Source organism: Rana temporaria, chromosome 1, assembly GCF_905171775.1.
Source record: "Rana temporaria chromosome 1, aRanTem1.1, whole genome shotgun sequence".
In the NCBI taxonomy this organism is placed as follows: domain Eukaryota; kingdom Metazoa; phylum Chordata; class Amphibia; order Anura; family Ranidae; genus Rana; species Rana temporaria.
The window spans coordinates 254,303,353-254,429,864 of NC_053489.1; the positions used below are offsets into that span (position 1 = coordinate 254,303,353).

Here is a 126,512-nt window from a genome sequence, read left to right on the forward strand (position 1 = left end):
CAGCTGACCCATGTGCCCTGTTTGGCTCACGTTCTTAGCTTGGTGGTGCAGCTGTTCTTGGGCAGGTACCCGGGCTTACAGGATCTCCTGAGGCAGGCCAGGAAAGTCTGTGTGCATTTCAGCTGGCCATACAATGCCAGTGCTCAGCTGGCTGACCTCCAAAAGGAATTTAAAAAAATATTAAACGCCAGCAGCTACAAATACTGTAGCTGCTGACTTTTAATATTAGGACACTTACCTGTCCTGGAGTCCAACGACGTCCCCATTAGAGAATGAGTGATCGCTCGTCACTCTGCTGCTCCCCCCGCCATCCTCGGTGAGGGAACCAGGAAGTGAAGCGCTCCGGCTTCACTGCCCGGTTCCCTACGGTGTATGCGCGAGTTGCGCTGCACCTGCCGATTGGCTCCCGCTGTGTACTGGGAGCCGAGTGTTCCCAGCACACAACAGGGGGGGGGGAGTTGACGTAATGCCCGCAGTCTGCCTGAGACTGTGTGGCCGGAAGTGGGTGCAAATACCTGTCTTTAGACAGGTATCTGCACCCCCTCCCCCCTAAAAGGTGTCAAATGTGACACCGGAGGGGGGGAGGGTTCCGATCAGCGGGAGTTCCACTTTAGAGCTCTGCTTTAACCTGCCCAAGAACCGCCTAATCTGTGACATGCTCACCAGATGGAACTCAATGTTGGCCATGCTGCAGCGGCTGCCCACGCAGCAGAGGGCCATCAATGAGTACCTGTGCGACTATGGCACCAGGACAGGGTCAGGGGAGCTTGTTTTTTTTTTCCACGCCAGTGGGTCATGCACTGTCCTGTCACCATTTGAGGAGGCCACGAGGATGGTGAGCAGTGACAGTGCATGTATCAGTGATACTGTCCTTCTTGTCCACCTGTTGGAGCACACGCTGTATGGAATAATGGACAGGGCACTTCAGGTAGAACAGAGGGAGGAAGAGGAGGACTTCCTTACCTCTCAAGGCCCCCTTTATCCAGACAGTGTTCCTGCGGGACCACCAATCACACAGGAAGAGGAGGATTTTGTCAGCATGGAGGTGGAGCCTAGCACTCAGCATCAGTCTTCAAGGGATCATCTACAATCCCCAGAAACCCATGGACTTGTACGTGGCTGGGAGGAGGTGGCTGCAGATCATGTCGTCATTAGTGACCCAGAGGACTACGGACCGAATGCCTCAGCAAACCTACGCTGCATTGCCTCCCTGATCCTGAAAAGCCTGCAAAAGGACCCTCGGATTCGTGGTATCAAGGAAAGAGATCATTACTGGCTGGCAACCCTTCTTGATCCATGTTAAAAGGCTAAGGTTGCGGAACTTATCCAGCCATCGCAGAGGATGAAACATATTCAGGAGGCCTTGCAGAAAGGTTTGTGCAATGCGTTTCCAGAGCCTGGGAGGTTACAATTTCCTGGTCCTCCTGGACAACGTGTTGCTGAGGTTTCAGTCAGTCACAGAAGGAGCGGTGGAGAAAGGGGGCAGTCTGACTGATGCGTTTAGACAATTTTTAGTCCGCAGCCCCAAGGTCTGATCGGTTCCAGCAACCATTGCCAGCGTCTGATTTACATGGTGCAGGAATACCTAGGGGCAAGATCAGACTTGGAGACCTTTCCAATCGAAAATCCACTGGATTACTGGGTCTTGAGGATGGAACACTGGCCAGAGCTTAACAGTATGCAATTGAGCTACTGGCCTGTCCTGCATCCAGCGTTCTTTCGGAACGCACTTTCAGTGCTGCTGGAGGCTTTGTAACCGATCACAGAGTGCGCCTGTCCACAGACTCAGGTGATAGGCTCACCTTCATAAAAATTAATCAGTCTTGGATCACCAGCTACCAAGCACCTGATGCTGATGTAACCGATGATTTTTTTTATGAACGTGAGATCCCTTGAAGACTGCCTATGCTGATGCTGGGTGACTATCCTGTTATGCTGAGTGACTATCCTATTCCTCCTCAATGTTCATGTTCATGATAGCTTCTAAGAATATTTGTGGTTATGGGCACCACCACCAGTGGCTAAGGCCCAATTTTTCTGCCTCTGTTTACCAGGGGCGTGTAATTACAATTTTTTCTGTAATATTTCACAACAGGGCTCGTTCCTGCGCTCAACTAGAGTATCTGTGAGGGGTCGCAATGTTGTGGCACCACCACCACTGCCTAAAGCCCATTTTTTTTGTTGCCCCTTTTTAACAGGGGCGTGTAATTACAATTTTTGCTGTAATATTTTGCAGCAAGGCTCGTTCCTGCGCTCAACTATAGTATCTGTGAGGGGTTGCAGTGTTGTGGCACCACCACCACTGCCAAAGACCCAATTTATCTGCCCCTGTTTAACAGGGGCGTGTAATTACAATTTTTTATCTAATATTTCACAGCAGGGCCCGTTTCTGCGCCCACCAAGAGTAACTGTGAGGGCTTACAGTGTTGTGGCACCACCTCCAAAGGCCCAATTTTTCTACCCCTGTTCAACAGGGGCATGTAATTACAATTCTTAAATATAATTTTTCACAGCAGGGACCGGTCCAGCACCCACCAAGAGTAACAGTGAGGGCTTACAGAGTATATAGGGCAGGCTGTGAGGTTAGGCACTTATGTTGGACGAGAAGGCCTGGCTTGCAGTCTCTGCTGCAATTCATCCCAAAGGTGTTCTATCTGATTGTGGTCAGGACTCTGACCACAATCAGTTCCTCCACTCCAAACTCGCTCATCCTGCTCTTTACGGACCTTGCTTTGTTCACTAATCCAAATTATTTGGTGAATGGGGGGATTGTGTGTGGGGGTGTTTTTCAGGGGTTGGCCCCTTTACTGGAAAAACAACCCCACACCATAATCCCCGACCTTGATAGTGTAAGCGCGGGGCGGAAACGATTGATCGGGGGGGTGTTGGCAGACGGATTGCCACCCTCCCCCCAAAAAATATACCACCAGCTGCCACTGGATTTAGACGTGCGTCTAAAGCCTCATACACGCGACTTACATCTGACTTTTCTGTGGATTTTAGTCTGAAGGGGCATTGGCCGTGAACTTGGTATGCATACACACGGCAGAAGTTTTTCAGCCAACATTCGCCAAACCACGTGTTTTTTCAGCTCTTTACCGCCACCCTTTTATGCAACTTCTGCTATTGTTGTCTGATGTTTAGCATTGGTTCTGAGCATGCTCGTTTTAACTTTGGATTTTAGTCCGATGAACTTGTGTACACACGATCGGATGATCCTCCATCGGATATTTGTTGTTGGAAAGTTTGAGAGCATTCACAGCGAACATTTGCCTGTTGAAAAACCGAAAACAATTGTCTGATGGAGCATACAGACGGTCGGATTGTCCGAGAAAACACATCCGTCGGACCGTTGTTGTCAAAGATTCCGATCGTGTGTATGGGCCTTAAGTCTCCCTATTCTCTGTAGCTCGATCTGTGTTCTGATTACGCTTTAGGGGCTACTGACAGGTGGTGAAGAAGCAATGCGATGCCTCCTCATCTCCTGTTTTAACCCTAATTTTGCTGACAAACGCGCATTGCACACAGTTGTGGGACGTTTGCACTGCCTTCCCATTTGCTTGAGTGTGTAGTGTTCGGCAGGCAGAAATTGTTACATATTAGGTAAACTTTACTGTGGACATCACCGCAGCATGTAAACACCACTATCTCCTGCCTATTGTAGCTTGGGGGGGGGGGGGGGGGCGGTTGCCGGGTGGCAAAAACGCAGCTGAACTGTGCATTTTTGCCGTCCCCACAACCGTATGTTTATAAAAATAAAAAAAAACTTCATGAGGTTTTTATGTACATGTATCTACCACATGTTTACACTTGCCTAAAAATAAGTAAAAATGTGTGTAAGTAAGCAGTGTTTTGTGTATGTCCCCTGAAGGGCCCCCCTGTACACAGTGCAGTGTGCCCCTACCTCCTCCCTCACTCCTCAGCCAGAAGAGGCGTGTACAAACTGTGCACTCGTCTGTGCACACTCAGCTCCAAGAATACAAAGGGGACACGCTGACCTTCATGTATCCTTTCATAGAAGCCAGCTGATTGGGGATTTCTTCTAGGTTCACCTCTCCCCGTGTGTTCTGAGGTATTTTCCAGTTTCTTGTGTGCTATATTCCTGTACCCTGCTGGTAGTGTGTGCTGTATGTGTGTGTTTGTGTGGAGATGGGAGTGGGCCGGCCCAGGTGTTGCTGCTGCTTCACGCTCGCAGGGCTCATAGAGGGAAGCTCTGAATGGCACGGTATACAGGTGCCACCGTCTATCTTTATATAGACTGTGAGGAGAGCGGGTTTAATACGGCGGTTATACGAGCGGTGCTCTCCTCCTCCAGCTGCAGTCCCCTCACAATGACTACGCCGTAGGCTGGCCGAGGTGCTTAACGCGACTGTTCATCTCCCTGTGCTTAGCTGCTGCTTGTCCCATGAGTTCAGACGCCTAGCCAGTTTCTGCAGGTTTTCCAGCATTACTGGCAACCGAGGGGTTAACACGTAGCTGGGACCAGAAGTAGCATCGCGTTCGACGTAACTACGACGGGAGAGTGTGATTGGACGTAGCTGTTATTGACGACAGGATTTAGCTAATCACATAGCGTTTACGTGTGGCCAATCGGAAGCTCTGTGTGAGCGCGATGTACACGGCTCTCAGTAAGTTGCGTACACCCTGAAGGTCACGTGATGTGGTGGTTAGCGTGTACTGACCACGCCTCCAGCTGTGAAGTTTGGATGCGCGGGAGAATTAGATAGCGAAGCTTGTCTATAGGGTGGGAGGGCTGCCTTGTAGGAGGGAAGTATTGTACTGCGCAACACGCTTATGAATAAGATAGCAAAGTGATATTTGTGTCCTAGACAAGCCAATTTATACCGAAGGGCCCAATATTTTATTAACCCGCACCTGTGCCATTCATTGTTAATCACTTGAAGACCAGGCCTTTTCTGGAACTGTGTTTTACAGTTTAACTACTTCAGTTCTGCGCTATAGCCGAAAGACAGCTACAGCGCGGACCTACTGGCCCAGATTCAAGAAGCACTTGCGATGGTTGCGCGGCGCAAGTGCTTACTTGCTCCGGTGTAACGAGTGCTCCTGATTCAGGAACCTCGTTACACCGACTGCAGCCTAGGATCTGACAGACATAAGCCTCCTTATGCCTTCACATCCCAGGCTGCATTCTTGCGTTGGCCGCTAGGGGGCGCGGCCATTGTGATCGGCGTATAGTATGCAAATTGCATACTACCACCGATTCACAAAAGTTGCGCGGGCCCTGCGCACGCAAGGTACGGAGTTTCCGTACGGCGACTTTAGCATAAGGTTGCTCCTGCTATAGCAGGGGCAACCAATGCTAAAGTATAGCTGCGCCTCCCGCCCGTGAAATTTGAATTTCACGTTGTTTACGTAAGTGATTCGTGAATGGCGCTGGACGCCATTCACGTTCACTTAGAAGCAAATGACGTCCTTGCGACGTCATTTGCCGCAATGCACGTCGGGAAAGTTTCCCGACGGAGCATGCGCTGTTCGCTCGGCGCGGGAGCGCGCCTAATTTAAATGATTCCCGCCCCCGGCGGGATCATTTACATTAGGCAGCCTTACGCCCGGCTGTTTAGCATATCGCCTGCGCAATTTACGGAGCTACTGCTCCGTGAATCGCTGGGCAAATGGAAATATTTGCGTGGGCGCAGAGAAAAATCTTTGCTCTTTGCCCACACAAATATTGCTCCATTCTACCTGAATCTGGGCCACTGTGTATGGATGCTCTCTCGTCTTGCCTGTGAACAGCGAGTCAATGAGACTCGGCAGGGGTCGATCCGACCCCTTACCACGTGATCAGCTGCCAGCCAATGACAGCTGATCATGTGATGTAAACAGAGTCGGTAATCAGCCATTTTTTCTGCTCACACTGATAGCGTGAGCAGAAAAAAAAGCCGATCACTGGCAGCTGTCAGGGACATCAGTCCCGATCAAGGAGAGCAGCCGTCTGCTCATCTTTGCCACCTACCAGTGCACAACAGTGCTGCCTACCAGTGCCAACCATCAGTGTCACCTACCAGTGCCCATCAGTGTTACCTATCAGTAACACTTATCTGTGCCCATCAGTACCGCTTTATCCGTACCTATCAGTGTCCACCAGTGCCACCTCATCAGTGCATATCAATGAAGTAGAAAAAATGACCTGTTTGCAAAATTCTATAACAAACTATGAAACATGATTTTTAAAAATGTTCCTTGTTTTTTTGTTTAGCAAAAAATAAAAACCCCAGCGGTGATTAAATACCACTAAAAGGAGGCTCTATTTGTGTTAAAATATGATAAAAAATGTAATTTGGGTACAGTGTTGTATGACTGCACAATTGTCATTCAAAGTGCATCAGCGCTGAAAGCTGAAAATTGGTCTGGGCAGGAGGGGGTTTACGTGCCCCGTAAGGAAGTGGTTAAGGTTCCAAGTTCACATTAGTGCGAGACATCGCATGTGATTCGCACTGCATTGCTGTTCAGAAAACATGCAATGTCTGCAATGCAATTTCAGCTATACAAACTGTATGGCTGAAATTGCATCGCATTCGCACCAAAATGGTGCATGACCTTTTTTGTAGTCCTCACTAGAATCGGATCGCATGGATGTTCACACCTCGGTGTTCACACCTACGCGATCCGACTCCTGCACCATTTCACAGTTCGCACTGCACACCGATCTGGGGTGTTGTTAACTTTACATTGACGCCTGCAGCGGTTTGCAGATCTCAGTACAAACCACGGTGCGATGCGGGAACCCACACTGGATTTGCAGGGTTCTTGAATCGCACTAGTGTGAATCAGGCCTAAGGGCCCTTTCACACGGGGCGGATCAGTAATGATCCGCCTCCGTGTGTCCGTCAGCTCAGTGGGGATCCTCCGTAAATCTCCACTGAGCCGGCGGCTGACAGGGTGGTCCCTGCACACTGTGCAGGGACCGCCCTGTCTTTTCTCCGCTCTCCCCAATGGGGGATCGGATAAACACGGACCGTATGTCCGTGTTCATCCGATCCGATGAGCAGACGGAAGAAAAAATATGGTTTTCTTCCATCCACAAAATCGGATCTTTGCAGAGGCGGGTGATTACGGGTGTCAGCGGATGCTTATCCGCTGACACCCGCAATCACATAGGGACCAATGTATGTCCCTTTTTCATCCACAAACGGGCCTAAATCAGTATTTTTTGGTAGAAAATTACATAGAACCCCCCAAACATTATATATTTTTGTTTAGCAGAGACCCTAGATCAGGAGTCTTCAAGATATGGCCCTCCGTTTGTTCAGGAACTACAATTCCCATCATGCCTAGTCATGCCTGTGAATGTCAGAGTTTTGCAATGCCTCATGGGATGCGTAGTTCCACAACAGCTGGAGGGCCGTAGTTTGAAGATCCCTGATCTAGAGAATAAAATGGCGATGGTTGCAATATTTTATGTCACACAGTATTTGGGCAACAGTCTTTTAAGCCTCGTACACACGATCGGATTTTCCAACGGGAATTGTGCGATGACGGACTGTTGGTGGAAAATCCGACCGTTTGTACGCTTCATCGGACAATTGTCGGATTTTCCGCGGACAAATGTTGGATGGCAGGCTTACTTTTCCGCAGACAATTGTCTGTTGTCAGATTTTCCGATTGTGTGTACACAAGTCCATCAGACAAAAGTCCAAAGTAAAAAAAATGCATGCTCGGAATCAATGCTCACCAAACACGACATTAACAGAAGGGGTCCAAAGGGTGGCGCTTATGTGCTGAAATTTCACGTAGTACGTCACTACTACGTTCGTGTTTGTTGGCTGACAATTGGGTGCTATTTGTATGCAAGACAAGTTTCTGGCCAACGCCCTTCAGACAAAAGTCAGACGCTTTGTCTGCGGAAAATCCGATGGTGTGTACGAGGCTTAAGGCTGGGTTCACACCTCCAAAGGAAGCGGCTCGGAGCAGGGGTCCGGTGTGTCCCTGTTCCCCATTTCAGGGATGAATCAGGGCTACATTTTTGCCTGAATTCAGCCCTGAAATGGAGCCAAAGATGTACAGCGTTCCTGTGCAAGCTGCTCTGCAGCCACAACGGAGATATGTGAACCGCCAGTCACAATCTCCTGTCATGGGAATTGGCTGTGGTGAAAACCTGCATCCAATTCGCATAGGTGTGAACCCAGCCTAAAACACAATTTTTTTGGAAACAAATAAATAAAATTTAGGGTCCGTTCACATGTTGTGGCGGGGCTCACAGCATGGGGTCTGATGAGTCCCTGTTCACTGATTCAGGTCCAAAATTTTGCCTATATTTGCACTTGAATCGCACAGGACGCATCTTCAATGCGAACTGCAGCCGCCCCTAAGCTGTGTGTACTGGCCCCGGTCACAGTCTCCTGTTACCCAATTTGGATGCGGAGGAAACCCACATCCAATTCACATATATGTGGACTTGGCCTTAAAGAGGAAGTAAACCAAGACAGGTTTTACTTCCTCTTTGGCTTTGTGCAAACCCTGCAAATGAAAAGCACACTTACCTGCAAACGAAGCCCACACCGTCCCCTGTGAACGTCGCGTCCATTTTCATCCCTCTTCCTTCTAGGGGCCGTGGACTCCGGCTCTGTGAATGGCCGAAGTTGCATGACATCACTCTCGGGCATTTGCTCGGGAGCCGTCAGTGAAGACATGCGCTAGGGAAGAAACGTCACAGAGGTCTGTTTCTTCCCAGTAAATGCGCCGATTACATTATCAGCGCACTACAAGTGAAATATCTCCTAAATGGTGCATGTTTAGAAGATATTTCCACTGCCTATAGGTAGGCCTCATTGTAGGCTTACCTATAGGTAAAAGTCAGCAGGGAGGGTGTACAACCACTGTCCCTTTAAACGGAGTTCCGGCCACAATTTCACTTTTTAAATATAAATTTCCCTGTAATCAGGGCTCGAGTCCTGCGGGAACGCGTGGGAACGACGTCCCTGCACTTATTTTACAGCAGGAACGTTGTTCCCTTTGCAGGACTCGAGCAGCATCTGCAGCGGCGTACTAACTAGGGGGCGGTTGCGAGGCGGGAGCGGGAGCGATTCACCTCGGATGTCACACGCTGGGGGGGGTGTTGGGCGGCCGCGGCACCCCCCTCCTCCCCTGTATGCAGCAGTGAGAGCGTGGCGTGTCTGTCAGGCGGCCGCGGCGTGTAAACAACTGGCAGTGAAGGGAGAGAGCTGTGACAGGTAGCGGGGGTGCCCGAGTCGGGTGCGGACTTTACCGCTACCTGGGTGACATACGGACCAGCGCCGCGAGCAGTAGTAAAAAAACACTGTCTCCCGCTCTCTTGTATAGTAGGGAGAGCGAGAGATGGTAAGGCAGCGTAAACGGAGGACAGGAAATGCCGGAGATGTAGCAGGTGATTGGTTGCTAGGTGGTCCTAGCAACCAATCAAATCTTGTGGTTCAGAATAGGAAAGTGAAAAGGACGGTAGGAACTAACACAGAGCACATGGGGGATACAGAGATGGACATGGGGGGGTACAGAGTTGGACATGGGGGGGTACAGAGTTGGACATGGGGGTACAGAGTTGACATGGGGGGTACAAAGATGGACATGGGGGGTACAGAGATGGACATGGGGGGTACAGAGATGGACATGGGGGATACAGAGATGGACATGGGGGTACAGAGTTGGACATGGGGGTACAGAGATGGACATGGGGGATACAGAGGTGGACATGGGGGGGTACAAAGGTGGACGGGGAACAGAGGTGGACATGGGAGGGAGGGGGTACAGAGGTGGACGGGGGTAGAGGTGGACATGAGGGGGTACAGAGGTGGATATGGGGGGGGGTACAGAGGTGAACACAGAGGTGGACGGGGGTAGAGGTGGACATGGGGGGGTACAGAGGTGAACACAAGTGGACGGGGGGAACAGAGGTGGAGGAGGTGGACATGAGGGGGTACAGAGGTGGACATGGGAGGGGGGGTACAGAGGTGGACATGATGGGGTACAGAGGTGGACATGAGTGGGTACAGAGGTGGACATGGGGGGGTACAGAGGTGAACACAGAGGTGGATGGGGGGAACAGAGGTGGACATGGGAGGGGGTACAGAGGTGAACACAGAGGTGGAGGGGGTACAGAGGTGAACACAGAGGTGGACATGGGGATGTACAGAGGTGGACATGGGGGGTACAGCACCCTGAGACCAGCCAGGCCAGTACCGAGTACCCCGAGGTATGTGTGATTATTCTGTTAGTTTAACAAGTTAACTTATTTTGTTTTTGTAAACTGGCACTTTAAATACATTTTGCACTGTATTTTCTGTGAAATATATATGCATATGAGCGTATACTTTTTTTTTGGTGGGGGAGTGGATCTTGGGTGGGAGTTCCCACACTTTTTTCCCCAGGACTTGACCCCTGCCTGTAATACACAAGCTTAATGTATTCTAGTACAGTTAGTCTGTAAACTAAGGTCCGTTTTGTTAGGTTGTTACAGCATTTAGACACTTTATAAAATAGAAATTGACTGGGGCCATCTTAAGTGTGGGCATCATGAAGCCAGACTGTATGACTTCCTGGATTTCAGCCTTGCAGACCTCGCACATGCTCAGTGCTGCACAAGCAGTGTAATAAGTTTCAGATCAGGTTTCAGCACCTGTACTGTCCAAGTCACATGATTCTTCGAGACTGGGGAGTGCACAGACTCCTGGAAAGTTACACCCACTACATTCCCAGGAGTCTGTGCGGTGTAGGTTAGGAAGCTTAAGCACCTAGGTGCAGGAAGTGGGAAGATTAACTATTCTGCCTAGCAACAACACTTTGAAGGCATCTAAAAAAAATCACTGCATCACTGGATGTGAATGGGGCCTTATACTTTAAATATGCAAGACTGAAAGCCTTGTGTTTATAGGACCACTAAACCCTTGTGAAATCCAAATGTTCTTATCATTTATAGCAGGAGTTGCATATATGAATGTAGATTATCAAACCTGTTGCCTGCAATTTTCTCTTGACAAAAGCAACATCTGAGTTATTGTTTTGGGAATGATATGCTGGCCTGCACTGAGTTGCTTTTATGGATTATGCTATTCAAATAATATTCAAAGAGGGAAAAACAACTTAATTTTGTGTGCCTAAACTGTTGTTCTCCTAAGTTGATTTACCGATGTTTTCTTAACCTGCCATCACAGATTTCTCTCAGAAACTTCAGCCATTTGAACATTTCAATAATTCATCATGCCACCAATTCTTCCACAAGAAGGCAACAAGTGTAAATGAAAGCAGCAGCATAATTCCTTCAAGACTTCCAATACTTCTAAATAAAGGAGCTGGGATTTAGAAAAGAAATTCTGTTTGGGGAAAACATAAATCTTGTGGGATGTTTTTCTAGCTTGAGAGTACGAGAAGCAAATATTCCCTGAAGAAACTGTGACAATCATAAAAAACATATTAAGAACATATTAAATAATACATCACAGAGACAGATGATAAACCGTAGTAGCGCCTTACTTGGACTTGAATTATTTAGTTGTAATATTCCATTTCATATGCAGTCACAGAAAACCTAATAATGGAGGGTTTCTAGATTGTGTGTTTCTCAAATATTTGTTTTGCTCCAGACTCTCATGCTATAGCCAAAGTAACCAATACTAACTTTGGTTAGTTTGGGTTATAAGCAGTGCAGTTTTACAGAGAAGCAAACATTTTCGCTGTTTGAGAATATGTCCTTCAGTGCCACCATCCTCTTCACTCCTCCGGCAGGGCAAAACGATGCCAAATGTGGATGCAAAACTGAAAGCACTCAAGGCGGCTCAGTGATTGTTGATGGACCAACTCCAGTTACGGTTACTGGACAAGGAGTTTCGGTACAAGGATGTGATCAGCTTCTGCATCTTATCTATCAGCGTGTGGAGAAAGCAGTTGGACTTGCCGAAGCTGCTCTTAATGTGGCCAAAGCAAACAGTAGTCTACTGAGCCAACTACAGGATGAAGTGAGCAGTTTAAGGAATATGCATGAAAAGCCGGAGAGGCCAAAGTCACCTGATAACACTCCAAGATGTAAGTTATCAGAAGATGAAGAAGAAGAAGAAGTTGAAGAGATCAGAGGAGTGCAGGTTGTCATAGAGGAGCTCAGACAGCTGGGTGCAGCATCTGCATCATTAGTTCCTGGACTTCATTTACCAACCCTGGAAAGGACAAAGGAAAGCTGCTTGCCTACGTGCCCTCCAAATGAGACACAATCACTTCTAAGTCCCATTCATATGCCGGTAAGTGAAGACATTCATCCATTTACAGATACATTACAATACATATGTTTAGGTCCACTTGATTTGGGTTCTGTGCCATTAGTCTTCAAACCAGTCCACAGAAAATTTACTGACTGGATTTGAATAAAGCAGTTTGAATACAGTTAATCTCAACTCTTTGCCAGGGGAAGAGTAGATCTACCAAATTGGTAAGAGAACGGGTTTGAGGGACATGCATAGGTTGTAGATTTTTTTTTTTTTTTCATTTGAAATAGTTTTGATTTTTTTTTTAACTATGGTATCAAATGAAATACAAGGAACCAAAATCCAGTGTTCATAGATGCCTAAAACATTTTATTATATAATAATATAATTGCTTGCCTACGTGCCCTCCAAATGAGACGCAATCACTTCTAAGTCCCATTCATATGCCGGTAAGTGAAGACATTCATCCATTTACATATACATTACAATACATATGTTTAGGTCCACTTGATTTGGGTGTTGTGCCATTAGTCTTCAAACCAGTCCACAGAAAATTTACTGACTGGATTTGAATAAAGCAGTTTGAATACAGTTAAGCTCAACTCTTTGCCAGGGGAAGAGTAGATCTACCAAATTGGTAAGAGAACGGGTTTGAGGGACATGCATAGGTTGTAGATTATTATTATTTTTTCATTTGAAATAGTTTTGATTTTTTTTTTAACTATGGTATCAAATGAAATACAAGGAACCAAAATCCAGTGTTCATAGATGCCTAAAACATTTTATTATATAATCCTGAATCCCTCATTCCGGCAGCATGAGTTTTTCACACAGTACAGTATACCGTGCAGTGATATGGTACGATCTGAACATTGACATTGGGCCTATATAATTGTTCATTAACTTGGAGTGTCCTGTAGGAGTTCAGATAAAGTGGATTGGGGGTTTATAGCATTGGTAAATGTTTGGTTGATACTCAGGACCAAAGGTTTAAGTAGGTGGGAGATGTGTGATTTACAGAAGGTCTAAAATGTCAGGGAAAGGGCCAGTTGTAAGAAACAGGGGCTTAGGGCAGAGTACATCCCCAATTTCCCCAAATCTCAAACTGTAAAAGGTCCATCATAAGTAACAGGGCCCTGCCTATGCCCTGTAACTGGTGTAAGGGGACAGGGGCACCACCTACACAATGCTTAATTGGTCTTTAGATACACTTTAAAACAAGGAAAATGTCCAGCTAGTAAGGGATTGTGAGCAATCATAGCAGCACACAAACAGGTGCAGTAAGTATATTTCACGCCCTCATAGCTATTGGTCAAAGATGGGCGATTATACATAGAAATTGTTCTGGCAAGAGAATTTCCTGTAGCACACTGCAACCAATCAGAATCCTCCTTTTTTTTTTTAACTCTACGTGGAAGAAGTAACAGTTGGAAGGTAATTGGTTGCTATGGACATTAAAAACACTTTTCATACATAAGTCTTGCAGTGTTTTGCTTGATTAAAACATCCCTTGACCACATCCACCACTAGTACTCCCATTTAAAGGTAAAATATCTACAGTGGTTATCATAAATTTGGCACATGTATGCTGTATTGTCAGAACCACGAGAAGTTGTAACACATCTCTTAAGATGCCTCTTTCATTTGCTCTTTAAAATCTGCCTAAATTCCATTGTGTTTGGGTATTTGTGAGTTAGTCTGGAATGTGTTTCTTTAAGTCAGCATGTACAACAGTGGAATTAAAGCAAAACTACTGCTCATCCACTCCGTCTCCCAGCCTGTAACTGAGGTGCAGTTTTTGTTGGTACCGGATCCGACTTCCTCAGTCCTTGCCAAGGTGAGGATAACTTTGCCTTGTCCTGCCCGTCCCCACATCCTGCCTGCAGCCTCCTGGGACACATCATAGATCCCAGGAGGCTGCAGGACCAGTCTACCTTTGCCACACGATCTTATGCATGTGGTGTAGGAAGACGGCTGTGATTCACCAGGGAGTTACAAGTTACAGTGCAGCCTCATCAGCGCACATCATTGAAGAAAAAAACGTAAATATTTACAAATTTTATAACAGAAACTCCAAAAAAAAAATTCTTCAAAATGATTGTTTAGCAAAAAAAACCAGTAGTGATTAAATACAGTACCATCAAATGCTCTATCTGTCTCAAAAAACGCCCCCAAAAAATATTTGGCTACAGTGTTGCATGGCCACGCAGTTGTCATTCAAAGTGCAACAGCGCTGAAAATTGGCCTGGCCAGGAAGGGGGTAAAAGTTCCTGGTATTCAAGGAGTTAAAGTCTACAGTATTTGTAGCTGCTGGCTTTTGATTTTTAAAATACTGGGTGACGTTCATGGTGCCAGTGAAGTCCAAGCATTCAAAACATTTGATTTACTAAGGGCAAATAGTCTGTTTGCTTGCATTTAAATTTTCCCTTACTTAATGAGGTGAAGGTCTGCTGATTTCCATCATGGTTATGCAAGCAAAAATTCTGTTTTTATTTACTTTGCACCTAATTTTCCTTTTCTTTGTGAAAATTCATTTTCAAAGTAAGCAGACCCCAAATTATGAAAGCAGTAGAAACTTCTTTATTAATGGACAGTTATTAAGACATTGCAGTGTGTGTGCATTGTAAAGCTAAGCTTCACTCGGATTGCTTTGGGGAAAAGTGTAGTGATTTCATCATGAACAGTAGTTACCTTATTAGATCATTTGCCTTATTGATTCTTTAATGCTGCCTTTACCTAGCACATTTAGTTCCTTATAGGTTATAGACATTGTGCCAACATACTTGATTACACAAGTAGCTTCTAGTCCTATGACCTAAACTAGGAATGGCTGGAAGCAAATGTCTGAAATCCTTGTATGCTTCAAGTGAACTGACATCAAGATTTGAAATCAGGATTTTTTTATTTAAACGTGTCAAGGGCATTAACAGAATGACAACTCTTCATATGACAGGAGAAATAATGTGCATTTTAAGGGGGATGCATGAACATTGTTTTTTTTTTTTTTACCAAATACTGACTTATTTTTATTGGCGTGATGACTATAATTAATAGGTGAACCATAAGTAGTCAACTGCATATCTGTCATTTGTTGGGAAATAATTAGTCCACTGATGTATATTGATTTCAAGATATACATTGATAAGGATGAGATCCCTGACACAATTCTCAGGGCGAACCCCATTCTACCATTGACCCAAATTATAATAGTGAAACATGCAGACCAGAGAGGAGAGAGAAACAGTCTACATCTTCACCTTCCAACATTCAGCTGAGAGAGGAAGGGGTGGAGCTTTATTGGTCTTTTTATCAACAAAATGACATCACAAACATAAGCATACTCATAGGTTAGTCCATATAGTTCAGTCCCTTATTACACGCCCCTGTGACGTCTGTTCTTGGCATACTGCACACGTTGCAAAACTCTTTAATTAGCACAAATGTCCTCGTGTCATACAGGGATCCATTCTCAATCTTCCAGGGTTTTCTTTTCAGAGTCATATATGGACATACTGGAGAACAAGGAAGAAGGGGGGCTTTGGAGTAAAGAGCGAGCAGTAAAAGGGAGGGGTTGGAGACATCTGTTTGCTATTATTCAGTCTTTTGCCTTCCATTTCAAGTTGTAACTTTAAAACATTATATCTGTCGTTTAATTTAAGGAATATAACACTATTGTAGTATATACCCATACATACATATGCATATATATCTTATATAGAAAGGAAATAAAACAAATAAACGATATAATGAAAGAAAGGCAACACTTCAGTGGTTCTAATCATAACACAAAAATATTCGTTTTAGTACTTCCATCACAACATATACACATGACCTTTTACATCTTACAAGGTTGGAAGCGCTGATGTGTGACTGGCACCTTCATTTGAATGACACCTCAAATCGTGACACAGGTCTTCCGTGATTGTCGCACAATAAATCTCTCTGCAGTCGCGGCAACACGCATCGCCCAAAAAAAGTTCATGGCTGGATAATGAGCTGAGATCTAACGATGAGTCTGCGTAAGGCAGCAGTGTGATGCAGAATACAGGGGGGCAGAGAGCTGGAGCAGTATGTGTACAAGGCAGCGGTGTGATCCAGGGGGAGGGGGCAGAGAGCCAGAGCATTGTGTGTATAAGGCAGGAGTGTGATCCAGGGGGAGGTGGGCAGAGAACAAAAAAGCATTGTGTGTGTGTGTGTGTATAAGGCAGCAGTGTGATCTAGGTGGAGGGGGGCAGAGAGGTGGAGCATTGTGTGTGTGTGTGTGTGTGTGTGTGTGTATAAGGGGGAGGGGGCAGAGAGCCAGAGTATTGTGTGTGTGTATAAGGCAACAGTGTGATCCATGGGGAGTGGGGTAAAGAGTCGGAACACTTTGTGTATAAAAAAGCAGTGTGATCCAGGGGGAGGAGGGCAGAGAGCTGGAACATTGTGTGTATAAGGCAGCAGTCTGAGCCAGAGCATTGTGTGTGTGTGTGTGTGTATAAGGCAGCAGTGTGATCCAGGGGGGGGGGGCAGAGAGCCGGAGCATAGTAAGGCATGTAAAATTCATGTTGGTGGCCTGCAGGATTCAACATTGTGAGTTAAGGGTCCCTGAGGTACGAAAGGTTGGTGACCACTGGTCCATAGTGATAGCAGATAGCAATGCTAACTGATAACTTCCTGTACTCTCTGCCTCTGGACTTTTATTAGCTCACAAGATCTCTGATTTTTTTTTTTTTTTTTTGTAAAATCTTTATTTGTGGACGGCATGATATTACATCACAACATGTGTTGTCATAAGCATCTCACAGCAGACAATAGGCCATCCATTTTTCATATTTACCAACACAACAGAAATGCAGAAAGAAACAAGAAACAATAAAAAAGAAAAAGAAAAACAGGGGGGGCACATAGTCTCCCCAGGACTTGGTGGCTTTACATTTATCACCAACTAACTGGGGAACCAGGTAGCGGTCCCAAGATGAGGGCCACCTTCCCCATACAGTACCCATAAGTTTGTGGCTTAGAATATAGAGGTGGCACGCAATCATCTAACCATATAATACAAGAGGGGGGGTTCCCCGGCAGCCCAGGGAGGGGCCAGGGACCGGAGGCCGACCCGACCGATCCGACGGACAACAATTAAACCACTTACACTGTGCAAGTTATGGGGGAGAGCCGGCCGGGCGCGCACGAAAGAAGGGGGGCCTCCAACTTACCTTCCTCCCCGCAGCAACCCACACCGACCCCCACCGCAATCGACAGGCCAGCCCCGGGGCGGCAAAACAAGTGCCCAACCTCAGGGGAGGTCAGGCTGCCCCCCGGGGGCCGGTCGCCGAGTCCGTCCGACCAGCCAGGGCCCCCAGCACCCGCCCCCCCCCAGCCCACCAGCCACCAGGGCCCCCAGTGTCAACACAACGTCCCTAGGACCCAAGGGGGGGACCAGAGGGGAAAAAGGGGAGATAAGGGGAAAAACAGGGAGCCAAGGCAGGGAAAGGAAAAGAGAAAAGGAAAAGAAGTAGAATTAGAAGGAACGTACCTGAGACCAGACGTCCAGCTCCTCCCCCGCGCCACTAGCCACCTCCTCTACGTACTGATGACAACTAAAAAATAAACGACACTCAAGAAGTGCAAAGCAGCTCAGCCAAAGACAGGGCTGCAGGTTATGGGGCCCGAGGTCTTTGCTTAAGGGAGGGGTCTGCTAACTCCAACAATGCCACGTCCAAGCTGGAGGAGACAAGTCTCGAGTCCAAGAAATACGTCGTCCAGGCTGACCAAGTGCTCGAGTAGCGCTCCCGGGTTTTCCTACATGTGGCAATCCAGTCCTCCGCCTCCCTTATCTCATCAACCTTGCGAACCCATTCCTCCCTGCTGGGAACCTGTGGGCGCTTCCAATAAATTGGAAGTAGCCGTTTTGCTGCGTTCAAAAGATGGGGCAGCAAACTGCGTTTATACTGGCTCGCCGGCATGGGAGGAATGTGCAACAGAAAGTGAGTCGGGGAGAAGGGGACGTCCAGATCCAGTATGTCCTTGATCTGGGACTGTACATCCAACCAGAAAGGCCTTATCACTGGACAGTCCCACCAGATGTGTAAGAGCGTACCCCTATGGCCGCAGCCCCTCCAGCACCTGTCAGACACTGAAGGGTAAATCCTAGCCAAGTCCGCAGGCACCCGGTACCAACGCGACAGCAGTTTATAGTTTGTTTCTTGGGTCTTGGAGTCAATGGAGCTCGATCGGGTGAATTGGTATAATTGCGTCAGCTGGCCGGGGGTAAAAGTCGTGTCCAAGTCTCGTTCCCAGATCCGGACAAAAGTGGGCTTCCGCGCGGGGGTCGCAAAGCTAAGCAGGCGGTAGAGTTCAGAGATCATGTGGGGAATCGGCTCCTCTTCAATAAAGAGGCGTTCAAAAGCTGTGAGTGTAGAGGTGTCCCTGATCAGGTCCCCGTGGGTCTCAAAAAAGTGGTGAAGCTGTCTGTAGCGCCAGAAGTCCATGGGAAAGGACCCATGCCTCCCCCTAAGCGTCTCTAGGGGCAGAAGCTTACCGTCTCGTAACAATTTACCACAGCTAGCATTACTGTCGTCCACCCATGACCCGAAGAAACCCGCCTGCTCCCCCGGTGGGAACCACAGGAAACCGCCCAATGGGGCCAGAGAGGACACGGGAGGGGCCAACGCCAACCTAGCATTGAGCCGGTCCCAGATCCTCAAAGTCTGGGCCGTCAGTGGGGAGACCGCGTCCGACAATCCCCTATCCCCCCGGGACAGCCAAGGGGCGTAAGAGAGGTTCCTACCCGCCATGCACTTTTCCATGGGAACCCAAACCTTGGTGGCAGCGTGAAAACGCCAATTGAGTATTCGCTGTAGAATAATCGCCCTGTGGTATCTCTGAATATCAGGGAGTCCTAGGCCCCCTACCTCCCTCGGGCGTGTAAGCAACCGAAGCGCAATTCTCGGCTTCCGGTCATTCCAAATAAATTTAGAAATCAGGCTGGACACCTGAGTGAAAAAAACCTTAGGAAGGGACATGGGCAGCATCTGCATAAAAAACAGGATACGCGGTAGGACATTCATCTTCACTACAGCCAACCTCCCCAGCCAGGTAAAGGCCGTCTTAGTCCAAGTGGCCAGGTCATTTTTCACTGTGGCTAACAAGGGGGGGAAGTTGGCTGCGTAAAGGGTATCCCACCTATCCGTCAATTGGACACCTAAATATTTCAGGGAGGACTTTGCCCAAGAGAACGGGAAAGCAGTCCGTAGCCGGTCAGCTAGTGAGGACGAGATCTGGATAGGGAGTATTTCAGACTTTGAATAATTGACCTTAAAATTTGAAAGGGATCCAAAATGGTTGATTTCACGTAGCAGATTTGGCAACGAGATCAGGGGCTCCGTCAAGTGAAACAGTACATCGTCAGCATACGCCGATAGCTTATGCTCAGTGTGGCCCACCGTCAGTCCTTTGATGTCGACATTTGCCCGAACGGTGCGCAAGAAAGGCTCAAGCACCAGGGCAAACAAGATAGGTGACAGCGGACACCCCTGCCTCGTGCCATTTCTGATCGGGAATCTTTGGGAAAGGAATCCATTAACCTTCACCTGGGCACTTGGGTCCGAGTACAGCGCCATAATCCAAGTCAGCATATGTGTACGGAGACCCATAGTCTCCAGCACAGCCTGAAGATAGCTCCAATCCACCCGATCGAAAGCCTTCTCCGCATCTGTGGAGAGGATAAGATACGGGGGAGAATCGGCGGTGACACGTGCCCAGTGGATGAGCTGAATTGCTCTGACAGAGTTGTCCCGGGCCTCCCGGCCCGCGACAAACCCCGTCTGGTCAGGGTGAACAATTAACGGGATCAGGTGTTTCAGTCTGGTGGCGAGAATCTTTGCTAGGATTTTAACATCCACATTCAGGAGGGATATGGGTCTGTAACTTTGGGGCTGAGTCGGGTCCTTCCCCTCCTTAGGGATGACTGAAATATGGGCTAACAACGCTTCACTGGGGATGGCACTGCCTTCTGCTATGGAGTTGAAATAAACACACATCGACCCAGACAGCAGTGGCAGGAATCTTTTATAGTAGGCTTTGGAGAATCCGTCGGGGCCGGGGCTCTTGCCATTGGGCAGAGACTTCATCGTAGCCTCTATCTCCGCTGGGGTGATAGGGGATTCTAACTGGGTGGCCTGTTCGTCCGTCAGCGAGGGGAGGCCAGACGCCGTCAGGTAGTCACGTACGTCAGCGAGTCTCGAGTCATCTGTCCCGGGGGGGCGCGTCGAACCCAAGTCATACAGGGAGGCATAATATTCACGGAACCCAGAGGCTATTTGGGAGGACCTGACCACCAGCTGCCCAGAGGGTAGGCATAGCTTATGTATCAACATTTGTGCACGCTTCTTCCTGAGCGCCCTGGCGAGCATACGGCCACATTTATTACCGTGCTCGTAATATTTATGCGACATATAACGCATTTGTTTACGTGCCTGTCGGTCTAACAGGCGCAAAAACAATTCCCTCAGGTCAGTCAGCTCCCGCAGAGCCCCTGGGTCGCCGGTATGCTTATGCCTAAGTTCAGCCGTTTGGAGGGCCTGTAGCACCCTGTTAAAGTCCGCCTGCTGGGCCTTTTTTAGTCTAGATCCCTGGGAGATCAATTCACCCCTCACTACCGCCTTATGGCCCTCCCATATAATGCCCTTACTCATTCCTTCCGTGGCGTTTTCACGAAAGTAGTTAGTCAAAACATCCTTCACCCCCGCGACAGCCACCTCATCGTCCAATAAGGATTCGTTTAATCGCCACGACCAAGCCCGACGGGCGTCCGGTTGGAAGGCCAATGTGGCCGACACAGGGGCATGGTCTGATATAGTAAGGTTCCCAATAGAAGCAGCCTGCAAAACCTCTAGAGCCAGGTGGTCTACACAAATGAGGTCTATACGGGTGTAAACGTCGTGAACCTTTGAATAGTAACTGTAATCTTTGTCAGCTGGGTGTAATACACGCCAGCTATCATACAGTCGGTGGGACTGAAGGGACCGGCGAAAGTGTCTAAGGAAAGCATGCGAGTGGGAGGGTCGGTTGCGGGAAGTGTCAAGCTGTGGGTCAGGACTGACATTAAAATCACCGCCCAGTACTAAGGCACCCTCTCTAAAGTCAGCCAGGGCATCCAGCGTGCTGTCAAGAAATGAGAGTTGACCCGAATTAGGGGCATATATCGTGGCGACGGTGAGCTTCTGGCCTAAAACCGAGCCTTTTAAAAAAACATAGCGTCCCAGGGTATCTAATTCACTGTCAGTGACCTGGAAGGGGCAAGATTTATGTATGGCAATGGCCGTACCCTTTGATTTGGCGTCCGGGGAGTTACTCAGGAACCATTGGTTGTATAAATGGGTCGGGAGCTTGGGCAGGGACCGGGGAGTAAAATGTGTTTCCTGCAGTAAAACCACCTGTGCCCCAGACCTCTTCAATTCCCACCACAATTTGCTACGCTTACACGGGGAGTAAAGACCTCGGGCATTGTACGAAATTACCTTAAGTGACGCCATCAGACGATCCGGACGCGGGGAGGCATTCTATCCCTGGGGTGGGTGTAGCGCGGAGGGCGGAGCCGGAGGCCGTTCCTGTGGGAAATAAGTAAGCAAGGAAAAGAAAAGAGAAAGAGGAAAAAGAGAGAGAGAGACAGTGATTAGCAAGAGGACAAATACACATAACATACAGTTGCGTGGGGGTATAGACCCCCCGCAATAACAACAAGGGGATGAACCCCGGGTTCAACCCTCCAAGGGAGAGGTCCCCGAAGCCCATTCCCATTTCCTAAAAGGAAAAAATACCTAATAAGGTACGGCCTACGGGGGGAACGTGGACCCACAAGAAAGGGCAGGGTGCGAGGATCAGTCCCCGCACACCACCGCCTGGCTAGCATGAAGCATTCTATTAGGAGAGGCAATCAACTCAGCAAAATTCGCTATAAAATTAAAAAAAATGAAAAATAATTATACAATAAGGGATCAAACAGAACCGGGACCCCAATGAGTCAGGGATAAACTATCAGAGGGAGGTCACTCAAACTCGGGTGTCAAGGGGGTCAGTTCACGGGGCATAGTCTGGTTGGGGCCAGACCGCAGCTAAAGTTCAGCAATACGGTCGGGGGTAGGAAGTCCAGGTCCGACCCCCGGCATCAACAGAGGCCCTGGACCCTGCAGCAGACCCTTTAAAGGCGTTTCACGCCACTATACCTGAGCCCTCCCACACGGAACTAAACATCCCCACTGAGTCCAGGCATAGAAGGGGGTTACACAGGTAGCAAATGGTGAGGACAGGGGGGGAGTGCAAACAGCCACTAGGGTGCGGCCAGAAGGGGCAAATGGCAGTAGACCCATCAGTGCCCCGGGGAGTCCGGACCCCGAGGTGAGGTGGCAGAAGGGCGTCTGCGGTCGCGTCTGCGGCTCCTGCGATTCACCGACATCCACGGCTGAGGAGGCTGCAAATGGGGGTGGTCAGACAGTCCCCTCCAGTCAGGAAAGTCCACCGGATCCAATCCCAGGGTGTCCAGAAAATGCGGGAGGTCGTCTTTATTGCGTAGTGTCGCCTGCCGGCCGTCTCTGGATGCCTGGAGGTAAAAAGGGAACCCCCAGCGATATGTCAGCCCCGCCTTTTGCATAGCTTCAAGCAACGGTCGCAGGGCTCTGCGCTGCATAAGTGTGCGCCGCGAAATATCCTGGTAAAAGGAAAGTTTAGCCCCATCAAAATCAAAGTATTGTTTCCCTCTCATCTTCTGCATAATTCTGTCCTTCAAGGTATACTTGTGGAGTTTGCATATTATGTCTCTGGGATTATCCACATCCTGAGAGGGAGGTCTAAGGGCCCTGTGTGCACGGTCGATCTCAATGGTTGCTGTGGCAGGCAGGCCCAGTATCTCCCTAAATACATCCTCCAGTGTAGGGACAATGTCTTTGGGAGCAGTCGCCTCCGGCAGGCCGCGTATGCGGATATTAGCCCTCCTGCTGCGATTTTCAAAATCGTCAAGTTGGCAAAGTAATGCTTCAATTTTCTGGTCCTGGGCTATGCATCTGTCCTGTAACATGGAGATGGCCGGCAAGGCCTCATCCAGCCTCTGTTCCACTGATTCCATTCTGGCCCCCAGATGATTAGTGTCTGCCTTTAGCTGAGCTATATCCGCGGTGAAGGCCTTCTCTACCCTGGCAGTGAAGCGTTCTAGGTCAGCACGTGTGGGGAGAGACCAAATATGGTGCTTCAGATCCCCATCACTCAGAACGTCTGCCATGTCAGGGCCTTGTCCATGGGAGGTGTAGGATCCCGGGGAGGGAGGGGGAGCAGTATCACTCACCAACTCCGGAGAGGGGATCTGGGTGTCAGCCACCTCCTGTTGTTGCTGCAGCTGCTGGAACGCTGCTTTCTGCGCCGCCTTGGACGCTTTAGTTGTTTTAGGCGTCGGCGCCATCTTGGAGGTTTCTGGGCCCGTTCCCCGGGCTCCGCCAAAGAAAGCCTCCAGCTGTTCCTGTCGGGTCCCCTCTGTTCTCGCCTGCTGGGAGAGCGCCCGCCGTCCCTGGGACATCGTGCAGGTCGATTGGGCAGCAAGTCTCCCCTCCGTGCTGATGTTAATGCCGCGGTGTGCGAGGAGCTGAGGCAACGCACGTCCTCACTCCTCCATAGCCAAGCCACGCCCCCCTGATTTTTTTTTTAAATGGATATATATATATTTAACCACTTCAGCCCCGGAAGATTTGGCTGCTAAATGACCAGGCCATTTTTTTGCGATTTGGCACTGTGTCACTTTAACTAACAATTGCACGGACCTATAACCCAGTCCTGAGCTACTAGCCAGGCCTCAAGAGTTACTCGCCACCAGTTGCCCCACCTAATTCATACACTGCCCTGCGCCTAATTGCACCCGTAAACACGCCCTCGTAGATTATCTCATGGAATGACAATGTTTATGCAGAATCAAGTTACAAAATTAAATATTACCAACAATAACTTTAACAAAATGGGACAGGGCACTGGGGGCAGACCAGAGGGACAGGGCACTGGGGGCAGACCAGAGAGACAGGGCACTAGAACTGGGTCTGTTCCCCACTCTCTTGCTGTCTCCTCTGCAACTCCCATCCATCCTCTCTCTCTCTCATTCATCTCATCATCAGGAGCCTGTTTGTGCGTCTCCACGCTTGCATGTTCCCACTTCCCCCTTTTATTCAGGCTGGCAGAGAGGAGAGGAGCTGCAGCACAGCGGGAGGGAGTACAATCCAGCGCTGAGATCCACACAACTGCACAGCCATTGACACCATAGCACAGCGCACAGCACACATTGAGACCAGTCTGTTCAGGCTAAACTGTTGGACACTTACATAGAGCACAAGGAGAAGAAAACTGCACAAACTAAAAGGCTGCCGCTCTCATGTCAGGGCAACTTTCAGTGAGCGCTGCACCGGAGTGGTAATTTTGGCAATCCTCCACCTCACTCATTACTTTCTGCTCTCCAGCTACAATGGTCGGGGCCCGGGGGAGGGGGGCAGGCTCAGAGAGGTCATACTGTTGGGTCCCATGGCTTAATGAGAATTGTAAGGAGAGCACCTGTGTACTGCTCTGCCTGTGTGCGGCTCACCAGACTACTTTTCCCGAGCATGCACCTTTCCTCTTCGGCCGCCAATCTCATCGGGACTCTAGGTGTAGGCACAGATTGGAGGGAGATTGGTCATGCAGCCCTGTCATCACTCGCCCCCAGCTTAAATCCACTCGCCAAATGCTAGTAGGCGAGTGGAAATTTTGAGGGCTGCTATAACCTATATAACTATTGCATATATGTATTCATTTGTATATCCCTATAATTAGCTAGTCTATCGAGAGTATGTTAGGCCTAATGATATAAGGTTAGCCATGAAGACAGACACATCTGCTTAGTAAAGCAATTTTATTTATTTCCCAAGAAAGTATAAATATTCACACACTACACAGCATATTTCTACAGAGCATATAACAACAAAACATCACAGTTACTTAACACATCTTCTAGATAGATTCCTCGTTGGCTGGTCTCAGATGTTAAAAAAAGCTTTGGGCTGCATGGCTTAGGCCGAGCCAGCATTCAGAGCAAGGCCTCAAGATGGCAGAGAGAGAGAACCTCATGGCAAAGGCCTGCAGCGAAAGAGAGAGCTCTCTGTCTGCACCAGCCCTTTTTACAAAACCTCAGTCACACCTCATACAAACCCCCCCCCATTGCCAGCCCCACTCGGTTTTGGACGAATCAGAGTGTTCACAGGGCAGTCTTCCTCAACTGACCGTCCTGCCGTAATTGGCCTCTGGGTGGCAGTATTGTCCATATCATCTCCAGGAGCCCTGGGCCGTCTTACTTTAAAACCATGGAACTGCATCAGCCAGCTGATCTTGGGAATAGGAAATATGTAGAAACTCCAGAAATATTATATTAACTCATGTTACCTTCCAACAACTATGGTCAGGGCTCAGCAGCCCTGATTATTGTGGTCAGAACAGAGAGGGGGATTTCAGGGAGTGGCAGGATCAGCCAGGTTTTTTACAGTTTAGAGAGGGGAAGATTACATAGCACTGTTCTGTTTAATTCGCTTTAAGGGACCAGGATCTCCTTTTCTTTTTCTTCTTTTTTTTTGGGGGGGGGGGGGGGTTTAACGAACACTTTAACAGACCATGATGGAGCAGATAGGAGAAAATTGTTAGAGTATACATACAATTTTACCAAGGTAACAAAATTGTGGACAAATATGTTATAGAAGAAAGTATGATCAAATGTATTTTCCGAAATGTGTGCTTACTTACCAGAGTGATATGTTACTCAAATATTTTCCTGACACCATTGATGGCTTGGCATGACAGTTTTTATGGGAGTGTAAACAGGGCTGGATGTGATCCTTTTACACTTGCAGCAGTTAACCAAAACCCAATATAATGAAGCATAGGTTATAGCGCTTTGCTCAGTGGCCTCGTATTCCTTTGGCTTAATGCCCCCTCTGCAGCCTGCCATGTGTATGTGTACATAATATATCAACTCACAGCCTGTGTATGCTTAGTCTCCATTCAACTTCATTCCAGTGGGAGACGCAGTCTGTCACTTTTAATAGGGACAGCTTCTGTTTGCAGTAATTCTGGCAGGTGTATTATCTTCATACCATCTGTTGTGTGCATGCTCAGTGCCTATGTTTCCTCACAACCCGTCATCTATCTGTATATTAACACAGTAGCTGCCATTAAAATGTTTATTTTTATTATTTTTTTTTATTATTCCTTATAGAGATAGTTTTAACTGGATATTGTGTATATCTGCATTACAACAATGATTTTATTCTTTCAGGCTATTGATGATTTTTTAACTCCAGAATCAACAGCTCAAAGGATTTTGCCACCCAACTTTGTGAAGCCAGTGACTGATTCACATCCTCATAGGGACACAGTGGAAGTTCTAAATGAAGCAATACCTCCAATTCTGAAGTCAGCACATTCCCATCTTCTAATACAGAAGGATGGCTCCCTTAGTCCTGGTGGCTTGATTATGGCAGACACTTCGCCAGATGAGATGAGGCCTCCCATGTCACCACCATTTGTGGCGTATTATACTGGAACAAGCTCGCACCAACGAAGCCATGGCCAGAAATGTTCTAGAAGAAAACGAGACCTAGTTTTGTCTGTAAGTATGTATAGTGTATGTCTGGGAAATCATCACATTTTGTCTTATTGAGTAAAAAAAAAATACATTAAAGTGTTTTGTTACCCTAAAAAAAAATCCTGTTCCCTTAACCGCTTCCGGATCGCCCACCGCATATATACTGTGGCAGGGCGGCCTGGCTGCGCGAAATCACGCACCTGTACGTGGTTTTGTACACACGGTGTAGGGGCACGCTCACGAAGCGCTGCTCCCGCTGTGATTGGACACAACGGAAACCACGATGGCCGATGTGACCCACCGATCGTTCAGTGGAGAGACGGAGAAGTAAACAAGGCAAACCACTGATCTGTCAGGGAGCGAAAAAGAGAGAGCTAAGCTGAAACACGGATCTCTCTTTTTCTACTGTGTATCCATCCCCCACACAGTAAGTAAGCACCTCCCAGGCACACACTTGATCCACTCAACCCCTTTTCTGCCAGTGTCTATTATACTGCGACAGTGCATTTTTTTTAAGCACTAATCACAGTATTGGTGTCATTGGTCCCCAAAAATTGTCACTTGGTGTCCAATCTGTCCGCCGCAATAGCGCAGTCCTGCTAAAATTCGCTGATCGCTGCCATTACTAGTAAAAAATAAATAAAAAGGCCCTAAATCTATCCAATAGTTGGAGATACTATAACGTTTGTTTAAACCAATTAATATACCCTTATTGGAATTTTTTTTACCAAAACATGTAGCAGAATACATATTGGCCTAAACTGATGAAGAAATTAGATTTCCTACATTTTCTTTATATGAATGTTTTATAGCAGAAAGTAAAAAATATTGTTTCCTGACTGACTCCATGGCAGCCTACGTGTGGGTTAATCCCGCCTCCTCTCCATTGATAGGACCCCATACCCATAAAGGTTTACTCACCGCCCAGTACTGGTGTTCCTTTTTTGTCCTCCTCCATGGACCAACTTTAGGAAATTCTGATTTGTGCAAGACAAGGACTTACTTGAAATAGGATGGCACACTTTAAGCGGTGCAGCTCGGATCCCAGCCATGGGCGGGTGGAGAGCTTTGCAGCAACTTCCCCTCCGCTGTGCGGTAGTAGCTGCGTGTGCTGAAGATCCGGACTTCCTGGCTGGCAAGGTCTTATATCTATTTCCATGGCAGTCACCTATATGTTGTATGTCCCCATGTGTGTTTTTTCTGCCTGTATGGCGGCTGGAGCGCTTCTGCGTTCCAGCGCCGTTTGCTCTCTTCCTGGTGTAAGCACCAGAGCCCTTCGCGCATGCGCAGTACCCAATCCCAGAGCGAGGCTTGGTTCGCGCATGCGCAGTCGGACGGGACTCGCGGCGGCCGCGCAGGCGCCGTTGAGCCATCCACCACTGCGCAGGCGCGTACGTGGGCAGCGTCTGACGTCATCGGCGGGGGATTCAAAAATCAGCTGCTCGCCGATGTACACTGGGGTTCTTCCTGTCAGGCGAGCAGCTGATCCTGTGACATTCTACCAGGTCAGTGAGGGATCTGCCTATGCTATAGGCATAGATCCCCCCTGTTATTCCACTTGCTTACATGCTTACTGTCTTTGCTGGTATCTTAATGCTGCATAGATTAATTTTTTTAATCGATTTTAAAATGTATTTATTTTCTTGCATAACATTTTTGAATTCTTTTCTATATGGTTTTAAAAATGTTTTTTCTTCTTAAAGGGGCAGTACTCTTATATTGTTGTTTTTTTTATCTGGCATCTTAGGATCTCTTCAGTTGTTTGGATATATATATCACATTACTATGCAGGTCCAAGAAACCACGGACCAGTCACCGTCTACAGGTGGCCAGCCCTCACGCACAAGGTATGTGCGGGTGAGAGGGGCATAGGGGTGGAATTCATACTTTGTATATTTTTTATATCTGACTTATTCCCCCTATACATATGTCTCACCTTTTCCTTAGCCCTTCCGGTCCTGATCCTTATGCCGCTATCCAGTCCGCAGACCTTGCCAGGCCACATCATCGTTCTTCTTCTAAATCTAAATCAAAGAGTAAACGAAGATCTCCGTCTACATCTTCCCATCAGAGGAGAAGTTCCCATTCCTCCTCCAGACACCGCTCCCACCGCCATGAAAGCCGCTCTGATCGCAGAGCTTGCTGGGGATGTGATACTTATGTCCCGGAGGGCAAATCATTATGTGACCAATGCTATGCCCTGGCGGTTGGGGAAAAGGAGACTGAAGATCGTCGTATCGAGTCTCTTGTGGAACGTGTGGTACAAAAATCTTTGAGAGAGAATATCTCCCACACGCAAAATCAAGCCAGTACCGTCAGGTCTGGTTCTCAGGCCATTGAGGTCCTTGAGGATCCCGGTCCTTCCCAGCCTCGCGCTGCTTCTCCAGATTCCCAGGAGGGTGAACCGGAAAACGATGAGGAGAGTCTAGAGTTCGACTTCTCCCAAGTGACACCACTTATCAAAGCAATCAAAGAGGCTCTCTTGTGGGAAGAGCAATCTACTTCTCCAGCTAAGCAAAAGAAGTATTTCAAACGTCTGGGGAAGGAACGCCCGAGTTTTCCGTTGTTAACCGAATTGAAGGGCATCTTTGAGGAAGAATGGAGTAAAGTGGACAAGAGGTCCTCTATGGCCAATAAGGCCTCCAGACTGTATCCCTTCAAAGCAGATGACGTTAAACACCTGGAGAATATTCCTGTGGTAGACGCAGCAGTGACACGACTGGCCAAACATGTTACACTTCCATTGGCTGATTCAGTGTCCTTCAAGGACGGTCTTGATAGAAGGATGGATCAAGACCTCAAAAGAATCTACGGTCTGGCTGGTACAGCCTGCAAACCTGCTTTGGCCTTGGCAGCTTTATCCAAAGCAATGGAGGCCTGGACGGAAAATGTGGACTCCTTCCTTAAGGGTGTCTCTGAAGAGCTGGCCAGTAGTTCTGCTACTTCAGAACTTAAACTAGCAGTTGCCTTTCTGGGGGAGGCATCCGTTGATTTAATTCGCCTATTGGCAAGAATTATGCTGTCCTCTGTTACAGCCAAAAGGGCCTTGTGGTTGCGCCCCTGGGTCGCTGACCCATCATCCAAACAAAATTGGTGTAAGATTCCCTTTGAGGGATCATCCTTGTTTGGCAACAAGTTGGATGACGCCATTTCTAAGGCTACAGGTGGTAAATCGGGTTTTCTCCCCCAGGACAGGCGTCAGTCCGGTAAGAAGAAACCGCAATTCAGAAGGTATAGTCCGGACCGCACTAGAGAGGCTCGCGCCTACAGACCTGGCGGGAACTTCAGAAGAAACTGGGGTAGAGGCCGTGCATCCTTTCGCAAACCAGCGTTTTCTAACCAAGCGTCGAGTGGGCGCGATCAGCCTAAGTCCTTTTGAAACAACGCCCGCCCAGGCGGATCGGGTGGGAGCTCGACTGCTCCTCTTTCGGCACGTTTGGGCGGCCTCGATCACAGACTTTTGGGTCATCAAAACAATAACATCAGGCCACGCATGGTCATTCTCCAACATTCCTCTTCCAAGGTTCATTTCCACCCTTCTCCCAAAGTCAGCGGATCAGAGACAGGTTCTTCTAACATATGTGGATCTACTCAAATCCCAAGGAGCAGTAGTATGCGTCCCAAAGGACGAACAGTTTCATGGAATATACTCCCCCCTCTTCTTGGTGCAGAAGAAAAGCGGTGCTTGGCGTCCAGTCATAGATTTGACCTATCTAAACAAATTTATAAAACACAGAAGGTTCAAGATGGAAACTCTGTCGACAATCCAGCAAGCCATACAGCCAGGCGATTGGATGATCTCGATAGATCTGAAGGACGCTTATTTCCACGTCCCGGTGGCAATCGAGCTACAGAAATATCTCAGGTTCCACGTTGGGCAAGAACACCTTCAATTCGTGTGCCTACCCTTTGGGCTGACAACCTCACCGCGAGTCTTCACCAAAACCCTATTAGCAGTGGTGGCCTTCATCAGACTGAAAAAGATAAGACTTTATCATTATCTAGACGACCTCCTTGTCCTAGCCCAGGACAAGACACAGCTCTTAGCGCAAAGAGATCAGGTAATCTCGATCCTGTCCGAATTCGGTTGGCTCCTGAATCTATCGAAAAGCCATTTAGAACCAACTCAATACCTAGTGTATCTGGGAGCCCAGTTCGACACAGTGAAGAAAACCATCTCTCTTCCGGTGGAAAAGATCCCTGTGATTCAAGAGAGGATTTTTCGAGCGTTAGACACCCACCACCTGAAGGCATTCCAGTGTCTAAAAATCATCGGAACAATGGTTTCCACAACCCCCATGGTGAAATGGGCATTATGGAGACTACGTCCCTTCCAGTCCGGCTTCCTCAAACAGTGGAAGTCAGGCAACAAGAATCAGCAGATTCGCATCTCAACTTCCATGAGGAACAGCCTCTTTTGGTGGCTCCAGCCAAAAAATCTACGGAATTGTCATTCCATCGCCCCGGTCTCCTGGGTCACAGTGACGACCGATGCCAGTGGCTACGGCTGGGGGGCCCTGTGTGGTACAAACATGGCACAGGGCAGATGGGATGCTCGCCTCCGCAATCCGGGCTCGAACATACTAGAGCTTCGAGCAGCCTGGTGTGCCCTCCAGTCCTTCTCCCAACTCCTGAAGGGAGAGTCGGTACTGTTAAGGATGGACAATACCACAGCAGTGTCCTATGTCAAGAGGCAAGGAGGGACACGGAGTTCGTCTCTTCTACGGGAAGTCGAACCCATCATGAGGTGGGCACAGGAAAACCTGGTCAACCTGACAGCAGTCTTTATTCCCGGAATACAGAACTCCCAGGCAGACTATCTTTCTCGCACTCAGCTGGACATCAACGAGTGGTCTCTCCACATCCAAACATTCCAATGGATCCTGTCTCTGGGAGTCAGTCCCCAAGTAGATCTTTTCGCTTCACAGCACAATACCAAGATGGAGAAGTTCTACTCGAGAGGTCATTGCAGTCAGGCGATCGGGACGGATGCCTTGACGGATCGGTGGAGTTTTCAGAGAGCATATGCTTTTCCCCCGATCCCAGTAATTCTGAGATTCCTACAGAGACTTCAAGCAGAAGATGTCGAGGTGACACTAGTGGCCCCCTACTGGCCGAACAGACCATGGTTCCCTCTCCTGGTCCAACTGAGCTACCGGGACCCAGTACCTCTACCAGTCAGACCGGACCTTCTCTCTCAGGGTTCACTCCTACACCCTTGTCCGGCTCTGATGAAACTGACGGTCTGGTTCTTGAGAGGGAGAGGCTGGAATCCCTTGGTTGCGCCTCTAGAGTGATCTCCACGCTGATGAGCTCGAGAAGGGCAAGCACGAATAAAGTCTACGGAAGAATTTGGGCTAAATTTGTGGAATTCTCTACGGTCTCAGGCAGGTCCTTTAGGAATCCAGAAATCCAAGATGTATTGAGTTTTCTCCAAACGGGGTTAGATCTTCCCTTATCCGTAAGTTCACTGAGAGTTCAAATCTCGGCTCTGTCGGCCTTCTCTGGAATTTCGTGGGCAGTACACCCACTAGTTAAACAATTCTTTCGAGGGGCATCAAGGTTGAAACCTCAAAGGAAGCCAAGATTTCCCAAGTGGGATCTCCCACTAGTCCTGGATTTTCTGAGTGGACTCAGTACGACGGGGCCTTCCCCGTCCTCTATAAAGGACTTTTCAGCTAAAGTGGCATTCTTGGTCGCTATCACCTCGGCCAAAAGAGTGTCGGAGATTGGGTCTCTTGGTCACAAAGAGCCATTCCTGACCTTCTTCCCGGATCGGGTGGTTTTGATACCCATGCTGGGTTCAAATCCGAAAGTTTCTTCTGTCTTTCATGAGAATCAAGAAGTTGTCCTTCCTACCTTCAGGTCTTCGGATTCCAATGAGACTCACCCTCTAGACATGGGCAAGATCCTTTTTGAATACATCCAGATGACGTCCCCCTTTAGACGTTCGGATCATCTGTTTATCCTGCACTCAGGCAGTAACAAGGGGAAAAAGGCTTCTGCCAGAACAATCGCGGCCTGGATCGTTCAGACAATTCAGCAGGCTTACAGGGCGAAGGGCTTGGCTCCTCCGCAAGCGGTGACAGCTCACTCTACCAGAGGGATGGCAGCTTCCTGGGCGGCAGCTCGTCACGTGGCTCCAGATGTCATCTGCAGAGCGGCCTCTTGGTCTTCTATACATACTTTTATGTCTCATTACTGTGTTGAGCCTGCATCTCTTTCCTCTGTGAATTTTGGTTTATCAGTTTTGTCAGTTGACGGGACAAATTAAAATTTATTTTTTGTTCAGCATACCCACCCGTGTGGTCTGGCTAGTTATTTCCCACACGTAGGCTGCCATGGAGTCAGTCAGGAAAAAGGAAAATTTATTATCATACTTACCGTAATTTTCCTTTCCTGATGGACTCCATGGCAGACGGAGTTCCCACCCTGAAATTATGGAGTCGGGATAGTTACGGAACACCAGTACTGGGCGGTGAGTAAACCTTTATGGGTATGGGGTCCTATCAATGGAGAGGAGGCGGGATTAACCCACACGTAGGCTGCCATGGAGTCCATCAGGAAAGGAAAATTACGGTAAGTATGATAATAAATTTTCCTTTTTTTATTCAAAATTCTCATTCTTTTTTTGTTTATAACGCAAAAAAAAAAAAACTGCAGAGGTGAACAAATACCACCAAAAGAAAGCTCTATTTGTGGGAAAAAAACAAACATTAATTTTATTAAAGCATCGCAAAAAATGGCCTGGTGAAGAAGTGGGTAAAACCTTCCGGAGCTGAAGTGTTTAAAGCATGTTACACAGCACAGTGCTTGTGCTGTGTCATTTGGCCCCCTGTATAATATAAAAAAAAACCTGGCTGATCCTGCCTGGTTCAGCCCTCCCCCCTGTAAACTGAGGGAAGACCACCATTTGGGAATGTTTTGGATCCAGAACATTCCCAAATGGTGGTCATCCAGAAAACTAGACGGTACAGGAGATTGGTAAAACTAAAGTGAACTCTATGACCGTAGTTCTTAACAATCAAAGCACTTCTTCATTAGGAGCTGCATTTGTCCCATTGTTTAAGCAACATTTTGAGAAATCATTTTCCAAAGAGAGTTGTGCGTCCTTTATTATCTGAGTTGATTTTCCTGACTATCGAGGATCTTCCTAAACAAGGCTTGAATAGACCCTGGTGGGTCTTTCTTTGAGGTGAGCAGCCAATTCACTCAAAGGTGGATGGAGGTGGTGATTGCACATTTATGTTAAAGCACGAATTGCAGTTTTACCTTACCTTACCTATATCTTTACAAACGCTTTAAGGTAAAAAAAAATTGAAAGTCGGTTCACACACAGGCGGCATGACTTTGGGGACAACTCGGCCAGACGACTTAAGAGGCAACTTGCAAAATGACTTCTGTATTTAAGTCAATGGAAGTTGGCCCCAAAGTCGTACAGGAACCTTTTTCGAAGTCGGAGCGACTTGCGTCGCTCCTATTAGAACGGTTCCATTGAATAGAGCAGACTGCGACTTGTCACCTGACAGGTCGCCCCAGTGTGAACCGCCTCTTGGGCTTTAGAACCTCTTTAAGCCAGCATCTCAGTGCAAGAATGAAATACTCTTCATAATACCTAAACAAATAAGCTCCGTCCTTGTGGAGAGAAAAGAAGATGAAGGTGTTGTTAGGGGAAAAATGCCATGAAAAAATATATCTGATGCTAGGTATACTGAAATAAATTCAGTCAGATTTCAGGGCAAATATATAAATAAACATGATCTGTCAATGTATTCCCTCTAAATTAATTTAACCTTTTTAATTCTGCGGCTGTATTTATTCAAAATCTCATACTGCTATTCCACATAATAGCTCAATCAGGCGTACTGTGGGAGTGAATTATATTTCATTAATCCGTGCAAGGATCCCTATAAACAAATAACGTGTAAAATCTGTATGTATAAAAATGTGGGTACCTGCTGCTGTATTTGGTCTGCAATATTACACACCATGCACAAGTTACATAAATGGCACGCTGTGCTTAACCTATGTCTTCAAATCTGAAGCTATAAGCTCATAAATACATAGGGCCAGATTCAGATAGAGATACGACGGTGTATCTCCTGATACGCCGTCGTATCTCTGAGTTCCGTCGGTCGGATCTATGCACCTGATTCATAGAATCAGGTTCCGCATAGATCTCCCTAAGATCCGACAGGTGTAAGTGACTTACACCGTCGGATCTTAGGCTGCAATCTCACGTTGGCCGCTAGGTGGCGCTTCCGTTTGTATACGCAACGAATATGCAAATGAGGAGTTACGCCGATTCCGAAACGAACGACCGCTTTTTTTTTACGTCGTTTGCGTTCGGCTTTTTCTGGCGTATAGTTACCCCTGGGTCTATGAGGCGCAGCCAATGTTAAGTATGGCCGTCGTTCCCGCGTTGAGTTTTGAAATGTTTACGTCGTTTGCGTAAGTCGTTTGCGAATACGGATGGACGTAAGTTACGTTCACGACGAAAGCAATGACGTCCTTGCGACGTCATTTAGAGCAATGCACACTGGGAGATTTTATGGACGGCGCATGCGCCGTTCAAGTAAAATGTAAAAAACGCGGGGTCAAGGGAAATTTAAATGAAACACGCCCCCTACATCCCCATTTGAATTACGCGGCCTTACGCCGCAACACATACGCTACGCCGCTCTAACTAAGGGCGCAAGTTCTTTGTGAATAAAGAACTTGCGCCCAAAGTTAGAGCGGCGTAACGTATCGGAGATACGTTACGTGGGCCGGACAGATACGCCAATGTATCTGAATCCGGCCCATATATCCCATACTTATACACTGTGAAAAAGAAATCTGTGCAGCACAGTCCATATATTCCACACAATCTGGGACATATACAGTATGTGTATAGAAAAGTCTGTGCTACAAAGTGCATTCAAATTACATATGTGCTTTCGGATGATGCCCTGGATGTGACAAAACGCGCAGGGGCAGGAAAATCCAGTATTGTGTCAGTATCTGCTCTTTGGAACACACACTGGCTCCAGTGAGGATCAGAGCAGCGGCGTTCCTAAACACAGTATTTACACAATATTTTATAATAAACAGTGTTACGCTATGAAGGTTTTTGGATTCCTTTTTCATGTATGCTGTTGATATAGAAACATCTGCCACTGGATGGTGGTATGATTTTACAGCTGATCAGAGGCATTAAACACATATTGACCTTCTTTAGTATACTCAGTTAACTGCTATCAGTGAGTTTTGTCCCAGGTGGGGACACGGTTGGTGGCAGGAGCTGGAGGAATCTTTTGGAGTTTCAGGCACAAAGCCCAAGTCATCTTATTGTGAGGTTTTGTGGCACCTTTCTTGCACAACTACACTTTGGAACCAATGGAATTTGCTTTTCATTAACTTTTGTCATTGTAATTTGATACAGTATGTCCCATATATATGGGCTTTGGTGCACGTATTTCTTTTGCACAGTGTCTATCAGATATATGAATTTTTATTTATGAGTTTATAGCTTTTGATTTGAACACATACTGTAGGGTAAGCGCAGATTTGCATTTATGTTACTGTTGTTTGCAACCAAAGCTTATTGAATTGGAGGGAAGGAGCGGGGCTAACTGATGTGTGCCTTGTTTTCCTACATGTGCTGTGTGTTTGAAGAACACATTAAATGCTAGTCGGCAGATTCTAAATTAAATTACTTCAGTGGTGTAAGGTATATGACTGTCCTGAAGATGTATTATTGTTATTATTATTATTTGTATTTAATTTTTATTGAGTATTCTTTTTTCTTTTTTTTTTACACAAAAAAAATAAAAGGTCATCTTAAAGTGTTACTAAACCCACAACAGTAAAATCAGCCTTTATATGCAGTAAAGCATGCTTGTTATACTCACTGTGATCCTGTCTTTCTGATCCTCCTCTTCTTCCACTGACTCCAGTCCATTTCCTAATAGAACAGAGCATTAGCTGCACATGCTCAGTTTGGTGTGTATTGCTATATAGTTTTCTTTTGTTTGTTTTTTCATGGGAGAGTGCATATGATCAGCACAGGGCCAATCAGCACTGTCCAGACAGAGAGTCAGGGGAAAAATTAAAACTCCTCCTACAAGCTTTAAGCAAAAAGTGATAAAAGTCACAAGGCTGCTCTAACTGCTGATGAGAACGGGTATTTAGAAGTTTATATTTACTACAACTATTGCATTTCTATGTTCTGTGTACTGTGGGAGACCAGATATAGTGAATGCAGGGTCCTGGGTTTAGTAACACCTTAAAAGTGGTTGTTAAGCCACTATCTTATCTTTATCGCATCCCCTCTGTCAGATAAAAAATTGCATCCTAGTGCCTGTGCTTTATAAAAAAAAATTCTTCCTGTTTTAAAAGGGTTGTAAAGGTCAGTTTTTTTTTTCTAAATAGGTTCCTTTAAGCTAGTGCATTGTTGGTTCACTTACATTTTCCTTCGATTTGCCTTCTAAATGTTTTTCTTCTTTGTCCAAATTTCTCACTTCCTGTTCCTCCTCAGTAAGCTTGCCAACATCATCCGAGCCTTTCTGGCTGGGGGTTAGTCAGCATGCTCGCCCCCTCCCTTGGGACTACATCCCTGCGGGGAGACTCCGCTAAAGTACAGGCACTAGGACACAACTTTTTATCTGACAGAGGGGATGATATACAGATCAGTTAGTTTTGAAGCAGTAGGCAGAGGTGCAGATCAGTGATAATGAGAGATGACAGGCGGGGAGGAGGAGGACAGAGGAGACACAAGAGAGCTGCAGATAGCAGCGTATGATGGAGGCACATACACCAACAATGGTGTCAGGGCTCAGCAGCCCTGATGTATCGGAGTCAAAATACAGGTGGAAGGTAGAAAATGGCAAGATCAGCCAGGTATTTCAGGTGATAGAGGGGGCCAAATGACCCCGCTCAAGAACTGTGCTGTATAACATGCTTTAAAGAAACAGGATCTATATTATTTTTTTTGGGTTAACAAACACTTTTGGGCCACACAGGGCATTACAACAAAACAACAAGTGGTAAATGTTCTAGAAAACAGAGACCTACTACCTACAAAACAGTCCATCCTAACAAACAAGTGTAAGTAAAAGGTTCATTGATTACTGGTCTGGCTATGTTTCCATTCAAAAAATAGCTCCGTAATAGCATGTGATGTTATATTGTGGACTGATTCGTAAAGGAATCAAGGTAGGATATGGAGGAACATTGTGATTTCACAACAGCAGGATAGCCACAGCTTGTCTTCCTCTGCTCTAATAAAGATACCACAGGTTATCCAGGAAAAAGAAAAAATATCTTTTTTTTTTTTTTTTCTGTCAGTGTCTATATTCTCCGTGTGGTAACTACATAGAGCTTGCTGTTGTATTTAATAAAAGTGCCAAAAAATGATTTAGTCAAGTACACAGCTAAACAAATGCCACTATCAATAGTGTGGAGGAGCCAGACCGGTTTAGGACAATTTGTAATTTATTGTTGTACAGTACTGTGGGAGTCTGTAGTTTGCACTCTGTTCTTTGCTTTAGTAACACAAAGATACCAGTTAAATTTATCTGAAGCAACATGACCCAATAAACCAAAGTCTTACTCACAGCAGTATGTTTTATATACTAAGCCAATGCTTTCCGCCTGCACAATAAATTCATCTAAGATAAGAAAAAATGTAATACAATAATAAATTTATATTACAAACATAAATATTATAAACATTTACTTACATAGTTGGTAAGGTTGAATAAAGCCACCAGCCCATCCAGTTCAACCTGTGTGGGTGTGTGACTATTGTTGTCTATATCCCTGTACATTGTGTTTGCTAAGAAATACATCTATGTGTTTTTTTTAACTTATCCACACTTTCTGCCAGCACCACCAACTGTGGAAGGGAGTTCCACATCCGTGCCTTCCTAACAGTAAAAAGACCTTGCACAGTTTAAGATTGAACTGCTTCTCATCCAGCTTCATTGTGTGGCCATGTACTTAAACCAGTGCCAGTGTCCAGAAACCGATCTGACAACTAATATTATTATTATTATTATTACAGGTACTTATACAGCGATGTCAATTTACGGTGTGCTTTACATACCGTATGCATTGTACATTCGCATCACTCCCTGCCCTCATGGAGCTTACAATCTAAGGTCCCTAACTCACATTCATACATACACATACTGGGGCCAGTTTAGACAGGAGTCAATTAACCTACCAGCATGTCTTTGGAGTGTGGGAGGAAACAGGAGTACCCGGAGAACATGCAAACTCCAGGCAGGTAGTGCCATGGTTGGGATTCAAACTGATGACCCTAGTGCTGCTAGGCAGACATGCTAACCACTTGGCCACTACTGTGAATCAGCTTTAAAGCAGAACTCCAGGCACAAAAAATATATATATATATAAATCCACTTTGTGTGCAACAAATGCCGTTGTAAAACTAGCAGTGACATCATTACTGTGCTGTACATAGCTTGTATAGAGAGCAGAGCTGTGGGAGGGGCCCAGTAGGCAGGTACCCCAAAAATCGAAGCATGCAGATAGCATAAGCTGAAATAGAAAATGATGGTGTTTTTATATAGCATGATGAGTCTGGATCACAAGACTGGCTTTGAAAAGTTCTGAATGCTTTGGCAGAAAAAGCAGTTTACATGTTGTGGCAGGTAGGGCCCGTACCACTGCCTAAAATGGCGGTCTAGGCCAGATTTTCTAGGAACAAGCACATTAATGGTGCAGCTGTGTGATTAATTTATGTAGGAGCCAGAAGTAGAGGTCAGTGGCCTTGCCCTCCTGACAGGGTCAGTGTATGAAGGTGGCTGTGAGGGGCACATTGCCCCATACTGTCCAGGTCAGGACAGACAAAGGCCCGAGCCTGTGAGGATGTAGCGGCTGGGAGCTGCAGGAGAAACCGAGCTGACAAAGGTGCAGCGGTTTGTGCATAAGCACTGGGACGGTATGTTTGACGGTCTGGAGGACCAAGGCAGGAGGCCTGAGCAGTGTAGCTGCAAAAAAATGTTTATCGCATTGATGGTGAGAAGATATCCATGTGAACTTTTGTTTTTGCTTTATTTTAACTAAAAGTGGGAAGAAAAAGCCCTGAAACATACTTCTGCCGTGGAGTAAACTCATTATTTGGTGCGACCATGAGCTACAAATTTCCCAACTTGTTATGCCACGATCATTTTTCGGCATGAAAAAAAAACGACGTTTTTAAAAACATCATTTAAAATGATCGTGTGTGGGCTTAACATAATTTTTTAACGTCGTTTTTCGGGTTGTAAAAAAAGATCGTGTGTGGGCTAAAACGACGTTTTAAACCCGCACATGCTCAGAAGCAAGTTATGAGACAGAGCGCTCGTTCAGGTAAAACTACCGTTCATAATGGAGTAAGCACATTCATCACGCTGTAACAGACAGAAAAGCGCGAATCGTCTTACTAACACGGAATCAGCTAAAGCAGCCCAAAGGCGAATAGAACTTTAGAGTGCCGTCGTGTTGTACGTCACCGCGCTTTTTTCATCATTTTTTAAAAACGATGGTGTGTGGGCAACGTCGTTTTTAATGAAGAAGTTGGAAAAACTTTGTTTTTTGGACATGCTGAAAAACGACGTTTTTTTCATGCCGAAAAATGTTCGTGTGTACGCGGCATAACAATGTGTATATTACATCAGTGTGTTTGGCTGTTTTCCTTAAAGCGGGGGTTCACCCTATAAAAAAAAAAAAAAAAATTTCTTCTACCATAAAATTCGGCATAGTAGCACGAGCTACGGTATGCCTGTCTTAATTTTTTTATCCCCGTACTCACTGTTATATCGTACATAGAAGATTCCGACTGCCCACGGGGAATGGGCGTTCCAATCCAGACGGAAGGTGATTGACGGCCGGCTCTGGCGCGTCACGCTTCTCCGGAAATAGCCGAAATAGACTTGGCTCTTCACGGCGCCTGCGCATAGTCTGTGCGCAGGCGCCGTGAAGAGCCGAGACCTACTCCGGGGAGCGTGACGTGCCAGAGCCGGCCGTCAATCACCCTCCCTCTTGAAAGGAACGTCCATTCCCCGCGGGCAGTCGGAATCTTCTATGTGCGATTACACAGTGAGTACGGGGATAAAAAAATTAAGACTGGCATACTGTAGCTCGCGCTACTATGCCGAATTTTATGCTAAAAAGTTGTTCTGCAGGGTGAAACACCGCTTTAAAGCGGGGGTTCACCTGCAAATTTTTTTTTTAAAAGCCAGCAACTACAAATACAGCAGCTGCTGACTTTTAAAAAATTAACACTTACCTGTCCAGCGCGTCCGCCAAAGCCGAGCGGTAGCTCGGCTCTCGGCTTCCCCCGCCGCCATCCTCTGTAAGGGAATCGGGAAGTGAAGCGCTGCGGCTTCACTGCCCGGTTCCCTACTGCGCATGCGCGAGTCGCGCTGTGCAGTTCCACTGGTTCCCGTTGTGTTCTGGGAGCTGAATGTTTCCCAGAACACAACGGGAGGGTGACGCGGAGGGGCCGGAATCCCGCGGGAGTCAATACCCGGAAGTGGTGCAAATACCTGTTTTTTTACAGGTATATGCACCCCCTCCCCCCTGAAAGGTGTCAAATGTGACACCGGAGGGGGGGAGGGTTTCCGAAAAGCGGAGGATCACTTTTGGGTGAACCTCCGCTTTAAAGTCTTACTAAGGCCCCTTTCACACTTGTGCGACTTTTCCTGTGACTTTGGACATCAGAGTCGCATGACAAGTCATACCCCATAATTTCCAATGATATCCATTCATATCTGTGCGACTTCAAGTTGCCCCTTTACTATTTTCGTCCGACTTTGATGGTAGTTGAGTTCCATAGACCTCAAGTTTACACAGGCATTCCCTAAAATCACGGTCGCAAAATTGACTTTCAAGTCGCGGCAGTGTGAAAGGGGCCTAAACCCACAACAGTAAAATCAGTCTGTTTATGTTATACTCCCTGTGGAACCTGAAGCCGCGTACACACGATCGGAATCTCCGATGGAAAAAGTCAGATGGGAGCTTTTCATTGGATATTCTGACCGTGTGTATGCCCCATCAGACTTTTTTCGTCTGAATTTCCGATGGGCTTAGATATTGATCAGGTTCTCTAAATTCCGACAGAGTTTTGCCCGGCATAAAGGGGTTGTAAAGGCTCGTTTTTTATTTTCTAAATGGGTTCCTTTAAGCTAGTGCATTGTTGGTTCACTTACCTTTTCCTTCAATTTCCTTTCTAAATGTTTTTTTTCTTTTGTTTCTTTGTCTGACTTTCTCACTTCCTGTTCCTCCTCAGTAAGGTGTTCAGTAAGCTGTTCTAAATGACTTTCCACTGCTCGGATGATGGTGGAAAGCTTACTGAGGAGAAACAGGAAGTGAGAAATTCAAACAAAGAAAAAAACATTTAGAAGGGAAATCAAAGGAAAAGGTAAGTGAACCAAAAATGCACTAGCTTAAAGGAACCTATTTAGAAAATAAAAGACAAACCTTTACAACCCCTTTAAGGCTGTTTGATCCTGTCTTTTCTGATCCTTCCGTTCTTCCACAGTCCCCAAACTATCTCCTGATAGAACAGAAGCAAGCTGCACATGCTCAGTTTGTTGTGTATTGCTAAAGAGTTTTTGTTTTTTTTCTTGGGAGAGTGCATGTGATCGGCACAGGACCAATAAGCACTGTCCAGACAGAGGATCAGAGGTCCTGTATTCTCATAGAACAGTTAGAGGAGAATAAAAACTCACAACCAGACACTGATAGAAGTCACAAGACTGTTATACACTGCTAATGAGAAACGTTATTTAGCAGTCTATATTTACTAAAGCTATTGCATTTCTATGTTCTGTGTACTGTGGGAGACCACATATAGTGAATGTAGGGTCCTGGGTTTTGTAACACTTTAAGCTCCGGTATAGGAGAATTACTGATTGTCGTTAAACTTCATATTAACTGTACTTATTTATTTTTCAGAAACTGGTGCATAACATTCACAATCACATTTCTAATAACAGGCGCTTCAATGGCTCAGAAAGGTGAGGATAACTTTGTGTGTTCGATGTCTAATATCATTTGCAATAGATTTAGTAGTAAGCATGCATGACTGTGCTGAGTACCAACATTTAGAAGTTTTTCACTGTGTCTCTGGGGAAGTATGTGTCCGCAGGCCACATGTATGTAAATCTAAAACTGATCAATTGATAGTTTGGCTTGTACATGTTTTGACCACTGGGTGTTATATTCCATGTACATGTTTTGACCACTGGGTGTTATATTCCATGTACATGTTTTGACCACTGGGTGTTATATTCCATGTACATGTTTTGACCACTGGGTGTTATATTCCATGTACATGTTTTGACCACTGGTGTTATATTCCATGTACATGTTTTGATCACTGGGTGTTATATTCCATTGCAGCATCAAGTCATCATGGAATATTTCGGTTTTAAAATTCTTGGTGGAAAAACTGAAACAAGAGCTGGTGTCCAGTGTCAATCATTACACCGACAAAGAACTAAAAGGTAATGCAGCTACCACTCAGCGTATGTATACACTGCTTTGTAAGATGCACAGCCCAAACATTTGAATGTCACAAAAAGGCTTTTTAATTACAATAAACTGTCCAAATGCTCTTTATGTCCTCGTTTGATTAAAAAAAAAAATTATTTTCACTAAATTTTCATAGAAAGATAGTTGACCCACCTGCGATTTAAAGGGGAAGTCCAGCTTGAGCTCATTCAGCTGGGTTTCTCCTATGGATCACAGAAGTGCTATTCGTTTTGCATTCCTGTGACCCATTTTCAGCAGAGAGTGGTCTGAAGTCCGCTCTCTGCTGACGTCACAGGAATCGGTCCAGGCACAGTGTCATTGCAACAGTGGAAGTCGGGATCCGCCAGGAATGACACCCATCTCAGCCTCTCAGAACCGCTGAGAGCCTGAGACAGCCGCTTCCCGCCACCCCACAGAACAGTGCTCCAGTGAGCGTGGAGGTGCAGAGAGGAAAGCTGCTGATTGACAGCAACGGGGAGCTGTGAGAACCGAGCTATCGACGATGTTCTCTGTGAGTCGCAGAGGGATCGATGCTGCATCCTCCTAGGTAAGTACGATCCTGGGAAAAACTGGATTCCCATACCTCTCTCTCTTAAATGTGCCTTTCAAGGTCTGTGATGTGAATGTATAATAAATATATAAAGCTCTGCGTAAATTGAAAGCGCTATGCAAGTAATGTTTTTTTTTAAATTACACTTTCTAGGCAGACATCAATTACCCTAAAAATAAAAATTCACGTATATAATGATTAACATTGGTTGTAGATATAGATACATAATACTAGCATTCTTAAAAACAAAGTTTTTAGTCATTAGCCCAGTCTATTGGTCACTAGGACATTGTAGATGCATGAAATAAGGTACCGTAGTTCTTCACATGTAGGAGACTCCCTCTAGTGTTGAAAAAATTGTAAAATACACAAGCCTAGTCTGCATTGTTGCGTGGTTGCATAATCTCAGCTTTTAACGTGCATGTAAAGGAAAAAAAATGTTTTACGTTTTGTAGGGGAGGATTAGGCCCTTTGTCAAGTTTTTATTGTTGTCTGTGTCCTCCAAGGGAGATTCACTCCTTTACGTGCCCTGATGACCTTTGTCACCGAGACATTATCACTTGAGCTCCAGGAAATTTTACCCCCTTCATGACCAGGACATTTTTTGCTATTAAGCACTTAAGGCCAGATTCACAGAAGAGATACGACGGCGTATCTCCTGATACGCCGTCGTATCTCTGTGTTCCGGCCGTTCTAACTATGCGGCTGATTCATAGAATCAGTTACACATAGCTAGCCCTAAGATCCGACAGATGTAATTGCGGTCGGCGTAGAATATGCAAATGACTAGTTACGGCGATTCCCGAATGTCCGCGCTGCCCGTCGATCTAACTTTACGTCGTTTCCGTCGAGTTACGCCGCGTAAAATTAGGGCTGAGCCCTAGTTGTTCTAAGCCATGTTAAGTATGGCCGTCGTTCCCGCGTCGAAATTTAAAAAACAACGTCGTTTGCGTAAGTCGTCCGTGAATGGCGCTGGACGCCATTTACATTAACGTCTAAACAAATGACGTCCGTGCGACGTCATTTAGCGCAATTCACGTTGGGTAATTTACCAGACGTAGCATGCACAGTACGTTCGGCACGGGAACGCGCCTAATTTAAATGGTGCCCGCCCCATTTGAATTGGGCGGGCTTGTGCCGAGCGCATTTACGTTACACCGCCGCAAGTTTACAGGTAAGCGTTTTGAGAATCAGGCACTTACGCTGTAAACCTGCGGCGGTGTAACGTAAATCAGATACGTTACGCTGCCGTGGAGCAACGTAATTGTATCTGAATCTGGCCCTATGCTACTTTAATTGGTAACTGCCCATTCATGCAACGCAGTTACAAAATTTTAATATATATATTTTTTTTTTTACACAAATAGAGCTTTTTTTTTTGGTTTAATCACCACTGTTTTTATATATATATATATATATATATATATATATATATATATATATATATATATATTATAATATATTATATATATTTTATATATATAAAAAGACTGAAAATGTCTTCATAAACTTGAGCCCAAATGTATTCTGGTACATGTTTTTGATAAACAAAATCACAGTAAGTGTATATTTATTGGTTTGCGTGAAAGTTATAGCGCCTACAAACTATACACAATAAACAAAAGATAAACAACAACAAAAAAATGTCATAAGAGAATTTTCGGACAAATTTTTGTTCATCGGTTCTGATTTGCTGTGAAACAACGAGGTAAATCGGACGATTGTTCGCCTAATTTTCTTATACATTAGAGACCGGGGGGGGGGGGGTAGATTGGTGCAGGTTTCGCCGCATCCAATTCTCATGTCAGGAGATGGTGACCATCTCTCTATAGAGCCGGGTCACACATCTACAGAGTGGCTCCAGTGCAAATTGTGTCTTCTGGTCAGTTTCAGGTCCGAATTCAGGCAAACATTCGGGCTGAAATCGGACCTGAAACATTTAATGGGGACGCACCGGACCCCTGCTGTGAGCCGCTCGATGCTGCAGTGTGAACCCAGCCTAATACATACTATTAGATTTTCTGTATATTTTTGTCTTCAGATTTACCAAAACCATGTAGTGCAAGGGCCTGCCTGATTGCATACAAATTGAAACTCTTAAAGGGGTTGTAAAGGAATTTTTTTTTTTCATAATAAGCATCCTTTACCTGCAGACATTCCTCTTTTCACTTCCTCATTGTTCGTTTTTGCTCAGAAGTTGCTCTATTTCTTCTCTGTTCTGTTCACTTCCTGCTTGTCTGATTTTACTGACCACCGTGAAGGGAGGCTTTACTGCGGTGGTCAGTAACTTGCTCACCCCCCCCTGGGAACTACATCTGTGCGGCAAGACGCTCTCTAAGTGTTAGAGACTTCAAGGAGGTGTGAATTACTGGGCGTGACGCAATTCATACTGGGAAATGTAGTTCTTACATGAACGAGCGATGCAAACCAGGAAGTGAATGAGATAACAGAAACTAGAATGCCGGAGGTGATATAGATGAAGGAATTTATTAGATATTTACTCATTTTTTAACCGAATCATTACACTATTCTGTCTGTCTACCTTGCAGACATTAATTTTAGGAAAACATTTTTTTTCCTTTACAACTCCTTTAAGGTTTGACCTCATATTATATGGTTTTGGTAAATCTGAAGACAAAAATCTGCAGAAAATCTCATAGTGTGTATGGGGCTTTAGAGTCCTTAAAATGCAATTGTAATTTAAAGCTGAACTCAGAGATAAACAAATATTGTCTAACTACAAGAGCTATATGTAATTTTATTTGAATCGTTGTTTATTCCTTTCAGATCTGTGTAATTATCCTGCTTAAAACTTTGCCTTAGTGCAGGAGCTTCCTGTAATAAGGACTGGTCATTGCTCCTCTCTCTCTCCTTGTGTGGGGTGACTGGTCTTGTATCCACCCCTTCTTGTAGATTTCTGCAGGTGTTTCGCCAGATATTGCGACCTGTCAGAATTGGTAACGGAAGTGACGTTCCGTCGCCACCATCTTGCTACACCCCACACTCCTCCATAGTAAGGATACACTGAGAGGGGGAAAGCGGAAATCTTCTTACACCCACCAGAGTTTTGCATTTTACACATATATTTAACAGTAAAGTGAGTTTATATACTGAAATACGGTACTTAGAGCTTCGTCTGACTGTTATGATGTTGAATTTTAACATTTTGAATTTTTGCTCAAGCCTGCTCATCTCACAGGTTTGCTAATCTGACAGAAGTTCGCTGCTTTTAAAATTCAACGTCTAACCAGTCAGACGGAGTTCTAAGTACTGTATTTCACTATGTAAACTCACTTTCCTGTTACAAATAAGTGTAAAATGGAAAACTCCGGTGGGTGTAACAAGATGTCCGCTTTTCCCCTTCTCAGAGTATCCTTACTATGGAGGAGTGCAGGGTGTAGCAAGATGGTGGCGAGGAAACGTCACTTCCGTTACCAATTCTGACCGGTTGCTAAATCTGATGAAACACAGGCAGCTTGTAGCGGATGGAACCTGCTGGGTCCCTCCCACAGCTTTTTGCAGGCTTAGTACAGCACAGGGAAGAGGTCACTACAATTTTTACAAGGTTATAACTAGGTTTACAAAGGCATTTGGTGCATACAAAGAGCATTTATAACCTTTGTGGCTACAGAAGAATATACGGTACTTAAATGAAAACCTTTGTGCCTGTAGTTCAGCTTCAAGGGTTGTAGCAGAATACAATATGAAATCGGTTGTGTTTGACTTTTTTTATTTTTTTTTGTTTATAGGCTTGTTCAAATTGTGTTTTTTTTTTCTTCTTTGGCAGTTTTAAGAAGTTGAGCAGGCATTTCTGACTCCTGTCAAGCATCTTGTAAAACACTGAAACAACAAGTGTGTACTAAGTGAAATACAGTGATACCTCGGATTGCAAGTAATGCGGTTAATGAGCATTTCGCAATACAAGCTATTATTTAAAAAGAATACTGATTAGGTTTGCAAAAAAGAGATTTTTAATACAGCTTACCTGTAAAATCTTTTTCTTGGAGTACATCACGGGACACAGAGCGGCATATTCATTACTATATGGGTTATATGGAGTACCTTCAGGTGATGGACACTGGCAATCTCAAACAGGAAGTGCCCCTCCGTATATAACCCCCTCCCATAGGAGGAGTACCTCAGTTTTGTAGCAAGCAGTATGCCTCCCAAAATGGTCCCCAAAAGAGGGGTGGGAGCTCTGTGTCCCGTGATGTACTCCAAGAAAAAGATTTTACAGGTAAGCTGTATTAAAAATCTCTTTTTCTTTATCGTACATCACGGGACACAGAGCGGCATATTCATTACTATATGGGATGTCCCAAAGCAATGCTTACAATGAGGGGAGGGAGAACATCTCCAAGACAAAAGGATTTAATTTAGAGATATACTCAAATCATAATAAATCCAACTTAGTTGAGAAAAATAAATTTAAATTTTAAATTTAACTCAAAAAGGGGAGCCCCCGGAATCCGAGGGTCTCAAACTGCAGCCTGCAGCACTGCCTGCCCAAAGGCTGTATCAGTATTCCTTCTTACGTCCAACTGGTAGAATTTTGTAAACGTGTGGACAGAAGACCAGGTTGCCGCCTTGCAAACTTGAGCCATAGAGATCTGGTGGTGTGCTGCCCAGGAGGCGCCCATGGCCCTAGTAGAATGAGCCTTTAATGATAACGGAGGAGGCAACCCCTTCAAGCCGTAGGCCTGAGTGATTAACTGCCTAATCCACCTTGAGATGGTGGATTTTGCAGCTGCCTGCCCCTTCTTGGGCCCATCCGGTAAAATGAACAACACATCTGTTTTCCGGATCTTCTCTGTAGCTTTAAGATAGGCCTTCATGGCCCTGACAATATCCAAGGTATGCAGCAACCCTTCCTTTCTGGAAGTAGGTTTAGGAAAGAAGGATGGTAATACCAAATCCTGGTTTAGATGAAAACTGGATATAACCTTCGGTAGGAAGGAAGGATGAGGGCGGAGAACGACCTTGTCCTTATGAAAAATAAGATATGGTTCCTTACAGGATAAGGCCGCCAGTTCCGATACTCTTCTGGCGGAAACTATGGCGACCAAAAATACTAACTTCCTTGTCAGTAAAACCAAAGGAATTTCAGCCAACGGCTCAAACGGTTGTTTCTGTAAACCTGACAGAACAAGATTTAAATCCCACGGACAAAGCGGGGATTTAACTGGAGGATTAATACGTAAGACCCCTTGAAGGAAGGTCTTAACTAGCGAGTGGGTGGCCAGCGGCCGCTGAAACCACACTGACAAAGCTGAAATCTGTCCTTTGATTGTGCTTAATGCCAGTCCTTTATCCACTCCTAGCTGGAGAAAACTTAATACTCTATCGATGGTAAACTTGCGAGAAAGCCATAGCTTGGACTCACACCAGCCTACATAGGCCTTCCAGACCCTGTAGTAAATCACCCTAGAGACCGGTTTCCTGGCTCTGATTAGGGTAGAGATTACTTTCTGAGACAGACCTCTACCCCTGAGAATCAGGGATTCAGCTTCCAGGCCGTCAAATTTAGATGCCGTAAGGCAGGGTGGAGGATCGGACCTTGCGATAGCAGGTCTGGCCGTAGAGGAAGAGTCCAAGGGTCTCCCACTACCATCTTTAGGATTAGTGAATACCATGCCCTTCTGGGCCATGCTGGAGCTACCAGGATGACTGGTATGTGCTCCACCCTGATCCTGCGCAGCAGGCGGGGTAGTAACTGGAGCGGGGGAAAAGCATAAAGAAGTTTGAACTGATGCCAAGGGCAAACCAGCGCATCGGTTCCGCAGGCCATCGGATCCCTTGAGCGGGATATGAACCTGTCTAGCTTCTTGTTGAGTCTCGATGCCATGACATCCACGTCCGGCACTCCCCATCTTTGGCAGAGTGCTTGAAAGATTTGTGGATGTAGAGACCATTCCCCCGGCAACAGAGTCTGGCGACTTAAGAAGTCCGCCTGAAGGTTGTCCACTCCTGGAATGAATATTGCCGATATGCAGGGCACATGAGCCTCTGCCCATAGGAGAATTAAGCTCACCTCTCTCTGAGCGGCTTGACTCTTGGTTCCCCCTTGGTGATTTATGTATGCCACGGCCGTGGCATTGTCTGATTGAATTCTCACCGGGAACCCCTGCAATTTGGACGTCCAAGCCCTGAGGGCTAGTCGAGCAGCTCTGAACTCCAAGATGTTGATGGGCAACTGCCTCTCTGGCTTTGCCCAAGTACCCTGGCGAGTGCAACCATCCAAAATTGCTCCCCAGCCCGTCAGGCTGGCGTCTGTGGTTACTATCTTCCAAGCCACTGGGCTGAAAGACTTCCCCTTCACTAGATTCTGAGGGTCTAACCACCAACACAGACTTTGTCGGACTCTTGATGAGAGCGGCAAAGGGATATCCAAGGCCTGTGGCCTCCTGCTCCATGCTGACAGGATGGCTGCCTGCAGGATGCGAGTGTGGCTCTGGGCGTACGGTACCGCCTCGAATGTGGCCACCATCTTGCCTAGTAACCGCATACATAGGCGAATAGTCGGTTCCTTTTTGCTTAGAACCAGTAGGATTAATTCCTTGATGGCTTTGACTTTCATCAGAGGTAGAAACACCCCTTGTTGTTCTGTGTCTAACCTCATGCCGAGATATTCCAACTGCCTTGTGGGCTGGAATGCAGACTTTTCTCGATTTAGGACCCAGCCGAACCTCTCGAGGTATTGGACCGTGAGGACCACTGCTCGTTCCAAGCCAGGAGACGAGTGATCTATGACTAGGAGGTCGTCCAGGTACGCTAGGATCGTGACCCCTTGGATCCTTAGCTTGGCTAGGATTGGGGCTAGGACCTTCGTGAACACCCGGGGGGCCGTAGCCAACCCAAAGGGAAGCGCCACGAATTGGAAATGACGCGAAGCCACCATAAAGCGTAGATATCTTTGATGTGGCTGATAAATTGGAACATGAAGGTAGGCATCCTTTATGTCTATGGACGCCATGAAGTCGTCCTTTTGGAGTGTGGCAGCTGCTGACCGCACGGATTCCATCTGAAATGAGCGGACCTTTAGGTATGCATCTACCATCTTTAGGTCCAAAATTGGCCTGACATCTCCGTTGGACTTTGGGATGATGAATAGGTTGGAGTAGAAACCCAGCCCTTGTTCTAGGACTGGTACCTCTACTATTACTTCCTGGGAGAGTAGATGATTTAATGCCGTCATTAATGCGGCTCCCTTCTCCGGATCGTTTGGAATCCTTGACTCCTGGAAATGAGGAGGAGGAAACCTTAGGAAGTCTAATTTGTAGCCCGTGGCCACGGAAGACCGTACCCATTTGTCGGGAATGCTGGCTTCCCAAACCTCTGAAAAGAGACGCAGCCTTCCCCCCACCTTCGTGGGTGGGGGCGCCCCTTCATAAGGTCGGCTTGGGGGCTGGTTTTGCTGGTTTGCGAAACCACTGCTTCTTGCCTCTAGCAGCCTGTCCCTGCGATTTGGTGCTGAGGCTAAAGTTTGCTCTCGCAGGAGGCCGTCGATACTGTTTGGCATTAGAGGGCCCCTGCCCAGGGGAGTACTGTCGTTTGAACGCAGGCCCCTGAAACTTCTTCTTGGTTGGCAAAAGAGTGCTTTTGCCGCTTGAAATGGTCTGAATGTATTTATCCAGGTCTTCTCCGAAGAGTCGTCCTCCATGGAAGGGGAACCCTACCAGGAGCTTCTTGCATGGGGGCTCGGCCTCCCAGCTCTTTAACCATAAGAGTCTTCTCATATGGATAAGGGATAACGATAAACGTGACGCTTGCTGGATAGAATCCTTAATCGCATCTACCGTAAAGCGTATGGCCCTAGGGACATCCGAAAATTCCTCTGCCTGCTGGGCAGGAATAAGTTTAAGCATTTGCTTAGTTTGATCCGATAATGCTTGTGCAACCCCAATCGCAGCCACAGCTGGCTGCACTACTGCCCCTGCAGTAGTGAAGGAGTTTTTAAGTAGTGCTTCCAAGCGTTTATCAACCGGATCCTTGAACACCTGTATGTTTTCTACAGGGCATGTTAAAGATTTGTTAACACATGAGATGGCTGCGTCCACCGCAGGGGTAGCCCATCTCTTGGAAAATTTATCTTCCATAGGATATAAGGCAGAGAATCTTTTAGGTGGTAAAAAGATTCTATCTGGCTTGCTCCAATCTTGGAACAAAACTTCCTCTAGCAGAGGATGGATCGGAAAAACTGCGTTGTTTTGAGGCGCACTTAGTGAGCCCAAAGCTGAAACAGTCGATACTTGGAGATCTGGTACTGGCAAGTTGAATGCACTATGGACCAAGTCCGTTAAGGCTTGAACCCACCAGCTCTCCCTTTGGGAGACCGCTCCAGACTCCCCTGTATCCGGATCCTCGATCCCCGAACCTGCTTGGTCCTTGTCCAAGAGGTCGTCCAATTCCCCTGTGGAAAGGACCTCCTCTTCTGAGGGTCCACGCTCGGGCGACGGAGATCTATTCCGTTTTCTGCCCCGCATAGCCATGGCTATCATTTTTTCCATTCTTTTTTCCATCTCCTTTAAAGAGGTGGACAATACCTCGTCCGTGACCACCCTAGGGTTGGACTGACCCGAGTCAGCTCCAGCCCCAGATCCCGATGGCCCCAAGGCTCCCTCTCGGGAAAGCAGCGGCATAACTTTGTCCGAGACCTCAGACTCTCTGGGGGAATCCCCACCTCTTGTACCCTCTGACCCGGATGCCATGGTACAATACCGAGGTACGCCCGCTAACTTATCGGTGTTTTGGATCTATAAACAATTATTGCCCAAAAACCTGTTTGGGGGATAAAAATGCCTTTTCTCCCTTTAATGGATCCCTTTTTTTTTTTTTTTTTTTTAAACCCAAGAAAGAAAAAACATTCTGTCCCCCTTAGTAGTATTGCCAAGAAAAACTACTGAGATAGAAAAGAACAGCCTATTTCTAGGCTGAAGACAGTCTTATGAAGACTGTAATATCTTTTTTGGCCACTGTGTGTCCTCGGCGCCCCGTGCTGCCGCTCTGGTCTCTTCCTCCTCAGTTCCAGCATAGACTGAGCTGATGGAACGAAAGGAAGGGCCGCCCCTTCCTTAAACCAACTGACCCGCCCTTCCCCCCTCAGCTAACGGCGCGAAATTGCGCCTATAACACGGGGACGCGCGCGCGCGCACCCGTCGACGGGGGGGGGGGGTAAGGGAGCCCACGAGGAGGCCAGCGTTTGCCTGTCATCCAGGCTAAGGAGGAAGAACCATGCAGCGTCGCCTGGAGGCTTGCAGGTAAGCAGAGCTCTCTGAACACACACATACACACACAGCCCCACTCAATGCTTTTCAATACTACCAGGGAGGTCACCTCTTATGGGGAAATAACACATAGAGCCATCCTATCATTAAGATATGTGACTTACTTTGCCAGATGCAGCGCATAACTTTAGGCATGTCCCCTGTGACCCCCCAGAAAAACCTGCTAAGAACCAAGTTCCGCAAGTTTCCCCTCACTTACCTGCTCCATGCCGCAGGACTTTGCCAAGCAAGAGGCCCAATCTTCCCCCATCTCCGTGGGGCTGTCTAGACCTTCAGGCCCTGGGTTCCTATGAAGGATCCACTGTCCTGGGCCCATATAGCACTCTGGCAACAGAAACATTAGGCCCCCAAAGGTTTCTAAGTTCTGGGCCCAGGGTCCAGCTCTCTAAAAAGAAAAGCATTATGGGCTATACCCCAAGGGTTTGGGGTCCGGTTACTGACCACTTTAGCGCTGAGGCCTTTGGACAGAACCGGTTAGCTCACCTAATCCCAAGGATGCGGAGGCAAGCTAAACCATGACCAACACCTAAGACACTGGCGTAAAAACTGAGGTACTCCTCCTATGGGAGGGGGTTATATAGGGAGGGGCATTTCCTGTTTGAGATTGCCAGTGTCCATCACCTGAAGGTACTCCATATAACCCATATAGTAATGAATATGCCGCTCTGTGTCCCGTGATGTACGATAAAGAAAGTTGTCTCGCAAAAGAAGCAGGATTCAAGCCTCTGCAGTGTGCAGTACCGCATTTGGCCAGAGCTGCGGGTGCCCCGGTGACACTCAGAAACACGCGCAAATACTCTGTTTCCGAGCCTTTCCGAGTGCATCTGCGCGGTCTCTGAGTATTTCAGAGTCTCTCCGGCGCCCCCCACCTCTGGTCACATGCTGTACTGCATACAATAGAAGTCAATGTAAAACAAATTATCTTCGTTTCCATTGACTTCTATGGGGAAACTCACTTTAATATGCAAGTGCTTTGGATTACAAGCATTCTCCTGGAATAGATTATGCTCGTAAGCCAAGGTTCCACTGTAGTACACACCTTGTGGTTGGGGGTGCTTGGAGAATGATTGTACGCTCTTTTCTGTGGCTAAGAGCGGTCCAGCTGCTGGCAGAAGGCATCTCTTAACCTCCCTGGCGGTATGATTATTTCAGAAAAAAGGTGCTGAAAGCGGTACCATTATTTGCAAGGAAATTTGGCGTTTTATATTGTAGGCCTGTAGGGCCAGATTCACATACAAATACATTACGCTGCGGCGGCGTAACGTATCCCATTTACGTTACACCGCCGCAAGTTTACAGCGTAAGTGCCTGATTCACAAAGCACTTACCTGTAAACTTGCGGTGGCGTAGCGTAAATCCGCTCGGCGCAAGCCCGCCTAATTCAAATGGGGCGGGCACCATTTAAATTAGGCGCGTTCCCGCGCCGAACGTACTGCGCATGCTCCGTCCGTAAAATTACCCGACGTGCATTGCGCTAAATGACGTCGCAAGGAGGTCATTGGTTTCGACGTTAACGTAAATGGCGTCCAGCGCCATTCACGGACGACTTACGCAAACGACGTGAAATAAAAAATTTTGACGTGGGAACGACGGCCATACTTAACATTGATTACACCACCTAGAGGGCATGCTTAGTTTTACGCAACGCATCTCTACAGAAACAACGTAAATTTAGATCGATGGGCAAAGCGGACGTTCGTGAATCGGCGTGACTAGTCATTTGCATATTCTACGCCGACCGCAATGGAATCGCCACCTAGCGGCCGGCCTAGAATTGCAGCCTAAGATCCGACGGTGTAACACAGTTACACCTGTCGGATCTTAGGGCTATCTATGCGTTACCTGATTTTATGAATCAGGCACATAGATACGACAATCGTATCTCAGAGATACGACGGCGTATCAGGAGATACGCCGTCGTATCTCTTTTGTGAATCTGGCCCGTAATTCTTAGGAATAACTCACTTAAATCTGACCAAACAAGAGTCTAGTAGGCATCCCAGGTATGAAATTTTTTTAAAAACAAAATTATAAATTATAATATAATAAATAATTATAAATAATTCTAACAAATAATAATATAATTATAATAACAATTATTCAATAATGTAATCAACTCAAAATCACTGAAATTTGCTCAGTTGCAGAATTGTCGCTGTCATTATTTTTTTTTTATGATGAATTTCCCCACAAATCGCTATCGCACTATTCTGCAAGTGATTATAATTTATTATCGCTGTTTTCTAGCTGATCTAAAACAATTTTTGACATAAAGGGACACTTTTGGTTGCTATGGACAATCTACAGTTTGCAGGCAGAAAGAAAGGTTTTTATTATATAAAAGTACATGCAGGACACTGGGCAGACCACTAGGGACAAGGGGGGTGTGTTTTTTTTACATACAGTACTGTAATCTATAAGATTACAGTATACTGTATGTATTGTGTTTGTTTACCTTTTTGAATTTGGCGCCGTTCTCCGCCCCCGTGCTTCGTAACGTCGCAGGGAACGGAGATCGGCGGCACATAGAGGCCCCGCTCGCTCACACAGCGCGGTGGCATCGCTGGATCCAGGGACAAGGTAAGTAAACCAAGCCTGTGGATTCTGCGAGGCAAACCCGAGTCTGACTCAGGGTTACCGATCGTAGCCCAAAAATCTCACCCCGAGTCAGACTCGGGAACACCGCCAGGGGGGTTAAAGCATACTAGAAATGGGAGCCACAATGGTATTACAATGACATGTATAGGAACAGAGGATATGCTAGAGGTGTCCATAACAGCTACTTGTTTGCTATATACAGGCAGAGTTTTAAAAGCTCCAGAATGGGCATAATAATCATTCACATACTGAAAATGAAGGAAGTTCTGCATCACTGAAATATATTTAACTGCCTGCAGATGTTTAATATGATGAGCTAATTGAAAGAAACAGTAGATTTGCACTAAACTGTGTAATCGATAAATAGCTGTAGGTCTTCATTTTTATTATGATGCTTTATTGAGTAGCCAGGTGGCAGTGCAGTTCTAAGAGCCTTTTAAAATAAAGTATGTCTGTTACATAATGATAGCAAAGACACAGATCCAATAAATAAGACGTGTCACAAATACACAGGTCTGCACACCACATACAGTTATATTGTAAAACCGTATTAATGGAAAACCCTGCTTTTTTTAAGGAAATCACACAACATGTATAAATATTAAAGATGCTATTTTGTAATTTAATATTATTAACAATATTTTTTTTGTTTTAAACACTTGCCGTCCACCCAAAGTACATTTACTGTGGGTGGGCGGCAGCTGCAGGCTGAGCCACGTACTGGTGCATCACTGGCATGTACCCTGGGACAAGCAGTGGCATGAAAACGGATCCGCTGTGTCCACATGACAGTGCTCGGGTACCTGACCAGTGACCAATCATAGCGATTACATAAATACATGTAAGCAAAACTGTCATGAATGGAAGCCACTTTTTTTTTTGTATTACATTGATGGTTTTTCATTTACATGCAAAATGTAAAAACCCAGTGGTGATTAACCACTCGACCTCCGGAAGATTTACCCCCTTCATGACCAGGCCATTTTTTGCGATACGGCACTGCGTTACTTTAACTGACAATTGCGCGGTCATGGGACGTTTTACACAAATAAAATTGATGTCCTTTTTTCCCACAAATAGAGCTTTCTTTTGGTGGTATTTGATCACCTCCTGCATTTTTTTATTTTTCGCGCTATAAACAAAAAAAGGTCAACAAAATAAAAAATAAAAAAAACTTTTTTTTTTTACTTTCTGCTATAAAACAGATCCAATAAAAAATGTAAAATAAAAAAAAAAAAATCTTTATCAATTTAGGCCAATATGTATTCTGCTACTTATTTTTGGTTAAAGAAAACCCAATAAGCGTATATTGGTTTTGTGCAAAAGTTATAGCGCCTAAAAAATAGGGAATATATTTATGGATTTTTTTTTTTATTATTTCTTACTAGTAATGGTGGCGATCAGCGACTTATAGCGGGACTGTGATATTGTGATGGACAAATTGGACACTAACTGACACCTTTGACGACTCGTGACACTAAGGCCCGGTTCACACTGGTGCAGCATACGCGCTAACCTTGGGAGCACATGTCACGTGACGTGTACAAATCAATGGTTTCCTATGAGAGCTGTCTTAATTGGCACGATACATGTCAGTCTGACTTTAGAAAAGGTTCCTGCACTACTTTGGCCCAACTTTTAGCCCATCAATATCATCAAAGTCGGATCCACAGTGATCAGTGCTAAAAAAAATATGCACTGACTCTGTACTAATGGCAGGGAAGGAATTAAAGTGGAGGTCCACCTAAACAAAAAATATTAAAATCCAGCAGCTACAAATACGGCAGCTTCTGACTTTTAATAAATGGACACTTACTTTTCCAGGGTGCCCGCGATTATGGCAGCCGAAGATGAGCAATCGCTCGTCTCTCGGCTGCCCCCACTGCCAATCCTCGGTGAGGGAACCAGGAAGTGAAGCGCCGCGGCTTCACTGCCCGGTTCCCTACTGCGCATGCACAAGTCGCGTTAAGTTACTGTAGCAAGTGGGACTGGCATAACCTAGAGCAATATGTACACAGCATAAGCTGGTAAGGCGTTTGGGAGCACTCATCAAATGTATTATTGTACTGATAAACCGTGCAATTTTATTAGTAGTTTGTGAAAGAATTTGTGAAAAGATTTTTAAAGCTAACATTTTTATGTATGTGTTTTTTTTTTTTTTGCATAGTTATATTAGTCCAGTATTATAAGTATGCTTGTGCCATACTTGGCAACAGAGAATCACTGTAGTAGATTTAGAGATTTAGAGATTACTGCTAAAATAGGGGTCTTGTGCTGAGCAGCTGCATAGTGATCACAGGGGGTTGTATGCTTGGCACAGCACCATTCAGAGAACACTTTTCATTTTCCCCGGGTCTGCTTCTGCTATCAAAGTGTTTTCTGATTGAACGAGTTGGAGAGGCGAAACAGTGAGGTCACAATCTCGATTTTATCCAATCAGAGAACACCTGGTATTTCTTTAAAAAACTGCAAGGCATTATGTGAATGACACCCACGCTGAGTGAGTGTCCCCCTATGTTCAGTAAAGCTAGTGGGAATCACTGTAGTAGCGGTGCCTACTACAGTGATTTCCAACTTCTGCAGGGATCACCTGGTATGGCACATGCATACTTACATAAGTCCAAGCTAGGGGGAAAAAAACAATACCTAAACATCAGCTTTAACATCTGGTCATAGTCATAAATCACGTGTACATATTTATTTCTCTGCTCACGGATCAGTACTATTCCTGCAGGTGCCTGTGTTGCCTACTTTTTGACAAAAAGGAGAGAATATCGAAACTCCATGAATCCGTTTAAGAGTCTGCGAGAGAAAGAAGAAAAGAAGCTGAGGAGCCGACGATACAGGGTCAGGGAGCTAAAGAAATCTGCAATTTATTTTGTGTGTGACATAACTGACCTTCAGCTGTTTGAGTCATGGTTTTACCACCCCCGGCCACCCACCTAAACACATCAATGCACAGGGCTGTACCCAGAATCAAATGGCATGTTGCTTTTGGCAGGGGTACCTCCACCAAACATGGCCTATTCAAGTGAATGGGGCTAAGATTGTGTTGCGGTAGGTCAGCATTGTGAAAGTTAAAGCATGCAGTGAGGAGGTGAAGTGTTGCTTTGAGCAACTCAGACAAATATGCTTTCAGACTGATAAATGAAGCTAAATATGCCATAACAATTGTTCTTCTAGCTAATGCACATTTTACTAGAACATTCTGTAGTCCCTGTCTTTTGCATTATCCTTTAATTCTTTAGCATGCACTGGTAGTAGTGACGCATTGTCTCTCTCTTTTCTTTCCACTGTCATTACAGTCTCTTTATATATCACTCTTTGTCACCGTGCCTACTTCTATTACTGGAACTACAAGCTGAATTTGACCTTAAAGGACAATTAAAATGTGCTCTTTACCAAGAGGCTTAGAACTGCCTGGGCAGATTTTCAACCCACTTAAAGGACAATTAAACTTAAAATGAAGAAGTTACAGTATGTGAAAGACCTTCTGAAAACATTTACAATGTGTGTAAAATTATTCTGGTGTAAAGAGCCAGCTCAGCCAAATAAATGTTGATTGCAACTCATCTTGGCTTGTCACAGTGATAAACTGTTAAGACAGTACTGGCTTCCTGGTCTGCTTCTGCTATCATGTGCGATTGTCAGCAGTGTTGTGCAACATCCCCATCCTCATCTCTATCTCCATCCCCATCCTCATCTCTATCTCCATCCCCATCTCTATCTCCATCCTCATCTCTATCTCCACCCCCATCCTCATCTCTATCTCCATCCCCATCCTCATCTCTATCTCCATCCTCATCTCTATCTCCATCCTCATCTCTATCTCCATCCTCATCTCTATCTCCATCCCCATCCTCATCTCTATCTCCATCCTCATCTCTATCTCCACCCCCATCCTCATCTCTATCTCCATCCCCATCCTCATCTCTATCTCCACCCCCATCCTCATCTCTATCTCGATCCCCATCCTCATCTCTATCTCCATCCCCATCCTCATCTCTATCTCCATCCCCATCCTTATCTCTATCTCCATCCCCATCCTCATCCCTTCCTAATTCCTTAGCCCTGATGATTGCCTAACTATTACTAATTCCAAAGAAAAAATGTATTATATTGCAGCACACCATTTATTACATGTGATGGCTGCATTTTTTTATTTATTCGGTAGAACATTTTCAGCAAGTACAGAAATACCTGATTTTGCCAGAAATACAGGGTTTGATTAACTAAAACTGGAGAGTGCAAAATATGGTGCACCTCTGTATAGAAACCAGTCAGCTTCCAGTTTTTTTGTCAAAGCTTAAAGGAATTGTAAAATCTTGGTTTGTTTATTTTTTTGTTAAAATAATATTTGAAATACCACAAATGATGCAAGACCAAAAGTAGAGACTGAATTATGAATAAAATCATGAGTAAGTCTCTTGCTGTGGTTAAGTCTGAGGTGGAAAAAAATAAAAAAATAAAAAATAACAGACATGTTGGCCGGGATTCAGATACATTGGCGTATCTTTGAGCGGGCGTAGCGCATCTTATATGCGCTACGCCGACGTAACATAGAGAGGCAAGTACAGTATTCACAAAGCACTTGCTCCCTAAGTTATGGCGGCGTAATGTAAATGGGCCGGCGTAAGCCCGCGTAATTCAAAGTAGGCTGGTAGTGGGCGTGTTGTGTTATAATGAATCGTGACCCCATGTAAATGAAGCGCTGTACGAACGGCGCATGTGCGCACATGCTCAGAATCACGTCGAATTTACGCCCTAAGATACGACGGCTCAATGGCAACGACGTGAACGTAACCTACACCCAGCCCCATTCACGTACCACTTACGTAAACGCCTCATATAACAGGGGTAACTTTACGCCGGATGTAAGCCTTACGTAAACGGTGTAGCTAAATCCGACGGGCGCAAGTACATTCGTGAATCGGCGTATCTAGGAATTTGCATATTCAACGCGTAAATCTACGGAAGCGCCCCTTGCGGCCAGCGGAATTATTCACCCAAGATACGACGGCGTAGGAGACTTACGTCGGTCGTATCTTGGCAAATTTCAGGCGTATCTCAGTTCCTGAATACGTCGTCGTAAGTCCTTTCTGAATCCCGGCCGTTATGTTTTACTTGCCTTCCCTATGCAGTGGTTTTGCACAGAGCATTTTAGATCCTCCTCTTCTCCGATCCCTCCCTCCTGTTGAGTGCCCCCACAGCAAGCAGCTTGCTATGGAGGCATCAGAGCCGAGCCGCAATGGCGCCGTGCTGCTGTCTCAGCCAATGAGGAGGGGAGTCGCGGGCACCTGAGACACTCCTGCAACATTGCTGGATCTAGAGGTAAGTATTAGGGGAGGGGGGTGAGGGGGGCTGCTGCACACAGAAGGCTTTTTATCTTAAAGCGGGGGTTCACCCGAAAAAAATGTTTTAACATTAGATTGTGCCTAATTACAGGAAGCAGAATCGGGTGTTTTGTTTAAAATCAATGCAGTACTTACCGTTTTAGAGATAGATGTTCTCCGCCGCTTCCGGGTATGGTCTTCGGGACTGGGCGTTCTCCGTGGCTTCCGGGTATGGGCTGCGGGACTGGGCGTTCCTATTTGATTGACAGCCTTCCGACGGTCGCATACAGCACGTCACGAGTTGCCGAACGTCGGTGCGGCTCTATACGGCGCCTGCGCACCGACGTTCGGCTACTTTCGGAAACTGGTGACGCGCTGTATGCGACGGATCGGAAGGCTGTCAATCAAATAGGAACGCCCAGTCCCGCAGCCCATACCCGGAAGCCACGGAGAACATCTATCTCTAAAACGGTAAGTACTGCATTGATTTTAAACAAAACACCCGATTCTGCTTCCCGTAATTAGGCCCAATCTAATGTTAAAAATTTATTTTTGGGGTAAACCTCCACTTTAATGCATAGAATGCATTATTATAAAAAACCTTCTGCCTTTACAATCACAAAAAAAACCCCTGTAAGACAAAGGCATAATAAACTAGTATGCATCAAGGGGTTAAGTGTGTCCTAGGGAGTGATTCTAACTGTAGAGGGGGGGGGGGTGTCATCACTGCCCCCGGTAACAGGAAGCAGTAGATCCCTGTCATGTTGCTAGTCAGAACAGTAAAATGCCTTGTTTACATAGGCATCTCCCCGTTGTGCCGCTCCATGACACGATCGCGGGCCCACGGCGGACATACAGTCCACGGGACCCACAGGCACGCTCACAGAGCATGTGGCGGGTACGTGCGCTCACGATTTAATGATGTACCGGTATGCCCATTTGTCCACCACTGCCATTGTTGCCGATGTATTACGGTGTGCAGCGGTTGGCAAGTGGTTAATTGAAGAAGCTGAAATTCGCAGCTGATTGACATGCACAGTTGCACCAGATTTTGCACTCTCCAGTTTTAGTAAATCAACCCCACAGTGTCCTGGTCACCTCCTGCAAGCTGACTTGGAAGCATAAAACTTTATTTCCTTATTTATGTGAACTACTCCTCTCATCACCACCTTGTAATGGAGATGAACAAAGGCAGACATGCCCAATATTGGGAGGGCAGGAAATATGGCTTCCTCCATAGATACATTGGAGGAATGAGCAGAACCACCCAGTGGCACGAGGTGTATTATAAATATGTTTTTTAAAAGATCTGGTACTAACAATGGTCTTATCTCTTATTTGTACAGCTTTTTGCAAACCGATCATGGGGTGTGCAACAATTTTCTCCTGAAGACCAAGCCTTGTGGGAGGGTGTTACGGAAGAGTTAATGTCTGATGAAGAGGACAGTCTGTCTGAGCCGGGGGTATGGGTAGCCCGACCACCTCGTTTCCGATCACCAGAGCTCTCAAGACTCTGTTACAGCATTGACTCGCATTCTAAACATGGCAATAAAAGCAATCGTGTCTACGGTTCTCTCTCTGACCGACTGCCTTCTGCTGAGATTCAGCTTTTGCCCCCTCACCTTTATAATCCTGACTGGGAAAGGGAGGTGACTGAAGAGGAACTAACGGGAGGTGCACAGGGAAGAAAACCCTTTTGTCCTGATCTCAATTCATTTATACAGATAAAAGTAGAAAAAGATGAATAAGACTTTATGAACCATAAATGCACAAACTTTTCTTTTTAGCAGAGGTTACACAATACAACACTGTGAAAGAAGGCATTAACGGCGAAGGTGAGCTATGTGAAAGGGCTAATGTCTATGGCAAATATTTAAAAAAACTGCATTTGTGTTCATGAAATGGGTCCAGCAGCGCTTCGATTTGATGAAAGCAAAATAAAATGTTATTTTTTACGTTGTGTGTCTTTATTTGGCAGAAGCTTATCTATTTTCTGCATAGTTTGTTGTAAAATATGTAACCAAGATTTGCATGCTGTATGTCTAGACATAGTATAAATATAAGTGAATAGAAATTCATGATGGTCATGGGTACTAAGCAATAGCCTTTCAGCAGATCAAGATAATCCTATTTCCTTCAATTATTTGCAGACATGGTTCATTTGTAGAAAATGTTCTTTAATAAGATCATCACTCCTATATATTAGATAAAGATTGATCAGGGAAAAGGAGTCAATGGCTTCTAAAAAAACATTTTGGTTTGTTTTGACTTAAAGCACTGTTTCTAATTTTGACCGTCCTATCATCCTGGACCACAAACCTTCCTCACTATGCTATATGTTTTCTGCTGCACCATTGGCATGGTTATATCTTCTTAGTCCTCTCCATAAAATCATCAGAAATTTGTGCTTAAAGCAGAACTATAGACAACACTTTTTTCGGGGATAATATAAGGGAGGGTTATAGCCCCTGTCAGTTTATTTTTTACCATCCCTGTTCCATTGCAGAGATTTCTCTTCACTTCCTGGCCCATAGTCAAACAGGAAGTGAGGGGAAATCTATGCAAATTAAGGGAATTCATTGCCCCCCCCCAGGCCGTCAGAACTCCCCACTCGAAAATGTCAGGGCGGGGTCTTAAACAGCAAGGGGTGTGACCTTGCCAGAAAGGGGTGTGTCATATTAAAATTAAGGGGTGCACGAGTATAGTCAGGCCTAGGGCAGCACAAAACCTTAATACACTACTGCTTGAGGGACAGGGAACTCTAAGGCCGAGTACTCACGAGCAGACATGTCCGATGAAACCGGTCCGCGGAACGTTTTCATCGGACATGTCTGCCCGGGGACTTCTGTTCGATGGCTGTACACACCATCGAACAGAGGTCCGCGCGTAAACAGTACGCGGGGCGTGTCCGCGGTGTCGCCGCGTCAATAACGTGGTGTCGCCGCGACAATGACGCGGCGACGTGGGCGGCCTGCCTTTAAAATGCTTCCACGCATGCGTCGAAGTCATTCGACGCATGCGAGGGATGGCGGGCGGCCGGACATGTACGGTAGGTCTGTACAGACGCCCGAAAATGGTCCGCTCGGGCCTACACACGGCCAAACATGTCTGCTGAAACTGGTCTGCGGACCAGTTTCAGCAGACATGTTTGGTCGTGAGTACGGGGCCAAATACTTTTGGGCTATATTGCTGTCTACAGGAGAATTTGCCACTAACCAACAAACATTTGTAGGCTAGCTCCAAGATAACCCTTCCTCTACCCAATATGCCATAGTTTTATGCTAGTTTCCTAGGAGAATGAACTTATTTTCTTCTCTCCATATTTTGCACATTGGAGAACAGTTATTCCTGGGGCTATTTTCTAGGCTTCCTGAACAAGGGGTTTCTTCTCCATCCTAAGACCCCACTATGGACAGGTCTCCTGGTTTGGACTCCATTGGACACCATCTAGGTGCCTTCACAACAATAAATTAGGAGTCCTTCCTCCAACAGTAGAGGTAGGCTGGTTCCTACTCTAGAAACAACCGCAAGTCTCAGTGCTGATTATACTAACCAGTTCCTCCCAACCGGTAGTCTCAGGAAAAGGACAAGTTGGTCACACACTTAGTGGCACCTCAGATCATGTGTGGCAGTTGGAGGTTGACACTGGAGGACCCCGTGCCTTTCTGGATGGTCAACAGGGAGAACGCATGAATCTCCGGCTGCTGATATGCCTTAACAAGAGCTGGGTATGTCTTCATGACTTTGTGGGAGTTGTCCACCTTCTTCTTTGGCTAAACCGCAGTCTCTTGACGATTTATTCGCTTGGTCTGCCCTTAATATACTCATAGTGGTGCTGTTAAGATTTCTGTTCTTTGCTACCCAGCTGTTGATGCTTTGTTGGATTTTTGCTGGAATCAGGATCTTTCTTAGACCTATAGCTTGAGGTAAGACCTGAGCTTTGCAGTTCTACAGCAGAATGACCAGCAGAACCTTTCGTGCGCAAAAAAATATATATTAGCTTCATCCTCATGCCTATCTGGTTGTTCCAATCTCAGCAGTCTGGGTTTGTGATGGGTTTTTGGTTAATCACCTTTTCGCTGGTTCAAGTTCAGGATTCCTTTCACGTGGAGTATTTTCCCTCGGGTGGTGACCTTTCTATTTAGGTCTTGAGCATCAGGCTGATTCTTCGTGCACTCCCTCTGGTCATGTGGGCAGATTCCCCATGTCTGGTTGGGGGCTCAACTTTATTTAGTTCAGATCTGCACATTGGTCTTTCAGGTGGCTCTTGGGCTGCAGGTAGTCCCCAGTTCTCTTTATCGAGCCTGTTAGTGGTAGTTGTGGTGTTGCCCATGCCATAGCTGGACTGCTTTTGAATGTCCCAACATCTGAACTCCTGTGTCCCTCAATGGAAAATAAAAAAATCTGATTTTACTTCACGCTCCAAGTAAAAATTATTTTCTTGGAATCCATTGAGGGAAAACTGGTTGTATCCCTCTATGATTATGTTCATGCTCTTGGTACTGCTTGCTACAAACCGAGGCATGCTGGGTAGAGGAGAGGTCATCCTGGCCTACCGCTTTTTTTTTTTTCCCAGTGTCCCTTTTTTTATAAACAGACCCTTTAGTTTTAAATGGACTTTAAATGACAAACAATTTAAATCCGAACGCCAGATAATACTTTGAAAGCAGGTACAGAACATGTTTTTCATTTTGGGGGTTTTATAAGTAATTTTCTAGCAAAAGATACAGTGCCAGATTCAGAAAGATCAGCGGATCTTTCTGCTGGCGTAACGTATCTCATTTACGTTACGCCGCCGCAAGTTTTTCAGGCAAGTGCTTTATTCACAAAGCACTTGCCTGTAAAGTTGCGGCGGTGTAGCGTAAATCTCCCGGCGGAATTCAAATTCGGCGGGTAGGGGGCGTGTATCATTTAAATGATGCACGTCCCCGCGCCGAACAAACTGCGCATGCACCGGCCACGACTGAATCCCAGTGCGCATGCTCCAAATGACGTCGGCAAATCGTCATGCTTTCAACGTGAAAGTAAATTACGTCCAGCCGTTTTCGCAAACGACTTATGCAAACAACGTAAAATTTCAAAACTCGGCGCGGGAACGACGGCCATACTTAACATTAGCTACGCCTCATATAGCAGGGGTAACTATACGCTGGAAAAAGCCGAACGCAAACGACATAAAAAAAAAGCGCCGGGCGGTCGTTCGTTTCTGAATCGGCGTAAATCCTAATTTGCATATTCCTTGCGTCAAACATACAGAAGCGCCACCTAGCGGCCAGCCTGAAATTGCAGCCTAAGATCCGACGGTGTAAGACACTTACACCTGGCGGATCTTAGGGATATCTATGCGTAACTGATTCTATGAATCAGGCACAGAGATACAACGGCTATCAGGAGATACGCCGTCATATCTCTTTTCTGAATCCGGCCCACAGATTTTTACTTGTAAACAAGAGGGGTTGATTTACTAAAACTGGAAAGTGTACAATTTGCAGCTGTAAATGGTAGCCAATCAGCTTCTAACGTCAGCTTGTTACAGTGGGTTAAGCTTTGAGAAAAAAAAACTGGAAACTGATTGGTTTCTTTGCAAAGCTTGCCAGATTTTGCACTCTCCGGTTTTAGTAAATCGGCTTCAAAAAGTCAGAACAGGCGGTCCGTTTTCATCCGATTAGAGGAGAACGAGACCGTGTCTGTGTCTGCTCTGTATAGAGGTGCACTAAAAGCACAGCTCAACCAAGTGTTTTTAATGACCCCCTCAACTGCACATTAGGGATGAGCCGAACCCCCCCCCCCCCCGTTCGGTTCGCACCAGAACCTTCGAACGGACCGAACGTTCGCGCGAACATTTAGAACCCCATTAACGTCAATGGGACTTGAACGTTCGAATTCAAAAGTGCTAATTTTAAAGCCTAATATGCAAGTTATTGTCGGAAAACGGGTTTGAGAACCCGGGTCTTGCCCCAGGGAACATGTATCAATGGAAAAAAAAGTTTTAAAAACAGTAGTTTTTTTCTGGAGCAGTTATTTTAATGATGCTTAAAGTGAAAAAAAAAAGAAGAAAAATTCCTTTAAATATCGTACCTGCTGGGTGTCTATAGTATGCCTGTGAAGTGGCACATGTTTAGAACTGTCCCTGCACAAAATGAGATTACTATAAGAAAAAGGTCATTTAAAACTGCTTGCGGCTTTAATGTAATGTCTGGTCCCTGCAATATGGATGAAAATCATTGAGAAAAATAGCATGGGTTCCCCCCCCCCCTCCCCCAGGTCATTACAAGCCAATTTGGCCCTATATATTTTGAACAGCAGTATACAGGTGGTGCAAACAAGACAGGGACTGTAGGTTTGTTGTTAAGTAGAATCTGTTTGTAATTGTGAACTGGTACTTTTTTAAAGTGTAGCTCCAGCTATAAAATCAATCTTTAAGCTTTTCTGAAAACATAGAGAAGGGTTATCACCCCTGTAACATTTGTTTTGCTGTCTGTGTTCAGAAGATTGCAATTCACTTTCTGTCCCAATGACAAATGATTTTTTTTAAATTTGTTTTTTTTTACTGAAACAAGGATTGGTGATAAAGCATCAGTGGACAGGAGACACCTCTTACTGAAGAGAATTTCCCTTCCTAGGGGTAAATTTCCTCTCACTTCCTGTTGTCTTCTTCCGTTTGCAAGTAGGAGTTGTTTGTAAGTTGGATGTTTGAAAGTAGGGGCCTGCCGTATATACTCTGCAGAAATTTGGGCCCTAGGTATTGGTGTTGCCACAACACTGTAAGCCCTCACAGTTAGTCTTGGTGGGCGGCGGGCGCTGGAACTATTATATCAGAACTCTAATTACATGCCATTGTTGAACAGTGGTAGGAAAAATGGGCCTTTGGTGCTGACGCTGGTGCCACAACACTGCAAGTCCTTACAGTTACTCTTGGGTGCAGGAATGGGCCCTGCTGTGAAATATTAGATCAAGAATTGTAATTACATGCCCCTGTTGAAAAGGGGCAGAAAAATTGGGCCTTTGTTGGTGATGCTGGTGCCACAACTCTGTAAGCCCTCAGTTACTCTTGGTGGGCACAGGAATGGGCCCTGCTGTGAAATATTAGATCAAGAATTGTAATTACATGCCCCTGTTGAACAGGGGCAGAAAAATTGGGCCTTTGTTGTTGGTGGTGGTGGTGCTGGTGTCACAACACTGCAACCCCTCACAGATACTCTAGTTGGAGCGCAGGAATGAGCCTGCTGCAAAGTATTGCATCAAAAATTGTAATTACACTCCCCTGTTAAACAGGGGCAGAAAAATTGGGCCTTAGGCACTGGTGCCACAATACTGCAACCCCTCACAGATAGCGATGGACTGGCCATCGGGAGTACCGGGAGATTCCCGGTGGGCTGGTCGGATTTGGGCCGGCTGTCAATCACTGTCAATGTCTGGGTGATTCCGATTCAGTATTCATTTACCTGGCTGCACGTATCTGCACGTACCCGGCGGCGCCGTCAGCCAATAACCGGCATCCATCACGCTGCGGCTGCCACTTCCCTCCGGCTCCTCCTATGTTTAGAGCGCCCCTGCTCCCCTCCCAGCGGCGTGACGTATCTCAGGGGTCACGGCCGTATGCGGGAGGGGATGGGAGGAGGAGCATGGGAGGAGCCGAGCCCGAGGAGAGAGGCCTTCAAGCTACAAGAGGAGGCGCAGCCAGCACCACCGAGGAGGAACGAAGAACGGCGATACAACGACGATACAGTCAGTGCCACCACCGCACCATTGCCAGCAAGTTAAACAACAAGTAAGGTTAACAAGTGTGACTAAGGCATCTGACTACAGTGCAGTTTGATCTGATGTATGCAGATTATGATCTGTGATGACTGCCATTCAGATTTTTTTAATATGCATCATGGCGGGGGGGGGGGGGGGGTAAATACAGTATGCCACCACTGGTCATAGTTACTGATGTGATATGTGTATGAAGATTATGAACTGTGACTCACAGTTCATAATCTTCATACACTTATTACATCAGTTACTATGACCAGTGGTGGCAGACAGTACATTCCCCTCCCCCTCCCCCCCCCCCCCCTCGCCAAGTCCAGGGCCATTTTATTGTCCCAGTCCATCCCTGCTCACAGATACTCTAGTTGGAGTGCAGAAATGAGCCCGCTACAAAGTATTGCATCAAAAATTGTAATTACAGAACCAAAAATGTTCTTACAAGCTATCAGCATGATCATTGAGGAGGAAAAGGATTATCACTCAGCATAACAGGATAGTCACTCAGCATCAGCATAGGCAGTCTTGAAGGGATCTGACATTTCAAAAAAAATGATTCAGTTACATCTGCATCAGGTGCTTGGTAGCTGGTGGTGACACAAGCCTGATTCATTTTTATGAAGGTCAGTCGATCGACCGAGTCGGTGGAGAGGCGCACCCTGTGATCGGTTACAAAGCCTCCAGCAGCACTGAATGTGTGTTCTGAAAGAACGCTGGATGCAGGACAAGCCAGTAGCTCAATTGCGTACTGTGCAAGCTCTGGCCAGTGATCCATCCTCAAGACCCAGTAAGCCAGAGGATTTTCGGTGGGAAAGGTGTCCGAGTCTGATCTTGCCCCTAGGTATTGCCGCACCATGTAAAACAGACGCTGGCGATGGTTGCTGGAACCGGTCATATCTTGGGGCTGCGGACTAAAAAATTGTCTGAACGCATCTGTCAGACGGCCACCTTCTCCATTGCTCCTTCTGTGACTGACCGAAGCCTCAGCAACACATTTTCCAGGACCAGGATTTTGTAACCTCCCAGTATCTGGGAACGCGTTGCACAGACCTTTCTGCAAGGCCTCCCGAAGATGTTTCATCTTCTGCTCCCTCTGCGCCGGCAAGATAAGGTCCGCAACCTTATTCTTGTAACGTGGATCAAGGAGAGTTGCCAGCCAGTAATGATCCTTCTCCTTGACGAATACGAGGATCCTTCCGCAGGCTTTGCAGGATCAGGGAGGCCATACAACGTAGGTTTGCTGAGGCATTCGGTGTCCTCTGGGTCACTGAGGACGACATGATTCACAGCCACCTCGTCCCAGCCACGTACAAGTCCATGGGTTTCTTGGGACTGTAATTGATCCCTTGAAGACTGCTGCTGCTGCTGCTGAGTGCTAGGCTCCACCTCCATGCTGACACAATCCTCCTCCTCTTCCTGTGTGATAGGCAGGCAAGCAGGAACACTGTCTGGATAAAGGGGGCCTTGAGAGGTAAGGAAGTCCTCCTCTTCCTCCCTCTAGGGCCCTGTCCATTATTCCACGCAGCGTGTGCTCCAACATGTGAATAAGAGGGACAGTCTCACTGATGCATGCACTGTCACTGCTCACCATCCTTGTGGCCTCCTCAAATGGTGACAGGACAGTGCATGCATCCCTGATCATGGCCCACTGGCGTGGGGAAAAAAACCAAGCTCCCCTTACCCAGTTCTGCTGTCATATTGGCACAGATACTCATTGATGGCCCTCTGCTGCGTGTGCAGCCGCTGCAGCATGGCCAATGTAGAGTTCCACCTGGTGGGCATGTCACAGATTAGGTGGTTCTTGGGCAGGTTGTATTCCCTTTGGAGGTCTGCCAGCCGAGCACTGGCATTATATGACCGTCGGAAATGCACGCAGACTTTCCTGGCCTGCTTTAGGACATCCTGTAAGCCCGGGTACCTGCCCAAGAACCGCTGCACCACCAAGTTAAGGACATGAACAAAACAGGGCACATGGGTCAGTTGTCCCTGTCGCAGGGCGGAGAGGAGGTTGGTGCCATTGTCGCAAACCACCATTCCAGGCTTAAGCTGGCGTGGCGTCAACCACCTCTGAGCCTGCCCCTGCAGAGCTGACAGAACCTTGAACGCCTACGGAGCACCGTTGGTTCCGAGGACACATCAGCACAGGAAGAGGTCACAGAGGAAGAAGAAGAGGAGGGGGTGGAGGAGAGAGGTGTGTCACAATCAGTAGTAGCATTTTGGAGGCGTGGTGGCGGAACAACCTCCAACACTACTGTACCGTGTCCTGCATCCTTCTCAGCTGCCAGCAGAGTCACCCAATGGGCCGTGAAAGATAGGTAATGTCCCTGTCCATGCCTGCTGGACCATGAGTCAGCGGTAATATGCACCTTACCACTGACCACCCTGTCCAGCGAGGCATGGACATTGCCTTCCACATGGCGGTAGAGAGCCGGAATAGCATTCCGTGAGAAAGTGGCGTTTGGGAACTGAGGTACCGCACATTCCACAAACTCATGGAAGGGGGCAGAATCTACCAACTGAAAAGGCAGCAGCACTGCTAGCAATTTAGCTAAGCTAGCATTCAACCGCTGGGCATGTGGATGGCTGGAAGAGAACTTCTTTTGGCGCTGCAGCAGCTGGGGCAGGGAAATTTGCCTGGTACAATCTGCCATCGGTGTACCGATAGTAGATTGCCCGCATGTACTAGGCTGTGACACACCTAATTCTACACCTTCAGTCCTATCAGTGCAGGCTTCAGAGAGGACTGAGGGTATAGTGGGGTTGGAGATCCCAGCTGATGAGGACAAAGGCAGTACACACACCACATAGCTTTAGGTGCACACTGCAGAGGACACAGGCAGTACACACTGCGTAGCTTTAGGTGCAAACTGCAGAGGACACGGGCAGTACACACGAAGTAGCTTTAGGTGCAAACTGCAGAGGACACAGGCAGTACACACACCACGTAACTTTAGGTGCACACTTCAGAGGACACAGGCAGTACACACTATGTAGCTTTAGGTGCAAACTGCAGAGGACACAGGCAGTACACACCAAGAAGCTTGAGGCCCCATACACACGAGAGGATTATCCGCTGGAAACGGTCCTCCGGACCGTTCCAGCGGATAAATCCTCTGGCGGATTTTGATCTGATGGTTGTACTAACCATCAGATCGAAACCCGCGCGGAATCCATCCGCGGTGACGTGTTGCGCCGTCGCCGCGATGATGACGCGGCGACGTGCGCGACGCTGGAAGATAAAGACTTCCACGCATGCGTCGAATCATTACGACGCATGTGAGGGAGAGGAGTGGACGGATTGATCCGGTGAGTCTGTACAGACCACCGGATCAATCCGCTGGACAGGATTCCAGCGGATAGATTTCTTAGCATGCTAAGAAATTTTTATCCGCTGGAAATCCGTCGGCTGGAATTTTTTCCGCCGAAAAATGTCCGCTCGGACGTACACACCACCGGATCTGTCCGCTGGAACTGATCCGCGGATCAATTCCAGCGCATAGATCCGGTGGTGTGTACGAGGCCTGAGGTGCAAACTGCAGAGGACACAGGCAGTACACACCACGTATCTTTAGGTGCAAACTGCAGAGGACAAAGGCAGTACACACACCATGTAGCTTTAGGTGCGCACTTCAGAGGATACAGGCAGTACACCACGTGAGAATACTGCAGCTAGCACAATCACCTGCCTGCCAGTAAATTAGGAAGAGCCGATCTAGCTAAACTATACAGTGTATAAATATATATACAACACCTGTGATGCATATATATCCTCTACACACTGTGGGCCGGATTCAGATAGATTAGTCTATCTATCTGTGGGCGTAACGTATCTGCGATACGTTACGCCGCCGTAATTTAGGGCGCAAGTTCTGTATTCAGAAAGGACTTGCGCCCTTAGTTACGGCGGCGTAGCGTATGTTGTCCGGCGTAAGCCCGCTGTAACGGATCATGGACTATTCTGCCTGGACATCGATAATAACTGCAGGACTTGTTACAGTTGGATTTACCACATTGTATTCTGAGCTCAAAGGGTTAATCATGCAAGGGACTCTTCACTGCTGAATGCTAATAGCCCCTTTGCATAGCTAATTGACTCTCCTTTGTTTAGTTAATCCCTTCAGAATACGGAGGCTGGTATGTGTGAATGTATAATTGTTTTAAAGGTTAATTGAATTCTATTGAGAAAGGAATGTGCCTGGCCAGGAAATGTTAAGTGGTTTGCGGTGCCGAAGCGTCTAGAGCAGGGATCCTCAAACTACGGCCCTCCAGCTGTTGCGGAACTACACCTCCCATGAGGCATTTTAAAACTCTGACATTCACAGACATGACTAGGCATGATGGGAAATGTAGTTCCTGAACAACTGGAGGGCCGTAGTTTGAAGACCCATGGTCTAGAGACTGGTCAATTAATTCAAGGATATGTCATTGTTTCAGGGGGTCTGTGTTGAAGCCCCCTACTGGGTGAAGGGGGGGGCGGAAACTGTCATTGTTCTTGTAACAGTTGTAAGCAGATATAAGCAGGTGAAATATGCCAAATAAAGTCAGTCTGCTTGACCCTTCAAACGTAGCCCGTCTCGTTTCTTGGAAGGGCGTTCGATGGGATATACCGGCGGTACCTGCATATCATAACTTGTCAGCAAAAAGGACGTCTCCAATGGCTGATACCCCTCACTACCAGTGGGTAGCCGTTACACCCGCCTAATTCAAATGGGGATGATGTGGGCGTATTTTATTTAAATGAATGGTGACCCTGCGTACTGGATGTATTTTACGAACGGCGCATGCGCCGTTCGTGAAAAAATCCCAGTGCGCATGCTCGAAATTACGCTGCAAGTCGTCATTGCTTTAGACGTGAGCGTAACTTACGTACAGCCCTATTCGCGAACAACTTACGCAAACGACGTAAAATTTTCAAAACTCAACGCGGGAACGACGTCCATACTTAACATTAGCTATGCCTCATATAGCAGGGGTAACTTTACGCCGAAAAAAGCCTAACGTAAACAACGTAAAAAAATGCGCCTGCGGACATACGTTTCTGAATCGGCGTAAATACCTAATTAGCATATTCATTGCGGAACTATACGGAAGCGCCACCTAGTGGCCAGCGTAAATATGCAGCCTAAGATACGACGGTGTAAGACACTTACGCCGGTCGGATCTTAGGGAAATCTATGCGTAACTGATTCTCTGAATCAGGCGCATAGATACGACCACGCACACTCAGAGATACGACGGCGTATCTGGAGATACGCCATCGTATCGCCGTTTTGAATTTGGCCCTGTAACTTTAACTGACTAGCCTGCCTGCTCTATCTACCTAGAAAAAAATGACACTCTCTCTCTCTCTCTATCTCTAACCACCGCCGCAACACACTACACAAGTCCGACCTGCAGGCAACCTTTTATAGTGTGGGGAGTGTACTAAACCCCTGAGCCATAATTGGCCAAAGCCACCCTGGCTTTGGCCAATTATGGCTCTCCGTTTTTTGTGTGCTGTGATTGGCCAAGCATGCGGGTCATAGTGCATGCTTGGCCAATCAATCATCAGCCAGCAATGCACTGCGATGCCGCAGTGAATTATGGGCCGTGACACGCCACTCGAATTTGGAGCGAACGGCCCGTAACGTTCGTAATTCGGCGAACGGTCGAACATACGATGTTCGAGTCGAACATGGGTTCGACTCGAACACGAAGCTCATCCCTACTGCACATCTAAACAGCCTAAATAGAGAGAGTGAATCTGCCTAATGGGGACATTAACAGAAGTAAAAACCTAAAGGGTCCTTTCACACTTAGTTTTTCAAGTGCTTTTGCGTTAAGAAAAATGCTTCCCTTTAAAATCTAGGAATGTGTTCACACTCGGCCGGTTCGCTTCCGTTGCAGTGAAAAAAAGATCATAGCTTTTTTGGAGCATATTTAGGGAGTTAAAAAAACTGCACCAAAAACACTCCTCCCTTTTGAAATGAATAAGAACCGCTTCAAAAGCGCTCCTGCTTAGGGTTTTTAAGTCACATGTCCTTTAACCACTTCCGGACCGCCCGCCGTCGTTTTTACGTCAGTACTGAAGAGGAATACAGTTGCTATGGTAGCGGGTAGCTATCATAACCCTGGTATCCTCTTCAAGAGCCAGTGATCCACTTCAAGATAAAAGTTGTCTCTGTGGCGGATTCGCCGCAAGATCACTTTTATTGCCGCAAAATCACTTTTATCACTCCCGCCCCTCCCCGATGCCCCCCGCCGCTCACCTGTAGCGGCGGAAGGCGATTGGGTCTGTTCACTTGTGTGACATGGAGACGAGTGACGGTAAGATGGCCCCCACCCGTCTCTATATCATTGCAGGGTGGAAGCAACGTCAAAACGTCACTTCCGCCCAATGCTCTTAAAAGTATTTTTTTTATTGCATTTTTAAGGGTCAAAGTTTGTCGCCATTCCACGAGCGGGTGCAACTTTGAAGTGTGACATAATGGGTATCAATTTACTCAGCGTAACATTATCTTTCACAATATACAAAAAAAAATTGGGCTTACTTTACTGTTGTCTTATTTTTTTATTAAAAAGAGTAAATTTTTCCAAAAAAAGTGCGCTTAAAGGACCGCTGTGCAAATACGGTGTGACAAAGTATTGCAACGACCGCCATTTTATTATCTAGGGTGTTAGGCCCCGTACTCACGACCAGTTTCAGCAGACATGTTTGGCCATGTGTAGGCCCAAGCGGACCATTTTCGGCCGGATCGGACAGGTTTCCAGCTGGAAACCTGTCCGCCCGGACATGTACGGTCGTCTGTACAGACCTACCGTACATGTCCTGCCGCCCGCCATCCCTCGCATGCGTCGAATGACTTTGACGCATGCGTGGAAGCATTTTAAAGGCAGGCCGCCCACGTCGCCGCGTCATTGTCGCGGCGACACCGCGTCATCGACGCGGCGACACCGCGGACACGCCCCGCGTATTGTTTACGCGCGGACCTCTGTTCGATGGTGTGTACAGCCATCGAACAGAAGTCCCCTGGCAGTCCCCGGGCAGACATGTCCGATGAAAACGGTCCGCCGACCGGTTTCATCGGACATGTTTGCTCGTGAGTACTCGGCCTTAGAGAAAAAAATATATATATATATATAATGTTTGGGGGTTCTAAGTAATTTTCTAGCAAATAAAATGTTTTTTTTTTTTAACTTGTAAATACCACGGGCCAGATTCACAGAGCAAGTACGCCGGCGTATCTACTGATACGCCGGCGTACTTTCAAAATTTACCGCGTCGTATCTTTAGTTTGAATCCTCAAATCAAGATACGACGGCATCTGGGTAAGATCCGACAGGCGTACGGCTTCGTACGCCTTCGGATCTTAGATGCAATACTTCGACGCCCGCTGGGTGGGGTTCGCGTCGTTTTCAGCGTCGGGTATGCAAATTAGCGAATTACGACGATCCACGAATGTACGCGCGGCCGTCACATTTTCTAACGTCGTCTGTAGTCGGCTTTTTCCGGCGTATAGTTAAAGCTGGTATTTTGCGGCATATACATAGACTTGCCATGTTAAAGCGGGAGTTCACCCATAAAACACTTTTTCCCCTTAGATGGAGGCTCGTTTTGTCTAGGGGAATCGGCTAGTTGTTTTAAAATATGAGCTGTACTTACGAGATGCATCTTCTCCGTCGCTTCCGGGTATGGGTCTTCGGGAGCGGGCGTTCCTTCTTGATTGACAGTCTTCCGAGAGGCTTCCGACGGTCGCATCCATCGCGTCACTAGTAGCCGAACGTCGGTGCGGCTCTATACTGCGCCTGCGCACCGACGTTCGGCTTCTTTCGGAAAATCGTGACGCGATGGATGCGACCGTCGGAAGCCTCTCGGAAGACTGTCAATCAAAATAGGAACGCCCATTCCCGCAGCCCATACCCGGAAGCGGCGGAGAAGATGCATCTCTTAAACGGTAAGTACAGCTCATATTTTAAAACAACTGGCCGATTCCCCTAGACAAAACGAGCATCCATCTAAGGGTAAAAAGTGTTATGTATGGATGAACCCCCGCTTTAAGTATTGCCGTCGTTCCCGCGTCAAAATTTGATTTTTTTTTTTTGCGTAAGTCGTCCGTGAATAGGGATGGACATAACTCACGTCTAACTTAAAAGCCATTTCGCGCAAAGCACGGCGGGAAATTTCTGGATGACGCATGCGCAGTTCATTCGACGCGGGGACGCGCTTCATTTAAATGAAACCCACCCCTGATCGCCAATTTGAATTAGGCCACCAGAGATACGCTACGCCGCCGTAACTTACGGCGCAAATTCGTTGAGGATTCGAACCAGCCCAAAGTAAGTTACAGCGGCGTAGCGTATCTCACATACGCTGCGCCGATCTAAATCTCTGTGGATCTGGCCCCAAATCTCAGAAAGAGGCTTGGGGCTGAAGTGCAGCAAAAACACTCCATTAACGCATAGGCATTTTACTGGCAGTTTTGAAGCGAACCAGTGTGAAAGTGCCCAAAGATTGAACAAAATCCAGCACTCACTGTGTGAATGGGGCCCTTGGAGCAGGACCTTTATCTGTGCACCTCATGTGTCCCATATGACACCAATAGGGATCCCTATACAGGCTAATCTGGCTCTCACCCAGACATATTCTGTAGTACTTCATGTGAGAGAAGCCTTAAAGTGGTTGTAAACTCTTACAACACACTTTATGCTACAGGTAAGCCTATAATAAGCTGTAGCTACCCTGCATATCTCCTAAACCTGTACGGTTTAGGAGATACCCCCCTGTGTCTGCATGTGCCGAAGTGATCGACACATGCGCACTGAAATAATGGAACGCTGCTTCAGTTAGACGTGCCGTTACCGGTGGCTCCCGTGCACATGTGATGTCATTGCAGCTCTGGCCAATCACAGCGCCCGAGCCACGATACCCGGAAGTAAGCTCCTTGAGAGACGTCCGCGGCCGGAGGGGGGGGGCTTTGATCTGAGGTAAGTAATACATAATGAGCTAGTATGCTAAGCATACTAGCTCATTATGCCTTTGTCTTGCAGTTTTTTTTTGTTTTTAACCACTTAAAAAGAAAAAAACGAAGACCTAAAAGGTTCTAACATCTCACCACTCTATCCAAGACAAGCACAAGAAAATTTGGGCTTTATATACACTTTAACGTTGGCAGTTCATGTGTAGATAACGTGTGGGCTCAGAAAAGTAGATTCCTGGCGGTCTATTTTTGGTGAATGTTATTTACAGAGGAGAACTCCACTTCCATTGTAAAGGCCATGTCCCGTGAATAGAAGATCAAGGGAAGGGCTCCCTCTAGTGTCCGGATCGCAGCTCACCTCCTGACAGCCCAGCACGCCTACCGATGACGTCACTAGAAGGGCGACACCGCCGTACAAATCTCCCGCGGAATAACGATCGGAGCTGTGCTGGGTGTACTGAGTGTTATGGGAGCGGGCGGGTATGGAGTCACTATAGATCCCATACATCATCCGATAACTGGCGGTATACTTCGCAGTGAGCATGGCATCCCGGACTGTGCAGTATGGTGAGAACTTACTGACCTCAGACAACATCATACATCCACAGAAAGCTCCCACACAACTGCCATGGGTTCTTTTCCTTCCACTGGGGTGTGACCCTTCCAATAAGAAAGGAATAGACACATCCTTGTTATAGACCTTCAGAGCTCACCCACATTCCTTGTATTCTATGCACAGCAATTGAAACACCACATTACACTGGGCAGGTTTACTAAATACAGCTAGACTGCTGGTGATTTTCAGCAGCCAATCACGTGCAAGTAAAATGTTTATATATATATATATATATATATATATTTATTATAAAAATAAAAAAAATCTCCTTGCACTTGATTGGGTATTCTTTACAAAGTGAAGCTTCACTACGTTTGCCAAGGAGTGCAGTTGTATTTATAAAATGCACAGTCTATTTGCCTTTAGGGCCAGTTTGCACCACATGCAGTTCAGTGCGTGTGTTTTTTTTCTGTATCAAAAACTCATGAAAAGTAGGTCATATGGTTTCCAATGGCATAGTTCACACCAGTGCTTGCAGTTCCAGTTAGAAAAATAAATACATGCACACGCATCAAAAACACACTGGAACCCATATAAAAAGCAGCAAAAAATGTGCACGCAGAAAAACATCTGGACAGCACCAGGACGGCATTTCTATGGTGTGAACTGGTCCTTAGGGCTGGTCTACACCAGACGCAATCCAGTGCATTTTTAATTCTGCATCAAAAATGCATGGGCAATGTTTAATATGGATTTAAATGGCCCTAGTTCACATCAGTGCAGTGCGTTCCTTAGTAAATCCTAGTGTGTTGTGAAAACATCCACTGTGCTGCACTTTTGGATGCCCTTTGGGTCCTGTTTGAATTGGCTGAATGGAGTTTTTTTTTTTTTATCTCAACACATATATGTATATATATATATATATATATATATATATATATACATATGTGCACACACACACTTGTGCTCCTAAGTTTACATACCCTGGCAGAATTTATGATTTTTTTTGCCCATTTTTCAGAGAATATGGATGATAACACACAAACTTTTTTCACTCATGGTTAGTGATTGGCTGAAGCCATTTATTATCACTTAACTGTGTTTACTCTTTTTAAGTTATAATCCCAACAGAAACTACCCAAATGACCCTGATCAAAAGTTTACATACCCTGGTGATTTTGGCCTGATAACATGCATACAAGTTGACACAAAGGGTTTTGAATGGCTATTAACCACTTGCTGACCACTCCATAGGCATTTTACTGCTACAGCGCGGTCGAGTTGTTCTGGGAGGACGTCCCTGGGACGTCCTCCCAGAATCCTCCATTCGCGCGCCCCCACGGAATCATCCGTGAGCGCCGGGTTTAGAAGACCCGGCGGATCGCGGTAAATTGCCGCCAATAGCGGCCGTTTACCACGTGATCGCTCCGTCATTTGATGAAGCCGGTTCCTCCCTCTCCTCTCTGTACAGTGTGAGAGGGGGGGGGGGAGCGGGTGTCAGCAGCAGCACTGAGGACTGGATCTGTGACAACTGCAGTCACAGATCCAGCCATCCATCCCAGCTCAGCTATCCCAGCTCAGCTATCCCTGCGCAATACTCTGCAATACCCTGCGCAATACCCCAATATTCTGCAATACCCTGCGCGATACTCTGCAATACCCCAATACTCTGCAATACCCTGCGCGATACTCTGCAATACACAAATACTCTGCAATACCCATTTTTTTAAAGCGCCCCTGTCCCCGTGTGCTCGCATGCAGAAGCGAACGCATACGTAAGTCCCGCCCACATATGAAAACGGTGTTCAAGCTACACATGTGAGGTATCTCTGCGAACGTTGGAGCGAGAGCAATCATCTTGGCCCTAGACCTCCTCTGTAACTAAAAACATGTAACCAATAAAAGTAATTAAAGCGTCGCCTATGGGGATTTTTAAGTAGCGAAGTTTGGCGCCATTCCATGAGTGTGCACAATTTTGAAGGCTGACATGTTGGGTATCTATTTACTCGGCGTAACTTCATCTTTCACATTATGAAAAAAAATTAGGCTAACTTTACTGTTTTTTTTTTGTTTGTTTTTTTACGCACAAAACATTTTTTTTAAAAGCGTTCAAAAAATGTCTGTGAAAATACCATGCGAGATAAAGTTGTAACGGCCGCCATTGTATTCTCTAGGGTCTTTGCTAAAAAAGCATATATAATGTTTTGGGGTTCTATGTAATTTTCTAGCAAATAAATGATGATTTTTACATGTAGGAGAGAAATGTCAAAATTGGCCTGGGTGCTTTAGAACGCCTGATGGTGCTACCTGCATGTTGGGCCTCTGTATGTGGCCACGCTGTGTAAAAGTCTCACACATGTGGTATCGCCATACTCGGGAGGAATAGCAGAATGTGTTTTGGGGTGTAATTTGTGGTATGCATATGCTGTGTGTGAGAAATAACCTGCTAATATGACAGAAACTAGTTTTTTTTTTATTTTTATGTTTTACAGAATTTTCAGTCGTTTTTCTTTTATAGCGCAAAAAATAAAAAACCCAGAGGTGATCAAATACCACCAAAAGAAAGCTCTATTTGTGTGAAAAAAAGGATAACAATTTCAAATGGGTACAATGTTGTATGACTGAGTAATTGTCATTCAAATTGTGAGAGCACCGAAAGCTGGAAATTGGTCTGGTCAGGAAGGGGGTTTAAGTGCCCAGTGGTCAAGAGGTTAAAGATAACCATCCTCACCTGTGATCTGTTTGCTTGTAAATAGTGTGTGTATATAAAAGGTCAGTGAGTTTCTGGACTCCTGACAGACCCTTGCATCTTTCATCCAGTGCTGCACTGACGTTTCTGGATTCTGAGTCATGGGGAAAGCAAAATAATTGTCAGAGGATCTGCGGGAAAAGGTAGTTGAACTGTATAAAACGGGAAAGGGATATAAAAAGATATCCAAGGAATAGAGAATGCCAAACTCCAATCAAGAAGTGGAAAATGAGGGGTTCTGTTGAAACCAAACCACGGTCAGGTAGACCAACTAAAATTTCAGCCACAACTGCCGGGAATTGTTCGGGATGCAAAGAAAGACCCATAAATACCTTCAGGTGAAATACAAGGTCAAACCTTCTGGCACAAAGTCATTTGAAGTGACGAGACCAGAATTGAGCTTTTTGGCCACAATCGTATACGCTACATTTGGAGAGGAGTCAACAAGGCCTATGGTGAAAGGTACACCTATCCTACTGTGAAACACGGAGGTAGATCGCTGATGTTTTGGGGATGTGTGAGCTACAAAGGCACAGGAAATTCGGTCAAAATTGTTGGCAAGATGAATGCAGGTATGTTATCAAAGAATACTGGAGGAACATTTGCATTCATTTGCCAGGAAGCTGCACATGGGATGTACTTGGACATGACCATGATCCAAAACACAAAGCGCCCTGTCATTGGCTACAGCAGAATAACGTGAAGGTTCTGGAGTGGCCATCTCAGTCTCCTGACCTCAATATCATTGAGCCACTCTGGGGAGATCTCAAACATGCAGTTCATGCAAGACAGCCCAAGAATTTACAGGAACTGGAGGCTTTTTGCCAAGAGGAATGGGCAGCTTTACCATCTGAGAAGATAAGGAGCCTCATCCACAAAAAACTTCAAGCTGTCATTGATGTTAAAGGGGGCAATACACAGTATCCAAAAATGGAACTTCCGCTTTACGTGACGGTGACCCCCTGACATGCCAAATTTGGCATGTAGTTTGTTTGGGGGGGAGATACCCTCTTTTTAGAGGCATCTCACTTCCTCTCCGTGGCGCTGGCAGGAAGAGGTATGCCAGGGTATGTAAACTTATGAGCACAACTGTGTGTGTTTTTTTTTTTTTTTTTTCCATATCAGCTGACCCTCCCTTTTACATTGTAAGCTCTGATGCGCAGGGCCCTCTGATTCCCATTGTAATGTCCGCCTTCATTGTGTTTAAGCATTGTGCAAACTGTTGGCGCTTTATAAATCCTGTATAATTGTGTGTTTTGAGATTGGGTCTGATTACCTGCAAGAAAATGTATATAATGCTAAATCTATATAAATGGTTAAGGTGGGTTCGAACTAGGACCCAAAGACCTCTCGGTTTGTCGCGACTGATGACATAGGAAAGGAAAATGCCACCACGGAACAAGATGTGCAGTGGTGGATCACACTGGAGTAGGGATTAGCTTGTGCGTGTTCGCACACTCATGTGCAGAGCCCGCCAGGAAGTCGGCACAGAGATGCGCTAATCACAGGCAGGGAGACATTGTCCCGATGCTCAGTTGCAGAGATCGGGAAATGTCTCGCTGCCTACACTGGAGTAACACTGAATTTGCTGTGCATGCGAGTATGTTTGAGCATAACTCAGTGAGGGGATTATAAAAAGATAAATAATCAACATGGAGGGTGACGTTCCGACTGGTCATGCGATTTGAAGGTTCCATATCGCATAACAAGTCACACCCTATTGTCGGCAATGAAACTCTTCAAAACTGTTACATCTCCACCTTTGCAGTGTTGCACAGATTTGAACAAAAAGGATCCTGCACTACTTTTTTGCGATTTCAGGTGCGACTTCCATAGACATCTGCTTAAAGTGGCACAGATGTCAGCCAAGTAGCACCTGAAATCGTACTGACCTGCTTCTTTGAAATCGTGCTATTTCAAGTGATTTCACAGTAGCATCTATGAGAACCAAGTTTTAAGAGAAAAACACGTGAACAGTCAGTATTTTGGAAACTAGGCTGCCCGTAGATGAGTTTGTGTGGGGTGTTTTTTTTGTTCTTGTTTTTTCAACCAGTAGTGTTGGAAAAAAATGACTTGTTTCCCCCATCCAAAACGCTCCGTGTGGAATGGAACACTACCTGTTGAACCAGGGTTTGACAAATTTGTTTGGAATCTAGGAGCCAGCTAAAAAAGTTAGGAGCCAGGAACGCCCCCCATCCCGCCGAGCTCGCGCACAGAAGCGAACACATACGTGAGTAGCGCCGGCTTGGGAAAGCGGTGTTCAAACCAGACGTGAGGTATCGCCACGATTGGTAGAGCAATAATTCCCTAGACCTCCTCTGTAACTCAAAACATGCAACCTGTAGAATTTTTGAAACGTCGCCTATAGAGATTTTAAAGGGTTAAAGTTTGTCGCCATTCCACGAGCGGACGCAATTTTGAAGCCTGACATGTTGGGTATCAATTTACTTGGCGTAACATCTTTCATGATATAAAAAAAATTGGGCTAATGTTACTGGTGTCTTAGTTTTGAATTAAAAAAAAAAGTGTATGTTTTTCCCCCAAAAAAAGTGCGCTCGTAAGACCGCTGCGCAAATATGGTGTGACAGAGTACTGCAATGAGCACCATTTTATTCTCTAGGGTGTCAGAATAAAAAATATATAATGTTTGAGGGTTATAATTAGAGGGAAGGAGATGGCAGTGAAAACACAGGGGAAGCTCCATTAGCATTGCTGATTGTCTTGTCATACCAACGGCCACCACACAGGGCTGTGGAGTCGAGGAGTCGGGGGAAATTTTAGGTACCTGGAGTCGGAGTCGGCAAACAAAGTTTAAATGTCCCAATTCACAAAAAGTTATAATTAATGACTTCTCTACTGTAAGAATAAAGACCAATGCATGCAGTGCCTCACGTAACCGCAAAACGAACACGTTAAGTGACCGTGAAGAAGCATGCTTTTCATGTGCTTCACTATATGGCACGCAACGCACAATTGGGAGCTGCAATACTTATACTTTCCATAGTGTTGTGTTCTGCTTTTACAGGGAACGCATGTTAGAGAACCAGTAAGTGTCCAAATAAAAAAATTCCAACAGGAGTTTTATAAAGCACTAAAAGAAGTTGAAAAGTATGATCGCTCATCAAAACTTACTGTTGAAGAAGCCATCCTTGTTTATCCAGAGATCGTTAGTGATGTGGCCAGAATAGTTACTGCAATGCCACCCACCCAAGTCAGTGTCGAAAGAATATTTTCAGCCCTAAAAATAATAAAGTCTGACTTAAGAGCCTCTATGAAAGAGGATCTGGCAGAGGCAAATTTTCTTCCTTAGAACTCTACATTGAATTGATTTGCATTTGCTAAGCCTATAACTACATTTCAAGATTAATATAAACCATTTCTAGGTTTTACAGATTTTGTTTTTGGTTCATTATAGATAAGCTTTGTTTTTGTTCTAAAACAACCAAATAATGTGGTTTGTATTTTTGAACTGGTAAAGATCCTGTTCCTGATGTTTATGCCTGCTGCTACTATCCAGCCACTTGATTGTTTTCATTGTGTTTACTGTATTGCACAGTTTAAGCAAAATACAGACTGTTGGCTTCCCAGCCAGTAGTCCTGTGGTAGGTTGCGTTTCTTTCCCTCAAGGAATGTGTAAAATACATTTGCATATTAATACAGAGGAGTCGGAGTCGGAAGTACATAAAACTGAGGAGTCGGAACATTTATCTACCGACTCCACAGCCCTGCCACCACAAGATGGCGCCAGATCACAGAAGAAAACATAGGCCGCAAAGCCGCAGCCTCAATTACCGGGCGGCCCGACGCGATCTCGCGGCGGGGAGAGGTGTGGGTGCACAGACACACAGGATAACCCAGCTGTGCCGCGCCAGGTCGCTAATTCTAGTTGCAATCGGAATACACTGATCAGTTGCAGGTTCTAGCCTGTAGCGCTGATCAAGCGGGAAAGGATCCCAGTCCCTGCTGAACCACCTGAATTTTGATCCATGTATGATTGGCTTAACAGGTATAATATTACCAAATCTTTGATTCCAGTCTTCTTTCTCTTGGAGAGCTACAGCCATCACTGGAATCTTCAGTAGCTGACACTTCTAAGTGTGTCAGATGCCTATGCACCCTAATGTCAATCCCCCCAGCTATGTCTCTGTAAGCTGACTAATGCTGGCCATAAATGCATAGATTTTGACAGATTCCTCCTTCCACCTTAGGCATTGAAAAAGCTCCATGTCTATAGTTCTACTTTAAGCTGGCAATACGCATTGGGAAGTTACTGTACACCAAACAGTGTGGGTGGAGGAATCTGCTGAGCCAAAATTTGTGTATGGTGAGCTTTGGATTCTTGTCCCAGAAGGGTGTGCCTTTTTCCTCAACAGTGTTTCCAATGTTTTTCAAAAAAAGAGAAAATATCAGGTGCCATCTATTAAATGCCTTTTATTCTACTTGTATTTTTCAGTAAACGGCCATCTTCCAATGCTCCAGCTAGAGGAGGAGGATCTGGAGAACAACCCACAGTTTAGTAAGCTTTTGCTGGAACTATGTCAGATTTTGGAGCCAAGTGGTGGAAGCTCCACCTTAAGTCGTGAATTGGAAGAGGTAACAATACTTGTTTTTGTCAGAAGACTTTACAAACAGTTACCAATGGTAACATCCATATAAAGATTGCTCGAAACACTGGACTTCATATAGCACTACATCTGACTTTATTTTTTTCTGTCCACTTATATGTTTTTTACTATGGGAAAATAAACAGTAGAAACTGTTTTGCTACCGATGACAGAAAAGGTTAGCCCATCAGTCAGTGTAAAGGCTACTGGTACCATCTTTAAATCCTACTTTGCTTGACATGGTGTAAGTGACCTGTTTATCCTGTTAGGAATCCTTAAAATAAAAAATACTGTGTAACATATCCCTTTTTATATTTCTTTCATATAGAAAGAACGATATATATATATATATATATATATATATATATATATATATATATATATATATATATATATATATATATATATATATATATATATAGGCTGTGACTGATTAAAATTTTTGTGTTCGATTAATCGTTTTTTTTTTTTAATCGATTAATCGACTAATTTCGATTAATTAACGCACATACAGATACAACTACTTTTAGCTGATCTCCTTGCATTGCAACTCTGCATTAGCCACTGGTAAATGTGGTGGGGGCAGTATGGGGGGCAGATGTGTATATTCTTGCAGTATGGGGGCAGATGTGTATATTACAGCATCTGCCCCCATGCTGTAATATACACATCTGCCCCCATGCTGTAATGTACACATCTGACCCCATGCTGTAATATACACATCTGCCCCCATACTGCAAGAATATACACATCTGCCCCCATACTGCAAGAATATACACATCTGCCCCCCATACTGCCCCCACCACATTTACCAGTGGCTAATGCAGAGTTGCAATGCAAGGAGATCAGCTAAAAGTAGTTGTGTGGCAGATGTGTACATTACAGCATGGGGGCAGATGTGTATATTCTTGCAGTATGGGGGCAGATGTGTACATTACAGCATGGGGGCAGATGTGTACATTACAGCATGGGGGCAGATGTGTACATTACAGCATGGGGGCAGATGTGTACATTACAGCATGGGGGCAGATGTGTACATTACAGCATGGGGGCAGATGTGTACATTACAGCATGGGGGCAGATGTGTACATTACAGCATGGGGGCAGATGTGTACATTACAGCATCTGCCTCCATGCTGTAATATACACATCTGCCCCCATGCTTTAATATACACATCTGCCTCCCATACTGCAAGAATATACACATCTGCCCCCATGTGTACATTACAGCATGGGGGCAGATGTGTATATTCTTGCAGCATGGGGGCAGATGTGTACATTACAGCATGGGGGCAGATGTGTACATTACAGCATGGGGGCAGATGTGTACATTACAGCATGGGGGCAGATGTGTACATTACAGCATGGGGGCAGATGTGTACATTACAGCATGGGGGCAGATGTGTACATTACAGCATGGGGGCAGATGTGTACATTACAGCATCTGCCTCCATGCTGTAATATACACATCTGCCCCCATGCTTTAATATACACATCTGCCTCCCATACTGCAAGAATATACACATCTGCCCCCATGTGTACATTACAGCATGGGGGCAGATGTGTATATTCTTGCAGTATGGGGGCAGATGTGTACATTACAGCATGGGGGCAGATGTGTACATTACAGCATGGGGGCAGATGTGTACATTACAGCATGGGGGCAGATGTGTACATTACAGCATGGGGGCAGATGTGTACATTACAGCATCTGCCTCCATGCTGTAATATACACATCTGCCCCCATGCTTTAATATACACATCTGCCTCCCATACTGCAAGAATATACACATCTGCCCCCATGTGTACATTACAGCATGGGGGCAGATGTGTATATTCTTGCAGTATGGGGGCAGATGTGTACATTACAGCATGGGGGCAGATGTGTACATTACAGCATGGGGGCAGATGTGTACATTACAGCATGGGGGCAGATGTGTACATTACAGCATGGGGGCAGATGTGTACATTACAGCATGGGGGCAGATGTGTACATTACAGCATCTGCCCCCATGCTTTAATATACACATCTGTCCCCATACTCCAGGAATATATACATCTGCCCCATAATGTTACCACACACAGATGGTTGTCCTTTCTTACCTGACTATCAGGCAGGCAGACCCATCTGCAGAGTAGCCGATGGACACACGTGCGCAAGGGAAGAAGATACAAGCAGGCGGGCAGGTGATGATGACGTCAGCGCGCTGCGGCTCCGGAGCTAGGCCGAAGCCGCGGCCTTTCCTATGGGCGAGACCGCGGAGCTCACTCCGCGGATCGTCATCGATCAAAATAATTTTAATCGACCAAAGAAATTAACGATTAATCGACCAATTAATCGTTAATTTCCGCAGCCCTATATATATATATATATATACACACACACACACAGCCACACAGCTCAAAATTTCAAGTCCTGAGCCACTAGCCAGGCCTTAAGAGTTACTAGCTACTAGTTGCACTGCCCCACCCCTAAACACACCCTTGTAAATTATCTCATGAAATGACACTGTTAAATGTTTTAAGCAGAATTAAGTTCCAAAAATAAATATTAACAACAAACGTTAACAATAACGTAAAACATATCAGTACCCATCAGTGCAGCTTCACTGTGCCCCGTCAAATGCAGCTTCACTGTGCCCCGTCAAATGCAGCTTCACTGTGCCCCGTCAAATGCAGCTTCACTATGCCCCGTCAAATGCAGCTTCACTGTGCCCCGTCAAATGCAGCTTCACTGTGCCCCGTCAAATGCAGCTTCACTGTGCCCCGTCAAATGCAGCTTCACTGTGCCCCGTCACTCCAGACTCACCATTGTCTTGATGAGCCTGGTTCTCACACACACAGCGGACATCTCCCACTCGCTGTGTGTTACTGAGCTGGGTCTGTGTTCGGCGGCTCTGTGTATCAAGATCCCACCCCCCCCCCCTAGACCGGCTTGTGTGATGGGCTGATCACTGAATCAATCTACTATCACACAAGCCGTTCTAGGGGGGCGGGATCTTGTTACACGGAGCCGCCGAACACACACCCGGCTCCGTACGTGACACACAGTGGGAGATGCCCGCTGTGTGAGGAGGAGGCGGCGGCTTCAGTCCAGCCATGTCGCTCAGTGTCTCCCAGCTGACGGTTTCCTGGATGGTCGCTTTAGCCAGGAAGCTGTCAGCCTGCTCCGTCCCTGCACCTCACCTCGCCCTACACTAAATTCCACTCGCAAAATGCGAGTGGAATTTTTGAGGGCTGCATATATATATACACATATATACACACAACCGCTGGCAACAAAAGTCAGTACACCCCTAAGTGAAAATATCCAAATTGGGCCCAAAGTGTCATTTTGTGTGGCCACCATTATTTTCCAGCACTGCCTTAACCCTCTTGAGCATTGAGTTAACAGAGCTTCACAGGCTGCCACTGGAGTCCTCTTTCCCCCTCCTCCATGGCGACATCACAGAGCTGGTGGGTGTTAGAGACTTTGCGCTCTACCACCTTCCATTTGAGGATGATCAATAGGGTTTGGGTCTGGAGACATGCTTGGCCAGTCCCTCACCTTTACCCTCCGCTTCTTTAGCAAGGCAGTGGTCATCTTGGAGGTGTATTTAGGGTTGTTATAATGTTGGAATACTGCCCAGTCTCCAAAGGGAGGGGATCATGCCCTTAAGTATGTCACAGTACATGTTGGCATTCATGGTTCCCTTAATGAACTGTAACTCCCAAGTGCCGTCAGCACTCGTGCAGCCCCAGATCATGACACTCCCACCACCATGCTTGAATGTAGGCAAGACACACTTGTCTTTGTACTCCTCACCTCGTTGCCACCACACACACTTGACACCATCTGAACCAAAGAAGTTTATCTTGGTCTCATCAGACGACAGTACATGGTTCCAGTAATCCATGTCCTTAGTCTGCTTGTCTTCAGCAAACTGTTTGCAGGCTTTCTTGTGCATCATTTTCAGAAGAGACTTCTTCCTGGGACAGCCATGCAGACCAATTTGATGCAGTTTGTGGCGTATGGTCTGAGCACTGACAGGCTGGCCCCCACCACTTCAACCTCTGCAGCAATGCTGGCAGCACTTGTACGTCCATTTGCAAAAAGGCAACCGCTGGATATGACGAGGAGCACGTGCACTCAACTTCTTTGGACGACCATGGCGAGGCCTGTTCTGAGTGGAACCTGTCCTGCCAAACCACTGTATGATTTTGTCCACCGTGCTGCAGCTCAGTTTCAGGGTCTTGGCAATCTTCTTATTGAGGGAGTGAGAGCGATAACGCCAAATTTAACACACCTGCTCCCCATTCACACTTGATATATAGATGTGTCAGCAGCAGGCAGAGAGAGAGAAAAATATTTTTTTTTCTTCCTCCGGTGAAGAGCTGTGCAAGCGGGGGTTTTGGGGTTCAGCGCAAGTATTGGCCATTGGAGTGCAAGCATGCTGTTCTCTTGGCCCAGCCAAAAATCTCACCACACTGTATAGATGTGCTCTTATACCTGGCATTGTCAATTTAAAATGGGATTAGCAGGATCACTGGGTATTTCATACAAGAGAGCAGGATACTTTTTAACACATCTATATGATAGAATTTGCACACATCAAGAATTTGAAATTTTTGGGTAATATACAATTAAACCACTTAAGCCCCGGACCATTTCGCTGGCCAAAGACCAGAGCGATTTTTTGTGATTCGGCACTGCATCGGTTTAACTGACAATTGCGTGGTCGTTCGTGGCTCCCAAACAAAAGCTTTCTTTTGTTGGCATTTGATCACCGCTGCAGTTTTTATTTTTTGCTCTATAAACAAAAATAGAGCGACAATTTTTGAAGAAAAAAATGTATATTGTTTACTGTACTTTTTTGCTATAATAAATATCCCCCAAAAATCTATAAAAAAAAAAAAAAATCCACAGTTTAGGCCGATATGTATTCTTCTACATATTTTTAGTACAAAAAAATCGCAATAAGCGTATATTGATTGGTTTGCACAAAACTTATAGTGTCTACAAAATAGAGGATAGTTTTATGACATTATTATAAAAAAAAATTATATATAACTTCTCGTGACTGCAACTTTATGGCGGACACTTTTGGGACCATTGTCATTTTTACAGCAATCGGTGCTATAAATATGCACTGATTACTGTGAAAATGACGCTGGCAGTGAAAGGGGTTAACCACTAGGTGGTGCTGAAGGGGTTAAGTGTGTCCTAGGGAGTGATTCTAACTGTTAGGGGGAGTGGCTACGAGTGACACGTCACTGATCGCTGCTCCTGAGAGGGAGCATACGATCAGGGACAGTGTCGCTAGGCAGAACAGAGAAGCTTGTTTACATTTGCCTCTCCCGTTCTGCAGCTGCACGGCCGCATGGCGGGAATTTCAAAGTGACGTAAATATACGTTACTTTGCCCAGCCGTGCCATTCTGCCGACGTAAATGTACAGGAGCCGGTCCTTAACAGGTGAAATCAACCACATGCGTCACTAACCTAGTCTCAAAATACCAACCTAACCATTCTCTTCATTCCTCCTGCTCTCTATCTCCCTCGTCACCTCAGGACTTATCAAGATCCTGTCCCAACCTATGGAACTTCCTACCCCCAATCTATCCGATTATCTTCTACTCTTAGACGATCCCTGAAAACCCTCCTTCAGAGAGGTCTTCCTGGCCCCCACCTAACAACTGTACTTTTTTCCATCAGCTTATCCCCCACAGTTATAACCTTGTGGTATCACTTGACCCTCCCTCCTAGATTTTAAGCTCTAACAAGCAGGGCCCTCTAATTGTAACTGTACTGTCTGCCCCCATGTTGTAAAGCGCTGCTCAAACTGTTGGCGCTGTATAAATTCTGTATAATAATTGGAGAGTCATGGATGAAATGGCTTAAAGCAGCGTTCCACCCAAAAGTGGAACTTCCACTTAATCCACTCCTTGCCCCCTTATATGCCACATTTGGCATGTAATTTTTTTTGGGGGGGGTGGGGGCTTCAGTAAGAGTGGGACTTCCTGTCCCACTTTCTCCTTCCGCCCAGGGACCGATTAGGCGACACGTCATATCGCCTACAGCGGCCCCTCCCTGTAGGCGATCACCTGGGACACGTGACAGGTCCCAGGCGATCTTCTGACCAATAACCGTGCGCAGCGCTGCATGCGTAGTGAGTGCCTGGCCGTGAAGCCAAAAGCTGTCACGGCCGGGTGCCCACACAAAGAATGAAGACGCCGGCCGGGGAGAGAGGAGCGGAGCTCCGGCCGCCGCGTTGCTGGACAATGGAGCAGGTGAGTGTCTGTTTATTAAAAGCCAGCAGCTACACTTTTTGTAGCTGCTGACTTTTAATAAACATAAAAAAAAGCTGGAACTCCCCTTTTAATGTAATTTTATACATGAATAGCAACTGTGCATCATACTTACTATATGTGAACGGGATGTGATCTTTAAAAAACACTTCCTTAGTAGAAATTTTGCTATATATTTTTATTTTATTTTTTGTACCAAGGTGCAAAGAGGGCTACGGCTGCAGAGGAAGGTGTGGTTGAGATCAGAAGTCATTCACCGGCTGATACAGGAGATGTTATTGGATTTACAGGTCAGGAAGCAGGAAGGCAAGACAACTAATGAGGAGAACAAGGTAGCTTTCAATCTTAGTTTTCCATGTTTTATCTCTGTCATTGTCTCCCATATTTTTTCATTTGTGTCTCATCCTTACTTTCTTTGTATAGTTTCTGGATGGGCTACAACAGTGCTTATTGGTCAAGCAGTGTTCAGGCTTCCTGCCTTCCAATAATGATGCAGAATCTATAGCTCTTCTTGGGTTGGAGAAACAAGATTTGCTAAACCTTCTACCTTCAAACACGGTATAATATTCTCAAAATCTTAGACTAAATTTGATTTTATATTTTGATGACTGACCACCCTCTGTATGTTTTAGGATATTCTTTGGATACGAGAGAGACTACATAAGCAGCTGGAGGAGGCTCTGCAGAAGAAATGTTTCACTTTCTTATCATTCCATCAGCCTGAGACAGGTGTGCTCACATTCTTTACCCATGCAGTTCTTTTTCATTTGTCACAGATGGGTATCAAATTCTAGTAATTACTGTTTTGGTGTGAATGTGATTTCATTTAGAAGCATATTCCATATGTTTATTTGAAGAGGTGACATAAGCTGTCCCAAGTGGCCATTGATGTAGGCCACAGGAAAGCTTTACATCCTTGTTTGTCCCTTTTTTTTGTATAAAAGCATTGTGTCTCATGAGCTACACTTTCAGGGTGCTAAAACCATGCTTCTACAAAGCAGCATCCTAGCCAATTTGTTGTGGTTAGTCCTGGAAGACATTGTAATAATGATCAGCAGTAGAACTTTTGGGAAAATATTTTCTACTATGTAAATGTCTTTGCTATTGGGTAGTATAGGGAATTCTGGTAAGAAATGTCAATGAATTCACTAAGCAATTTCAACCCATCATGTGAATTAAACCTGCCATGAAGCTCAAAATAAAAGCTGAAATATATTGTATCTTAAAGTGTTTGTGAAGGTAAAACACTTTCTGCTCTAGTTCCCTCTGATATAGAACAGTAAGCTCTCCAGTGGATGTCCTTTATGAAAAATATGCAGCATATTGGCTTACTTCAGAGCTCAGCTGACTGCCTGCTGGTCTCCTCTCCCGATGTGATAGCTGCAGGGGAAGGTGCTGGGGAAACCCCCCTACTGATGTCAGCCGAGATAAGGGGGAGACCGGCGGGCAGTCACGTGAGTGCCGACCGGCGTTCTGAAGTAAGCTATTATACCGCATATCTCAGAGAGCCAGAATGGGGATCTGTCAATGTAAACAGACTGATCCCCGTTCTGTCAGGGAAGTAGTTGAGAGCGTATTTTTCTAGTGATCAGGAACAGCAATCTCTCTGGACTCCCAGTCAGTCCACTCCTCCCACAGTTAGAAAAACCCTCCCATAGGTAACACTTAACCCCTGGCTCACCCCCTAGTGTTAACCACTTCCCTGCCAGTGACCTTTATACAGTAATCTCTGGCTATTTTTAATTTAAACCATTAAAATATTTTGAATGGTCCCAAAAATGTGTATGATCTGTCTACCGCAATGTCGCAGTCCCTCTAAAAATCGCTGATCACCACCATTACTAGTAAAAAATAAAATTAATAATAAAAATGCCATAGATATATCCCCGATTTTGTAGGCGCTCTAACTTTTGCGCAAACCAGTCATATTTTTTTTTTTTTTTTATTTATTTTTTAACAAAAATCTGTAGAATACATATTGGCCTAAATCTTTCTTTCTCAAAAAAAAAAAACAAAGGTGATCAAAAAACGCCAGAAGAAATCTTTGTGTGTGTGGGGGGGGGGGGCATCAATTTAGTTTGGGTACAACATTGCACAACTGCGCAATTGTCAGTTAAAGATACCCAGTGCCGTATCGCAACAAATGGCCTGGTCAGGAAGTGGTTGTGTGTTTTTTTTTTCGTACAAATGTCATGGGAGAAACAAATGGTGTCAATTCTGACTTCCTTCAGAAAATGGCTAATTTACTCAAATTGGAGGGTGCAAAATCTGGTGCAGCTGTGCATGGTAGTCAATCAGCTTTTAACTTCAGCTTGTTCAATTAAGTTTTGACAACAACAAAAAAAAAACTGGAATCTGATTTGTTTCTCTGCACAACTCCAACAGATTTTGCAGTCTACAGGTTTAAAGGAGTTGTAAAGACAAAAATATTTTTCTCTTAAATTAAAGTCTGAAAGTAGCTGATAAAGTAAAAAGTAATGTTTAGCATTATAACTAGTTTGATACCTGTTGAAATCGAGCTGTTTTATTCACCTCCGTCACTCCTGAATCGTTATTCTCACTGTCTTCCTGGTTTGCGGTGCGCATTCATTATTGCTACATCACAGCCTAATGGGAACTACAGTTCCCATTAGACTTAGCCTCCATGCCTGTGAGGGAAAAGAGAGCATCTTCACGCAGGTCTGTAGTCATAGGGAGGGGGTGAGCACATTCTGCTTTCCACCATGCAAAACGGCTCAGGTGCTGGTGGAAAGCAAGAAGAGGAGAGACAGGAAATGGCATTTTCAAACCTGGATTACTGTATTTTGGAGGTCAAAAGGAAAAACGAGGTAAGTGATATTTAAATGCTCTAGCTTACAGCAATCAATTGATCTAATAAAAAATGAACCTTTAGTGTTCCTTTAATAAATCGACCCCTCCAAGTCTCTGGATTGGCACAGTGTCCAATCCAAAAGTGCTTATCCGTGACTTGTTCTGTGTCACGGACATAAAAGCAATGAAACAAGAGGATGACAGGCAGGTAAGCATTATCTGAAGAACAGGTCACAAATGGCATCTCCCATGATGGACTTTCATGCATACATTTAATTATTATTGAATATACTTTTAAGGCAGCCTTTCTCAACCTCTTCAACACAGAGGAACCCTGGAAATATATTTCTAGTCTCCAGAAACCCCTGCTAAAAATTATTAAACCTACAACTCGTGAAACATTAGTGTGATGGTCAGTGGGAAGAATGCCCTTGCCACTTGTCATTAGGCACTGGCCCCTTACAGATAGTTAAAAAGATTATTGGTGTCAGTGGAAACTTATCTGAGGGGCAGAAATTGCTCAAGGAACCCCTAACAATTTCCTGGAGGAACCTTTGACATCCATGGAACCCTGGTTTAGAAGCCTTGTTCTAAGGCATGGACTACCAGATCATGAGAATGCATGAGAAAACCTGGACATGGAGAGATACAAATCCTGCCATTTATTATCTGCTGAATGTTGCTAGTTGCCTGGCTGTCTCTAGCTTTCTGACTGAGTCATTGGACTGGAACAAGCAGAGATGGCAAACAAGTTTGAGACGGTTCAGAATTGTTTATTTTTATCCTCTGTAGTGAATAGGAAAGTATTAAATGCATTGCGCAATTCTACCAACTGAGCAGCTAGCATTTTCTGCAGGAGTGGACAGCAATAACAGCCCATATTTTGCCCTGGGTATAATTTTACTTGATCAGTTTCCTTACTGATCAAATTCCATTGTATATGGTCAAAAAGGAAAAATGTTTTGTTCCAAGCTAAATGCAATACTGTTTTACTTGTGTATTCTTTCTGCCTCAGATGAAGAGAGTGAAGTCCTTCGGGCTGCAAAAGCTTTTCGTTTGGCCAGTACATTGGAAGACGAAAAGAGAAGGTTGCAGACTGAGGAGGAGAAGCACCAAGAAATAGGAGCATTACTGGAAAGGCAACAGGAAATGTACCCTCATGTGTGTATATTGGGTATTTCCTGGGTTATTTCGCTTTAAGAACCAATATATGTCATCAGACACATGTAAATGCCTTTATCTTTTACCTTTTTATATTAAGGTGCTCTTGCGCTGCCTTTCCCTCCTCAGACAAGCTGCTTCTGATCTTCGTCTGCAAGCACAATCAGAAATTGATTGCATGAATGCCGAATACTTGGAAGTCAAGAGTAATGCGCTATTCTTAAAGCTCCGGTAAGATGTGCTCTGACCCCTTTGTGCCGTTGCATTGTGATTGAGACATCTTGCTTCATTTTAACAAACCATAATTTTTATATTTTTTTAAATGCAGAATGGAAGAACTGCAAGTCCTCACTCACACTTACTCCCCTGAGAAAGTTGATGTTCATAAGTACATCAGGTGGGTCATAATATTAAGCTTCCATTAAAGCGTGTGTTAAAGAAAAAGAACATTAAAAAAAATGGTTGTAGACCTCTGCAATACATGCACATGTTCCCATGTTTCATCACTTTTAAGTTGAACTTTAGCCAGACAATTAAGTCCTGCTAGATCAGTGGTTCTCAACCTAGGGGTCGGGACTCCCTTTGGGGTCGAATGATGATTTGCCAGGGGTCACTATATCCTGGGCTGTTCCTTAAGCCAACACTGCTCTCCCAGCCTTTTCTTTATCGTTGCATCACGGGACACAGAGCGGCATTCATTACTATATGGGTTATATGGAGTACCTTCAGGTGATGGACACTGGCAATCTCAAACAGGAAATGCCCCTCCCTATATAACCCCCTCCCATAGGAGGAGTACCTCAGTTTTTACGCCAGTGTCTTAGGTGTTGGTCATGGTTTAGCTTGCCTCCGCATCCTTGGGATTAGGTGAGCTAACCGGTTCTGTCCAAAGGCCTCAGCGCTAAAGTGGTCAGTAACCGTACCCCAAACCCTTGGGGTATAGCCCATAATGCTTTTTTCTTTTTAGAGAGCTGGACCCTGGGCCCAGAACTTAGAAACCTTTGGGTGCCTAATGTTTCTGTTGCCAGAGTGCTATATGGGCCCAGGACAGTGGATCCTTCATAGGAACCCAGGGCCTGAAGGTCTAGACATCCCCATGGAGATGGGGGAAGATTGGGCCTCTTGCTTGGCAAAGTCCTGCGGCATGGAGCAGGTAAGTGAGGGGAAAACTTGCGGAACTTGGTTCTTAGCAGGTTTTTTCTGGGGGGTCACAGGGGACATGCCTAAAGTTATGCGCTGCATCTGGCAAACTAGTCACATATCTTAAATGATAGGATGGCTCTATGTGTATTTTTTCCCCATAAGAAGTGACCTCCCTTGTAGTGTTGGAAAAGCATTTGAGTAGGGCCTGTGTAATATAAAGTGTATGTGTGTGTCAGAGAGCTATGCTTGCCTGCAAGCCTCCAGGCGATGCTCCATCAGTCTTCCTCCTCAGAGCCTGCAAAGCAGGCAAAACGCTGACCTCCTCGTGGTTCCAGCTGGAGCTGAGAGGCTCCCTTCCCCCCCAACCCCCCCCCCCCCCCATCGGCGGGCGCGCGCGTTCACGTGTTATAGGCGCAATTCGCGCCGTTTAGCTGAGGGGGGAAGGGCGGGTCAGTGGTTTAAGGAAGGGGCGGCCCTTCCTTTTCGTTCCAAACAGCATTCGATACATTGGAACTGGGGAGGAAAGACCAGAGCGGCAGCACGGGGCGCCGAGGACACACAGTGGCCAAAAAGAATATTGCAGTCTTCAGAAGACTGTTTTCAAGCCTAGAAATAGGCTGTTTCTTTCCATCTCATAGTTTTTCTTGCAATACTACTCAGGGGGACAGAATGATTTTTCTTTCCTGGATTTGAAACAAAAAAACAAAAAGAAAAAAAAAAAAAGGTCATCTAGGGGAGAGGAAGCATTTTTTATCCCCCAAACAGGTGTTTGGGCAATTAACTTTTATAGTTCCAAGTACCAATAGGTAGCAGGTGTACCTCGGTATTGTACCATGGCATCCGGGTCAGAGGGTACAAGAGGTGGGGATTCCCCCAGAGAGTCTGAGGTCTCGGACAAAGCTATGCCGCTGCTTTCCCCACAGGGAGCCTTCGGGATCTGGGGCTGGAGCTGGCGCGGGTCAGTCCACCCCTAAGATGGTCACGGACGAGGTATTACTCACCTCTTTAAGAGAGATGGAGAAAAGAATGGGAAAAATGATAGCCACAGCTATGCGGGGCAGTAAACGGATTAGATCTCCGTCGCCCGAGCGTGGACCCTCAGAAGAGGAGGTCCTTTCCTCAGGGGAATTGGACGATCTCTTGGACAAGGACCAAGTAGGTTCAGGGATCGAAGATCCGGATACAGAGGAGTCTGGAGCAGTCTCCCAAGGGGAGGGCTGGTGGATTCAAGCCTTAACGGACTTGGTCCATAATGCATTCAACTTGCCAGTACCAGATCTCCAGGTATCGACGGTTTCAGCTTTGGGCTCACTGAGGGCGCCTCAAAGCAATGCAGTGTTTCCGATCCACCCTCTATTAGAGGGAGTTTTGTTCCAAGATTGGAACAAGCCAGATAAAATCTTCTTACCACCTAAAAGATTCTCTGCCCTATATCCTATGGAAGATACATTTTCCAAGAAATGGGCTACTCCTGCAGTGGACGCAGCCATCTCATGTGTTAACAAGTCGTTAACATGCCCTGTAGAAAACATACAGGTATTCAAGGATCCAGTTGATAAACGCTTGGAAGCACTACTTAAGAACTCCTTCACTACGGCAGGGGCAGTAGTACAGCCAGCTGTGGCTGCGATTGGGGTTGCTCAAGCATTATCGGATCAAATTAAGCAGATGCTTAAACTTATTCCTGCCCAGCAGGCAGAAGAATTTTCGGATGTCCCTAGGGCCATATGTTTTACAGTAGACGCAATTAAGGATTCTATCCAGCAAGCGTCACGTTTATCGTTATCCCTTATCCATATGAGAAGGCTCTTATGGTTAAAGAGCTGGGAGGCCGAGCCCCCATGCAAGAAGCTCCTGGTAGGGTTTCCCTTCTATGGAGGACGACTCTTCGGAGAAGACCTAGATAAATACATTCAGACCATTTCAAACGGCAAAAGTACTCTCTTGCCAACTAAGAAGAAGTTTCAGGGGCCTGCGTTTAAACGACAGTACTCCCCTGGGCAGGGGCCCTCTAATGCCAAACAGTATCGACGGCCTCCTGCGAAAGCAAACTTCGGCTTCAACAGCAAGTCTCAAGGACAGGCTACTAGAGGCAGAAAGCAGTGGTTTCGCAAACCAGCAAAACCAGCCCCCAAGCCCTTATGAAGGGGCGCCCCCACCCACGAAGGTGGGGGGAAGGCTGCGACTCTTTTCAGAGGTTTGGGAAGCCAGCATTCCCGACGAGTGGGTACGGTCTTCCGTGGCCATGGGCTACAAATTAGATTTCCTAAAGTTTCCTCCTCCTCATTTCCAGGAGTCGAGGATTCCAAACGATCCGGAGAAAGGAGCCGCATTAATGTCGGCATTAAATCATCTACTTTCCCAGGAAGTAATAGTAGAGGTACCAGTCCTGGAACAGGGACTAGGTTTCTACTCCAACCTATTCATCATCCCGAAGTCCAATGGAGATGTCGGGCCAATTTTGGACCTAAAGATGGTAAATGCATACCTAAAGATCCGCTCATTTCGGATGGAATCCGTGCGGTCAGCAGCTGCCACACTCCAAAAGGACGACTTCATGGCGTCCATAGACATAAAGGACGCCTACCTTCATGTTCCAATTTATCAGCCACATCAAAAATATCTACGCTTCATGGTGGCTTCGCGTCACTTCCAATTCGTGGCGCTTCCCTTCGGGTTGGCTACGGCCCCCCGGGTGTTCACGAAGGTCCTAGCTCCAATCCTAGCCAAACTAAGGATCCAAGGGGTCACGATCCTAGCATACCTGGACGACCTCCTAGTCATAGATCACTCGTCTCCCGGCTTGGAGCGAGCAGTGGCCCTCACGGTCCAATACCTCGAGAAGTTCGGCTGGGTCCTAAATCGAGAAAAGTCAGCTTTCCTGCCCACAAGGCAGTTGGAATATCTCGGCATGAGATTAGACACAGAACAACAAAGAGTGTTTCTACCTCTGAGGAAGGTCAAAGCCATCAAGGAATTAATCCTACTGGTTCTAAGCAAAAAGGAACCGACTATTCGCCTATGTATGAGGTTACTAGGCAAGATGGTGGCCACATTCGAGGCGGTACCATACGCCCAGAGTCACACCCGCATCCTGCAGGCAGCCATCCTGTCAGCATGGAGCAGAAGGCCACAGGCCTTGGATATCCCGTTGCCGCTCTCATCAAGAGTCCGACAAAGTCTGTGTTGGTGGTTAGACCCTCAGAACCTACTGAAGGGGAGATCTTTCAGCCCAGTGGCTTGGAAGATAGTGACCACAGACGCCAGCCTGACAGGCTGGGGAGCAATTTTGGATGGTTGCACTCGCCAAGGTACTTGGGCAAAGCTAGAGGAGCAGTTGCCCATCAACATCTTGGAGCTCAGAGCTGCTCGACTAGCCCTCAGGGCTTGGACGTCAAAATTGCAGGGGTTCCCGGTGAGAATTCAATCAGACAATGCCACGGCCGTGGCATACATAAATCACCAAGGGGGAACCAGGAGTCAAGCCGCTCAGAGAGAGGTGAGCTTGATTCTCCTATGGGCAGAGGCTCATGTGCCCTGCATATCGGCAATATTCATTCCCGGAGTGGACAACTTTCAGGCGGACTTCTTAAGCCGCCAGACTCTATGGCCGGGGGAATGGTCTCTGCATCCACAAATCTTTCAAGCACTCTGCCAAAGATGGGGAGTGCCGGACGTGGATGTCATGGCATCGAGACTCAACAAGAAGCTAGACAGGTTCATGTCCCGCTCAAGGGATCCGATGGCCTGCGGAACCGATGCGCTGGTTTGCCCTTGGCATCAGTTCAAACTTCTTTATGCGTTTCCCCCGCTTCAGTTACTACCCCGCCTGCTGCGCAGGATCAGGGTGGAGCACATACCAGTCATCCTGGTAGCTCCAGCATGGCCCAGAAGGGCATGGTACTCACTAATCTTAAGGATGGTAGTGGGAGACCCTTGGACTCTTCCTCTACGGCCAGACCTGCTATCGCAAGGTCCGATCCTCCACCCTGCCTTACGGCATCTAAATTTGACGGCCTGGAAGCTGAATCCCTGATTCTCAGGGGTAGAGGTCTGTCTCAGAAAGTAATCTCTACCCTAATCAGAGCCAGGAAACCGGTCTCTAGGGTGATTTATCACAGGGTCTGGAAGGCCTATGTAGGCTGGTGTGAGTCCAAGCTATGGCTTCCTCACAAATTCACCATTGATAGAGTTTTAAGTTTTCTCCAGCTAGGAGTGGATAAAGGATTTGGCATTAAGCACAATCAAAGGACAGATTTCTGCTCTGTCAGTGTGGTTTCAGCGGCCGCTGGCCACCCACTCGCTGGTTAAGACCTTCCTTCAAGGGGTCTTACGTATTAAACCTCCAGTTAAATCCCCGCTTTGCCCGTGGGATTTAAACCTTGTTCTGTCAAGTTTACAGAAACAACCGTTTGAGCCGTTGGCTGAAATTCCTTTGGTTTTACTGACAAGGAAGTTAGTATTTTTGGTCGCCATAGTTTCCGCAAGAAGAGTATCGGAACTGGCGGCCTTATCCTGTAAGGAACCATATCTTATTTTTCATAAGGACAGGGTCGTTCTCCGCCCTCATCCTTCCTTCCTACCGAAGGTTATATCCAGTTTTCATTTGAACCAGGATTTGGTATTACCATCCTTCTTCCCTAAACCTACTTCCAGAAAGGAAGGGTTGCTGCATACCTTGGATATCGTCAGGGCCATGAAGGCCTATCTTAAAGCTACAAAGAAGATCCGGAAAACAGATGTGCTGTTCATATTACCGGATGGGCCCAAGAAGGGGCAGGCAGCTGCAAAGTCCACCATTTCTAGGTGGATTAAGCAATTAATCACTCAGGCCTACGGCTTGAAAGGGTTGCCTCCTCCAGTATCATTAAAGGCTCATTCTACTAGGGCCATGGGCGCCTCCTGGGCAGCACACCACCAGATCTCTATGGCTCAAGTTTGCAAGGCGGCAACCTGGTCTTCTGTCCACACGTTTACAAGATTCTACCAGTTGGACGTAAGAAGGAATTCTGATACAGCCTTTGGGCAGGCAGTGCTGCAGGCTGCAGTTTGAGACCCTCGGATTCCGGGGGCTCCTCTTTTTTGAGTTAAATTTAAAATTTAAGATTATTTTTCTCAACTAAGTTGGATTTATTATGATTTGAGTATTCTCTAAATTAAATCCTTTTGTCTTGGAGATGTTCTCCCTCCCCTCATTGTAAGCATTGCTTTGGGACATCCCATATAGTAATGAATGCCGCTCTGTGTCCCGTGATGTAACGATAAAGAAAAAGAGATTTTTAATACAGCTTACCTGTAAAATCTTTTTCTTGGAGTACATCACCGGACACAGAGCTCCCACCCCTCTTTTGAGGACCATTTTGGGAGGCATACTGCTTGCTACAAAACTGAGGTACTCCTCCTATGGGAGGGGGTTATATAGGGAGGGGCATTTCCTGTTTGAGATTGCCAGTGTCCATCACCTGAAGGTACTCCATATAACCCATATAGTAATGAATGCCGCTCTGTGTCCCGTGATGTACTCCAAGAAAAAGATTTTACAGGTAAGCTGTATTAAAAATCTCTTTTTTGCGGCCACTTAGCTGGGCTGTTCCGGGAGCCCGCAGCCGCCCACTCAGCCTCTTCGCAGTCACCCATTCAGTTAACGGCATGGCTGGGGGGCAGAGGCTAGAAGTCAGCTGACTGGTGAGGAATGTGAAGTGGGAGGTGCTGAAGGAGACCTTATCGATTTCGGCATAGGTGTCACTGCTACGAGACACCACAAAGTCAGAGACACAGTGAGTAATACAACCTGTGATTATAGTTGCCATTAAAAGTCCCCCCTACAGTTCTCAGATGAGCAGATGACCTTGATGAAGAGCACCTAAGTTGACTGCTCAGCACTCCCCCCAACATTGCCACTCATCCCAATTCCCCGCTAGCTAGGGATTTTAATACTGTACGACTGGAAGGGACTCAGGGAGCGCTAAATGTCCACGGGTTAGGGGTGCAAATTACTTGTCTGGCCTTGGGTGCTGACAATCCATGCTACGAAAATAATTTTACTGTTAGGGGTCCCCACAACGTGGGACATTTTATCAAGGGGTCACGGCACTAGAATGGTTGAGAACCACTGTGCTAGATAGATCATGTCCTGCTGGCCCCTTGTGCAGGTATAGCTATTTAAATTATTAAGTGCCTATGCTGTATAAAATCCAGTAATACTGTCTCGCCCTACTCTGCACATGCTCAGGTGCGCTCTCTTTTTAGGCACTGCCGAATTTGTACAGGCTGATCTGCTGACAACCTTAATGTGAAATTAAACCCTCCTATCCTTTACAGCCAAGGAAGTTGCTTCTGTTTGATCTGCAGCTGCACATGTGATCAGCCATTTGATGATTTGGTTGACACAAGCAAATGTGACGGCAATCCTGGCATTCCAGAAACTTAACCAGCTTTTGAAATTGATGGGATTAGTTCCATTTTATGATTTACTGCTGTTCAGGGGCTCTGGGCTTCAGCAAAATGTCAGCCTCCAGCAAGAAGAAATGGGAGCAAAGCTGGAGGAAATTTACAGCACACACTCATTTTGGTAGCATACATATTAATGTGGGATGGATGTTCCTTACTAAAAATGTTTTTTTTTTTTTACAAGTTGTTATGGAAGTCCTGAGCCTTCAAGTAAAAATGCTTGTTGATCTGGTGGAAATGTATTTGACTTATAGGCTGGGTTCACACTGGTACGAAACGACTGTCGCCCTACTTTGCCCTGCAACATCGGTCCTACTTCCACCCGTCTTGAATGAACAGGATAAGATTTTGCTCCGAATTTGAGATTGACTTGTCCTTTTGACATTTCACAACAAATCCCAGTGTGACATCCTTTTTTACTGCTGCTGTAATTGCCATGTAGGAGATATCACAAGTCAGATGGGTAGGACAAGGATCCGACTTGAATGATATTCAATGGGCTGACGTAGGACCAAAGTAGTGCAGGAACCTTTTTCAAAGTCGGACCAGTTAAGATGGCTCTCATAGGGAATCATTGATTTACACACATCATGCGAACATGAGCTCTCAATGTCGAAGAGTATGTCGTACCAGTGGGAACCTGGCCAAAAAGCAGATCTAAACCCTCCTATCCTTTACCACCAAGGAAGCTGCCATCTTAGCCTATGTCTGATCTGCATTTGCCATGATGCTACACATGTGATAAGCTATGTCTACAGACAGGGGAGGATGGCAGGCTATCCTGTTTCCACTTCTAGGAGCCACAGCTGCAGATATTGACATCAGCTCTGTCGTCCTCCCCCTGTCACCGGGCCAGAAAGAGAGGGATATGGAGCCTTGCGCATGCGCGGTAGGGTTCCTGGCATGAAGCCGTAAGGCTACACTGCTGGGTTCCCTTGCCCGCAATGGCGGCGGCAGCACCAACAGCTGATGGAAACATCCAGCTGCGGTGCTGACATTTCTGGACTCCAGAATGTGAAACTGTCCTATTGGTAAAAGTCAGCAGCTGCATTGTGTAGTTGTTGGCTTTTAATTTTGCAGCGGTGGGCGGACTTCCGCTTTAAGATAACACAGGAATTATGCAGGGGACAAAAGACTGCTCTGAATGTTTGACAAGGTTGTTTTGTCTGTTTTTTTTATTTTGTATTAAATCTAGTAAATATCAAACTAATGTAACTGTTTTAATGGTATATTTACCTTAAAAAGGTTCATTGCTAAAGTGTAAATCCTAAGGCTGGATACACACTGTTGTGAATTGGTTTCCCCACATCCAGTTCGCATGTCAGGAGATTGTGACCGACTCTTAATGAAGCCGGATCACACATCTCCAGAGTGAATTGCACAGGAGTCCTGTGCGTCTTCTGGTCCGCATTCAGACAAGTGTGGACTGAAATCGGACCTGAAATGGTGAACAGGGATGCATCGGACCCCTGCTGTGAGATGCTCTGTGCAACAGTGTGAACCCAGCCTAAAATATAGTGACGCTTTATCTTCTTCACAACTGACTTTGCTTCTCTACAGATCTAGTTTAGAGACTGCAGTGAAGACGGAGAAGCATGAACTAGCTGCATCTAAGCAGAGTCTTTCTTCATACGAGTTCCTTGGCACAAAGTTTGAGGAGCTAGTCCAGGAATATACTTGCCTTAAGGATAAAATTAAAGATAATCGCTGGGCAATTCAAGAGCTGAGCAAGACATTGCCCTGAGCAAAATGAAGTTGAGTGGGTGGACTGAAAAATCGACAAGGCTTTCCTTCTGTTAATAGAGCATTTCTGAGCTGGCATTAAATTATTTTATGTGATGGAATGTGGAAACTGTTTTATTAGAAGCTAAATTGAAATGTGTATTTCCTTTTTCTTTTGTGCTGCCATTCTGTTAAAAAAAAACAAAAAAAAGACTTGCCTACACAGTGGTTTATTTATTTTTGGTAGGGGGGTGGGACATTTCACTCCAGTAAAATGAGAACTATGAAAAATGTTTTCTGTTACAAGCTGCACATACATTTTTTTTGTTTAACCTCTTCCATACAGGGCTTTTATACACACCTCCATACCAGGCCTATTCTGGCACTTTTCTCCTACATGTACAAATCATTTTTTTGCTAGAAAATTACGCAGAACCCCCAAACATTATATATGTTTTTTTAGCAGACACCCTAGGGAATAAAACGACAGTTATTGAAACCTTTTATCTTGCACGGTATTTGCGGAATCATTTTTCAAACGCCTTTTTTTTGTAAAAAAATTGTTTCATGAATTAAAAAAATAACAAAACGGTAAAGTTAGCACAATTTTTTTGTAAAATATGAAAGATGATGTTACACCGAGTAAATAGATACCTAACATGTCACGCTTTAAAATTGCACACACTCATGGAATGGCGCCAAACGTCGGTACTTAAAAATCTCCATAGGCAACGCTTTGAAATTTTTTGCAGGTTACCAGTTTAGATTTACAGAGGAGATCTAGTGCTAGAATTGTTGCTGGCACTCTAGCGCACGCGGCGATACCTCACATATGTGGTTTAAACGGCGTTTACATATGTCGGCGGGACTTGCGTGTGCGTTCGCTTCTGCGCGCAAGCTACTGGGGACAGGGGCGTTAAAAAAATAAATTTTTTATTTTTTTTATATATTTATTTCTTACACTTTTTTTTATTTTTTTTTATTTTTTTTATTATCACTTTTATTCCTATTACAAGGAATGTAAACATCCCTTGTAATAGGAATGTGTGTGACAGGTACTCTTTATGTAGAGATGCGGGGTCAATAAGACCCCACATCTCTCCTCCAGGCCTGAAAGCATGAAATCGGGAAAAAAAAATCACCGATCTCATGTTTACTGTTGCTTAGCAGCTGCAATCGTGGCTTTGTTTACTTACGGGGACCCGGGCGTGACGTCATCACATTGCGCCCGGGTCCTCCGACGGTCATAGAGATGTTTGGTGACCATCTGGTCACCAGTCATCTCTATGCTTCCTGCGAGCGCCGGACGATTCGTTCTCCGGGCCCCCGATGGCACGGGAGAGCCCGGAGAAGCACCGGATGGCGGCAGGAGGGGGGGGATGTCCCCTCCCGCCACCTGTAAGAACGATCTAGCGGCGGAACCGCCGCTATGATCGTTCTTACGTTGTGCAGAATCGCCGGCACAAGAGAAGGATATCTGAATGATGCCTCTAGCTGCAGGCATCATTCAGATATCCCCCCACAAAGCCCAGGACGTCATATGACGTCCACTCTGAACGGCAGAGGTTCTTTGTGGACGTCATTTTACTATGGGCCGGTAGGGAAGTGGTTAACAGTAAATTAAGTTATTCATTTGAGCTACTGGTATAGAGCTGTCAATTCATGCAGCGCTTTACATCTATAGATTTTATACATTCACATCAGTCCCTTCCCTCAATGAGTTTACACTTTATGGTCCTTAACTTCAAATTCATACATACTAGGGCTCTAAGTTACCTACCAGCATGTGTTATGAGTGGGAGTAAACCCACACAGGGAGAACATGCAAACTCCAGGCAGTGCTGTGGTTGGGATTTGGATAGTTACCCTAGTGCTCTTAGGTGGAAATGCTAACCACTTAGCCACTGTGCTGACAGAGGGAAAAATAGGACTGCTGTTTATGACCACCTTCAAGACTTTGTCACTTACCTAGAATAAACACACCTTCCCCGTTCTTCATTGTGGCAATGTGAGTGATCGTCTGCTCCCTGATATAGGGAAAGACTATCACTGATGTCACATGTCCAGCCCCGCCCCCTACAGTTAGAAACACATATGAGGTCACACTTAACCCCTACAGTGCCCCCTAGTGGTTAACGCCTTCACTGCATTGTCATTTTCACAGTAATCAGTGCATTTTTATAGCACTTTTCGCTGTAAAAATTACAATAGTCCCAAAAATGTGTCAAAATTGTCCGATGTGTCCTCCATAATGTCGCAGTCACAAAAAAAAACGCTCATCACTGCCATTGGTAGTAAAAAAATAAAAATGTTAATAAAAATGCCATAAAACTATCCCCTATTTTGTAAACGCCATACATTTTGCGCAAACCAATCGCTAAACGCTTATTGCGATTTTTTTTTTATTACCAAAAACAGATAGAATACGTATCGGCCTAAACTGAGGGGAAAAAATGTTCTATCTTTTTTGAAACTTACATTTTATTGATTTTCAACATTTTCCAGACAAAAAAGGAAAAAAAAGGGACAAAAGAAAAACATAGGACATAAATCATTACAAAGAGTCAGCACTTGGCAGTACAAACGGCTTGCCGGCTGTAAAACTGAAGCAAAATAAGCAGGACAAACCAAACCATTAACCACTTCCCGACCGCCGCATGTAGATATACGTCGGCAGAATGGCACGGACAGGCACATCAACATACCTGTACGTGCCTGCCTAGACGTGGGTCGGGGGTCCGATCGGGACCCCCCCCGCTACACGCGGTGGTCGGGTTCCCTCGGGGAGCGATCCGGGACGATGGCGCGGCTATTTGTTTATAGTCGCGATCGCTCCCCGGAGCTGAAGAACAGGGAGAGCCGTATGTAAACACGTCTTCCCCGTGCTTCACTATGGCGCTGCATCGATCGAGTGATCCCCTTTATAGGGGAGACTCGATCGATGACGTCATTCCTACAGCCACACCCCCTACAGTTGTAAACACTAAGTGTACACTAAATCCTACAGCGCCACCTGTGGTTAACTCCCAAACTGCAACTGTCATTTTCACAATAAAGAATGCAATTTAAATGCATTTTTTGCTGTGAAAATTACAATGGTCCCAAAAATGTGTAGAAATTGTCCGAAGTGTCCGCCATAATGTCGCAGTCACGAAAAAAAATCGCTGATCGCCGCCATTAGTAGTAAAAAAAAAAAAAAATGCAATAAAACTATCCCCTATTTTGTAAACGCTATAAATTTTGCGCAAACCAATCGATAAACGCTTATTGCGATTTTTTTTACCAAAAATAGGTAGAAGAATACGTATCGGCCTAAACTAAGGGAAAAAAAAAAATTTTATATATGTTTTTGGGGGATATTTATTATAGCAAAAAGTAAAAAATATTGAATTTTTTTCAAAATTGTCGCTCTATTTTTGTTTATAGCGCAAAAAATAAAAACCGCAGAGGTGATCAAATACCACCAAAAGAAAGCTCTATTTGTGGGGGAAAAAGGACGCCAATTTTGTTTGGGAGCCACGTCGCACGACCGCGCAATTGTCTGTTAAAGCGATGCAGTCCCGAACTGTAAAAACACCTTGGGTCTTTAGGCAGCATATTGGTCCGGGGCTTAAGTGGTTAAAGACAGTACAAAGGCAGATCCATCTAAGTGAACATAAGGCCAAGAGCCTTTACCATCACAGTACCCTGCCTGCCAGAGTGTGCATTAGCGAACAAAGGAGAAAGGGGTGCAGTATAGAAGTTAAAAGAAGTCGGGAAAAGGAGTGAAAAGTAGAGAGGTAAAGAGTAGAAAGGAGGAAGAGAAAAGGGAGGACAACCGCCCGCCCAGGACCCCCCCACGCAGCCCGGAGATCCCAACCAGGCCGTGCCCCCCCAGAACGGGGGTTGATCATGTGTTCGGGGCTTCCAGCACATTCCATAGTTCCCATACCCGGTTGTGAGAGTCGAGAGTGTTGTTATGTTATATCTTTTTTGGGGATATTTATTATAGCAAAAAGTAAAAAATATTGAATTTTTTTTTCAAAATGTTTGCTCTATTTTTGTTTATAGCGCAAAAAAATAAAAAGCGCAGAGGTGATCAAATACCACCAAAAAAAGCTCTATTTGTGTGGAAAAAAAGGACGCCAATTTTATTTGGGAGCCACGTCAGTGGCAATTGTCAGTTAAAGCGACGCAGTGCCGAATCACAAAAAGGGGCAAGGTCCTTTACCTGCATAATGGTCCGGGTCTTCAGTGGTTAAAGGCACTACTATAGGTGCAGTGTCTAAGCGCCACTAGTAACTTTTCTCAAGGCACTTTTTAAGGCCTCATGCATATGGCTGCCTGCAGCTATAAAATCTGGGCATATTTTCTTGGGAGCTACAGGTGCTGTGTACAGCCACAAATGGAAATCAATGGCTGTACATGTGTCAAATGAAATACTTGCGCTGTAAAATATGAGGGACAGATAATGAAAATGGGGTGGTATACTACAAAGTAACTAGTGAAGATAATATTATCTAACATATAAAATAACAATAAATCACAAAACGACGGTCCTCAATAAAGTCCGGCACTCTGAAAAAAGTCCAGATCTGGCACAATTCTGCCGTGTATGGGTGTGTTTCATCAAAAATCAATCCAATCTCCAACAGTGCAAGTGTTGTATAAATAATAATACACAGAATACACACACTTTTAAGGAAAAACACACGGAAGATAGTTCTAGAGAAAGTACATATAAGACCCTTGAATCCGGAGTGTGAGTGGGATAGAGTAGTTGAGCCAACACCAAGATTACATGTATACACCTCTGGTGGGCCCAGCTGCTCACCTCAAGTTGATCGCAATATGTCCAGATCAACCTGGTCTGGATGTTTATGGTCCACAAATAGAAAGATCTCCGTCCAATGTGTCATATGGGAAAACAAAGTAAAAAGACAACAAAAAGCTGATGGTGAAATAACGTCACAAAGGGGGCTGTTAATTGGGGTCTTGACGGGTGGGAGTGCACTCACATGTAGGTGAGAGATCTCAGGCTCGTCTCCACGAGCACCGAACTCGTAGGTCCCTCTATATTTCCTCTATTTTTTCCCCCGCTAGGTCTTGGAAGTCGTGGGCTAACTGTTTGGTCTCCCCGAGGGTTCAGCGTGTGTGGAGATGTCTCAGCTGGTATGGGCTAATGGTGACTCCTATTCCTCTTTTAGTGCCTTAGATGGAGCACTCACATGGCATGATGGTGGGGAAGAGGTGAAGAGAAATATCCATAGTGTAACCCAGTCAGCGGTACAAACAGTTTTATTAAAAACAGATTAAAAACTCACATAAAAAGCTCAGGAACTAAGCAACAATCCCACGAGTGGCGAACTCGTATGCCTGTTCGTCGGATGCTGGGGTGTGTCCTGCCTGCCAATCCCGACGCGTATCGTCACGGTCACGTGACTTCATCAGGGGATCCCCTGATGAAGTCACGTGACCGTGACGATACGCGTCGGGATTGGCAGGCAGGACACACCCCAGCATCCGACGAACAGGCATACGAGTTCGCCACTCGTGGGATTGTTGCTTAGTTCCTGAGCTTTTTATGTGAGTTTTTAATCTGTTTTTAATAAAACTGTTTGTACCGCTGACTGGGTTACACTATGGATATTTCTCTTCACCTCTTCCCCACCATCATGCCATGTGAGTGCTCCATCTAAGGCACTAAAAGAGGAATAGGAGTCACCATTAGCCCATACCAGCTGAGACATCTCCACACACGCTGAACCCTCGGGGAGACCAAACAGTTAGCCCACGACTTCCAAGACCTAGCGGGGGAAAAAATAGAGGAAATATAGAGGGACCTACGAGTTCGGTGCTCGTGGAGACGAGCCTGAGATCTCTCACCTACATGTGAGTGCACTCCCACCCGTCAAGACCCCAATTAACAGCCCCCTTTGTGACGTTATTTCACCATCAGCTTTTTGTTGTCTTTTTACTTTGTTTTCCCATATGACACATTGGACGGAGATCTTTCTATTTGTGGACCATAAACATCCAGACCAGGTTGATCTGGACATATTGCGATCAACTTGAGGTGAGCAGCTGGGCCCACCAGAGGTGTATACATGTAATCTTGGTGTTGGCTCAACTACTCTATCCCACTCACACTCCGGATTCAAGGGTCTTATATGTACTTTCTCTAGAACTATCTTCCGTGTGTTTTTCCTTAAAAGTGTGTGTATTCTGTGTATTATTATTTATACAACACTTGCACTGTTGGAGATTGGATTGATTTTTGATGAAACACACCCATACACGGCAGAATTGTGCCAGATCTGGACTTTTTTCAGAGTGCCGGACTTTATTGAGGACCGTCGTTTTGTGATTTATTGTTATTTTATATGTTAGATAATATTATCTTCACTAGTTACTTTGTAGTATACCACCCCATTTTCATTATCTGTCCCTCATATTTTACAGCGCAAGTATTTCATTTGACACATTTATTTCACTTTAGTCTATCGAGGTAGACCTTTATATTTGCAGCAGTATTTTCAGTTTTTAGTTCGTTTCTTCCCCTCCCCCACCCACCCCCCTCCCTCACTTTTTAGACAGCGCAGGAGTTCACGCTTAACTATAATGGCTGTACATGGTTATACTCCATGTATCTATACTTTTTTTTTTTTTAAAGGACAGAGTAAAAAATAAAATAATGTTTTCTTTAAAGCGCCCCATCGAGCTCATATGCAGAAGTAAGCGCATACACAAGTCGATTATGAAAACGGTGTTCGAACCACACATGTGAGGTATCGCCGCAATCATCATTAATTCTAGCCCTAGACCTCCTCTGTTCCTCTAAACATGTAACCTGTAGACATTTTTAAACGTCGCCTATGGAGATTTTTAAGGGTCAAAGTTTGTTGCCATTCCATGAGCGGGTGCAATTTTGAAGTGTGACATGTTGGGTATCAATTTACTTGGCGTAACATTTTTCACAATAAACAAAAATTGGTCCAACGTTACTGTTGTCTTTTTTTTTTTTAAGTCAAAACAGTATTTTTTCCACAAAAAAATTGCACTTGTAAGAGTGCTGCGCAAATACAGTGTGACATAATGTATTGCGATGGTCACCATTTTATTCTCTAGGGCAGGGGTGTCAAACTGGCGGCCCTCCAGCTGTTGCAAAACTACAAGTCCCATGAGGCATTGCAAGGCTAACAGTTACAAGCATGACTCTCACAGGCAGAGGCATGATGGGACTTGTAGTTTCGGAACAGCTGGAGGGCCGCCAGTATGACACCCCTGCTCTAGGGTGTCTGAAAAAAATATAATGTTTGGGGGTTCTAAGTAATTTTCTAGCAAAAATAAAAATTATTTTAACTTGTAAACAACAAGTGTCAAAAAGAAGCTTGTTCCTTAAGTAGTTAAAGGGTCACTAAAGGAAAAAAAATGTTTTGCTGAAATGACTGTTTACAGGGTATAGAGACATAAAAGTTAACTGATTCCTTTTAAAAATGATTAAAAATAGATAAAATTCAATCATATAATGTGCCTCTAGTTTCACTTTCGTTTTTAAACTGGTTTCATGTTTCTGTGAAGTAGAGAGACCCACAGAACAAAAACAAACAAATCCAGGGCAGTGTTTTGTTTTTAAAATGAATCTGATTGGTTCTGAGGAGTTTTAGACACACAGCTTGGACCACAGTGAAAAGCTGCCATGAGATTTTTCATAAGGAGCCAGACAAGCAGGAAGTGTGGAGATCAGAGCAGAATTACAGCTACTTCAAAGCAAAAATGAACAATGAGTACATGAAACTAGGACTGCAGTAAGGTAAAGGAAGCTATTTAGCTAAAAAAAAAAAAAATTCCTTTAGTGATCCTTTAAGCATCGCATGCTGGTCTCTCACCTTTGGAGCACTTGTACCACTTCTATGGAGGGCGGGGGAGGAGTCCGTATGACATCACGTGCAATCGTGATCAAACTGCATTTCGCATCGATGCAGAATCGCCAAAGGCTGCATCGTGATGCATTGATGCGCCGATCATTTTCAACACACCCATGCATAAGTCCAGATGCCCCTGGATGTAGACGTTCATTCAATCGTATATCTGTAAACATGTGCATGTCTAATAAAGTACTGGTATACAGTCATTGATTCCTGTGGGTGGCTATAAACGGCACCTCCGGCTCCCTAGCAAGAAAATGCACCCACATTTTATGTTATAATGCCCCATTCTTCCTCATCTCTGCAGCTCTTCCAGGATGGACCAGAGTGATGCTCTGGGCTAGCACTGGCCAATCAGAATCGCACTAGTCCATCCAAAGGTGCTGCTCATAGAAAGGCAGGGATTTAAAATCCCTGGATTTTAAATTGGGGATACGGACAACTCTGCATCCCCAGAAGTAAGCTTGGGGGAGGGCTAAAGCTGAACGAACACTTTAATTCGCTTGCCTCCTACTTTCCTCCAATATCACAAGCCAGCAGCACATCTAGTTGATAATCAAATCCTCAAAAGCCCACTCAACTAAGTTTGCTTTACTAATCAAATCTGCCTTCTAATAAGCATAGACCAAAAATGCCAATTTTTTATTTCTGTATTTATTTACCATGTTGATGATTTTCTTTTAGCAGATATGAGTATGAACATCCTGTTTGATGTTTAGAATGCACTCGCTCTGTTTCGTGTTAAGGATTATAGGCGCACTATAGAGAAAAGCATTATATTCTGGTAACTGTATGTGGTTAATATCTGTAATAATAGTATTTAACTGTCCAGCAGAAGTGAGGGTAGACTAGAGGTACATAGGTGATTTAATCTCTTGTTACTGACAGATGTAACTACTTGCTGGCAGTCACCTGAATTGGCTGGGGCTACACATGTGTAGTAGCTGTATCCTGCTATTATAATCACCAGTGATTCATTTGTGGGCATAACAAATGGATCCCTATGGAGTTGGCTACACAAGTAGCATGTAGTTGCATCTTGTAAAGAGCAAGCGTACATCAGTGTAATGATGTGAAATTCATTGCTACTTGTGTGATAGGGTGCCATTTCTTCATCCAATCTGGCCATACACTATACCATGTAATTGTACAATCTCTCTTAAATGTACTAAAACTATATATTATGAAGACAACCCTAAACACTCAGGGCCAAATTCTCAAAAAAGCTGCCTAACTTAACTTTCAGCAGTTAAGTTACACTGACTTAAAATTTCTACCTAAGTGCCTGATCTTCAAAGCACTTACCTAGAAATTTCAGGCCGTGTAACTTAAGTGCCGCCGTCGTAAGGCGGTCCTCCTCTCCTGGGGGCGTTTAAAATTTAAATGAGGTGCGCTCCCGCGCCGGCCGTACTGCGCATGCGTGTGACGTCATTTTCCCGACGTGCAGCGCGCGAACGTAATTAACGCCGGGCGGCTTTGAGAATTTCGACGGGACACTAAAGTTGCGACGGGTGAAAAAAAAGATGCGCCGGGAAAACAAATAATTATAAAAAAAAATGACAGCGTCGCTCAGCATGCATTCCTGAGAGGGAGAACTCCATGCCAATTTTCAAAGAAAAAACCGGCATGGGTTCCCCCCCCAGGAGCATACCAGGCCCTTTGGTATGGGTTGTAAGGAGACCCCCCCACGCCGAAAAATCGATGTAGGGGGTCCCCCTACAATCCATACCAGACCCGTATCCAAAGCACGCTACCCGGCCGGTCAGGAAGGGAGTGGGGACGAGCGAGCGCCCCCCCCTCCTGAGCCGTGCCAGGCCGCATGCCCTCAACATGGGGGGGTTGGGTGCTCTGGGGCAGGGGGGCGCACTGCGGGCCCCCCCACCCCAGAGCACCCTGTCCCCATGTTGATGAGGACAGGACCTCTTCCCGACAACCCTTGCCGTTGGTTGTCGGGGTCTGCGGGCGGGGGCTTATCGGAATCTGGGAGTCCCCTCAAATAAGGGGGCCCCCAGATACCGGCCCCCCACCCTAAGTGAATGGATATGGGGTACATCGTACCCCTATCCATTCACCTGGAGGCAAAAAGTAAAAGTTAGTAAACACACAACACAAGGGTTTTTAAAATAATTTATTATTCTGCTCCGGAGGCCCCCCCTGTCTTCTTTATTAGCTCTATTACCAGGGGGGCTTCTTCCACTCTCCGGGGGTCTTCTTCCACTCTCCGGGGGTCTTCTTCCACTCTCCGGGGGGGGGTTTCTTCTTCCGCTCTCCGGGGGGGGGGCTTCTCCGCTCTCCGGGGGTCTTCATCTCTCTTCGCCGCTCACCGCTGTTGACTCGGCGAACCCCGGTTCTTCTGCAGATGTCCGGTGCCTTCTTCTTCAGCGCTGGCTGCCTGCTATCTTTGTGTGTTAGCTCAATTAGTAACAGGCAGCCAGCGCGGTCTTCTGTGACGTCAGGTTCTTCTCTTCCCTTCTTCCGATGTTGCCTCGTCGCTCTTGTCGCTGTAATGATGGAAGCGCGCCTCGCATCCCATTTATATAGGCATCACCGTCCCATCATGCTCCGGTAGGTACCCACGTGGTGGGTGCCTACCCACGTGCACCCACCACGTGGGTACCTACCGGAGCATGATGGGACGGTGATGCCTATATAAATGGGATGCGAGGCGCGCTTCCATCATTACAGCGACAAGAGCGACGAGGCAACATCGGAAGAAGGGAAGAGAAGAACCTGACGTCACAGAAGACCGCGCTGGCTGCCTGTTACTAATTGAGCTAACACACAAAGATAGCAGGCAGCCAGCGCTGAAGAAGAAGGCACCGGACATCTGCAGAAGAACCGGGGTTCGCCGAGTCAACAGCGGTGAGCGGCGAAGAGAGATGAAGACCCCCGGAGAGCGGAGAAGCCCCCCCCCCGGAGAGCGGAAGAAGAAACCCCCCCCCGGAGAGTGGAAGAAGACCCCCGGAGAGTGGAAGAAGACCCCCGGAGAGTGGAAGAAGCCCCCCCTGGTAATAGAGCTAATAAAGAAGACAGGGGGGGCCTCCGGAGCAGAATAATAAATTATTTTAAAAACCCTTGTGTTGTGTGTTTACTAACTTTTACTTTTTGCCTCCAGGTGAATGGATAGGGGTACGATGTACCCCATATCCATTCACTTAGGGTGGGGGGCCGGTATCTGGGGGCCCCCTTATTTGAGGGGACTCCCAGATTCCGATAAGCCCCCGCCCGCAGACCCCGACAACCAACGGCAAGGGTTGTCGGGAAGAGGTCCTGTCCTCATCAACATGGGGACAGGGTGCTCTGGGGTGGGGGGGCCCGCAGTGCGCCCCCCTGCCCCAGAGCACCCAACCCCCCCATGTTGAGGGCATGCGGCCTGGCACGGCTCAGGAGGGGGGGGCGCTCGCTCGTCCCCACTCCCTTCCTGACCGGCCGGGTAGTGTGCTTTGGATACGGGTCTGGTATGGATTGTAGGGGGACCCCCTACGTCGATTTTTCGGCGGAGGGGGGGTCTCCTTACAACCCATACCAGACCTAAGGGCCTGGTATGCTCCTGGGGGGGAACCAATGCCGGTTTTGAATTTAAAAATTCCCGTGGAGTTCTCCCTCAGGAATGCATACCAAATGCCGTCGCTTGAATGGGCTTTTACAAGGTGTGACTAACTTTCCACATTGCAAAACCAGCCCTAGTTTTGCGCAGGCAAATTCGGAACTTACGCAGAAATCACAATGATGAAATGCTTTGAAAATCTGCTTAAGTCCTCATTTGCATACGCAAAGCTGCATTTCAATGAGAAATGCCCCCAGTGGCGGATGCGGTACTGCATCCTAAGATCTGACCGTGTAAGTGTCTTACAGATGTCAGATTTTCTGCCTAACTTTGGAAAAAGCCTTTTGAGAATCGTTTCCAAAGTTAGGCACAGAGATAAGCAGGCTGAACAGCAGTTAAGTCTGCGTATCTCTTTTGAGAATCAGGCCCTCAATTCACTTCGAATCCAGTCTGGCAGGCCATTCTACTAAATAGTTGATGCTTGATCTAAAGCAGATTGCACAATCAGATTATATAGTGTATGGTCCGCCTAATGATGGCCACACACTTTGATAATATCTCATGTGCAATTTTGATCAAAATGATTAAATCCACAAACAGGACAGCCATAACATTCCTTCCAGGTGATTTAACTTGGCATCAATCAAACTTGAGTGTATTGGTCTGTTGCTTCGTTCCTCTGTTAGCATAAATCACTTCTGACAATCTTTCCTAACACCAAGAGAAAAAAGGTGACAGGGGAGGGACCTCAAGCTGATTGACAGCCTTGGCTCCTTTTCTGTGAGCTGTGTGGAGATGGGTGTGTCTCTTCCTCCAATCAGCTTTCAGAGCTTGCCTTACTGAGCTCTGCAGAGTGTAACCTTAAATCTCCATCCACTTTTTTTGAAACTCTCAGACAAGCTGTAAATTCTGCACTTTGAACAGATGTAGAGAAAGAAGACCGCAGATAAATAGGTACAACTTACGTAGGAGAATTTGTTTAATCTCTGTGTATCGCCTGGGGTCAGCCACTTTCCTGGATATACAGTGCATCTGGAAAGTATTCACAGCGTTCCACATGTTGTTATGTTACAGCCTTACTCCAAAATTGATTAAATTCATTATTTTCCTCAAAATCCTATGAACAATACCCCATAATGACAATGTGAAAGAAGTTTAAAATGTATTAAAAACAAAAAAAATCCCATGTACATAAGTATTCACAACCTCTGCTCAATACTTTGAAGCACCTTTGGCACCAATTACATCCTCAAGTATTTTGAGTATGATGCTATAAGTTTGGCACACCTATTTTTGATCAGTTTCTCCCATTCTATTTTGCAGGACCTCTCAAGCTCCATCAGGTTGGATGAGGAGCATCAGTGCACAGCCATTTTTAGATCTCTCCAGCGATCTTCAACGGGGTTCAAGTCTGGGCTCTGGCTGGGCCACTCAGACATTCACAGAGTTGTCCTGTAGCCCTCCTTTGTTATCTTGGCTGTGTGCTTTGGGTCGTTGTCCTGTTGGAAGGTTCCCAGTCTGAGGTCCAAAGCGCTTTGAAGCAGGTTATCAGGAATGTTTCTGTACATTGCTGCATTCATCTTTCCCTTGATCCTGACTAGTCTTCCAGTTCCTGCCGCTGAAAAACATCCCCACAACATGATGCTTCCACCACCATGCTTCACTGTAGGGATGCTTTTGCCAGGTGATGAGCGGTGCCTGGTTTCCTCCAGACATGACGCTTTGCATTCAGGTCAAAGAATTCAATCTTTGTTTGATCAGACCAGAGAATTTTGTTTCTCATGGTCTGAGAATCCTTCAGGTGCCCTTTGGCAAACTCCAGGCGGTCTGTCATGTGCCTTTTGCTGAGGAGTGGCTTCTGTCTGGCCACTGTACCATACAGGCCTGATTAGTGGAATGCTGCAGAGATGGTTGTTCTTCTGGAAGGTTCTCCTCTCTCCACAGAGAAACGCTGGAGCTCTGTCAGAGTATCCATCGGGTTCTTGGTCACCTCCTTGACTAAGGCCCTTCTCCCCTCATCACTCAGTTTGGCCGGGGGACCCGCTCGAGGAAGAGCGGGTCCCGCTCCTGGTGGTTCCAAAGTCTTCCATTTACAGGTGATGGAGGCCATTCAGTGCTCATTGGGACCTGTAATGCTGCAGAAATTTTTCTGTACCCTTCCTCAGATCTGTGCCTCAATACAATCCTGTCTCAGAGGTTTACAGACAATTCCTTGGACTTCATGGCTTGGTTTGTGCTCTGACATGCAATGTTAACTGTGAGATCTTATATAGACAGGCGCAGTGGCGGCTGGTGCTCAAAATTTTTGGGGGGGGCGCAAACGAAAAAGAAAAAAATTGCAGCCTCACTGTGCCCATCAAATGCAGCCCCTGTGCCATCAATTGTCACCACTGTGCCATGCCATCAAATGCAGTCACTGTGCCATCAATTCACACCACTGTGCCATGCCATCAAACGCAGCCACTGTGCCATCAATTGTCATCACTGTGCCATGCCATCAAACGCAGCCACTGTGCCATCAATTGTCACCACTGTGCCATGCCATCAAACGCAGCCACTGTGCCATGCCATCAAACGCAGCCACTGTGCCATCAATTCACACCACTGTGCCATGCCATCAAACGCAGGCACTGTGCCATGCCATCAAACGCAGCCACTGTGCCATCAATTGTCACGACTGTGCCATGCCATCAAATGCAGCCACTGTGCCATGCCATCAAATGCAGCCACTGTGCCATGCCATCAAACACAGCCACTGTGCCAACAATTGTCGCCACTGTGCCAATTGTCACCACTGTACCCTTTAATTATCGCCACTGTGCCCATTGATGTCACTGTGCCCTTTAATTGTCGTCACTGTGCCAAATTGTCCCCACTGTGCCAAATTGTCCCCACTGTGCCCATTCATGCCGCTGTGCCAATAGTCCCCATTGTCGCCACTGTGCCCATTGATGTCACTGTACGCTTCGTCGCTGCTGTGCCCTGTAAAATTCCTCCCCCCCCCCTCGCCCGGCACTTACCTTTACTGGAGTAAGCCATCCACGTCCCTCGATGTCTTCTCCCGCCCTCGATGACGCTTCAGCCAATCAGGTTACCGATAGCCAGAACTGGTGAACCTGATTGGCTGAGACGCCTGTCAGTCTTATCCAAGGAACGCACCGCCGGTACGTCCAGAGGATAAGCATTTGGAAGCGGACTACAGCCTGAGGGCTGTACTCGGAAAGCCTATCAGAGCCGCTGGCTCTGATAGGCACTTCAGTACAGCCAACCATCTGCCGTTATTCAGGTGGCCGGCGCTCTATGTCCGGCCATCCGAATAGACCAGCGGCAGTGGCGACAATAACATAGATTCATGCAATGCAATGAATCTATGTTATTAGTCAGTGGCGGTGCGGAGCCAGAGGGGGCGGCGCTCCAGCGCCCTCTATGGACGAACCGCCACTGGACAGGCGTGTGCCTTTTCAAATCATGTCCAATCAACTGAATTTACCACAGGTGGACTCCAGTCAAGTTATAGAAACATCTCAGGCTGGGTTCACACTACTACACTACTTTCATCCTACTTTGCTCTGTGTTCAATGTTTCCCTATGAGAGCGTCTTGTAGCGTCCTACACAAGTCGGTCCGACTTTGAAAATGCTCCCTGTACTACTTTTGGTCCTACATTGATCCTACTTCAGGCCCATTGAATATCATTGAAGTCGGACCAAAGTAGTATCCTGTTCATGAAAGTAGGATGGATGTAGGACCAATGTAGGATAAATGTAGGACCAATGTAGCAGAGCAAAGTAGGATGAAAGTAGTGTAGTAGTGTGAACCCAGCCTCAAGAATGGTCAGTGGAAACAGGATGCACCTGAGCTCAATTTTGAGTGTCATGGCAAAGGCTGTGAATACTTATGTACATGGGATTTTTTTCGTTTTTTATTTTTAATAAGTTTGCAAGGATTTCAAACAAACTTCTTTCATGTTGTCATCATGGGTTATGGTTTGTAGTATTTAGAGGAAAATAATGAATTTAATCCACTTTGGTGTATCATAACAAAATGTGGAAAAAGTGAAGCTCTATGGATACTTTCCGCTTGCACTGTTTGTAAGGATTTCCAACCATTTTCATAGAGTACAATATTGGGGGTACAGTGTTGGATCACAATACAGAGGAAAAAGATTTGGGAGTACATATTTCAAATGATTTCAAATTGAGCAGTGTGGCCAGGCAGTGGGAAAAGTGAAGAGAAATTCTAGAGCATATCGCTAGATGGATCACCAGCAGGAAAAAAGCGCTCCGGATTCACCTATGCAGATCCTTTGTTTTTTTAGAATCACTTACAAAAATATATTGATGAGCTAGAACAAGCCCAGAGATGAAAAGTCTGAGGGATAAAATATATCCGGAAAGACTTCGGGAATTTGATATGTACAATCTGGAGCAAGGTTTCTCAACATTTTTACCTTGGAGGAACTCTTAACAAACAGTTTGAGATCTTGAGGAACCACTGAAATAATGTTCAGATCCACATCTCACAGAACATTGGTGTGATCCGGGAGCTGTTGATTTAATTACTTTTAGAAATAGCATTATGGAGTAAATATTAAAACTTAAATATTTAATGTGAAACTTGTGCATGCTTTTTTCTGCATAGATGCTTAAAGTGGAGGTCCACCCTAAAAAAAAAAATACACCAAAATCCTGCAAAAAATAAAAATAAATTGACTTACCAGATATGGTGGTTGCTATGCGGATCTTCCTAATCTGCCTCTTCCCATACCGCGGCAGGTCTTCTTCCTCGTCCTCCTTGCGGTGTCTTCTGGGGAATGGGGCGCATTGCCTTCTGGGAACTATGTGTATTCCAGAAAGCAGCTGCCCATTCACAAAGCGCTGCAAGACTTGCGCATGCACAGTAGGAAACAGACAATGAAGCCGCAAGGCTCCACTGTCTGTTTCCCTTAGTGAGGATGGCAGCGCCGGGAGCTGCCAGGACCAAGGGATCAGCCTCGGGAGGGCCGACATCACGGGCGCCTAGGACAGGTAAGTGTCCTTATAAGCCGCAAGGCTCCACTGCCTGTTTCCCTTAGTGTGGATGAAGGCGCCGGGAGCTGCCAGGACCGAGGGATCAGCCTCGGGAGGGCCGACATCATGGGTGCCTAGGACAGGTAAGTGTCTAACTGACTTTAAAAAAAAAAATCGCGGGTGGAACCCCGCTTCAACCACTTCAGCCCTGGAAGATTTTGCCCCCTTCCTGTCAAGGCCATTTTTTGTGATATGGCACTGCTTTGCCCAAACAAATAGAGCTTTTGTTTGGTGATATTTGATCACCTCTGCGGTTTTTATTTTTTCCCCTATCAACAAAAAAAAAAAATCGACAATGTCGAAAACATAACAATTTTTTACTTTCTGCTATAAAACATATGCAATAAATTTTTAAAAAAAAATCAAATCTCTTCATCAATTTAGGCCAATATGTATTCTGCTATATATTTTTGGTAAAAAAAAAAAAATTCACAATAGGTGTATATTGATTGATTTGCGCAAACGTTATCGCGTCTAGAAACTATTTATAGCTTTTTTATTTATTTCATGTTTATCCAATGTTTTTAAACCAAAACCTTACTTTCAAACCACAAAACTTCTTTCATTATTCCGTGAGAAACTTTCTTGTGTACAATAAAATAAAATATAACAAATGTGACAGCCCCAGAGGACTATAGTTCAATTAGTAGCGCTTTTTTTCTTTTAAATATTTTTCTCTTTAACCTCCTCACGGCCGTGCTATAGCCGAAAGACGGCTACAGCACAGGCCTAAATCTCCTGGAGGGCATCCATGTACGTCCTCCCGAGCACGCTCCGCCTTCGCAGCGCGCTCTGTAATCAGCGAGTCAAAGAGATCCCAGCCCCTTACCACATGATGAGCTGTCAGCCAATGACAGCTGATCACGTGATGTAGAAACAATGATCATAATCTGTTTTTTTTTGTTTTCCTCACGCTAATAGCGTGAGAAGAAAAAAAAGAAGCTGATTGCCAGATTCTGTCTGAGGGACATCTGTCCCATACATGAACACGCACTGCTGCTAAGCAGTGCCCGCAAGTGCCACCTACCAGTACCACCTATCCAGACATCCCAACCTGCAAAAACTAATTTCAGGGATGTGATGTGACGCCCCCCCCCCCAATTAAATGCAGCCTGATCAGTGCCAATGAAATGCAGTCATACCAGTGCCAATTAAATGCAGCCTGATCAGTGCCAATGAAATGCAGCCCTACTTCCATGATTGTTCATTTATTTTATATTAAGAATGTGTCAGGAGTAGCCAGATCACCTCATTTTGGATGAGTGCACCTAAAACTCTTACTTATATTATGTTCACAATTATCTTCTGTCTCTCTAACAACAGTATCCACCACAATAGAAATGGAGTAACACATGCATATTCAACATTGTGCTTGCATATAAATAGCCAATATCTCTGGCTTGCGACTCCCACTGAAATCTTTTAAACATAGGGGAATACTTGAGTCAGCTGAAATCATTGGCATGCGCTCATTCACAGCACATCTGCCTGTCACTCAGACAGAACACAAAGCGGCCACCCCGTCCGTACTCCATTCGGCCACTCGGGCTGCTCTGTGTTTTGTCTGTGGCTGAGTGACAGGCCCAGCCAGGAGATCGCCCGGCGCTCGCGGGCATCCGGGAGCCCGCAGTCAAATGTGGGAGATTCCTGCAACTCGCGGGAGACTTGGGATGTCTGACCTATTAATGCCCACCAGTGCCACCTATCAGTGCGTTATCATCAGTGTCACCTATCAGTGCTGCCCATTAATGCCACCTCTTACATTAAAACTTAAGACTTTAAAAAAAAATCATCCGACGGGACAGCATCTTCCGTATGCCTACGGCTGCTGCCCCATTGGATGATCTTTTAAAGGGCACTGTTTTAAGATTTATTGTAAGTGGATATTATGCAATAAATGTGAAACCTTTTTATACTACACAATGAGAGTGTATATTTTATACTGATGGGACATGGAGTCCATACAAAGCCAGCTCAGTTAGGAGAGTGGAAAGAGATTGAACAGCTGAGGAGCCTGGAATTAGCCTGAGCAGGGGAAGGCGACTTCAGACCAGGAGCCTAGGTACACATACCGTATTTATCGCGGTATAACGCGCTCCCGCGTATACCGCGCACCCCTAAAGTGCCCCCGAAATTCCTGTAAAAAAAAAATGTTATATGATTGCATTACTTACAGTTTTGGTGTCTTCCCAGCGTCCATCGTCCGGTCCGGCGTCCGTCTGCGGCCTCGATGGTGTCCTCCCGGCTTCTCCAGCGCGCGCCTCACGTCGAGTCCCCGCTTCCCGCGCTCAGTTCGAACGCCTCCACCGACATATACCGAGTGCAGTACACTCGGGTACATTCAGCAAGGCTCGGCGTCGCTCGCGCTCACGCTCTGTGACGTTTATGCGTGAGCACGAGCGAAGCCGAGCCTGGCCGAATGTACCCGAGTGTACTGCACTCGGTATATGTCGGCGCAGGATTTCAAACTGAGCGCGGGAAGCGGCTATTGGCGTATATCGCGCACCCACGATTTTCCCCTTATTTTAAGGGGAAAATAGTGCACGATATACGCCGATAAATACGGTATATGTAATGCGGGAACCAGCGTGATTCAAGCGCCGGTTTCTGCATCGCATCTCTCCCACAGGCAGATCACACTGCCCTCTGCAAACCGCTGCTGGTGTAAATACAATGTTAATGACACCCCCAGAGCAGTTCACAGATCGCAGTGCAAACTATGGATCGGACATGAATCAGATCGTATAGGCGAGAACACCCATGCGATCCGAATCCAGTGTGGGTAAAACAAGTCCCTGCACTATTTTCCTGTGAATCCAATGCGAGTTCAGCTATATAACTTCATATAACTCGCGTTGCACAGATATCAAATGCGATTCTGCTAATGTTGTGTTATGGATAGCTTTCTTCGGAAAAGTGTGTTTGTACTTTGGAGTTTTGTCCGATGGACTTGTGTACAATCGGATAATCCGACAACACACAATTGTTATTGGAAAATTTTAAAGCATGCTATCCCACATTTATTGTCGGAAAATCCGACAATTGTCTGATGGAGCATACAAACGGTCGGATTTTCCAACAACAGCCTGTTATCACACAATTCCTGTCGGAAAATCCGATCGTGTGTACGGCCTTAAGGGCCCTTTCACACGGGCGGATCAGTAATGATCCGCTCCGTGTGTCCTCAGAAGCTCAGCGGGGATCCTCTGTAAAATCCCCGCTGAGCTGGCAGCTGACAGGGCGGTCCTCGCACACTGTGCAGGGACCGCCCTGTCTTTCCTCCGCTCTCCCCTATGGAGGATCGGATGAACATGGACCGTGTGTCCGTGTTCATCCGATCCGGCAGACAGAAGAAAAATAGGATTTTCTTCCGTCCGCAAATGCGGATCTTTACGGAGGCGGACGATTACGGGTCATCCGCTGACACCCGTAATCACATAGGGACCCATGTATGTCCCGTTTTCATCCGCAAATGGACGGATGAAAATGCGGAAATACGGTCCGTACGTGTGAAAGGGCCCTTAGAATCTCTTCCTTTTCGTTGGATGAGCCTGTGAGCCCAGGAGTTTCGAGCCCAGCTGGTTGATTTCAACTGTCATTATTTTTTCCCCTTTCCTCTCCTTTTTTTTTTTTTTTCTCTCTCTTTTTCTTTTTTTTTTTTCATGGATATGTATACTACGCTTATGCAAGTTACTAATATGCTGATTTAGTAAGTTAGATGGTGTTTTTTGTACTATTATTAATCTAGAGTTATGTTATCATTTATCTTTCAGATATACTTATGTGTATATTGTTCACCTTAGTTTTTTTTTTTTTTATTGGAGGCTTGTATGCTGTTCAGAGAATGTTAATATTATTTTTAATTTTATTTTTGTACTGAAAAAATACAAAATGTGATAAAAATTGTCAATTATATAAAAAAAAAAGAAAGTAAGGTTTTGGTTTAAAAACATTAATTGGATTGCACACAGATAAGCGCAGAGCAGACAACATTTTTATTTTTTTTGCCTTGTGACTACAGTACAACCCTGAGCAGCTACAGCTCTCGCTGCTTTCACACTGAAAGAGCCGGCTCGTTTTAGCGGCGCTTGACTGCTGTTTAAGCGACAATTTTTGGCCGCTAACGGGGCCCTTTTAAAGTGGTTGTAAACCCTCCTGGGGAAAAAAAACACCCTGCAAGATAAAGGCATAATGAGCTAGTATGTATAGCATTAGGGTTGCAACGGATTATCATTGATTCGTGATCCGAACGGGTCGCCCCGTTCGGATCAGCACACCACGAGATCCACGGAGTGCGGCCATAGGAAAGGCCACTGCTTCGGCCTAGCTCTGGAGGGCGGCCATCTTGGTACACCTGGCGGCGGCGGCCTAGGTGAGCTCCCCAGAGCTACGCGGTGACGGGGGAGATGTGGACATTACAATGGGGGAGATGTGAATATTACAGTGGGGGTGGGGGAGATGTGGACATGACAGTGGGGGGAGATGTGGATATTACAGTGGGGGAGATGTGGACATTACAGTGGGGAGATGACGTGGATATTACAGTGGGGGGGATGTGGATATTACAGTGGGGGGGATGTGGATATTACAGTGGGGGAGATAATGTGGATATTACAGTGGGGGAGATGACGTGGACATTACAGTGGGGGAGATGTGGATATTACAGTGGGGGAGATAATGTGGATATTACAGTGGGGGAGATGAC

General features: G+C 45.9%; 2 protein-coding genes across 3 annotated transcripts; both read left to right on the plus strand.

The window, feature by feature from the left end:
* Positions 1–3,905: 3,905 nt before the first annotated feature.
* On the plus strand, positions 3,906–63,049 carry C1H14orf93 (chromosome 1 C14orf93 homolog). 2 transcript variants are annotated; one of them, XM_040354245.1, is made up of 7 exons: positions 3,906–4,004; positions 11,145–12,221; positions 26,497–26,829; positions 42,751–42,812; positions 43,198–43,301; positions 58,496–58,608; positions 62,441–63,049. In XM_040354245.1, exons 2-7 carry the CDS (start codon positions 11,676–11,678, stop codon positions 62,840–62,842), a joined length of 1,560 nt encoding a protein of 519 aa, XP_040210179.1. In that variant the 5' UTR covers positions 3,906–4,004; positions 11,145–11,675; the 3' UTR covers positions 62,843–63,049. The 2 variants fall into 2 exon arrangements, with proteins under 2 accessions (XP_040210179.1, XP_040210171.1); XM_040354237.1 differs by having other exon boundaries at positions 3,919–4,072.
* Positions 63,050–78,216: 15,167 nt separating this feature from the next.
* HAUS4 (HAUS augmin like complex subunit 4) lies at positions 78,217–105,445 on the plus strand. The gene is made up of 9 exons (XM_040354258.1): positions 78,217–78,370; positions 85,562–85,701; positions 92,199–92,330; positions 92,422–92,556; positions 92,631–92,727; positions 95,825–95,970; positions 96,071–96,201; positions 96,299–96,367; positions 105,124–105,445. The coding sequence occupies exons 1-9, from the start codon at positions 78,346–78,348 to the stop codon at positions 105,305–105,307; spliced, it is 1,059 nt and encodes a 352-aa protein (XP_040210192.1). The 5' UTR covers positions 78,217–78,345; the 3' UTR covers positions 105,308–105,445.
* The last annotated feature ends 21,067 nt before the right edge of the window (positions 105,446–126,512 follow it).

Excerpts from the sequence above, each read along its gene's own strand:
- C1H14orf93 (XM_040354245.1), top strand. The coding sequence starts at position 11,676 with ATGTCCTTCAGTGCCACCATCCTCTTCACTCCTCCGGCAGGGCAAAAC. Across the intron at positions 12,222-26,496 it reads TAAGTCCCATTCATATGCCG|GCTATTGATGATTTTTTAAC; the intron begins GTAAGTGAAGAC and ends TTATTCTTTCAG. Across the intron at positions 26,830-42,750 it reads AACGAGACCTAGTTTTGTCT|AAACTGGTGCATAACATTCA; the intron begins GTAAGTATGTAT and ends TTTATTTTTCAG.
- HAUS4 (XM_040354258.1), top strand. The coding sequence starts at position 78,346 with ATGGCATCCCGGACTGTGCAGTATG. Across the intron at positions 95,971-96,070 it reads AACAGGAAATGTACCCTCAT|GTGCTCTTGCGCTGCCTTTC; the intron begins GTGTGTATATTG and ends TTTTATATTAAG. Across the intron at positions 96,202-96,298 it reads GCGCTATTCTTAAAGCTCCG|AATGGAAGAACTGCAAGTCC; the intron begins GTAAGATGTGCT and ends TTTTAAATGCAG.